Below are 143,502 nucleotides of genomic sequence, written 5' to 3'. Positions count from 1 at the left end.
AACAAAATATAGAATCTCAAGCCCCATCCAAAGAAGCACATTTGACAAAGGGTCATACCAACTCAAGAATCCCCAACCCAACTTCCTTCACTTTGCACAAAGTCATCTTGTTACCATAGCAACTTGAGTAATGGAGGTCAAGAAGCTTTACCAGAAACCCCGGGGAGGCTGATTAAAAATGAGGATTCTGATCCTATAGGACAGAATCATGGAGACTGTATGTTTTCACAAGAAGAAGACTCTTCAGTTATATTTGTTCCTATGGCATATCTGTTTTCAATCTTGGCCTCAATAACTAGGGATGCATTGTAGGGAAGCTTCCAAAAGGGTATAAAAGAAGTAGCATTGTTTCATTTCACATACCATGAAAGAAAGTAGATAGCAAGTGGTATTTTGCAACCATTAATTTTATTAGGGCTTTATGAATTGTCAGTTTTATGTCCTGGTTTTTTTTTTCTTACTCTAATTCTAAATTGGAAAACAATTGAATGGGAAAAGCCATACATTTTCATGCCTATCAGGAGCCTATTACAATTGCACAGGTTACCTCACAGTCATGAATCTATACATCTATTTAATTCTTTAGCTTTTAGACGTGATTCTGTTGACAGTGGAAATTAGATTTTTCAGGGGAAAAACAATATATACATACCCATGCCAATGGATATAAAAAGCCAACATACAAAAGAAACATACAAAACATACACACATACAAAAGAAAGAATGATTGTGTTTTGTATAGAGGTTTTATTGACAAGGACTAATGGAATAATCATCATTAATCTCAGGGAATGAAATGCTAAGCTCTGCCTTCTATCTCTAAAGTCTCCTTCTTCTATGGGGAACAAACCCTGCCAAAGAAGATCATATTAGCTGTGGGGTTGTGCCGAATAAAGAAAAGGAATGGGTGATCCACAGTGAATACTTCCTGTGGAGTAGGCATCTTCTCGCAGAGCACCTGAATAATGCCTCCTGTGGCAGCAGCTGCCTCTGTTCCCTGCTCATTAACATCCACAAATGACTTGTGGACAATTTTTGATACGAAAAGATCTCTGGATCCTGACATGCCAGAGAGATCAGCCTTGCCACTACTAAAGAGATCCTGCACTCCCAGGCAGCACAGGTTAGAGTTGAGTATGTAGCTCTCTTCCATCTTGAACCTGGGCAATTTGACATGGACATCAATGTTTCTCAAGTTCTCATGTTTGGTCCATTCATGAAGTTTTCCCAAAGTTAATTGCTCCTCAATCTGGAATGAATTTAAGGCAGAAAGAAGTTAATTTACTAGTGAAATAAAGTACTATTCAAATGAACAATCCATAATTGCCAAAACAAATAGGTTTCCTTCATGTTTTCATCACAAACAGATTCTACCTGAATTTCATTTTTTGTCTATCAATTGGTAGAATATAACAGAACTATTTCAGGTCTTTGAGGGTCCAAGTACAAAAACATTTAATTATAGGTCTGTCATCCATTCATCTGTGCATTAATTTATCAGTCTATCCATCATTCATTTACCCATCCATCATGCATTCATCTATTAATACATCCACCCATCATCCACTCTTCATCCATCTATCCATCCTTCATGCATCCTTCTATCAATTTTTCTCTGCCACACTCACTTACTCCTTCAATTCTAGTCTTCTTTCAGTCCACCCATCTACCCATCCTATCATGAACTCAGGATTTCTAAACCTCCATCACACTGAATGACTGATGAGCTGTAAGAGGTCTCATTTCCCTGGTTGTTTGAATGGTACAAGCAAAATTTTAGAAGAATTTTCTGTTTATTCTGAAACATTCTTATGTTATAGTGACCTGTAAACTCCATTAGAGCTGAAACAATCTCTAATAACTCCTGGGTAAAAATAAAAAATGGACAAAATGTATGAGACTTAGTTCATTTAAAACAAGGACAAGCATCTGACATGGGGGCATATACCCTGCAATCACAGCATTCAGGTACAACTGAAAGAGGGATGAAAGCTTTGGCTATACAGAAAGACCTTATCCTTGGAGTGGAGTAGAATGGACCAGAGTAGGGCAGAGTAGAGTGGACTAGAGTAAAAAATAAAATACAATAGGCATGCTAATGACACCAACTTTGTAGCATTGTTGTGACCATTGAATAAATTGATATTTGTAAAGGGCTTGGCACATAGTAAGGACCGTATAAACATCAAGTATTATTGTTCCTTTTTAGGACCAAAAGAGAACCACTTATCTTATAGATAGTGACAATTTGGTTTTTGAGATTAGAACCTTATTTAATTACCAGTCAGAAAACACAATTGACAAATGGACCTTGTTTGTGCCGGTACATACTCAGTACATTCAAATGACAGCAGGCTCCTTCCTGATTGCAAGTGTAGGCTGGGAAGGAACAAGAGCTAAGGCATAGTGCAGCCGAGGATTGCTGGGGGAACTCTGTAATCTTCACAGTTATCTCTACTTCTAATCCTGTCAGGAGACATACAATCCCTAAGGATGTAAGTCAATTCTCATTACAATTCCTTTCAAGATACTTCAAGAGACATTCTGTGACAGGCCACTTATCATTGTTACATTTTCTTTAAATCTCTAGACATTCCCCATCGCAATGCTTCACTGAAGGCAGCAATTATTCTAACCATTTAAATTTTAGGCCACTGGGCTGGGAGCTTGGCTCACAGACAGAACACTTGCCTAACCCAAGGTACATGGTCAATTCGATTAATAAATGATGATGATGATGATGACAATGACAACAAGGACAACTGTAAAACATAAGGCCTCAGAGCAGTAACTCCTGGTGGACAATATTGACCAAACTGTGAGAAAACTAGTAAGGGAGTTTGAGTAAAGTCTGTGGAAGAACAAGTGTTTATGGTGCAGTGTACAAATGTGAAATATAAGAACAGTACAGTGAAAAGAAACAGGAATCATGACTTTGAGAGCCAGTTACCTTCTTAAGACCCGTGGACTCATCCTCAATGTCTTCAGGCAGCAGAATGACCATGCTAAGTTCTCCACCCTGGTAAGGCATCTCCAGCACCTTGCACTTCAGGTCCGAAATGTAACCGAATGGAAATTTTTTCTTTTGATACATCATCTTCACTGTTTTTGTGTCTTTCTGAACAATTACAAAAAAGATCACTCAAACCATTTCCTCTGCTCTTTTAGTACAAAGAGGAATTTGGGGTCTTGGGGTAGAGGACACAATGCTAAAGGCTTGGCTTACAATAGGAGAGGCCCTGTGCTACAATCCCAGCACTCCCACACACATACAATGAAGAACAACCCAGGATGATGGTGTCTCCTGACCTTATTCAGTCTGAATGGAGCATTGATTGTTTCTCTTGTCATGAATTGCTCCTCCCATATTCCTTTGAAGTAAATGGCATTCACTAGCACAAGTTTGGTCATGCTGTCTACCACACCCTTAGCCAGCAGTTCTGGGATTTTACCTGAAAAGACAAAGGGAACTTTTTAAAAGATCCATATTGCAATTCTGATTTTAAACTCTTAACTTATTAACTCAAACATATTTTGTTTTAACTCAATGTTAAGGTGGAAAGACCCAATTGTTTCATTTTTATTTACAATAAACCAACTGTAAACCAGAAAAGCTTGTGCCTGTTATGCTGTAAATGTATGTATGTATGTATGTATATATATATATATATATATATATATATATATATATATATACACACACACATATATATATATATACACACATATATATATATATATATATAGTCATTATAGTATGTCAGATATCTTCAAAGGATTATTTTATAAATGGCTGGTCTTCAAAAATCCATAATGGATATATTTTTGGTCACTGGTAAATAATATCTTCAAATCTGCTAAGTAGGAGCCTGCTCCTTTGAAAAGGGTTTTCAAGAAATATCCAAGAGATAAGAAGACTTATGCAAATGTAAGTCTATTGAAACAGAAACCATTTCCACACAGCCTGATGCACTGCTGGGAACTAATCAAATTCCAGACAAGATCCCTGGGTGCTGACTCACACAATGACAAGACTGAGGCGAGATCCATCCCAAAGCTAAATTGAGCCCAGAGGGTGAGTCACTCCCTACCCACTAGTTCTGAGTTATTGAACAAGATGGTGGCCAAAAAAATATCATGGCTGTAACAGTTTCTAAATGCTGACTTCATAGTTCCATGAAGTTTCAGGTATCATTTCTTTCCACATTCACTCTAAACACTTTTGTATTGGCATTTTTATTAATCTTATTCTGCATTTTAATGTTGATTTTAACATTAAATAGAGCTTTTGGTGATCCTAAAGGTATTCAACTGCTTCTATTAAATCATGTCTGTATTTCTCCACTGTTGAATTTCTGACATTTGAAGTTGTTCCTTATTCTAGGGAATAGCATCTGAATGTCACTGCACATAAGCCAGGATTTGGGAAGTTGAGGAAGGGAGAAAGGAGATGCAAGTGAGAGAGTGTGGGGAGTGAGAATCTCACCTATCAATGGCTCTGCTGTGGTTCAGAGGGGTCCCCCAAAGGCCCCTGCCTTAAAGATTTGGTCTCTGTTCCATCCTTCATTGGAAGGCAGAAGAACTTTTAAAGTGCAGGTCCTAGGTGAAAATCTATATAGATCATTGTGGAGTCTGTCTTTTTTATTTGTTTTTATTTTGAGACAGGTCTTGACATATGTGCTCAAAGCAACCTTCCTGCCTCAGCCTCCCAAGAACTATGATTGTAGGTCTTCATTGTCAAACCTACATTGAAGGTGGGGCACTGCTATTGAAAACGTTTGTGAAACACTGGTTTATCCTTTCTCTTTATTCATCAGTGAGGTGAACAGGCCTCCTCTGAAATGTTGTCTTAACACAAAGTGCAGTGTCACCATGAGTCCAAAAGAATGAGTCCAATAGTTTATAAACCTAGCCTCCAGCACTGTGAGTCAAAATCAGCCTTTAGTTCACAAGCTGATTTCGTAAGGTGTGAGTTCCAGAAGGGAAACAGACTAACAGATCCAGCACTGCTCAGCCTCTCACCTTCTGTTTGACCTTTGACCCATTGGTTTATCTCCTTCCTTGCATCCTCAGAGGCATGCTGAAAATCCACAGCGGCCAAGTCAGCACTGTACATTTTCTGGGTGGAAGCCAAGAACTCCTATTTTTAAAAAAGGAAGTGTCAAGAAAACTTCGACTCCCTACAGAACTTTTCTAAAATCCCAAAGAGAAAAAGTCATAAAAATGGAAAAGTTTCATTAATAATTCACCTATATTTTTTCTATTGTGTTGATATTTACAGTCCTAACAATTTTTTAAGGTTACAGTGCAGAAATGGCAAGTATAGCCCTTTATTTAACATTTCTTGTGCAAACACAAAGCTTATTAATTCATTTTTCATCTTACATACACATTTTCATAAATCAGTAAATGTTGAATGCTCAAGTGACTTTTAAGGACTCCGTGTGTGATTGTGTGTGTGTGTGTGTGTGTGTGTGTGTGTGTGTGTGGTTGTGTGTTGGTATGTCAGGGTGTGAGTGTGTGTGTGTGGTTGTGTGTGGTTGTGTGTTGGTGTGTCAGGGTGTGTGTGTGTGTGTGTGTATGTGTGTGTGTGTGTGTGTGTGTGGTTGTGTGTGGTTGTGTGCTGGTGTGTCAGGGTATGTGTGTGTATGTGTGTGTGTGTGGTTGTGTGTGGTTGTGTGTGTGTGTGTCAGGGTGTGTGTGTGTATGTGTGTGTGTGGTTGTGTGTTGGTGTGTCAGGGTGTGTGTGTGTGTGTGTGTGTGGTTGTATGTTGGTGTGTCAGGGTGTGTGTGTGGTTGTGTGTGGTTGTGTGTTGGTGTGTCAGGGTGTGTGTGTGTGTATGTGTGTGTGTGTGGTTGTGTGTTGGTGTGTCATGGTGTGTGTGTGTGTATGTGTGTGTGTGGTTGTGTGTGTATGTGTGTGTGTGTGTGTGGTTGTGTGTGGTTGTATGTGTGTGTCAGGGTGTGTGTGTATGTGTGTGTGGTTGTGTGTTGGTGTGTCACAGTGTGTGTCAGGGTGTGTGGTTGTGTGTGGTTGTGTGTTGGTGTGTCAGTGTGTGTGTGTGTGTGTGTGTGGTTGTGTGTTGGTGTGTCAGTGTGTGTGTGTGTGTATGTGTGTGTGTGGTTGTGTGTGTATGTGTGTGTGTGTGTGTGTGTGGTTGTGTGTGGTTGTATGTGTGTGTCAGGGTGTGTGTGTATGTGTGTATGTGTGTGTGGTTGTGTGTGGTTGTGTGTTGGTGTGTCAGTGTGTGTTTGTGTGTGTGTGGTTGTATGTTGGTGTGTCAGGGTGTGTGTATGTGTATGGTTGTGTGTTGGTGTGTCAGGGTGTGTGTGTGTGTATGTATGTGTGTGTTTGGTTGTGTGTGTGTGTCAGGGTGTGTGTGTGTATGTGTGTGTGTGGTTGTGTGTTGGTGTTTCAGGGTGTTTGTGTGTATGTGTGTGTGTGTGGTTGTGCGTGGTTGTGTGTTGGTGTGTCAGGGTGTGTGTGTGTGGTTGTGTGTGGTTGTGTGTTGGTGTGTCAGGGTATGTGTGTGTATGTGTGTGTGTGTGGTTGTGTGTGGTTGTGTGTGTGTGTGTCAGGGTGTGTGTGTGTATGTGTTTGTGTGGTTGTGTGTTGGTGTGTCAGGGTGTGTGTGTGTGTGGTTGTGTGTTGGTGTGTCAGGGTGTTTGTGTGTATGTGTGTGTGTGTGTACATGTGTGTGTATTTCTGTAAGTGGTGTTTATGTGTATACATATGTGTATATGGGTGTACATACCTATTCAATCATGGAGTCCAGAGAAGATGCAAGTGTCTTATTTCACTCTCTGCCTTGTTCCCTTAAGACAAATTCTCCCAATGAATCTGGCTAGGCTGGTGGTCTACAAGCCCAAGGGGTCCTCATAGCTCCATTCCACACAGGGCTGGGGTTTCAAGAGAGTATAAAGCCATGCCTGGCATTTTTCATGGGTTCTGGGGTCCAAACTCAGCTTCTCAAGCTTGTACAAGAAGCACTCTTCCCCACAAAGGCATCCCTTCTGTCTTGCTTGTGCTTTAATAAGACATGCAGGAGGGATCCTTTCATTAGAGTGACTGAGATGAAAGTCCCACATGCATTTTGTGTTTTGTTTGTTTGTTTGTTTGTTTGTTTGTTTGTTTGAATGTCTTGCAACATGTCCATGCCAGGAATAGTCTGTGTCACTTCAGGAAGTTTCAGAATGTGAAGAGTTAGGTACTTACAGGAAGGAAATTGTAGGTTTTCTCTCCATACAGTCTGTTAGCAAGTTTCAGAGTGTGAGATGCTCCCAGCTTGCTCACTTCAGCAGTCAGGCTTTGAAAGCATGAATGGATGTCCTCAACAGAGTCAAAATGAAGAGTCTAAAGGAAGGAAAACATGCTTTATACAATTGTCTGTTTCAAAGTTCTGAAGTAACCCCTTGGTGTCTGGTTCCACCAAATATTTTTTTTCCTAATATCAAGTATCTACAGCCTAATATTTTGTTAACATGACATTGGCAGAACAATCCAAGTACAACCAGAAATGTATGACTCAGTGAGACATTATAATTAGACATGGTTTCTCAATATTTTTAATAGTTCCCCAAATGTGAATGGTTAAAACACTAAATATTTATATCTGATTTTTTTCATAAATGATTTAAGTGGTATGCTCATGTTTATATTCTGTGTCATATACAAAGTTGCTAAAACAAAAATTAAAAGTCTCAGAACTGTACTGTGTAAATAAGACTCAATCCATCTGTGAGAATGAAAATGTAGGACTGACTGAGGCCTTCTTCTTTGGTTATCTTACTGAGGTCCACACCTCATTCCCTAGAGAAATAACTTCCATAAGTTTATCCTGGTGAGAGCTTATTTCCTCTTCCGTCTGTTGTATGTCAAGAGGCCTCTGATGGTTGTGTGAGGTCTGGGCTGGTTACTCACTTCTAGAACACAAAATACAAAAAAGCATACAAGGTCCACAGTCTGTGCTAATCTCTGAGGTATATGCTTGTTAGAATGCACTTGCACTGAAATGGGGAGGAAAGGACATTAACATTATTGTTTCCTGAAGTTGTCAGCAGTAAAACCTTAACATTGAAGCAAACATAACCTATGAGAAGCAATAAGCAGCAGGTACAAAGTAGCCAGGCAGATCAATAAGGAAACACTTTGCCCACTCCTGCCTAGACTTCCAAAGGTGGCAAGAATTGTCCTCTCAGAATTAAGGAACACCGAGAGCACCCCACACCCATTAAGGAAGAATGGGGAGGGGGGCAAAGGTGACCTGTTGTCTCCCAGGGGTGGGGTGAGAGGATGTAGGTTCTGTTGACCAGGCCACTTTTACTTTCCCATTGCTAATCCTGCAGACCCACAGCCAGTCAAATCAGGCTGGAGAAAGGCACAGGGTTAAGCCTGGAAACACAGACAAATGGCTATCTTTTACCTTGTCCCTACAATGGGTACCACCACCAAGCTGCCTCCTGTAGCTTGTTCCCATATCTATATGCCTGAAGTTAGCATTGTTATGTTTTATAAAAGAGTGGCAGCAATCCCTGTCAATATGTTCCCCAGTAGGTATTAGCCATGTGACAATCCTAATAAAAAAGGGAGTGTAGGGGGGAAGGGAGCCAGGGAGCAGATGGGAGATTTGGAAAGAGGTAGAGGCAGAGAAAAAGAGGGACAGAGAAGGACAGAAAGAGAGAGATGAGAGAAAGAAAGGGGAAGAGACACTGTAAAGAGAGACAGAGAGGTGGGGAGAGGGAGAGGGAAAGAGAGGGAGAGGGAGAGGGAGAGGGAGAGGGAGAGGGAGAGGGAGAGGGAGAGGGAGAGGGAGAGGGAGAGGGAGAGGGAGAGGGAGAGGGAGAGGGCACAAGAGCCAAGAGCCCAACAGATTTACACTGGAGCCAGGCTCCAAATCTGGCTGTTGCTAGGCAACTGTTGGGCAGAGCCTAGAGGAATTGCTAACAGACACTGAATTACAGGCATGTTTCATAAACAGTGATGATCCATTCAAAAAGGAAAACAGGAAACCCATAGCTCTGAGGAAGTGCAGGGCTTACACAATTTACTCATGGAAGTAGGAGGCACTCAAAGCCCACAGGTCTTGTCCTTGTTTTTCTTCACTCTGTTTCCCCAAGTGAACAGAGACACTACCCTATGTTCACTCGAAGCTGCCGGTGAATGAATAACTGAAGGTTTTTGGGGGGTTGGGGTGGTGCGGGCAGTGATGGAAGGAGCAGAGGGATTAGGAGGAGGGGAGGGCTTTTGTGAAAGTCTGACTGCACCATGTCAGCAGAGATATGGCAGGGAGAGCTGGCCAGTTTGGCCTCTGCTAACCTTAGAGAGCTGGGCTGCAGTGCTGCCTTTGGCTCCCAGAAAGACCATGGCCAAGGAAGAAGAAATACTAAATGGAGAGAAGAAGATGTTTCCTGTGGGGCTGCTTTCCTTCAGTGTGTGGAACAGCTCCAAGGTGAAGAGGGTGTTCGCTGAACTCAGCTGCTCCATGGTGAAGGCTGCAACAGACAGGAGATCAGCTTTGCCAGCTACAACACTACCAACACCTATCACAGCTTTGCCACCCACCCCTAGCACCTGCAGTAGGTTAATCCGGCTCCCTCCAATTTTTCCAAAGAGGCAAGAATACTCCTCTAGGCACACAAAGCTGGGGCCAGATATGAGCAGTGACATGGCCCAGGGCCAAGGTTGTCTTATGGCTCTAACTTTCTAGACAGGTGTGTCTTAGGAGAAATTATGCTGGTGGTCCTGGCACAGTGCCCACACTACACAGCCTTCTGTCTGGAGCTCACACATCTCTCTCCCTGTGGGATGTCAGGTTCGAATTCATCTGTGCAATGAATCCAGAAAACCATATGGACCTACTCTGCATACAGGAGAATTCTCGTAAGATAACAATGTTATCATATTAGTTCTCAGTGGTTACAGTCCTCCATGCCTGAGGTCAAGGCTTTAGTCTCAGCTGGAATGAAATATGCAAATTTGGGTTTGCCACTCACTCTCCCTAGTCAGGCTATGGGTGACAGGGAAGAGAGACACTCTCCTGTGTCTATTTGGAAGGAAGCTGGTCCCTGAAGTGGGTAAGCAAGTCCTGCTTGGGACTCACTCCTAATCCATCTGGATCCTAAACTCAGAACTCCAGTTTGTCCAAGTACAGGCCATTCACAGCTGTGTATCTGTGGATGTTTAGCTACCAGGGCTACATCCAGTTATCATTTTTGAGGATCTAGGATCTCACCAGCTTCCTTCCCAACCTCCATCCCTGCAGCCAGGATTGAAGCTATGGAGCAGCAGGGCACTGTCCTCTCAGATAGAGGTTCAAAAAGCAAGCTGAGGGGAAAAACAAAAGCAAAACCATGACTGGGACAGCCTTCCTTCCTCTGGCCAAAGGCTTGGCTTTGGATGTGGCTGGGGAACCACATCGCCTTTCTTGGTCTGGTGTCACAACTAGGGTGAGGGTGAGGCATGGGGAGAGCATGCAGGTCCCAGGAGGACGTGCAGAGAGGTCTCCCACCCTCTTGCCAACCACCTTCCTGGGATGCTGCCCATGGCCCTTACCTCCTCTGTAGCAGCTCTGGCTCCACTTGCTAGAGACCTAGGAAGAAGCTCCCAAGGCCAGCTGCAGCCTTGACTCTGAAAGGAGAGTGTCTTACTGGCAAGCACAAGCTGGGAAGAGAGCTTTTTCTCCCCTGGTGAGTACTTAAAACTGTGCTTGCATGACTGACAAAATGAAAGCAGAAGATTGCAAGCGCCCACAGGGATCCATGTTCCTCCATTCCAGGCTATGCTCTACTTCTCCAAGCAGAGTACTTGATAAATTACTCCTTCCTGAGCTGTGAAAAGCCGAGAGGAAAAACATTCTCATTACCAATCAAATGATTCCTTTTTGAATTCCACTGAAAGACTGCAAAAATGCTAGAGATCCTTTTTTGTAAGGTGTGTGCATGGGGGTGTAGAGGCACCTTTGTGGCCCCTTGAATAAGGTCACAGTGCTCCAGTTTCTAGCTACACCTATGTATGAGAGAGAGAGAGAGAGAGAGAGAGAGAGAGAGAGAAGGAAGAGGAGGAGGAGGAAGAGGAAGAGGAAGAGGAGGAGGAGGAGGAGGAGGAGGAAAAAAAGTCCTTTATGTTGGGTTCCAAAGAAGCAACTGGCTAACTGTGGTACCTATTAGCACACCAAAATTCATTCTGGCTTCTATCTTCCATCAGTACCTGTAGCTCTTCTCAGTTTTTCTCACCTCTCCCCTGAACTAAACATCTCCTCCCTGGGGCCCTGGCTACTCTTCTGCAAGCTTCTCTTTCCTATGTAACCCTGCCATTTTTGGCCATTTGCTCTCTTGGCTATCTTGATTCTCTTCGCTCTTGGTCCCTTCTCCTGGTCCCCTCCCCTCTCACATCTTTTTCTCTCCTTTCCCCCATCACCTGGTGCAGTCTACTAACCATGTTTATCCCACATGGAACATGACCTCATCTCATTCACTTTACTGACCACTGCAGCCCAGTAAGGGTAATCACATTCTGTACAAACCTGACAGTTCTGGTAGTGTCTCCCATTACCATGAATGATCAGGTGGCCCTGCTAGTACTGAGTGGACTGAGCATCTGGAATCCCTGTTTCTTTTAGCCACCATTGGTATTCCTTAAAGGAAGGCGTCAGAGGAGGCTTCTTCACCAAGGCAGGGTCAGAGCTCCCATTTGGGCCACTGGAAGAACAGAGCTACAAGCAACCCCAAGATGTGTGCTCTAAAGAGCAGAGGTGGAAGAATGGCTGGCACACCAAAGCATGGTAGTCAGGAAGCTGTCCTGTCCAGCTCTACAGCCAAGCTTATTGTCCCTCAGCACTGCTGCAGGGCACTTCCTTCTGCTGCAAGTGCAGGGTTTGATGTGCATGCGCCCTAGTCAAATAGTGTCATCCCACTAGCAGGTCATTTGATGTACCATCTTCAGTTCCTGTTGGAGCCATGTTCTCTCCTTCAATAAAGCCATTGATGAGAGAGTACATAGTATGCAGACTTAACATGTTGCATGGGAGTGAGTTCAGTGTCATGGAAGGAAAATTACTGTTCCCAGCGAAGGAAGTCCCCTAAGATCTTAAAAGAACAACATTGTTCTTTTAAGGCTGGTCATGAATTCCCAATCTCCACTCAAATAACCAGTATATGTCCCCATTAGACATCAAGTTGTTTCCATTGAGTCCTTGTTCCCACCCAAGGATCTTTAGACAGTCCATTCATTCAGCTGCCACACTGACCAGGTGTCCAGGCTATTGGCAGTGATACCATAGTCAGTAAAAATATAGCTGGATGTGGCGGCAGAGGTGGCAAGTATGACGCTCATGATGTAGTGGGTATATTATATCCAATCTATGTCAGAAGACGTTCATAAATTGTCCAGAATGTCAGGATCCATCTTAGGACAAGCAAATAACTAGCAGGTGATCTTCCTGAGAGGACCACCTTAGACTGACCTCTACATCAGAATTCCAATAGGCAAGGTGCAGGAGAAAATAATTTTAGGAAAGATTCCTGTTATTAATATGCTTTTCCTGTTATTATTAAACATATATAACAATCGCTAGGTATTAGCCTACCTATTTTGAGCAGATCACTGTAGATCTACAAAAATGTACTATCTTGTAATGATGCTATATAGACAAATGGATGACTTCTTAATTCATAATGATGATCCTATAAGAATTTATATCAGTATTTATTAAGGTCTTTTATAGTAGGGCTGCTATTAGGTGTTTTTCTGATAGTCAAAACTGCAATGAGAACTCTGTCAGTCTCCCATGCATCCCCAGTGAATTGCTTCTAGATAGTAACCAGACTTTCTACTACTCAGAGCACATTCCAAAAGGTTGCAAAGCAATTAACCAAAAGTCATAAAAAGGGAACTAATGATTTATTTTAGGTGCTAGAACAGAAGATAAAATATTGACTGTGTTTATCTATACAAAATTTCACTAATAACTTAGTTATGATTTTTCATTTTCAGTGAACCTGTGGAGCTGTGACAGGTGATCAATGTTAAGCCAGATAATTACTCCTAATGGATATGCATGTAAACATTCACTGCTGTAAACTTCTTATTCGATTTATGATGTGAATTTATGCAAAGTGGTAGTGAACTTTTTAACATGTGATCATGGATTCTGAAAGATGTTTAAGTGCTTAGGACAAAGAAAAGAGTCAGAACTGAGCTGAGGATTACTTTCTAGACACAACATGTTTTAGTCAGATCTGAGCAGAAGCTGCAGAGAGAGCAGGAGGGGCAGGCAGGCTTCTCCTAACCATGGGACAGAACAGATCTTTTCTTAATAACAAGGCAAGCTGAGTCTTATTAAAGAAACAAAGCTTTCTTCTTAAAAACTTGGGTTTAATTCACTTAGCATTAAAAGGGTAGAAGCTTTTACTTCCTCTATGCAATAAAGATTGGAGTTCATTTTTCATCCAGAATGCGTGACTTCTTTCTGCACTGGTGCTTGGTCTTTTGCTCCAAATGCATATGTAAGTATGGATTGTGTATATGTATGGAATTGTGAGAATGTATGCAAGCTGACTGGTTTGAATGGAAATGTATAAATATGCATGTGTGAATCTGTATATGGATGTATCTGAGTTTATGGATATTTGCTTATGTAAAAGTTCTTCCTTCTGTGAACATTATTCTCTTCTCCTAAATCAATAGAAGTTTATTGCTCCAAAGAGAAGAGTGAGAAAAATTTTCCCCTGCCCACTTAGGACCTTTCTGCTTTTCCCCTTTTTCCTAGAGAGCTTTTATAGGTAATTTTTTACAACTTAGAAATAAATGCTATAATCACTTTTCAAAATGTACCTTTTTCTTCGCACTACTTCTACCAGCAGGCTGAAAGTAAGAGCCGCGCATTTCCTGCTGAGATAGAACAAAGGCCACATTACTTAATCCCCTGCTGCTAGACTTCTGGTGTCAATACCTAGCCAGCAGCTTCTTACCCTCAGAAGGAGCAAGAAAAATTTTAGGACCTTTTAGTATAGTATAGAATCAGCATTTCAGTATAGTTAGAGAGCTAGACCGTCCAGAGACCCTCAGTCTTTAAAGCCACACCAGAGTCCTACTCTGTGTCTCTGTCTCTACCCTCTCCAGGCCGGGAGGCTCCTGGCACCATATTGGCAGCGCTGTTCAATGCACCCTCCTGATTGCAGTTTACAGAGCCATCAGTGGCCACACCTCTGAATCCTGGACCCTTAGCCACAGGTTAAGGCTGGAGCATCCACTAGAGGTCACTCTGGTGACTTGCTGGTAAGCTAGACATTAACCTGTAGAGTCTGCTAGTCCCTTGGTATGTCACCTGGGCCCAACTTTTAATGTATCATTTCATTCTGCAACTGAATTCTGTTGTGCTTGTCTACTTAAGCCAATTGTGTTGAATATCAATGTACCAAGTCTGGAAGGATTTTAAACAGCAAAAATTTGTCTCAAGGCTCTGCACGCTGGGAAGTTCAAGTTCAAGTTGCCAGCAGGTTTGCTGTCTGCTTTCAGTATAGTATCCTGTGAAGACAGTGAGATGGTTCAGGGGGTCAAGGTACTGGCCACTAAGCCTGAACACCCGGATTTGAAGCCTGGAATCTACACACAGTAGAAAAAAGAACTGACTCCTGAAAGTTGTCCTCTGACCTCTGTGCAAGTGCCACAGCAAGCACACTCATGGCTGTGTACACACACAAATTTAAAAACAAAACAAAACAAAAACTTGTTATGGTGTCCTCAAAGATGGAAAGTGGAATCAAATAAGGTCTAACTACACCTTTTATAAGGTCCCAATCAAACTCACAATGTCTATTTTAATACTGTTAGAGGATTAACTTCCAATATGAAATTTACAAACAACACATTCAAAATGCAGTATCCCGCCCACCAGCCCTGCTCTCCTTGAACTCATGTCTGCTATAGTCAGGATATGGTTTGAGCTTGTCTCCTGAGCACTCCCGTGTTGGATATAATGCCCGCTGTGAAGTATCAGAAGATAGAAACTTCGTGTGTGGTGCTTGGGAGGTGGGGGCTTTGAAAAGTGATTAAGATTACACAAGATTCTCAGGGTGGGGAGCCCTGACTGAATAAGAGAATATCATCCTCATTACCACTAGGTGGCACTCATTTGTCTGTCCTGTAGTAGTTGTAGTCGTCATCGTTGTCCTCCAAGTCCCGACCCCACCCCACCCCTCTGAAATCTGGGAGAAATCCCTGCCTTCAGCTCTGCGAAATACTGTCCTGGTGGGAACTCAGCAGAGGCACAAAATCTGGCTCCAAGGGGCATAGCTTTTTGGTGGCTTCTTATCTGCTTACATTTTTTAAGACAGAGAGAAACCAGAAGAGATGCACATGCTCTCCCAGTTTTTCTGTTTGGTTGATTGGTTGTTTGGTTTTGTTTTCTTCTGTGATGCCTTACACTTCCTAGGAAGGCTATTTCAGATGCCCAGCCATGACCGTGAAGAATTCATAGTTATCCAGCCACAGTGTTTTATTATAATAATATAAATGGACATATTTCTTTTCACATACAGTATATATTCATCCCATGCCACTCAACTTTCTTTCTAGTATTACCAAAATCAGATATAAATTTCAAAATATTATTCTTAGAGTACCTGTGAAACCAAACAATCTAGTTTCTTCCAAAATAAAACAGGTCCAGTTTAAGACAGAATTTTCTTTGTAAAATTCAGCGACAGGCAAGGAAAAAGTGGTGGGCCCTACAAACTTCCAAATCTCAATATTACAAGCACTGTGACGGCTTGAGGCTTGAGAATACCCACATCACACCTCCCTAGTCCACATCTTGGACACACACTCAGGAAGGGCAAGGTAGTTGATTGTCCATGGCTTTGATGGACCTCATCCCCAGGTGCATAAACGCAGCAGCTCTTACAAACTGAGTCCAGTGTTTGTGACTTTCCTAGGTTGTAGCTATATTTAATAATCACACACACACACACACACACACACACACTGCCCCTCCCTGGCTCAGTTTTCTTGCCTTTATTTCTGTGAAACACCTTCCTGGTGGAAACTTCACAATGACAATCCCTGGCTCCATTAGTGATCATTCTGTGGTAGGTCCACTTGAAATCCAGGAGAATGTGCCACACAGATCCCCCCTCACAATCAGCTGACCTGAGACATCTTGAAACAACTTCAAGGACTTCAAGAAGGACAGCAGAAACAAGGAGTGCCACATTGGAATGTGGCAGCTGTGGTATCCCGAGTCCCCACAGCACACTGGGTCCCTTCCTTGAAACTCTTTTGTCTGAGGCATTCTGGTGTGTGGTAGGCATGGCAATTGGGATAATCCCTTGATGACTTTGACTTGCTCTGGCTTGCAGTAATGAATAGCATCTGGCTTCTTGCCACATGAATCTCTTGATCAAAGGCTAGTTTTGGCAAAGCCTTCGTAGTCTTTTCCTGAGCATGTACTTTCTTTCTTTAACATGGTAGAGAATTTCACTAGCACTCCCTGCCTCACTTCGCCCTCTCTTCTCTTCTCCCTGCTCTGCCTCTGCTATATCTGTATCTGTATGTTTCTCTCCCTCCCACACACACCCTTCTCTTGTCCTCTGTGTGTGTATTGGGGGGGGGGGTGTAGGAGAAAGAGAGAGAGAGAGAGAGAGAGAAAGAGAAGGGGAGGAGAGCAAAACTAAGCAAGGAGAGAGAGAGAAAAACTAAGGATTAAGCACAGACAACCTTTCACTGTATATATCTTGAGGAAAGCATTAAATTGTTCAAAATGGCTTCTAACTGGCCATCTTCCTGTGTCAGACCCCATTTGGCTGGGATAACAGTCTTGTGTGTACCTCCGTACCTGGCTTCTCTTTCCATTATAAGTTGTCTTTTATCTTTTTGCCTTCTTTTATTGAACATTAAGCAATTGTGTATTCTCAACAGTTTGCTTAGAGATTTTGATTATTTTGATTATTATTTTTTTTTACTTTCACATAAAATCATCAGGCATAATTCTGCCAAGGTCACTGTCACTTTCTGAGAGGCCAGTCTTTCCTTGGATTTCTCACACCTTGTTCCTCATTTCCATCTTAGATACACTTGGAGGTGCCTTTACAACCCATGTTTCTGCCAACATGCAAATCTAAGCCAAGTAAGAACTCTCTCAGCATGGTGAGGCCCTCACTACAGTTCCCTATTATGATCTATCACCACTGTCATCCTTAAAGACCCAATAGAAATCTCAAACTCTTCCAGTCTCTGTCATCACTCACAGTGGAAGCCACTGTCACGGCTGGGGTGGTTGTGTAGTCACAGTGAAAACATGATGCTAATATCTTACTTTGTGGTGTTATAACTCGATAGTGAAACTGAGAAGTTTACTTACAAAATTGTTTCACTTTTTGAGACCGAAAGCTTGTGGGAAGTTCTGTGTTAATGAAGGCTTCTCTCTGCTTCCAAGATGGTGCCCGCTTGCTGAGGTTTCTGGGAGATGAGGCTCGCCCTCATGAAGCAGAAGAGATGAGAGCGGCAGCCCATCCACTCCCTCTGTCTTAGTCAGAGTTTCTACTGCTGTGATAAAACCACATGCCATGACGAAAGCAACTTGGAGAGGAAAGAGCAGGTTGATTTCAGTTCCTACTCAGGCCACGGGTCCCCACTTGGGGAAGTAGGGGCAGGAGCTCAAGGCAGGGACTGAATCAGAGGCCATGCAGGAGTGTCGCTTACTGACTTGGTTTACATGGCGTAGATTAGTTTTCCAATAAAATATATCTGATCTGGGTCTCCCCTCCCTCAAATATGACTAGATCCTCTCTCACTCACCCCCCCCCACCCACCCAACACCATCTCTCTCTCTCTTTCTCTCTCTCTCTCTCTCTCTCTCTCTCTGTGTGTGTGTGTGTGTGTGTGTGTGCTCCTTGTACTTTAAAAAATTCTAGTTGGTTTCAATTTTGTTAGGAGAGAGAGACAGACAGACAAAGTCAGAGACAGAGACAGAGACAGAGACAGAGACAGAGACAGAGTCAGGAGTCAGAGTCAGAGTCAGAGTCAGAGTCAGAGTCAGAGTCAGAGAAGGAGGAAGGGAGAGAATCATAAAATTGGAAACCATAATATAAAAGTGAAAGGTCAATGAGAAACAAAAGCACAAATAAAGCCACATGAGACAAAAAAAAAAAAAAAGTTTACAAAAATACCACCGAGCTCATTTTGTGTTGGCCATCTACTGCTGGGCATGGAGCCTACCAGTAAGTGGCATTAAGTGTGATCAATGTGCCAAGTGAGATTCCACGGGAGAAAAATTATCTCTCTTTTGCAAGTAGTTGTCAATTGGAGACAGCTCCTTGGTGAAGGATGGGAGGAGACTTCCCCTTCTCAGTGCTAGGAGCCTGTGTGGCTTGGAGCTGGGCAGGACCTGTGCATTCTGCCACAGTCTGTATGAGTGTATTATCTGTGGGATTACTGGACATTTCCATTGTGTATTTTAGGAGCACAGATTACCATGAGCAACTGAAGGCATGAAGAGGGAGACTCCGGTACTCAATTATTGCTGCTGCCCCACCCTTGAGAGCAGAAGTGATGTATTCTTGTCTCGATCTTCACACTTCCTGCCTATGCAGTGCTCTGGATTCTCACAGATACCATGAGAGCCTTTGATTTACACTTTAAAAGCATTTTGAATGAGTTTGTCCTGTTCCCACTCAGTTTAAAAACTGTCTTAGGGTGACTAGTGACATTTTAAATTGATGTGGAATTATAAATCTCACAATCACATTTTACTAAATATTGAAATGTGATTGTTTTTTAATCTTTTGGGGGGATTTGAGACAGGGTCTTTGAGACTGTGCTAGAAATCTCTCAGTAGAACAGGCTACCCTCCAACTTCCTTTATTTTAAATTTTAAACTTAGCCTATATAATGTAAAATACTGTATTTATTACATTTCCACACATATACATCGTCCTACTTAATTCAGATCGGCCCCTGCTTTATTATCTCTTGTCCCCATTCCATGAGAACGTAGATCATTCTTCCCAAAAGTCACACTTTTATGTCTTTAAAATAATCTGGGTTCCCTATTGAAGAATCTGTGAAGGGGCTTTAGTAGTCCTGAGAATGGCAAACATGGCTCAGGCCTTTCACCTTGCCCCCATTCCCTCTCCTTGCTGAAAGTCTTAGATTGCTTTCTGAAAGCTAGCCACCAAGGTCTATTCCGTTATTTAGCCACTTGCTCCTCCTGGGGCTGACTACCAAGATCCAGCTATCAAAGTATTGAAGTCCATCAATAAAAAGCTTCTTATGATTAACCTAATTAACATGCTCAATTATGATTAAACAGATCACCCTACCATGGGGTTTCCCCCCTTGACCTTTGTAAGCCATCATCTGCTGTGGGCCCTGTCTGTCTCCTCTCTATCCAGAGGCAGTCCTTTGTCCCCTTTCTCCTTGTTCCTTTCCCATTCTTCCTAGTTCTCTGGCTCCTGTCTTTGTCTTTTATTCCCTGGCCTGTGTTCTTCTGGGGCTAATAAATTTCCTTTGTGCTGAGAATGTGGTCTTAGGTGTCTTCAGCTGATTCCATGTGTCTCTAAAGTTTGTCCTTCAGAGCCTAGTTTATTTCACATCACACACAAACCTCATGAAAAGTGATAATAAAGGCAAATTTTTTCCACAATTGTACCCTCTAGGTAAAACTTTTTTATTTTATAACACATTATCCAATTTCGGGTGGGTGTGCAAGCATATGGGCACACCCAGCGTGTTCATCACATACAGTGAACCTCGGGACATCAGAGAACACCCTTGCTAAAGTAGGTTCTTTCCTTCCACCATGTGGGTCCAGGCAACTGAACACAGGTTGTCAGTGTTGGTGAAAGGCACCTTTACCCATTGAACCATCTCCCTGGCTGTCAAAGATCATCTTTGACACCACAGTGTAAACTTAGGCAGGCAGTGAGGTGTGAAGTAGGTGATTGGGGTCAGTGCTGATGGGAATCAGCACTAAGAGGGGCTGATGGGAGTCTATCCAGACAGTGACTGACAGGGACTGCTGCCTACGACAGGTAGCGATTACAGAAATTATTAAGCAGACATTTTTTTTCCCTCTGAGGGAAAAAAAAAACTTGATTCACTGAAGCTGCCATTCCCTGCATCCAGTCAAATGCTCTAAACTCTTTTAACTCTTCGGGGCTGGTGTGTAAGAAAAGGAAAGAGAGAAAATTCATGTGACCTCACACATGCTCTGCCACTGAGCTACAAGTCAGGCCCTTTAAATTTGTTTTTAAGAACTTATTTTTAACTTGTTATAATAACCCCAAGTCCTCAAACTAACCAAGGGTTCGCTACAGTGGTGTGAGGATGCTGTTTGACAGTGGGCAATTTTGGACCCTGTATTGTGGTTGTAGTTAACAAGGCAATCCTAGAAAAGTCTTATTAGTCCAGTGACTTGAGGGACCAGTCACAAGAACAGGAGTACCAGCCTCTCAGGGTTTCTTCTAGCTCTTTCATTGTCTTCTGCAGACCACAGCACACATTACTGTTTGAGCAGCATAGCTCACCTGCTCCCTCCAGGGGGCAGACACTCACCCTTGTATAACAAACAGGCCTGACTCTGGGCTGTCCAGATCCCTGACATTCAGATGCCAGATTCAGAGACACTCATCTTCTCTCAGGCAGCTAGAATCCCACAATCCACTGATGCCTGGAAAATGCTCATGGCAAACACATTTAGATTCCCCCCCCCCCCTCTTAACACTAAGCCTTCTTTCACTGTCTCAAGTTGAAGCACTGGCTTTTTTTTTTTTCCCTTGTTTGTTTGCCTGATCCTGCCTCTGACTACACAATTAACTCCTTTCCTTTTTCCCTGCTCTCTTCTCAGTGCTCCTTCTCTGGCTGCTGGAATTTTACTCTCAGACCAAAGTTTGACCCAGAAAACTTAGAAATGCTCTATACTTAGAATCTATTTTATTATGGGGAGATGTGCTGGACAAGGATCTGGGAGAGAGGTATAAAGTTCCTCTGGACTTTCTAGGCATCTTGCCTCATGCTATTGTGATGTGCTCACCAAATCAGAAGGGTCCATGAAGCATGGATTTCAGGTGGTCATTGCTTTAGACTAAGTTTCTGCACTAGGCCTCAATATACTGAACTTAAAATCAAAATGGGGTCACCTAGCCTAAAATTCCAAACAGGACCTACTTGGTTTCTGGTTTTCCAAGAAAAGGAAGTGAAAATACTCACAACCAAATGTCCCAGGCAGTTCTCTTTGAATCAACAGAAGACAAAGTTCCTCTGCTCTAATTCTCACAAAAAGAAATCTGATGGCCCTCAGTCATTTTTCTCAAACTTTGAACTTAATCTACTAGACACAGTCAATATCTCACCTTTAAACTCTGTATATGCCTACCATGGGTGATGTCTACTAATAAACACCATGGCATGCCCAGAGACCCTTTTATGCATAACCAGAGAAACTCCCTTCACATTGGAAAGCCCAGTAGAATTTTAAAGATTTTTTATGAAAATATGTAAGCTATGACTTCACACTTAGAGACTCTCATCTGCAGGGCAGACAGGTAGACTTGCTCAGAGAAATGGGGAGCTAAAGAGACAAATTTAAAATAAGACATCTGAGGATGACAAAGTTACTATCCATCCTCTGGGTCAACTGGTATGACTGACAGAGACTTTCAGAAACACTAGGCCAGGTTGCCTCAGTTGGATAGAATATAAGCTCTCTCTGAGGTGGGTCATTGTTCCACAGCCCTGCCTGGTAAATTCATATCACAGCATAGAATATGGTGCAATCTTCAGTGGTAAAGTTGCTATGGTTTAGATAACCATCCTGATGGCATTGATTGGAAAGTTGATCCCCAATCCATTACTATTGGGGCCCTGAAGAGAGCTGTTAGGTCATGTGTACTCCACCCTCATTAATGGACTAATCTCTTGCTTTTTGCAACCCACTTTTGGCCTCCAATTTTCAACTGTGAAAAGATTTCAGAATGCTGTGACTTGCAACAGCCCCTAGACCCTAGAAATTCAGCCTTTAGAATCATGTACAGATCAGGTTTCTATTTGTTAGGAGTAATCCATTCTAAGTTAATCTGCTATTGAAGCCTAAAATGGGCTAAGAAATAAATGGTTTTAATCCCTAAGTCTCATGTCATTTATAACCTCTCCCACTAGAATATGGTTGGCCCTAGGGCCTCCTAAGCCTGTTGCTTGCCCAGGAGGCACTTGTGTGTACCCAGGTGCCTTTGTAACTTAGCTCCACTCACCTCCCAAATAAACCCGGAGGAAGCAAGATACCTTCTGAATTGCTTGGTATGGAAGGTGTGATGAGTCAAACCTTCGAATATTGAGTCTCTAGAAGGGGCTGCTGCTCACTATATAAAGAGGCTGATCTTGTACCTGAACCTTGAGAGTTCTAGAGATAGCAAGCTGAGCAGGTGAGGTCAGGCCCCATGGTGAGGAGGGCTGAGGTTTCCTGTGGGGAATGGTAAGGTGGAAGTGCAAGTATAGAATACAGAAGGGAAATGAAGAACCAAAGAAGCTGGAATTTCATTAGCTTTTGTTCCTCTTTTGGGCAGGTCAACAGATTCAAAATACAACTGCTCTGTGCCTAAGAGGGTGAGGAGTCCAGGACAAATGAGAGGTGTGAGTTGCCACCTGTGGGTGTGTCCTCCCCACTTCCTGACCCTCTTTTGGCTTCTCCCTGTTGTTTGATCTGTTTCTCACACCTCTACCCAAAATGTGGGCTTTGGGGACAACCACAAAAACGAAGGGCCAGTGTCATCACATACATCAAAGCCATCATATCACATCATAGCACATCATGTCCCTGTGACTAACTGCCATTAGTCGCCATTGATGATGACCTTGTGGCTGAGGGGAAGGGTTTTTCAGCTTCTTGGGTGTAATTTTTCCTCTCAAGGTGACAGATACAACCCCCACCGTCCTATCGTGCTTGTTATTGCTCAGTTACTAATATCACTTCTCGGTAAGATTTCAGACATACAGAAGATCCCAGGGTTCTTTGACACTGACACCAAGTGAAAGATGCCACAGAACCACAGTTCCTCCAGAGAAAGCCCCTTGGATTCATCCCTGCCTCTGCACACTGTGAGTTAGTAACCTTGAGAGTCGTGCCTGTGGGTTCAGAAATTTTGCATGGAATTTCAACATTAATTTTATTTTAACATTTCCAGAGAATTCAAAAAAATTTCCAGTTCCATCATAGAAGTGAATCTCAACCTGACACAGAAAATTTCAAATGATTATTTTAATTGTCAACATCTCACCAACCTTTGCTATTTAATTTTTGGAGTGTAGTCTGCCAATTGGGTGTGTAATGCAATAGTAGGAAACAAGTATAAACATTAGAAGATTTGGACTAAAGTATAATATGGAAGTGTGATATTTCAATACATGTGTGCAATAGCGTTGACCAAATCAGAGTAATCTACTTCCTTGCCATTGCTTTGTGTTTGAGGATTTCAGACTCCTCTTGTCTACTTATACATAAAACATAAGAAACAGATTACCATGAACTATGGTTTCCCCACTGTGTAGAGGAATACTACAAGTTACTACTTCTGTTTCTGGTAGCCATTATCCAACCTTACTCTAATTCTAACCCTTCTCAGTCTTTGGTGATGACCATTGTGCATCCAGGTTGACATTTTACATGTTCTTACTTACAAGGAGGAGGTTTTGACATAGTGCACAGGGCCAACCCACCATGGACCACACCCTGACACTGTGAGCTAAACATGTCTTTCCTCCTTAATTTGGCCTCTTAGGTATATTGGCCATGGCCATGTAGAAGTGGTTAGTTAAACATTCTTACCAAACTTTGATATTATTTCTATAGATTTCTTGAAATACTAGTCATTCTAACTAGGGTGAGATGACACAAGATAGTATTCATACTATGTAAGAATCTTAAACCTCTTAATAACCTCCACCACAACAGCATAATATTCCTACTTTAGCAAAGGGGACACCATCAAGCTCTGCCTTGCCAAAGACACCAGGTTATGAGAACATCTCCAGTTCTTCCCCTAAGCTCTGAATAAAATGCCTTGACACCAACCTCTAAAATCTAAAATAAGCAAAGGACATGCACAAATACTTCTCAAGAATTTCCAGGTAGGCATCTTTCCTTTCTGCCTCTATACTGGTTGGTTTTGTGTATCAACTTGACACAAGCTGGAGTTATGTCAAAGAAAGGAGCCTCCCTTGAGGAAATGCCTCCATGAGATCCAGCTGTAAGGCATTTTCTCAATTAGTGATCAAGGATGGGAGGGCCCATTGTGAGTGGTGCCAACAGTGGACTGGTAGTCCTGGGTTCTATAAGAAAGCAAGCTGAGCAAGCCAGTAAGCAACATCCCTCTATGACCTCTGCATCAGATCCTGCTTCCTGACCTCTTGAGTTCTACTACTGACTTCTTTTGGTGATGAACAGCAATTGGAAGTATAAGCTGAATAAACCCTTTCCTTCCCAACTTGCTTCTTGGTCATGATGTTTGTGCAGGAATAGAAACCCTGACTAAGACAGCCTCCATTCCTTGAGGACTCCATAAATCTGAGACCCAGTATTCCTCCCTCCTCACATCCCATTATGTGAGCCACCAACTCCCACAGGACCTCTATACCTAGAAAACCCACTGGTGAAGTGGCGAAACTGAGTAGGTGATCTCCTTCCTGAACTCCATTTCCAACCCACTCTCAATTTACCATCATCAAGTAGTAGGCCTTATCCCATAGATACAAGGATGAGTTCAATGTACATAAATTGACAAATGCCATGTACCATTTTAATAGACTGGAACATAAAAACCACATGACCAGCTCATTAGATGCAGAAAGGGTCTTTGTCAACATTCAATACCCTACATGATAAAAAAGCCCTCCTGCTCTAATAGGGATACAGGGGGCATACCTCAACATAATAAAGCACTTTATGGGAAACCTATAGCCAACCTCACCTAAATGGGGAGAAACTGAAAACAATTCACTAAAATCAGAAGCAAGACAAGGTTGTGCTCTCTCTCCATATCTATTCAATGTAGAACATGAACTCTTAGCTAGAGCAATAAACTAACTGAAGGAGGTTATGTGAATACAAGTCAGAAGGAAAGAAGGCAAAGTATCTTTATGTGTATATGATATGGTAGTATACATAAATGGCCTTAAAAATCCCACCAGGAAATTCTTACACCTAATAAACACTTCCAGAAAAATATGAGGATACAAAATTAAGTCACAAAAATCAATAACCTCAAGATCATGTTGGGGTAACTAACCAAGCAAGTGAAAGACTTGTATAATAAAGATTTTAAGACACTGAAGGAAGAAATTGAAGAAGATAGCAGAAGATGGAAAAGATCTCCCATGCTCAAGGATAAGGTGGGTTAATATACTAAAAATGGCCCTCCCACCAAAGCAATCCACATATTCAATGTAATCTCAATAAAAATTCCAACCCAATTCCTCACAGTAATTGAAAAAACAAATTTCAGCTTCATACAGAAACACACACATACACACACATGCACACACAAACAGCATAACTAAAACAATCCTGAATAATAAAAGAAGTGCTGGAGATTTCAGCTTCTCCAATCTCAGACTACACTACAGAGCTATAGTAATAAAAACAGTATAATGTTCGCACAAAAACAGACATGTTGAACAATGGAATCACATTTCCTACCCAGAAATTAACCTATACATTAATGGACACCAACTTTTTGACAAAGAAATCAGGAATACATACTGGAAAACAGACAGCATCTGTAACAAATGATGCTGGCCAAATTGTATGGCTATATGTAGAAAAATGAAAATAAATCCAAACTTATCACCCTGCATAAAACTCAACTCCAAATGGATCAAAGATCTCAATGTATGGCCAGATACACTAACTCTGATAGAATAAATAGTGGGGGATAGTCTTGAACTCATTGGCACAAGAAAAGACTTTCTGAGCATAACACTGCTAGCACAGACAATAATATCAACAATAAATGGACATGGTGAAACAGAAAGGCTTTGGTATGAGTAAGGACAATATCAAAGATTTCCCTTTTTTCCAACTATGTACACACCTGACAGGGGAGTAATACTGAAACCGTATTAAGAACTCAAAAAACGTGGACATCAAGAAAGCAAATAACTCAATTAAAGATTGGGTACAGATCTAAACAGACAACACTTGAAAGTGGAAACACAAATTGAAGAGGATCACAGGAACCTTGAGGAAGAGGAGGAGAAAAATTATAAGAGCCCAAGATGATGAAGGTCACCAAGGAAACATGACCACGCAAACCCAGCAGGAGTAATGCACATATGAACTCAGAGAAACTGTGTGAAGATTCTCTGCCTTTCAAGGAAACCAGAAGTTGCTGCCAAATCAAGAACAGTCCACCCCACCCACAACCCTGCCTCTGAAGAGCATTGTAGCATGCACACACTGTAGGGGCGGTTTCTGTATCTATCAGATTCTAGCAGTGTGACAAAAAAATAACTAAAATAAGCAACTCAAAAGAGGAAGGTTTATTTTGGCTCATAACCTCAGAGATTCAGTCTGCGGCTGCTCATTCATACTTTCTTGGGCATTCTTGAGAGTGCATTATGGCAGTGAGCCCTTTGTATGCTACACTTCTCACTCTGTACAGACTACAGGAAAGGATGCAGAGTAGAAGTGTCTGGGTGACAAAATCTCCTTCACAGGCATGCCCTATTCATTTCTTCCCCCATGAGTCCCTGCCTCTTAAAGTTTCTGCTGTCTTCCTACATTATTGTCAGTTGAAAGAAACACTTCAGCATATAAGTTTGGGGAAAACATTTAAAGTACAAAACAGTAATTTTTCCTTGGTCCCTAAATGCCTATGTCCCTGATATATTGCAAAATGTATCTTCCATACCCTTAACAGTTTCAACAGTGTAAAACTATCAAGTACATAGTCTGCTCTGAGAGCCAAGGCACTCTTGGTGTTGAAGTCCAGAGAAAACCACAAAGAACATTGCACATGCTTCCAATACACGGTGGCAAATGCACACTTCTCTTTCAAATAGAGAAAATGGGAAGCTGTAAAGAGAGATCAGACTAGTTTGAGAACAAAACCTAGCAGAGAAAGGTTAAATCCTCAGCCCTGTCTGGCATCCAGAGTGTGTGAGAGCAGGACTCAAGCTCTAACAGGCCTAGGCAGTCCCAGTCCTGTGGATTGGTTGGCAGCAGTTCACCTGATCTCTCTCTTTGAGGCTGAATGTACTCTTTGTTTACAGCTTTTCCAGGCAGCAGAAGTTGGAGAAGTGTGGAATATGTTTCACTCTTACATGGACTCTGGCTTCTTGAAGTGGAATGGATCCTTCCATACACTGGGTTCCCAAGACTTCTTTTGAAATCTAAGCAGAAACCTATACAATCCCACCCCACCCCACCCCCATATATACAATGCCAGTCAGAAATAAAGGGATGAAGACCCACATGCATGTGGCTGTGGTGACCTCTGAGTACCTGGATAGCTAAAACCTGAAGAAATGAACCCTAAAGAAAAACTTCTCTAGACAGCTCTGTTCAAGCAGGACGTGTCAGAACTCACTCCTCAGAACAAAGTCGTTTAAAGCAGTTTAAACCTCTTTAGCCTGTGACGAGCAGGAACTTGCCAATTCCTGCGATGGCATCCAGCTGTCTTCCTACCGTCCCATACAAAGTATGAGAGAGAGAGAGAGAGAGAGAAAGAGAGAGAGAGAGAGAGAGAGAGAGAGAGAGAGAGAGAGAGAAGAGAGAGAGAGAGAAAGAAAGAGAGAGAGAGAGAGAGAGAGAGAGAGAGAGAGAGAGAGAGAGAGAGAGTTTTCTTATATGGAGGCCAGAGATCAAAATTTGGTGTCTTCCTCTGTTGCTTTCCATTTGGTTTTTAGGCAGGATCTCTCACCAAATACTTGCTTGCATGTGAGTTCTGGGTATACACTAGATTCACTGCATCACTGTTACTAAGTTCAGTGAACTTCTCTTGCCTCTCAGGAACATCACCAACTTTGAACTGAATAGGCTTCTAGTGAGTGCAAATGGAGTGAATGGCAGGTTGATTTCGAAAATGTGATGAGATTTTCTCTTCAAATATGTGCAGGAGTTCCTTTCCAGAAAATATTATGGGGATCTTTTTGTCTGAAGCACTGTCATGTTCCTCAAAGAAAGCAGATAAGGTAGGTACCCTGTATAGTTAATTTTCTTCTTTCCCACCAAAGCTGAAGTTTCACTTGGAATGATCAGATCTTTTCAAATAAATTGAGGCACGTTCTATTTGGTCCTCACCACAGTGATAAACTTAACTCATTCAAGATGGCAAAATTGTCTACTGAGTGAGTTAATTTTTTTTTTATTCATTTTTATCTCTGGAGAGTGCTTTAAACTGCAGCCTTGCTCTCTGTTTTAAGTTAATCAGGAAGCTCAAAAATACATTTTAAAAATGTTTCCTCACCACAACCCTCTCACCTCAGTGAGCAACAGCAGAGGTTTGGTGGGTGCATCCAACTGGTTGAGCAGTTGCAAAAAAAGTCAACTGTTGAAATTGTTCCCCTTTACAAAACTGACAGAACTTACTATGTTTTCCTTATGTCTTTTAACTCTTGTAACAGCATTGTTATCACTAATATTTGACAGTCATACAGTAAATTCCAATTACATGGTGAATGAATCACTTTTGGTGACTCAGTATCAAACACTGAAATCCAGATTGACATCCTAGTAGCTGGAGCACTGTCTGTGCAAACACCACCATCCCTTTCCCAAGAGATCTTCAGCTCTTTCAGAAATAAACCAACTGTACAAATACATCATGTGCAGTATCTGTTGTTTCAAGAGATTTGCAAAAGAAAATAAATTCTTTAAAGTCACCATCATTAAAATATCTCATATAAACCAGTAACTGTGGACAGTTTGCAACATCTGTAGACTCATCAGGCTGGATGCTGGATATTGAATATTGTAAGTGGACCAGATTTGTTTTCCTGGATTACTTGATCAAGAATATCAGCAGACATGACATCTATTCTTCTTCAGAGAGTGTCATTAGATTAAAAAATTGCTATAAATTCCATGACAAATTCATCTCTGATCATAACTTGATCAATGTCTTTGACTGCTGGCAACAGTAAATCCCCAGTGTTGGTGTGACATTTCATAGTTCTGTCAATTCTGAGTGACAGAATATAAAGCTTCAATGGCTGTTACCCTTTGTTTCTGGTACCTGCCACCTATTTCAAGTCTGGCTTTCTTGGATCCATCAGCTTTGCTTCTGAGATAGTTGGTATCCTTGCCAGCAAAGCTTGATTGTTTGCTATCACAATGGTGTTTTAGTTTGTTTGGCTTCATAGATTCTGCTGATAGAACTCCACTAACAAATACCACATTGCAGTTTCTCAATTCCTGCTCTAACTATTGGGGTAAAATCATACTCTAAAATATCCTCACTATATTTTCTTTTCTTAACTATCTTCTCTATGCATCTTGTTGTCATGGCATGGTTTTCTATTGAAAAAATATATAACAATAGGCTTAGTAATATAAAATATGATGTATGCTATAATTCAGTTCAATACCATTCATTAAAGTGTTTACTTATTTAAGTTTTTTCATACTGGGAATTATCATAAGAGGGCAATGTTCATATCAACCACATCTGACTATAAAAAGACCTATTAGCATCCAGGTTAAGTTCCCATCATACAGATTTTGTTTTGTTTTGTTTTGTTTTAATGAATTTACATTTATCCAGCAATTATAGTACATGAAGTGTATTGTTATCTTCAACAATGCCACCTTTAACAGAGTAGTTGCGCTCTACAGATGTGTGACTGGTCTGAATATGTATACCTGAGCTCACTCTGTAACATAGCCTTATATTTGTTTCAGGTGTATGTGATGGGATTGGCATGATAATATCATCACACCAAGTTCTCATCTGTGGGTGTATGCACGTTGGCATACCTGCCTGGAGACACATAGAGGAGTGTTGTCTCAGTTATTAAGCTCATCCATCAGAAATACATGTTTTCAGACAGTCTTAGGAAAACCCTCTGAAACTGCCAGGCAATCCTCCAAAGGATCTTGACCCAAAGGTTGAGAACCTCTGTTCTAGTGGGATGTACAGTATCTATAATGATGGGGAGGCCATGTATTGCAGGTTGGTGGCATCAATAGGAGGCAGAATGACAACATTACCCAAACACAGAAAGCAGAGAATCAGAAATAAAGCTACAAACCCAGAAAGCTTTCCCCCTGTGAAGTGTATCCTCTAGCAAGGTGCCACCTCCTAAAGATGGTTTATTATCCCCAAGCAGCACTACCAGCTGGAACCAAAAGTTCAAATACACAAACCTAAGATAGACAGTTCTCTTTTAAAACCCCACACCCTCTCACTAAAAGTCAGCCTTCTGTAGCTCTTGTCACAGGAAATTCTGAGGTCTGATTTCTGGGAAGGAATTTGTGGGTGGGAAGGCATTTTTCCAGATAGGAAAAAAAAGGTGATGACCTGCAGTCTCCAAAATATTGGACGACTTGGTTAAACTTTTGATTTGGTAAATACATGACAAACAGAAATGCCTCTGCATTTGAGGGGGAAAATAATCAATAGGGACATTATTGGAAAAAATTCAGCAGTTCCTTCAAACCTGAATTGTGACCCCACAATTCTAGCCTTAGTTCATAGCCAAAGTTAATGAACCAGTATGTCAGGAAGATGGCTTCTGCAGTGTTGTCCAGAGTAGACCCTGCTGTCATTGGATGCAGTCTCATTTAGTAGAAACAGACAGTGTGGTGTATGTGACTGTGGGGCTCAGAGCTCAGGAGATATATTGTCAAGAGCCTGGTCCAAGTAGGGTATGGTGACCTTCCTCAGGAAAGAGCACTCAAAATATTAGACAGCAGACATCAACAAGGGTCTGTGAAGGATTTTTCTGTTTCCCTTGGGACAGGAGAAACTAAAACAGAGCAGACTTCATCTGCAGAAGCTGGGGGAGAGACTCCTACTGAGCAGGAATATGTGTAGGGGAAGGAGAGCATTCCTTAAGGCTCTGCTGTGTTTATGACCAAGGAGGCAAGAATAAAGAGAAATAGACCTTAAGTTCTCATCTACTCTCTCCTCCCTCATTGACCCTCTTTCCCTCCTGCCTTCTGTAGTTGCTTCTTTTATCAGACAACTAGGAAAGTAATCAGATCTACTTCAAGGCCGACAGAAGTTCACTTAGCTTCTCTAACTTCATGGATTTCTCCATTGAAGCAGTTGAGATTCCATTCAGTAGGTATGGCACATCCTTTTCTATCAGTTTCCAGTTCCTTCACCTTCACCTCTGCTTCCCAGTAGGCTACCAGCCTCCTTGCATTTTTGTTATTCTCTGAGCCAGCATGTGCATCTATTCATTACATACTTCAGCTGGGAAGCCAGATAACATGCCGAGTCCCAGAAATGAGGAGTGAAACTGTCCCAGCCTTCAAGCAGGGTGTGCAGTGACCCTGATCACACACTGGCAATTCAGTGCAAGCACAGCCTGTCTGGTCACCTGCCCTTTTGTCTCCCTGCCTGAGTCTCAGTGCAGGAGCTCCCCTCTGCAATGTGATTCCTATTGGAGCCTTTCTTACTGCATCTTTTCAGTTGTTTATCCATTGGCCCAGTCCATGAGTTTGGAGTTTAACTTCCTTCCTTTGTCTCCTGAGTGTATCTTCACTATCAGATGTCTGAACTTACTTCCCAGCTTTTGCTCTACTTCATATGACTTTACACAAATGTCTAGTTTGACCTAAGTCAAGTTACTTCCTTTCCCCACTCAGCTGCTCATACAAAAAAGGGAGGGCTGATGAGTCCTGCTTTGCTGGTGGTTTTACGTTTTTATTAAAACAGCAAGAAAATAGAAGGGAGGATGTACACACTATACAACATATACTAAGCAAAAGTGACATTATCTTGCACAGTACCATGTACAAAGAATGTATAGAATGAATTTTTTAAAATGTGTATGTAAATAAAATAAAACCTAAACTGTTGCGGCCGCCAGCAGCTCGCAACGTGAACGGTTCGACTGAGAAGGCCGCTCGAGCTGTAAGAGAGGAATCTAGACGGGGCGGAAGAAAAAACGGAGCTAAGACAATTTCATTCTGATCAAAGCTCAAATTTTATTGTTGCGACATTAGTTATGAAGGAAGGGGGAGGGGACCCGATTCCCGCCAAATAATCTCTGGTCCAGTAGAAAGGTGCACGTGTGTGGCTCCTCAGGTTCCAGCAGTGGGCGTGGCAGAACGAATGAGCAGGAAGCTCCACCCCGAGCAAGCAGGTTTCAGGCTAGGGGAGGGGAGACTACATCTCCTCCCTTTTATTAACAAAATTAAAAAAAAGAAAAAGCTGGCCTGAGGGGGGAAAATTATCTATGCTCAATAGTTCTGCCTGGAATCTAGGGCTAAAGAAAAAACTTGCTTCACTGGGATTCTTTAACTTTTCTTATGGTAAACTGTATCTGGCTTAAGACTGTCCTTTCTAGTAAACAACTAACTGAAAGGCCTGGAGCTGCAGACTCTGACTTTATAATGCTAATTAGTACTTGGTAGGTAACTTTCTAGTTGAATTTTAAGTAGGGCGTTGGAACTCTGGCTAAGTTTGACTGAAAGATGTGAAAATAACACTAAGTTGAATTCCTCCGCATTTTTGGAAGATAGGTGGGAAACAGGGAGAAGGCGTTCGACCGGCTCTTTTATTTGGGTGGGAGGCAGTGAAGGGCTTGCCCTTTCAATAGTACGTCTCCAATCTCTCTCCCCCCTATTAATTAAGTTAAATAAGGCAACGCTTAACTGAGGTGATCAAATGATTTTCTCATCCGTAGATGAGTGGGCTTTTAACCTTGGCTTGGGTGGACATGGACCCGATTCCTCCCGTGGGTAAAACCCACACATGTGGCTCTCGGTACCTTTTGGGGAGGCGAGGTAGAGCCGGAGAATATTTTTTATTTTTAACCAAAATTTGGTACCAACCTCTTTCAAACCGGGTTTATCTCACAGGAAACTCAGAAATGGTCAAGCCAGACCTTCCCTTGCAGTAAGTATCTCTGCACCAAGCGGTGCCCATACTGAATTTGTACAATCACAAACCAGTATGCACAGTTCTGAGTGCTGTACAGCTCCTAAAGGAGAATTATCAACCTCAGAATTAGCAAAGCCTAAGCAAGAATTATGTCGTTAGTAACACCACGATTTGTGGCTAAAATAGGAGCTGGAAGTCGTTCCTCCTCATCCCTGTTTTTTCCACAGCCTATTGAGCTAAGGACACCTTGCAGTAACAGCAAGGGTGAAAAGCCAGAGGTCAGCTAAGGGGCTAAGCCTGTCTATCAAAATAAAAACCAATCTTTATTAATATGGAAATATCTACTCTTCTAGCCCTCTAGGTAAACCTAAATTTTTAACTCAGACTGAAAACCACGTGCTGGAAATGTCCTGAGACTGGGGGTAACAGCTGCCACCTGTGTGCTCTAGGGGGGCGGGGATGCACATCCACTGGTCCGCCTCGGGAATGTTGATTTACCTGCTTGAAAGACAAAATCTTGAAAGACAGTGAGAAAGTAGGAAAGCAGAACTTCTTTCGGGGAAGTCTAGGTACTTTATTCAAATGCAAATTGTAAAACTGAGGCTAGTCTCCGGCCTCCTGTCGGGAAGCTGGCTCAGAGAGTAGCTGGAGAACAGCTTTGAGAGCTGTTGCTCTCAGCTGAATTTTAAGCACAAAAGGAATTTTAGTCTTTAGAATGATACTTACCAGAAGAGTCAGAATCTGTGTTCATCTGACGAATTAATCTCTCTGGCAGGCACCGCGCTCCATCTTCATCTCGTGAAAAAACACAAACTGAGCCCCTACCCCAAATTAGAACTGGATCTGGACCCTTCCATTCATTAGTCAGGGGGTCCTTCCATTTTACCAATGCATAAGAATTAGAAGTAACTGGATGCCAGTGGCGATCCGCTGCAGACTGGCCCTTGATATCGGTGTGCAAGAAATTTAGGACAAATAAAGTGAAGGCAAGGTGGGCCTTTGGTGACCTTGGGGGATATAGCTGACCCTCTTTTGTCTTAAAAAGCCAATTCTTTAAGGTGCGATGAGCACGTTCAACTATTCCTTGTCCCATGGGGTTGTAAGGAATTCCAGTTTTATGTTTAATACCGAATTCTTTACAGAATGAAATAAAGTTTTTACTGGAATAAGATGGCCCATTGTCTGTCTTAATAAGTTTAGGCAATCCCATGGCATTAAATGCTTGTAGGCAATGATCAATTACGTTTTTTGAAGCTTCTCCTGTATGCAGAGAAGCAAAAAGAAATCCTGAACAAGTATCAATGCAAACATGTATATATTTTAGTTTTCCAAATTCTGCATAATGGGTTATATCCATTTGCCAAATATGATTAGGCATAAGGCCTCTAGGATTAACTCCTAGATGCGGCACTGGAGATAAAGTAATACATTTAGGACATTGTTTTACGATCATTCTCGCTTGCTCCTTTGTGATCTTATGTCGGAGTCTTAGGGTATGGCTAGAAAGATGAAACCTTTCGTGATCACGTTGGGCCAAAGCAACCCGATCTGAAACTAAGGCTTCTCCTATTAGAGCTCTGTCAATGCGATCATTACCCTCTGCCAGAGGTCCAGGAAGACCAGAGTGAGACCGTATGTGGCCAATATAAAACGGATTTTTCCGGGCGAGAATGATGTTTTGTAATTCTGAAAATAAAGATCCTGACGGCGTATTGAAGTTAAACGTACCACAGGTTTCCAATAAGGGTACTGACTGAGCAACATATAAACTGTCAGTAAAAATATTAAAAGCCTCATGCACAGACTGAAAAACCTTCAGTACTGCTGTTAATTCGGCGAGCTGAGCCGAGAGACCAGGAGTCTCTACGATAACCTGTTGATTACTAATAAGATATCCAGCTCGCCCTTTAGAGGAGCCATCAGTAAAAATCAACAGAGCATTATTTAAAGGCTGTAAGGAAGTCATCTTAGGAAATATCATATCATGCACATTTAAGAATTTTATCAACCTATCTTGGGGGTAGTGGCTATCTAGAGTTCCTTCAAACCCTAATTGCGCAAGCAACCAATCTGTACTATGCTGTTTCAGCCAAGTGTCCTGACTCACGCTGTAAGGCTGGACAATGATATCTGGCTCCTTTCCAAAATAAGTCAATGCCTGCCTTCTTCCAGTGATAATCATCTGAGCCACTGCTTCGTGATATGGCAAGATATTACGTTTGGGAGAAATCCTCGAATGTATCCACATTATAGGAAATTTTTGCCATAGCAATCCCGTAGGCACATGAGTCGTATTAAAAATTAACAGGTGCAGCGGCAGGGAGTAATCTATGTAAGTGACAAACTGTTCTTCAATAGCCTTTTCCACTAGCTGTAAGGCCAGTAATCCTTCTGAGGTTAGGGATCTAGGGGAAGTGGGATCAGAACTCCCTTTAAGAATATCAAATAAAGGTTTCAACTCCCCTGTAGTAAGCTTTAGATAGGGGCGAAGCCAATTTATATCACCTAACAATTTTTGAAAATCATTTAAGGTCCTTAAGTTATCTCTACGAATAACAATTTTCTGGGGAAAAACAGCTTGATCAGTGAGTCTAAAACCCAAATAATTATAAGGATCCTGAGTTTGTATCTTTTCAGAAGCAATTTGTAATCCCTTATCAGCCAGGGCCTTTCGTAAGTCTCCATAACACAAAAGCAAATCTTGGGGGTCCTTTCCCGCCATCAAGACATCATCTGTGAAATGGATGATGTAAATATTTGGCCATTGTTGTCTAACAGGCTGAATTGCCTTTGCCACAAACCTTTGACATAAGGTGGGACTATTAGCCATGCCCTGCGGGAGAACTGTCCAATGATATCTTTTCATGGGTTCCTTGAAATTTACAGAAGGAACACTAAAAGCAAATCTCTCACAATCCTTTGGATGCAAAGGGATGGTAAAGAAACAATCTTTCAAATCTATAACAATCTTATAATATCCCTTAGGAATGGCTACTGGGGAGGGGAGCCCCGGTTGTAAAGTTCCCATAAGTACCATGGTTTCATTAACCTTTCTTAAATCTTGCAACAGTCTCCATTTTCCCGATTTCTTCCTGATAATGAAAATGGGTGTATTCCAGGGAGAGTGAGACTCCACCAAATGTCCTGCTTCTAACTGCTCCTGCACTAGCAAAGAAGCAGCCTCTATTTTCTCTTTAGGTAAAGACCACTGATCTACCCACACCGGAATATCATTACGCCATTGAATTTTTTCGGCGTGGGATGCAGGCAAGACAGCGGCCGCTACTGAAAATACTTTAAACCTCTCACGTTAGAGTGGGGTTTAAGATCCTCAAAAGTCTTAATTTTCTGTCCCTTCTTTATTAGTCCACGATCAGGCAGGGGTCCCTGCCTGAACGTCTGTTCAGTCACCATCTCCTTAGAACTGCACAGGATAACGCCCATCTGTGACAACAGATCTCTTCCCCACAGGGTTACAGGCAAATTTGGCATAACATACGGCTGAATATTTCCTGATTTTCCATCCTCATCTCTCCAGGTTAGCAATTTGGAACTACGTTTTGGGTTACTGGCATAACCAATTCCTTGAAGGTGAGTCAAGGAAACAGACAGGGGCCAGTTTGAGGGCCAGTCCTGCCCTCTGATGATCGTTACATCGGCCCTGGTATCTATTAATCCTTCAAAGCTTTTTCCATCAAGAATCAATTTAAGGTTAGGTCTCTGATTGGTGATAGATTTCACCCAATTTACGCCAGAGGAGTCAAAGTTATTCTGTCCTTCTTCATTTTCAAGGAATTTAGATAGTGACCAGCGCAAAGGGATCAAAGTAAGTTGAGCAATTTTCTGATTAGCGGGTATAGTTATAGCACCACGAGGGCAAGCGGCTATGATTTTAATTTCTCCCTCATAATCATTACTTATAACACCTGGATAAATCTGCAGGCCTTCTACAATAGAACTGCTTCGTCCTAAGAGAAAACCACAGGTTCCTACAGGTAGTGGTCCAAAAACTCCGGTAGGCAGAGTTTGGACTCCCACTTCTGGGGTTAATGCTGCATGGACAGTGGAACAGAGGTCCAGTCTTGCATTTCCTGGGTTTGACCTGACAAGCTCAAGAACTGATCTTGTTGGCTGGGCAGCAGATTTATAGCCCCATAAGCTGTCTTCTTTGAGTAACTCGGGGCCTGGGGCTGACCCCTTTCCTCGTTTCCCGGCACCGGGCGGCTCAAAACCCTCGTTTTATGCTTACAATCTTTTGCCCAGTGGCGGCCCTTCCCACACCGGGGACATATTCCTGGGCCACGGCCTGTTTGTCTAACCTCGGCACCCTTGTTCTGAGGACAATCAATTCTAAAATGATCTAAACTTCCACACTTAAAGCATACATTTTTCCCTCGTTTCCTTGAGAACATTGCCTGCGCGTGGGTTCCCTGCAAGGTCTCGCAGGAAGGCCTGATGTCTGCGCAAAGGCGGACATATCCCGCCAAATCTGTCGTTCCCTTATGCGGTTGAATCGCAGCTCGGCAAATTGCATTAGCATTCTCATAAGCCAATTGCATAACGAAAGGACTTCCCGTGTCCGGATTCCCAAGGATTCTACTAGCTGAAATCAATAGCCTGTCCACAAAATCCTGATATGGTTCATCAGAACTCTGCCGAATGCTAGCTAAACTTCCACCAATCTCTCCTTTGACTGGCAACCTTCCCCAAGCACGGCGTGCGGCCGTCGCAATTTGCGCATACACTGCAACGGGAAAATCAATCTGATTTGTCTGTCCCTCATAAGGGCCCTCTCCTAAAAGCATGTTGCTATCCCAATCTGAATTACCAGCCTGAGCGTTAGAAGCAGCAGTTTTCTTTTTTTTTTTTTTTTATTTATTTATTTATTTTTTTTATTTTATTTTTCCCCAGCAAATAGTTTCTTTTTTTATTAGATATTTTCTTTTTTTTTTTCCATTTTTTATTAGGTATTTAACTCATTTACATTTCCAATGCTATACCAAAAGTCCCCCATATCCACCCACCCCCACTCCCCTGCCCACCCACTCCCCCTTTTTGGCCCTGGTATTCCCCTGTACTGGGGCATATAAAGTTGAAGCAGCAGTTTTCTTACTGGCGTCTCGCCATTCAGAATCCCAAAGCAAAAAATCTCCTCCTGACAGGGTAGCCTTAGAAAGAGTCTTCCAATCTAAAGGGGTTAAGTGTGACTCCACAACTGTGTCCAGTAATGCTTGAGTGAATGGGGCTGAAGGGTCATATTGCACAACAGCCGCCTTTAACTCTTTTATCAACTTGAAATCTAAGGTCTGGTAATGTCTGCCCCTAGTATCTTGCTGATCAACTACCTCGACCACCGGAAAGGCTAGCGTATTAGACATATTCTGTCCTTTCCCACGAGCCTGACTCACAACCTTTTCTAGCGGCACCTGGTGAACTACAGAAGAGTTACTCTTCTCCGCTTCTGACATCTTTTTTAGTTCCCGAAGCTCATTAGTCAGCCTCTGAAGCTTAATCTCAAACTCTAACTCGCTTAGTCGTGTGTCCCTATGAGTGGCACCTCCCGAAGTGGGGACTACAGGTGGAGCGGGAGATTCACAAGAGGACCAATTCTCATTAAGGTAATGGGCAGCTCCTCTATCTGAGTGATTTTTGTTAAAAATCAGTTTTTCATCCGAGTTTCCACATTTATCAATTTTTGAGTTAAGAAGATCTTTTTCTGAGGAGGCCCTCTCTGACAGGCACTCCTCCTGAGATACCACAAGCTCCGCCTGGGGGCAACTTAGCCCTGGGGAAGTGGCATCTTTTATTGCATCATTTACGAGCGCCCAGAGGCCTAGGGTAAAATTATCTGCCTGAGTGATTTTTAAGGCCTCACCAACTTTCTCCCAGGTTCCACAATCTAGTGTTTCTTCTTCCTTGAACCATGGGCAACAGCTATCTATCTTACCTAAAAAATTTTTTACTAATTGTACTTCAAGCCTTACTCCTCTGGCCTGAAACAACTCCTGAAAACTATGGGCAACCGCCTGATCCATGACTTTAAACCCTTTCTTCTTCCACCTAAGCAGCTTCCTAAAAAGCTGCGGCTAACCTGCCTGTTTCCGTTTCTAGTTCCGATTAACACGCTGCTGACCCAAGCAGAACCAGCGTTGGGTTAGCACTGATTCAAGCTTAATTCATATCCTACCGCATCCTCAGCAACACTTTACAAAACTGAAATTTTAAGCTAGCGCTAGCATGTGTACCTGTCCGTTGCTCCGATGTCCGATACGAAGATCCTTTCCTGTGGAGCTCCAATGCAGCGTTCCTCTTAGCATCTCTCTGCCATTCTTCAGGTCCCAGTTCTGGCGCCAAAATGTTGCGGCCGCCAGCAGCTCGCAACGTGAACGGTTCGACTGAGAAGGCCGCTCGAGCTGTAAGAGAGGAATCTAGACGGGGCAGAAGAAAAAACGGAGCTAAGACAATTTCATTCTGATCAAAGCTCAAATTTTATTGTTGCGACATTAGTTATGAAGGAAGGGGGAGGGGACCCGATTCCCGCCAAATAATCTCTGGTCCAGTAGAAAGGTGCATGTGTGTGGCTCCTCAGGTTCCAGCAGTGGGTGTGGCAGAACGAATGAGCAGGAAGCTCCACCCCGAGCAAGCAGGTTTCAGGCTAGGGGAGGGGAGACTACACTAAACAATCAAGATAATATATTTCAACAAGGAACTGAAGAAAAGAAACCCTTATTCACTGTTTCTGGGAATACAAATCTGTACAAATATTACACAGCATGCTCCAAAAATTCAAAGTCAAGTTGTAGTACCAACAAAGTCTTCACGAATCCCAAAAGACCAATCAGGAACCGACACAATGTAATCACACCAGGGTCTTTACTTACAAGGTCGAACTCTGACTTAACTTATCCAGGACCCACAAGAAGGTGCTGGTGGAGAAAAGCCCCCAAAACTCATCAGAACAAGGTTTTATAGGAAATGATAAGGGAGGGGTGAGTGTTTCTAACCTGGCAAGTATCTAATTGGGGTGCTTTAATGGTCTTTAGCATAATTGGCTGGTGCTGGGATCCAAACCATAAACTTAATTTCTGATTTTCTCTTAATTGGTGGTTGTTAGGCATGGGGGAACTTGTAGTCTGGAGGTGTACATTTGTTGGAGAAAAAACTGGAAACATGTAGGGGAGAATATCCTGGAGATGCAGGTCTTGTTGGGAATGATCTGGAAACTGAAGCTAGGTACCAGCCTATTAATTTTACTTGACTTTAAACTTAGGTCAGGTTCCCTAAGTTGGAATCTGAATCCAAAAAATTTGCTCTCTCAGAGCTACCATATGGTTCAGTAATGTCACTGTTCAATATATACCTAAAAGAACTAAGATCTGGAAGTCTAAAAGAAATCCATATGAGCAAAAGATGGGAACACCTGTTTTTATCGCAATGGTTATCCTAACATCCTAGTTAGAGGTCTGCCTGTGTCCAGCAACAGATGAGCAGGAAAGCAGAGAGTGATGTGCATGCATAAAAACAATGAAACTCAGAAGAAGGAAATCCTGCACTCTAACACCATACATAGACCTAGAAGATGCCATGCTAGGTTAAATCAGAAAGTCCAACACTGTGAATTAAAAAAAGCTATGTAGAACATTAGGACTCTTGAAAACCATTTAATTAAGTGTCCATTAGCGTAGAATGAACATGATACTTTACATCTCTATGTGAACAAGCCATAGCCCAACACAAACACCAAGGGGAAACAGGAAATCTCCCCAATCAAAGGTCAAAGAGCAAACCAGCAGATTTACTAAAAGCTTGACTTGCTTTATTGAACTGCAGGGACAAAACAGAGAAGATCCCGGGGAAAAGGAGTTCCATTGACAGGCCCAAATTGGGATCCAGCTCAAGGGGAGACCCCAAGACCTGACACCATTACTGATGTTATGGTGTGCTCACAAAAAGGGGCCTATCGTGACTACTCTCAAAAAGGCCCAACAAGCAGCTGAAAGAGTCAGATGCAGATATTTATACCCAGCCAATAGACAGAAGCTGGTGACACCTGTGATTGAATTAGGGAAAAGCTGGAAGAAGCTGAGGAGGAAGGTGACCCTATAGGAAGACCAGCAGTCTCAATTAACCTGGACCCCAGAGAGCTCTCAGACACTGAGCCACCAACTAGGCAACATATACCAGCTGATATGACACCCCCAACACATGTACAACAGAGGACTGCTTGATCTGAATCAGTCAGAGAAGATGCACCTTGCCGCAGACCCTCTGGGTCCCTATGTCTGCGTTGAATGGGCCTCTAGTCGCAGATGGGCAAAGCGTTGGATGAGATGACAGACATATGCACACAGGAGAGGTTGTGTAGAATCTGAATGTATTTGTCAGGTCGAGCATCGAACTTTTTATAGTACAGAGAATACAAGGGGTTGGGAGTCACAGCAGGCAAGGTACATTGAAGTTACCAGGTACAAAACAAAGGAATGACTTTAAAAGGATTTACAGTAACCAGGTAAATGTTTACAGTAAAGATAAAGCAGTCCTGCCTAGGATCAGTTTAGTGACAGGCAAGGATTTCACACTCTAGTGTTATACCTTTGAACCTTGTGAAGGCTAGCACCAGGGGGTTCTGCTCTTACAGACCTTCTCATGAGTAATGCAATGCCACAACCCCCCTATTTCCTAGGCCTTGCTAAATTCTTATATGAGTGTAACTTTTAAGTATCTGGAGAATCTCCATTTGTCAGGAGAATATACCAACTAATTTGCTTCTAATATGCAATGTAGCCTGTACTGAAGATTTCTATCTCAGTGAGATTCCCTGGCTCTTTCTGCAGACCAGTTGAGCCACTGGCTCTGTCTATTGTAATGCTTAATTAGTTACTGAATAGGTTAACTTCCTTACTGCCTTCTCACAGGATTCTAAGCTCGGCGGCTTTTGGGATCTTGGAACACTGGGGAGACTAACTATAACAGAATTTAATCTAAAAGGCATTTATAATAAAATATTAAAAGAAAGCTCGTAGATCCATACACCAGACTTAATGCGGGAATAGAGTATGAGTATATGGATAAACTCCAGGAGATGAGCTTCCTTGAAACTCTCTGCCTCGTGAGTGGCTTTTAGGCTTCACAGCCTGTCAAGCTGACTTGACCGGAGTGCATGGCAGCACCTACCCCTCAAGAGACTTGGAGGCTCAGGGAGTGGGGAGGTCTGGTGGGATGGAGTGGGAGTGAAGACATTCTTTTGGAGACAGAGAGTCAGGGAGAGGAAGTATGAGATGTGGAACAGTCAGAGGGTTGACCAGGAGGAGAATAAAGTCTGAAATGTAAAAACTGAATTAAAGAATAAATAAAAATAGAATCAGATAAAACTTTAATCCACAATATAGAATAAATGATCCCTGATGTCTGTGTCTGTCCACTGGAGTTTGTGGAGAAAGGCAGGCATGCACTCTGGTATCCCCTGAGGCAGGAATTAATGTCTTTAAGGAAGTCAATGAAAAGGCCCACAGTTAGACCACAAGTAGACACATAAATGTGAGAACAAAGAGAGCATAGTTCAAAAAACATCCAGCAAGTCACCAGCCAAGGTCCAAGACCAGGAAAACCTGCAAGATGTTGATCAGCAATGCTGACCAGGGTTAGCAGCAAACAGAGAGCCAATATCAGCAACTAACAGAGCAAAGAGTGGGGCTTCAGTGTAGACAATTTTGGAAGAGAGCGAGTAAACAGCTCCTGATCATCTCCCTGCCTGGCCCAGTGGAATGTGCACAGAGTCTCTAGATCCATATCAGCCCCACCCAGGAGATGCCCAGAGAACTAACTAATCTCAATACAATTCATCATAGTCTGAGTCGTGCTTGCCATAGGCACCCTCCCCTAGATAAGCAGCTCAGTGTTTTCTCCTCTGTTTGGAAGCCCTCCCACTCCAGAGCGGTTCATTTTTCCTTTGGTTATTTGCACAAGTGTTTCTCTCTCTCTCTCTCTCTCTCTCTCTCTCTCTCTCTCTCACTCTCTCTCTCTCTCTCTCTCTCTTGCTCTCTCTCTCTCACTCTCTCGCTCTCTCCCTCCCTCCCTCTCTCCCTCCCTCCCTCTCTCCCTTCCTCCCTCTCTCCCTCTCTCCCTCTCTCCCTCTCTCCCTTTCCCCCACCCCACCCCTCCCCCTCCCTCTCTCTTTGTGTGTGTGTGTGTGTGTGTGTGTGTGTGTTCATGATTCATTCTTAATCTCTTGCAGCAGACATCACGCTCAAATCAACTGCCCTGGTGTACTTTTGGTGACAATTGATTGTCTGGTACCTGAGTGCTGAGTGAAGCAGAGCTGGGCTGAGGAGGACTCTTGCTCTCAAAGGTCTGCATTTCCAGTTGTAGAAATGCTCTGCATGCCTGCTGCCTCACTGTGTTCTGGCTTGTACTAAAAACAGGCGTGTTTTCCTTTTGAAATAGACAGCATACTCTTTGAAGAATGGCACATTCTAAATACCTCTATGTTTTCCATTGTTCCTCATTTCCAAGAGAATTGACATCATTGGTAGAGAGGTCACTTGAATTCTGGCAAACTGGGCAGAGGGGCCAGGGCTCACAGACAGAGAACAAGCTAAAGAAAGGAGAAATATAAAAGTAAGAGGAGATTAGTCATTTCAAAGTTATTTTTCTGATAAGCCAGTGACTGGGAGAGAGAAAATTAATTAGCTGGCTAACGCCAGTGCTAGGGTTTGGACCAAATTCTCCCCCAAAGTTCCATGAGGTAAATAAAGGCTTAGTCATCAGTTTGTGGCATAACTGGGAGTTGAAAGAACCTTTAAAGCAAACAGGTTTTGGAGAAAGCTCTGAGCCACAATGGGCCAGGTCTTCAAATACAGTAATGCTATTCTTATAGTTGTTCATGCTTTCATTGTTGTTATTGTTGTTGTGGTGGTGGTGGTGGTGGTGATGGTGGTTGCTGTTGTTATTGCTGTAGCTGTTGTTCTTTCAGGGTTTCTTCCCAGGAAAGAAAGCTGACTTACTTTTGTAAGAATCAAAGCAGATTTAGAAAGCTTGGCTTTTATCTTTCTTTGATTTGTCTGAAGTTCCAATGATAGATTTGGCTTGCTATCTTCCATTACTGTGACATACTCCATCTAGGTTTTTCACCTGCTCTATTAGATATGGGGATTGAAGGAAGTCTTTAGTGAGTAAATTTCTGAATGAAAGTGTATTACTGGCATGGGTGTAGCCATATATGGAGGACTCCAATGCCTCAGCCCCATGCTAGTGACAAAGCCTTACATGGATGAGGCACAGAAGGATATCAGAGCCTTTCTTAGGGTGTCTGAGTACAAACATGACACCAGATACCACTGTCTCAAAAAGTAGCAGCTACTGCTTCCTCATCCTGGCTGATTACAGCCAGAGACTGCTTGCCTACAGAGACCTCCTATCTACCATAGCCATCCTCCCCATGTGCTATACATAATAAACATACTGGGATTCTGGGTTGCCCCAGTTGTATTTATAGCTCCACACCCGACTGAACACCAGGTTTTCTGAACATCTGTCTATGTCTATGTCCTGTCTTCATTCCCTTGCAGCCCACTAGTATAGGTCTCTGGACTCAGGCCATTCAGGTAGAGGTAAGAAGGACTCAGATCAAGAATTTAGACTCCTCCAAAAGCAGCAACCTGAAATTTTATTAATTACTAAGTTGTAAGGAGAACTTTCTACTCTTTCTCATAGCAAATACTTTCTAACCTGTGGATTCTGTAAATACTCTCTATACTTTCAATTCTACAAATATTTTCTATACTTACGGCTTCTGTTTAAAAACAGGCCACATGTAATATTCATGAAAAAGGCTGTGTTTCCCATGGAGGTACACAGGCACAGTGCTAAGTAGGTCTCCTATGTCAAGACAGGAAACCTGAGCCCCTTGACAAGTCACCTGTGCCCAAGGGCTTTGTTGAAATGTTAAAAAAAAAAAAAAAAGGCACCTCCTGCTCTATTCCCTGCTACTCTCTGCTCCTGTGGTCTCCCTGCCTCTGCCTCTAGCTCAGTCCCAGTGCAGTCTTCCCAGCTCCTGTTTGCCTGCCTCAGAGCCACCATCTCCTGAGACCTACAGACAACAAAGCAGCCTTCTTCCAAAAACCTCATCTGACTGAAGATTCCTGAGACACATGCTGAGATCCAGAGACATGCCCTGAACCCCACAGAAGACAGACTTGGGACCTTCCAGCTACAGATGAACTCTCTTGCCAAAGCCAAATGGCTACTGGACTTGGGGGAAGTTACATGATAGTAAGGAAAACATGTCTATCTAGATTAATTAACTGCTGTTCAAAACTGATGTTATTACCCTCAAATTGTACTACCCATGGAACAATTAATTAATTCTATAATCTCTTGCCTTCCCATGCTTAACTCTCCTTACTACTCTGACTTAGCTGGGTTACTCCTCTGGCCTATATGTTTTCTTCTGATACTTCGACCCCATCCAAAATTTTCACCACAAATGACACAATTTTAAAAAAGTAAAAGGGGGAGTGGTGGGGCCGTGAACAAGGCTTGCTCTGCAGACCCAGTAGGAAACTCTACAAGGGACAGAACAGAGAACCACGTTCCCAGAGACACCGTGGAGCCTCAACTCTGTAATTCTGTGACTATAAGTCACAGAGACAATGTCCTAAGCTCCTGACATTCTGGCTAGACTCCACTCCCACAGTTACCTGACAAATGCTCCTCCCCACAGTTACCTGGCAACAACAAGGTAGCCCAGCTGACTATAAAAGGAGCTGCTTGGCCCCTCTTCACTCTCTTAAACTCTCAACTTTTTACTCACATCTTTAGCCCTCCTTCTCTCTCTCCCTTCTCCCCCTCTCTCCACGTGGCCATGGCCAGCCTCTCTCTTAGTTTCACCTTCTCTCTTTCTCCCTGCCTTTATACCATAAAGCTCTAAAACCATAGACCATCTCTGTTCAACAAAACCTGCTGTACTTGAACGATGGGATAGGCTTTCCGCTAAAGAGCTGCATTTAACTTCCTGCTGGAAGGGACCAAGGACTCTCACCCCGTGGGAACCACCCAGCGCCCCCTCTCTCCCTGCCCTCTCCTTATGACCGAGCCACCCCTAGGGCCTCCATTTTCTTCTCAACTCTTCTGCGGTGTCCAGAGGCATCTGGGATGCCCTAGACTGAGAACCTGTTATCTCTGGCCTCCATGAGTCCCAGAGACCCTGGAATGCCCCTTGTCCACCCCCTAGTGGGCTGGGTTCCATAGCTTCCCACAGCCAGACACCCACCCAGGGCCGTGGGGAAAGTATGCTTCAGTCCTACTGCATCTGCCCACCCAGAGCACCGGAACTCTGGCAGGAAGCTGGTTTTCTCCCACTTCCTTTATTCCCCCACGCCCACTGTCCCACAGTTTGTATTCTTTCTCTTTCATTGTCTTCTATTGCTTTAGCTAGTATTTTCTTTTTCTTTTTTCTTTTTTGTTTGTTTTTGGTTTTTTGTTTGTTTGTTTGTTTGTTTGGGTTTTCGAGACAAGGTTTCTCTGTGTAGCCCTGGCTGTCCTGGAACTAACTCTGTTAGACCAGGCTGACCTTGAACTCAGAAATCCACCTGTCTGCCTCACAAGTGCTGGGATTAAAGGCGTGTGCCACCATCTCCCGGCTTAGCTAGTATTTTCAACACTACACTTGAACATGTGGACACCTTTGTCACATTTCTGGGTTTTGTGCTTTGTTTCACCCATAATTATCATAATATTATATGTTCTTCAGATACAGTCTTTATTATGTTCCTATTTTATTATGTTTCCTTTATTTTGTGATTCTTCAGCACTTTTATCATGAATGGATGTTGATTTTTGGCAAAAAGCCCTTTCTGCATTTGTCATGATGACCATATGATCATGAGTCCATTTATAACATGTGTTATATTTATTGATTTAATATATGTAAATATATTGAGCCATCTCTCCTAGCTTGCTTTCTATTGCTGTGATAAAACACTGACAAAACAATATGGAGAGGAGAGGGTTTACTTCAGTTCACATGGTACAGACCATCATGAAGGGAAGCCAGAGCTGCAGCTCAAGAGAGGAACCTGGAGACAGGAACCAAGACGGACTATGGGGAGTGCTGCTTACTGACTCGATCCCCATGTCTGACTAAGCTTGCTCTCTTATACAATCCAGGGCAACTTGATCAGGGATAGCATGTTCCATAGTCCTCTTCTACATTAGTAGAAGCTTCTACACAAGCTCATAAGCCTATCTGATAGGAGGAATTACTTAGCTGAAGTTCCCAGATTATGCTAGCTGGTGTAAAGTTGACAGAATCTAAGCAAAACAGCACTCCCTAATCTCTGGAACAAACCTGCTTAGTCATGATAAATTAACTCCTTGATATTTTCTTGAAGTCAGTTTGCAAGATTTTGCTGAGGTATTTTGTTTGTTTGCTTGCTTGCTTTTTGTTTTGTTCACCTATGTTCAGGGAAATTGGTTTATAATTTTCTATTTATGGGTGTTTTTTCAGTTGTATCACATTTTGACATCAAGATAATTCTAGCTTCATGAAAAAAAATTGGTAGAATACCTTCTTGTCTGATTTTATGTAATAGTTTGAAGAATGTTGGCCATTTATATTGAAAATGCGGAAAAACTCAGAAATGATTTAACTTGGCCCTGAACTTTTATTTTACTAAGGTATTTTTTTTAAATATTATCATTTATAATGATGTGTTTGAATTATTTATATCATTTTTACTTAATTTTGTTAGATTTTATGTATCTGGAAAATCGTTAATATCTTTTTCATTTTCCAATTTAGTGGACTACGTTTTCAAAGTATGTTCCCATGATTTTCTGAGTTTGGTTAGCACTGTTGGAATGGATCCTTTTCATCCCCAACTTTATGAGTTGGATCTTCTCTTTTGGTTACTTTGGCTAAGGATTTGTTGGCATAATTTGTTTTATTAAAGAATCAACTCTTGGTTTTAGGATTTCTTTTGTTGTTGTTTCTATATTAAATTGTACCTTGATCTGTTTCTTTTCATGTACTGATTTGGGTTTTGTTCTTGTTTTTCCAAAGTCTTACTATGTGTCACTATATTATATTGGAATCTCTCTGATTTTTTAAATATTTGTGCTTATAACCAGGAACTTCGCTCCTAGGGCTACTACTATTATACCCATTAGGTTAATACGTTAAATTTTTCATTATCTTATTCTTGATTTATTTAGTGACTCATTCACCATTCAGTACCATGTTGTTTAACCTCCTTGAATTTGTTTATGTTCTATAGTTTTTGTTGCTGTTGTAAATTTTTTCACTGAGAACAGATAAACTACAGATAAACAGATAAATAAGCCTTTATTTCTTTTCCTTGATAAAACTCATTACGGGTCCCAATATATGAACTATTTTAGAGAAAGCTCCATGACTGCTATGAAGAATATGCATGCATTCAGTTTGGATGGAGCCACAGGTATACTAAGTTGGGAATAGTACACTCAATACTGATTTGGTACTGTGAATCGTATTATCAAATAATCAAATGAAAGAGGGGTTTATCAGAAGCCTCCTAAGTACTGTGTGGCAAACATTACAAGTTTTGGAAGTTTTTTTTAACAAGCCAAGGCATATTCATGGTTCATGGTGAGGACTTTGTTTCCCAAAGTTGAGATAAGAAGGGCCTTGCATGATGTGTGTGGAAGCCATCCTATTTCTCTTCCTCATTCATGGTGGAAGGGGAAGTAGAGCCATTGAGTTTTAGCACAACAGGAGGTCTTAGAAAAGCTGATTGGCAACCCTGCTGCCAGAAGTTTTCACTATATTCATACAGCTATGCCATTTCCTCTCTTAGTGGGGATATTTCCTTTAGTTTGAAAATTTTCCTCTTGGGTGGGTAGGGTGAGCAGAGGATAGCAAAAGGAAGGTCAAAGTACTCATAAGGAAGTTCCAAGGCTCAAGAATGCCCCCATTAAGGTTGTATGAGAGTGAGAAGTGGCTAAGGGAGAGGACACTTCAGTGGACCTGTCCTCCAGTTGCTCAACCGGCTCCGGTGATGCCACCTTAATGAGTAGCCATGGGCCATGAGTGAGCTTAGAGTGAGCTTATCAAGAGAACAACTGTCAGAGCCATTCATGCTCCTGGACATAACCCCACCAAGCCAGACTTGGTGGAATTATTTCCCTGATATGTGTCCTGCTTAAATTTCTTATCAATTTGATACAAAATAGGGCCTTCTGTTATACTAACAGTAGGAGGGAGGAACTTCAATTGAGACTGCCTCTCTTATATTTGCCCATATGCAACTCTGAGGGACATGTTCTGGATGTATTTTTGATATTGGGTATGGTTAGGGAAATCAACCCAAGGGTTTCTCAGAGACTCTGATGGAAGGAAATTTTAGTACTGTGTACCTGTTCAGGAGCATACTTGACAAAATAGGTCTAGGGCTTGAGCCAGAGTCTTGAAGGAGTTATGACTTAGTTTTTTTGCTGACCTTGGCTGTTTTTCTGCCTGCAAGTTATATGCATATATACATAAACACAAATAGACAAACACACACATACACAAATTATACTGTGCTCAGTATAAGTTCAGGGCATCAGATTTGAGCATATACAAGGCCTCAGGTTTTCCACGATTGCTTGAGTCTGCTCTTTTGCTCTTTATTTCTCATCACTTGACACTCACTGTTCAGGACTCTTCTTCCTGTGGTTTGAGATCATGAGACAGTGTCGATTCTATGGACAGTGACCCTCTTAGGCAGATGGTTCTAGGTTATATCATTAGCAGGATATTGTCAAAATTTAGTATTTTTTTTAATAGTAGAAGGAACCAGGCTAATAGAAAGAATGCTTCATTTTGTCTCATGAAAATGAGGCACCATCTGTCTACCAGACTGGAAGTGCATTACATTTGATCTTTGTCTAGTTAGGGTTTCTATTGCCGTGATAAAACACCATGACAAGGCATGTTGGGGAGGAAAGGGTATACTTGACTTATATGTTTACATCATTGCTCATCATCAAAGGAAGTCCAGAGGGGAAGTCAAACAGGGCAGGAGCCTGGAGGCAGGAGCTTATGTAGCAGCCACAGAGGAGTGCTGCTTACTGGCTTGCTCTTCCTGCCTTGTTCATCCTGCTTTCTTATAGACGTAATTGTTGTTGTTTCACCCACAATGGGCTGGGGTTTCTCACATCAATCACTAATTAAAAAAAAAATGCCTTACAAGCTATGGAGGCATTTATCAATTGAGGCTTCTTCCTATTCAGTGACTTTAACATGTGTCAAGTTGATATCAAACTAGTATAACTTATTAACTGCATTCAGTATTCAGTGTACAGCATGATTCTTTTATTTACTGTGTGAGATTGACACCTGGATCCATTATTTGCTGTTACAAATATGGCTTCAGAGATCACTGTACTTTTGTGGACTCATGTGATAACATCCCTGGGATAGGTCCTGGAATTGAATCTTATGGAACTTGTTGGACAGCAAAACCATACCAGGAAGATTGGTAAGAGAGAGCAGGTTGAGACCCAGAGACTTGGTGGGCACATACTTGAGACCTGACTCCATGCTCCCTCCTGATTCCTGACCTGGAACACGTGCTATACTTCTCAGATAAAGAAACATGTCCTAAGATCACCTAGACCAACACAGAGTTCTTCATGCTAATGGGGTACCTAGAGGCCCTAAGGGCTTAACCAATAAGCTTCCTTTCTCAGACATTTCTCCCTGATAAAGGTATTTAATCATGGGTCAGACACTGAGAAAAGGGTTATGCATCTGTTTGCTCTCATGAACAATCAATAAACTGTTTATAGCTATGGTCTGTCTCTTTCATTAATATCTACCATGGGGAGCCATGGAAAAGTCATTCGACTACAGAGCCACAGCTTAATTCTCACATAGAAGGCCTTGTTGTACTCCCAGACACAACCACCACCAAGCCTATGTCTGCCAAGCTAAGGACAATCACAAGTGGCACAAGCCAGAACTTCCCTTCCCCCTACCCCTTCCCTGGCTCCATGCTAGACTCTTTCCCCAGCCCTTGGCCCCAAACTCTTGTCTCTTCTAAGACACCCAGAGGTGCCTGAATGTCCAAGAGTCAGAAAACCCCCTCAGTCCTGGCCTTATTGCAGGCCGGGGGACCTCCGACCAGCTCTGACATCCTCCCCTGTTGGCAGCACAGTCAGCTTGGTATAGGCTCAGTCACACTTCTGGTAGTCTGTCTCCCCAAGTGGGCATGCCCAGTGGCAGGGAAGACACAGACACACCGAACCCAGGACACATGCTCATGTATAAGTGTACATCCTGGCTATGCTTTATATCTTTCAGGATCTCATTGACCCCCATTACTTTACTTCCTGACTTTCCCTAACAAAATTAACTTCCTGATAGGAAATTAATGTTGTATGTGTGTTTTTCCTGATTATTAACAGAGTTAATAATTTAATCTGATTTATGGGAATTTTCATCTATTTGTGCATGTTCATTCCATGGTGTATACTGTGAAGTCAGAGGACAACTTGTTAGTGTCAGTTTTCTTCTTCCACCATGCCAGGTTCAGAAATAGAACTCAAGTTGTCAGGCATGGCAGCCAGCACATTCTCCCCCTGAGTCATCTCTGAGGGCCTTAATTACAGAACATTTAATCTCCTGTCCTACTTTGTTTCCTGCTCATTTCTCATATTTTTCTTTCACTCTTGTGGTAATATGTGCCATGGTGAGCTGTGCACAGGCAGTCTGGTCTCTGATGGAGCCCAGGCTTTGAACCCCGGGGATCTGACAGGTGACTTATTGCCTGTAAGGAACAGGAGATGTTCAGCCAGGGCCCTTGGGCCCCTGACTCCTGTCTCAACTACAGTCTCCCATAGCCCCTGCAGAGTGGTGTGTGGCCAACAGTTCACTAGGGCAAAGCCCCAGTTTCTGGTATTCTGTCTGGACTCCACCCGCACAGTTACTTGGCAATAGCCAGGTAGGCCTGGCTCAATATAAAAGGGACTGCTAGGCCCCTCCTCACTCTCTTGCTCTTACTCTCTTACTCTTGTCTCTCGTTCCCTTGCTCCCCCTCTCTCCACATTCGCTCCCCCCCCCCCCGTCTCTCCAAATGTTCATGGCTAGCCTCTACTTCTCTACTCTCTCCTTTCTCTGTCTTTCTACAATAAATGCCTTAAAATCATGGACTGCATTTTTTCATTGGTATCTGCCAGGCTGGACCAATGGAGCAGGTATCCCCTTGAATAATCTCATCTAACCTCCCTCTTGAGGCCTCCCTGTGCTCCCAGCCACAGCTTACAGCAACTCAAGCTACCAACAACCAAGCCAAGGACCCAAGGCTGTGGGACCCAGCCTTAACTCTCTCCTCCTGCCCCATTCCCTTCAGTCCCAGGCCAGAGCCCACCCTCAGGCCCCCACTCCATTCTCAGCTCTTTGACAACATCTAGTTACATACACGGTGTCCAAGAGCCTGAGAACTGGTCATTGCTGGCCTCTGTGTAGGCTCAGGGACTATAAGCCAACACCAGCAGATCCACAGAATGTTCCTCCGTCAGTTCCTCAGAATGTGCTACCCCACAACAGAGCAGGTTCTTGTGGCTTCTCATAGCCTAATGCCCACCAGGCAGTGGAGTGGAGTGCACCAGTCAGACATGCCATGTCCTGCCACATCCAGTGGCCTGAGCCCTGAGCTACACCCAGGACTCCATTTTTAACCCATTTAACCTTCAATATATTTACTGAGTAACTTCTATCCTACCCCACTTGTTGATATACTGCTTTTCCTATTTATTGATCAATACTTCATGACTAAAAGCAATTACAAGTACCAGGACAAAATAAAGATCAGGCTTCTATACCATTCCACATATGGAATTTAATTCAAACTGGAACAGTGACCTAGATATATAAGTCATAATCCATGAAAGCCTTGGAGGAAAACATAGCGCCAGTTATTTCTATACTTGACTTTAGTAGTGAGATTCTTAGCTGCGGCATGCATACCTCATGATCAGAACAGTATTAAATAAGGAGAATGTCATTGAAAAAAAGCAAATCTGTGTGCATCAAGATAGCAAAGAGGCAGTCTATATAAAATTTCCAAAATAGATAAAGCTACAGAGACAGAGAGAAGATTGGTGGTTATAAAGATAGATGGAGACAGAATGGAGAGTTGTAAGGTTATGGGGTCCAGCATCTGCTCTGCCATAGGATACAACTGCTCAGGGAGGCAAGACGTGGGAAGTTGACCACACTTACCACACTCTGTTGCTGGGCAGGTGTTGAGTGGTAGGGACAGCCCTGGGACATGACTCTGGGGTTGGTGAAGCACAGTCTGAGGCACTGACACATGGAGCTGGCTGAGGGTACCTGGACCTGTAACAAGGCTGGGTCCTTATTGTTCTCAGGCTCTTGGACATCCAGGCATCACTGGAAACCATGGAAGAGCTGAGATCAGAGTGGTGTCCCATGGGCTGAATCTAGCCTGGGGCAGCTGGGGGTAGGGGAAGGGAGGTTGCAGCTGGTCCCTCAGCAATTGTCCTTGGCTTGACAGGGACAGGCTTTGTTTGGGCTTGATGTTGACCATGGCTGGGAGCACAGAATGGCCATGTACTGGACATTAGAAGGTGTCTCTATAGACAAACGCCTTCTCCATGCCTCTCCACTGCAGATCCCAATAAAAAGAAGCAATCCATAGTTTTAAGACATTTAATGTCATGGAAAAAAGTGGATGAGTAAAAAAAAAAAAAAAAAAAAACCCACTTCTCTTGGTATGCCTTAGATTAATTACCTTTTGCATGAAGGAATGTCTGAGAAGAAAAGTTTATTGGATAAACCCTCTAGGCCATTAGGTACCTCACTAAAATGGAGATCTGTCTTGAGCCTACGTGACCACAGGTCATGTCCTCTACCTGTGGAGGCGCTTGGGACATTGCCTTTATATGACTGATGGCTACAAATCTATTGGGAGCTGCAGCTAGTGAGAAGTGCCTGGATCCCAGGAGCAGGCAAAGCTCCTACTGCCCCTTCAGGGTCTCAGAAGTTTCTAGACTTAGCTCAACCAGGAAGCAGAATACCTTTCAAGGTCCCTCAGAGTCACTGTTTGATGGTTGCAGTGTGTTTGAAAGGAGATGAAAATAAGACCATGGCATGTCACTGATACCTACACATAAATTTTTTATTTTGTTACAAGATAAGTTGCATTAAATCCAAAAAAATCACATAGTCAAAATTATTCAACCATTAGTAAAACCCATAGCACTCTTAAAATTTCCTTTATATTTTTAAAATTTACTTGTTTGTAAATTTAAATTTACTGCTTTGTAAAATCCTCAGTCTGGATAAGTGCACATATGCATACAAGAGCCAGTAGAAGCAAAAAAAAATAAAATAAAATAAAAAATCAAGTAATAGATGGGAAACTAGAATTTCAGGGCTTGTGAGCAGTCAGGTGAGTGGTGGGAAATATTCCTTGGTCCTCTGCAAGAGTAACAAGACTTGTACGGTGAAATCACTTCTAACTGGTTCTACATAATTGACTTTAAGTTATGGGTATCAGTGGCATAGCAGAGGGTATATGGCATGGTTAGACATAACTGTGCAGAGGGCACAGGTGCATTCAGGACAGGGAAAGGTGAAAGCAGGCATCATAAGATCAGGCTGACAGGGAGAAAGTGCCTTCATCTTAGAACATGGATTCCCTCTGTTTGCCCATTCTCACGGAGCTGTAGGAGTGGTGGAGATGCTGGAGTGTGAACTCACCCCACATAGTAATGTGCCTTTATGGAGATGAGAACCTGCCACAGAACAGGATGCTGTTGGTTTGGTTGTGCCTGATGAAGAAAAGGAAGGGGTGGTCCGCACAGAACCATGATGGGCCACCACCTAAGCAGAGAGGAATGATGCCCTCAGCGGAGGATGCTGCTGCAGCCTCTGTGCCTTCCTCATTGACCTCCACTACACTCTTGTGAATAAACTTGGACAGACATAGGTTTCTCTCTGGAGACATTGCTGATAAGTCAGCCTTTTCTTTTTCGAAGACATCCACAATTCCCAAGCACTGAAGCACAGATTTCATCTCATAATCCTCTTGCAGTTTAAATTTTGGAAGGAAAACCTTAACCTCAGTGGACCACATAATGTCTGGTTTGGTCCAGGCTATTAACTTTTCAAAAGTGAGATCATTTTCCACCTGAAAAGGAGAATTAGAGACTTTCAGATTCATAGTTGATGTCTTAAACAGAGCCACATGAACACTCCTACTCACAGTAACCTACATTGTCATACAAGGGCAATGAGTATTCGCATGGAAAGTCAGAATGAGGATCCCACTGTCTTACTAGTTTATATGTGGCTTCATTGATGGGCAAAGACGACAAGCAGCCAGGGGAGACAGACCTGGCTGTCCTCATCTAAATCACTGCTGATAAATCTTTTATTGTGATAGGTATCCATGTCCAGCTGATTGTGGTTTACATTGTATTTGTTTTTGTTTTCTTGGACTAGACTTAGTTTCAAAGATAGTAACTTATTGCTACTAAAATAAAAGTTACAAATCTGAATGGAATAACTCTTGTTGTGAGCCAAGACCAGAAGGGAGGTTGATCCAGAGCCAAATTACATGTGTTTTGTGAGCTGCGAGGACTTGAATGTGAAATTCAACCCAAAGGCTCATAGTAGACCCTTGTTTTGAAGCTGTGGCAAGCTTTTGGGAGGCAGCTAAAATTTGAGGCATGACATGGGTCTAGCTGAATGAAAGCCATTGTTGCTAGAGGTGTTCCTTGAAAACTCATCTTTGATCTTATGTGTCCTTTCTCCTTTCTATGCGTGATAGTAACTAAATGGTCTGTATTCACTGCCACATTCATCTGCCACAATGCCAGACAATGTTGGTACCATGTAACTTGCAACAAACCCTCTGAAACAGTGAGCCAACATACATCCTTCCTGCCCTGGGTTACTCATGTCAGGCATCTTGTCAGTGATGAAAACTAGCTAACACTCTAAAAAAGTGATGGCACATTTATAAAGCTGGATGCTGAGAGCCAGGTGAGCTGCTCTGCTTACGAAGATGCTTTGTGTCATGCACACTCCACTGCCCACCATTCAGAAGATAGCTCACACACCATTGAAAATCCTGCTGCTAGGAAGGCCAAGATTTGTAACAATGGCCTGCCTGACACCTCTTCCTCTTTGCTGACTAAAAGTGCAATATTTTTGTCTAATTTATGATCTCAGATAATAAATAAAATATGGACAATGGTCATGACATGGATTATATTTATGGAGGGGGGCCTATTTTCCAACTGCTAATTTCAACTGTTTGAGTTGCCTTGATTTCATCCTATTAGGTAGCCATTGCACATTCTAGTGATGAATTTCTGTTATATGGCAAGGGCACAAAGCTTGCAATGAGAATCTTGCACACAACTTTATGTCCAAAGCCCTCTTCCAATATATAACTTGAAGCACAGTCTGTGAGTACCACCCCTTCAAATGGAAATAACGAAGGCAAAGTCCTTGAGATTTGTTCTAATGACAAAGGACACCAGGGACACTGGATTCTTTTGGAAGACATTTAGACTGATGAATGCTGTAGATTCTCCTGGCTTACCTTGCTGAGGTCCACACCCTTCTCTGGGAGCAGGACCATCAAGCTCAGCTCCATGCCTTCATAGGGCATTATCAGCAATCTAGCTGGCAACTCATCCACAAAGGCAAACATAAATGTGTCTGTCTGACACATCATCTGCACTGGCCTTTTCTCATCCTGAGTAGACAAATACATGACATAAAACATATTATTGAGAAAAGTCAAGATTTCCAAATGAGATGTAATTAATTTTAGGGTTCACAGTGAAATTTTCAGCACTCACAATGTAAACAGTATTCATGTTTCAGTGAACGTTTTGACAGTGTCTGCCTGACTCTTCCTGATTTCATTAAAAATACTGAATGTCAGCAAATATAGGACTATCTCTGATAGGATGTGCCCTGTGAGACTTAAAAAAAAAATGCCAAAAAGCAACTTCGGGATGAAAGGATTTACCTGATTACAACTCTGAGTTCACATTCCATTTCTGGGGGAATGCAGAGCCAGAAATCAGGCTTAAGCCATGAAGGAATGTAACTTATTGGCATGCCCCCATGGACTTCTCAGTCTGCTTTCTTTCATAACTCAGGACCACTTGCCCAATGTCAGTACCACCCACAGTGTGCTGTTCCCTTCTCCAGCAATCAAGAAGATGCTCAAAAGGTTTTCCTCTAGAACAATCTTATGGATACAATTTCTCAATTTAGAGTCCTTCTTTTTTTTTTGTTTATGTCAATTTCAAATGCATACACACACACACACACACACATACACACACACCAAGCTCAAAAAAAATACCCCAAACCAAAAATTATTATGATATATAGACATATATAATATAGAAAGACAATGTGTTATCTAGAAAAAGAAAGTTAGCATTCAATATATTAATATTAATTCCAAAACCCTATTGTTGGGTTTAAATGTTCCATAAACACTCATGTTTCAAAGCCTTTGTCACCTGATAGGCACTACTAAGAGCTACAGGTAGCAACTAATAGGAGAAAACTAAATATTTTTAAAGGGGAGCCCCTGAAGGACATATTGGCACTCTAGCCCCTTGCTCTTTCTCTCTTTTGCTTCCAGAATGCTATGAGGTATAGAAGTCTTTACCATGCATTTTCACCATGCTTTATTGCACCAGCACAACCTGGAGTGACTGGGCCAATGGGCCCACACTGAAAGTTCTGGGATGTCTTATTTGAATTTGACTATCTCAGAGAGGTTGTTGCACTGATGGAAACAAGATTAGCACTTCAGATGTAGGATTTACACCATTTGATATGGTCAACAATTACATCTAAAACAGGAGCATAGTCAACTATAAATAACAGAAAAAAACTTATCATAAAGTAGGCCAGGATATGTCCATTGGATTTTGAATAGCACAACACAAAGATACAACCTCTCAGAAAACAATCTGGACAATGAAGCCTACATGCTCAAAGGTTCATGATGGATCTTAACCTTCTAGCCTATTACTGAGCAGCAAGCTCAGGAGCACAGACACTCACAGGCTTAGAGCAGCACTGCATCCTGATAGCCCATCAGAGGGAAAGGAGAGTCCAAGTTAAGTTACTACAAGATGAAAACCATGTGGACAGATGTCCATGCATCTGTGTGAGGCAGGAACAGTCTGATGACCTATACCAGTGCAGAAGATTCTTGCTACCCATTACAAGTTAGGAGCCATCAGGACAGAGCCTTATGTATATTTCTGCCATTTTTTCCAGTTGGTTCACTTCTAATAGTCTAGCAGCATTTTTTAAATACAAAAGTAGCCACCTATGAAGACTTTAGTTACAGTTATACAATAAATATAAAAATTTGCTAAAGACTATGCATATTAAGTATTAAACTTCCCTATAAAAGAATGCATTATTTATAAACTTTTTTATTGTGCTGCTAATAAAAAAACTATTGGAAGTTTAACATTCATAATGCTCAAAATGGAGTAAATTCTACTTTATATGGATTGGATATATCATAGGAAAATCTATTTTAATTCAAATTACACTCTAATTCACGAGATCTTAATCGCTTATTTTCAGTGTTAGAAATCTATAATTAATGCTTACTAATGTAAATTGCCCAATAATATAAAGTGTTTATTTTAATTAAAAATATTCAATTATATAAACGTTTGCATATTTCGTTTTACTCTGCCTCCTGCTCTATACATGTTTTCTATCACCTTAGCACCTCAGTTTTTTCTCTAAGGAACGTAAAAGGAAACTTGCATTTTTAGAATGAGGTTGCAACAAAGGTTATGAGAAAGTATCAGAAGCAATAAGAGTCAACATTTGTGGACTCAAAATTTTTTGTGTGTGATTTCCTGATTTATTTCTTTCTGAGCTGAGTGCCAAGGCCAGTGCCCCACACAGGCTTTGCAATCTCTATCACTGAACCTTGACCTATGCATTCATGATTCAAGTTTTCCATAGAATTTCTTCATCACAATGGCATGGAGTTCTAGATACTGTTCCTTACCTTGTTTATGTAAAATGGCATTTCCCTGGTGGATTCTTTGCAAAACTGGCAAGCCCACATCCCTTTGAAATATAAGGCATTGACGAGAACCAGCCTGGTCTGGAAATTAACTGAGTCATCTGCCAACAACTCTGGGATTTTGCCTTTTGAGAAAGCAGAGATTGCATTCCGGTTCATTTTATATACGTGTGAGACTGAACCTGATAGAACATGTGGGCAGATCCAAACATCATGTGTTCAAATTAGCTGAATTTAGATAAATATATTAAAAAGTAAATCAAACCAAACACCATGAAAGAGCTTTGACACAGGAGGTCAGGAACACTGGGGGAACATCAGGAAGCTGAGGATGGAGGAAGATTTGGAAGTCCCTCAAGGAAAGCAGGTTTGAGAAAAGCAGATAGAGAACCAAACAAGGAGGAAATGGAAGAGAAAACCACTGTTAACCCCTGGAATGGCTACTGTTGGTTGCCATTTTGAGTGCATCTGGAATCTGCTAAGAGTCCTGTTTCTCTGTGGGTCTGTGGGGATTTTTCCTAGAAAGAGTAACTAATAGAGAGAAAGCTTCCCAGGGCAGATAACACATTGTTGTGCTGCCAGATACAACGGCCAGAGAGTCAAACAGCACTGTTCTTGCCTGCTTGCTTTCAGGCCTTGCTTGGGAGGGCATCTGGTCTATTCAAACCACCATACTGGACATTTTTAGCTGACAACTGATTTGGCTGTGATGAGGACAACAATAGTGGCTCTGCAGAATCCTCTAGGCCTTCCATAACAGACTGAGGCTTCTGAGGTCTCCAACTTCATAGACTCAGAGGTTACCAGATTCTTAACCTCTCCACATGGAGATGATCAGTGGCCAACTAACTATTCAGCCTGTACTGTGAATGGTAATCTATTAAATCTCCTTTATAATAGCTATTCATTCTGGTCCTCTAGAGAACACTTAGTACTAATACATTATAATATAGAATATAGAATATAGAGTTTCATCTAGCATTCCATGGTCAAGCTCAGTTCTAACATACCACAACATGTCAGAGAAACAAAGGTAAAAAGTAGTTTGTGAAAGAGATATTATTTCACACCTTGGAGTCCATTCCAGGAAGATATCACGAAGGTCAGGGGGCAGATTTCTTTCTTCTCTATTAATGGATAGTCTTTCCCTGATCAAGGCAATCCTTGCTAATTTATAATATCAAGAGAGCACAAGAGGTAAAACTCTAATGAGAAAATATCAAACAATTGGTGAGTCTAAGAAAGATTTTCCTCCTATACTCTCTGTCTTTTAGAAGAATGTACCAGTGACTCAGAGGCATCTGAATGGTTCAAACATCAAACAATGATCCCAATGATTGCAAAGACCAGTCCTGGAATCTGTCATATCTGACATCAAAACATAAAGCTTCAATGCCAAATTGGAGACTCTTTCAGGTTAATGTAACTGAGCAGCCCTCCCAGAGTATTGCCAATGGAAATGAAGTCTAGTTTCATCAAATGTAAGTAAGGGATTAGATGAAGGAACCCTGGAAGCAGGAACAGGACTTCTCTTCAGAGGTAAAGATGGTGAGAGCTGAGACAGCACAGATTCTTGGAACAAGCAGCCACCAGGGTGAATTAGGGGAAGGTCTATCAGTCAATCTCCATCTCAGAGATGGTGGAGTCACATGACCTGTGATCACCACAGAACAACCATATCCTCTAATGTAAACTGTTAGATGGAAATCAGGCTCATGAGTTCTCATCACATTTGCATCAGCCTTCCTCTGCCCTAGGGAAAAATACAAACAACTCTGTTTAAAATCTAAGTGTCTGAGTAGAACCTCCACACATTCACAGAGTTCTAGATTATACCCGGTGGTCTAGATAGTCTGAATGACGTTGGCTCTGAAATGACTGTGAGATCAGTCTAGAGTCGGGAGAAGGGAATTAAGAGAAAGGGCAGAGAAGGAAGAAGAGAGGGGTGAATGGAAAGGAAAAGAATGTGGTATATGAAGTAACTTGAAATTCTGACCTTCAGTCTGTTTGGAGACCCACGTGTTTATGCATTGCCTGGACTCCACTGCAGCTTTGAAAAAGTTGACCTGCTCCATCTCTGAATCATAGAAGCGAAAACAGGACTCCTTAAAGGTCTTTGGAAAGAAAATTTTGAGGAAGGTGACATTAAAAAATAATATTTAAACAAGCTTCATAACCTTCTGTAAAGTATGGCTTTAAGAAAACCAAACTAAAATAAGTGTAGATATCACCTTAAACAACAAACATTATCATGCAATGGGCCTTTGCAAGTGGGAATACTCATACATGGATTAATAAAAGTTACAAGTAGTTAAATAAGAAATATTTCAAGGTATGATTATAGAATTGTGTTTTTTGGGCTGTTGGGGAAGGTCATTTAAATGAATCTCACAATGTAGCCTAGGCTGGCCTCGAACTTGTGGCCCTCGTATCTCAGCCTTCTCATTACAGGTATTATAGCTGTGTACCCACATACTGAGTAGAAGTTAATGTATAGTTTCCTCCCATTTTCTAGGTTCCTTTTCCCAGGTTATATAGTAACAACTACTTTGAGTTCAATTGCTATTATTCTTCTAATACAACTTACTTGGAGGACTTCACAAGTTTTGTCTGCAAAGAGCCTGTTGGCCACTATAAGGGAGTATTTTCTGTCTGGCTTGTTCAGCTTCCTGAGAAGCTTCAGGAATCCCTGATGGATGCCTTTCTCTTTCTTCAAACCAAGTGCCTGAGTAGGAAAAGATGAAACATTAGCTCAGTGATGAACCATTTTGTTTCTAAAGGAATTGTCGAGGTAACTGGATGGCTCTGAGAGTAAAGTATCTGAGGATCTGAGGTATAGTCTCACTACACACAGAAGATGGGCCCAGTGATGCATGGAGGTCATCCCAGCACTGGCAGGAACAGGTGAGAGTAAGACACCCAGTTCTGAATCTGCACCCCCAGGTAAAAAGAGGTACACAAAGGTGTGTATACACACACATATACACACACACACATACACTCACACACATGCTATACATGAGCATACATGTTATATACATACATAAGATCTGTATAAGTGTTTATTTTAGTGAACCTGAACCTAGAAAAGACCATGAGGACCAATTAGGGAGAAGCCTCTCTACACATGCATGGCCTCGTGGACTATGTTTGGAGATGACGAGACCGAGCACTTATACCCGAAAGGATCTTCATGAGAAAGAAAGTCCTGGCAAACCACAGAGCAACAGTGATGACTTCCCATTGTGGAGCTCTATGCTGAAGGTTCTTTTCTCAGGCAAATGGCTCCTGCCTGTCCTGGAATCCTCTGAGGTCAGAAACCAATTCCTAATCTCCTGGAATGCTCTTAGCATGCTTGTTAAAAATAATAAATCCAATGCCCAGTCAGCATGTGGACTAGCTACACACATTTGCCCCTTACAGTATCTTGGCTGATGAAAAGAAGGTTGGACATAATTAAGAGCAAGAGTTATCCTTACTTGCCAATGAATAGTAACCAAGTCTGTTGCTCTAAAAATAAGATAGATCTCAGCAAACTCTTGCAAATAATTTCAACATCTTTTTTTTCTTACCTTGCAGGATTTGGGATGGAACCTAAGTTATAACTCTAAAAACACCATTCCTATACCTTTAATGTTTTTTTTAATTTGAAACTTTCTTTCCCAAGCTAGACTTGGATTTGGGATCCTCCTATACTATTCTCCTTAGTAGCTATAATTAAAGGCCTATGCCATCAGGTATTGTTGCATGTAATTTTAAAAACCTCTTTTACTTTGGCTAACTTTTGAAACTACCCATCACTTGTCTGCCATCTAGTCAGCCCCCATTCCTAGGTAAAGCTTTCTGAAGATCCTGGCTATGCTCAGAGAACAGAGGCCACCATGTTGTCAGCTGATGTTTCCTTGAGACTGTCCTTTCCTCTGGCTGTCTTTGCTAAGCTGCTCAGCAAACCATTCCTGAGAATGCCTGGAGCTACTGCTGGTGGTCCACTGGCCATCTACCCTCTTGGCTGGGACTGCCTTGTGGCTGATACGCTCTCTTGTCCACTTGAGTTGCCACTGATGGAAAACACCAGACAATCTTAAAATTTAAAATCAGCTAGATGACACAACTGCTGGGCACAGAATCTATTGTCCTAAGCTCATCGGGTATCCTATGTTGGAATTATTCTGGGGGTTGAGTCTGCCTCCAGGGTCTAACAGTCCCCTGGAATACATGGTATCCATCTTCTCCACTCTTCAGCCTGGGTGAAAAAGATTTCGCTCTATATCATGTCCTCCTCTTCTTTTCTAGGGTCTGGAAATCCTGCCTCTATATCTTCATCCAGAGATTTGCTTCTGCCATCTTTATTTAGTCAAAGAAATTATTATGGAACCTCTACCTTCATGTCACCTTTTATGTGCAAAAAAAAAAGCAACAATAAGAATAACGACAAAATTAAAAACAACAAACAAACAAACAAAAAAACCTCTCCTCTCTGATATAAATTGAAAAAAATCATGAGAGGTAAATTACATAGTATGAGGTACAAATGACATCCAGTCCATCAATTTGTCAGTTTAGATAAAGCACTGAACCATCTATCCTAACGTAGAAGGCTTACTTATCCTACACCTGAGTTATGTCCTGTGTTAGGCTTGTATACCATCTGAAAACTGTCCTCTCAAATCTACATCATCTCTCTCAACACTAAAGAGCTTGGGAGGCTATGAGACAATAACAACTCTTCAACCCCTCCAAAAATCCAAGAGCGACATAAATATTACCTGAAAAATATAGGAAGCACTGACATAATTTTCAAAAAGTAAACAAATTGAAGAGACAGGGTCTACCTCATAGTTCCCTATTCCTCTAAATGTTGGAGCAATTGTCTTCAACCTACTGGCCCAGAATATCAGACGGACCTTAAGTGAAACAGAAATTATCATGAAAAACTAGCTTATTCTGTCTATGCAGAACTAAGCTGTCAACTCTCCTGCATCGTTTGTTCTTTCAAAGACAGTACTTTTTGTCTGTAGTTGAATTTGGGCAACTTCTGCTCAGTGGCTGCTCTGCCATGAAAACAGCCTCCTAAAGATAATGATGTTCAACATCCTCTCCTTTAGCCTCCCTCAGCCTTGAAGCAGGCTGAGTCAGACTTCGCTGACTCTGAATATGAGATCATCTGGGGTGTAGCCTTCCTACTTAGATGGCTATATTGTTATGTCAACTATCACTGCTCTTCTCAGAGACTCTGCTACCTGCTGAGAGACCCTTGAGACATTCTGGAGACACATCCTATCCAGGCTGGCTCCAGGCACCAAGAATGGATTGGCGGGGGGGGGGGGGGGGGGGGGGGGGATATGCCCCTCCACCCCCTTTATAAGCACATTCTCTTAGTAAACTCGCGGGCCTTGATCAGAGAAAATTTGTCTTGGCCTCATGCTTCTCTCTAGTCTCTCTTTCAGCCCCAGCCTGCCTTCCAGAAATACCCGGTTCATGTAGGCCGTGAGCCAGCTTACTACAAAAACACTCTCCAAAATGTAAAGGGAGTACTGTCAGGAGCAGAAATGATTTTTAATAATGCAATAGCTATAAATGTCATAGTCTGTCTACTTCTGATACTTTGGAAGACTACAAGTCTATATAAAATATATCTAAACTGTTGCCCTTTAACTAAACTCAGCTATTTCTAATTGAAATATGTCAAAAACACCCATTTATAATTAAGGTAGAACCATGAGTTTGCTATCTGGCCCTTAGTTCATATTCCTGAAAGAGCTGCATGGGGACAAGGTATAGCATGAAATTATTTATGCGCCACTGGTAAATGAATTCTAAACAAAGTATTGAGAGTTCCACCCTAGTTGTTACTCAGGAAATCTCATTGCCCTTAAAGAAGTCTTACTGGAGGAGACTCTCCCCTTCCTCTTTAGCCCTTGCTCCATAAAACAGTGTGTGCACATTCCTACTGTCCCTTATCAGCAGTTCTTATGCATGTGACATGGGTAGGGTTATGACAGAGAACATACCTGAGATATCTGGACTGCGGTCTGCTCCTTTGCACCCAGGAGGACCATAGCTAGAGCAGAGGAGATGCTCACAGGAGAAAAACATACATTTTTGGAAGGGTTGCTTTGACATAACATCTTCAATAGATGGATGGCAAAGGTGCCATTTGCTTCAGACAGAGTACTCATGATGCAGAGTCTGGAGGGAAAGGAGATATGGGACTCAACACAGAGGTGAAGGTTCATTGGTCGGAAGCAGGGAAACTTGGGACTCTACTTCTGATTAATATTCCAAGATCATAAGTACTTTAAATTGAATTTCAAAAATTCGTTCTAGTTCACAGTCTATCCATTTTTAAAGTTATTAGGAAGTGTGGCCATGGCAGCAGACCATACTACCTTCTTTCTCATCTACAGAGAAAGGAAAAGAAAGGAAAGATCATCAGAAACAAACCCAGGACACAGCAGAGAGAGGCTGGCTCTAGTCTCCTTCCATACACACACATACATATCTTCTGAAGAATGTTGAGCTTTGGCTAAAGAGAAGGAGGAAGAGAAGAGGAAGCAAGGAAGAAAACAGACAGGAGCATCTAGGTCTTCTAGCCTGCCTTCAGCAACTCTGCATTCTGGACTCTGCCTGTGAATAAGTCTCCTGAGATACCCAGATATCTCATGAGACAGTGCCCATTTGCAGTTAGACAGGAAAGACTCTGAGATGCTGAATGACACCCCAAAACAGGCTGGTGTTATCAACTCTGTTGTGTAGCAGGGAGCATTCCCCTGCAGTGACTGCTCAGGAGACCTTGTATCCTCTGCAGACACCCAGGCTGCTTTTCTCTTGAGCATGCCTCAGCTTCCAGATAAATGGACAGCTTGACCCAGACTACGTCACTGCTCCAGATGCCTTAACCCAGGTCTGAGTCACTGTGCATTCCATGACTGTGCTCTCACTGTCATATGACTCTTGAACCCTGGAAGTCTGTTTCAGAGTGCATGGTACTGTGCTAAAATACAGATCAAAAGCCTCGGGAGTCTCAGGACACCTCAACCCATGCTTCTTCCTACTCTTCAGACAGAGGGACACAGCATCCTGGGAGTATACTTAGATCCTCTGGGTCCTCCCCTGAAGTCTCCCAGGGCTCTGAGGGAAAGGTGGGGCTGCATTATATCAAATGAATTACCCTCAAGGTGGTCCTCTCATCTAACCCAGCTTGCCCCTCCTCCTGCATTCCTGCCTACCCTTAGGTCACTTTAAAGTTGCTTCTGAGTCCTTGAAGTGCTGTTTACTTCACCTAGAAGTTCTCCTACCCCATCCCTGTCACTGAGTTCAAACTCCTCCCCCTTCCAACTTCATTGGAACAGGACAGCCTCAGGGCCTCTGCTGTCCTACCCTAGTGCAGCTGCCCCACCCCGGGTCTGCTCATTACTCTTAAGTGTCACCTTTCTCTTACTGATTGCTGTCCACCATCGTCCATATTCTGGATCTCTGTGAAGTTAAGGGAGATGTCTGACACCCTAAGAGTAAGCACCTGGAAGCAGCGTCAGATAAAGGGATTACTCAGATAAATTCATCAAAGACATGATTACTGTCAGCATGGAGTGAACTGTTTTATAAATGGCAATGAGCAGTGCTCAAATTTGGACTAGAGACCTCCAGATGTTTAAAAGGACCTGATTTAAAAGAGTTCACTTTTGTAAGAAAGGAGGAGAGAAGGCTAAGGCAGTCAAATTGCCAATTGTAGGTACTGAGAAGAAGCACGGAAGGAGGCCTGTGAAGAGGCTGCTAACACCTTGCAGCCCCTAACCTGACTAGTAGAAGAGGAGCCAACACAGCCTAGGTCCCAGTCCCCAGGATCAGCCTCCCTGACACTTGGCCAGCTGGGGTTCCTCTTGGAGTCTCCTTTTTAAAATACCCATCACACACCAGCTCCCAGCTCTCTCTTTCCCTAACTTAATATTCCTGAGTTTCCCTCCTGGATTCAGCCTTTGTATTCTAAAACTGACTTATGGAGGTCCCACAACCCCAATCTGAGCCAGGCAAAAAACCTACCTGAGTAGCTGCTGCTCAATGTAGCTTTTTCAGCCTGGATGTCCCCTATAGCTTAACACAGCAGCCTTCCAGATTCAGCTGAGCCTTTTATTCATTCACTTCAGGGCAGGGACTTCCTGTTTAGTGCCTCTGGCCACCTACAGAGAGATAGGCTGCCTCCAGCTCTATCCTTTGCAAGAAGAGGACTGGTGAGGGTTGGGGAAAAAAAAACTGGGTGGGCCCTTAGAGGAAGGGAAAATAGCAGGAGTTTTTGCTGTGTGACAAAGAGAATCATTGCTGGATAGCATTCTTGGTTTGGGGTGGGGCATGGGGGATATGGAGGGTGCGCAGTATCAAAGCCCGTTTCCTTTTGTTTGTTTGTTTGTTTGTTCTTCTTGTTTTGTTTTTAATCAAGTCACCCTTTCTCTGTGTAGCCCTAGCTGTCCTGGGAATCTCACTCTACAGACCAGGCTGGCCTCAAACTCAGAAATCTGCCTGTCTCTGTGTCCGAAGTTCTGGGATTAAAGGTGTGTGCCACCACTACCCAGCTCAAAGCCAATTTCTTAAACACTAGTCCTACTCTCCTGTCAAATACTAATGCATTTCATGCTTTTCTCCTCAGTCATGAGCATTTCTTGTGAACAGAATATGTGCTCATGTATGTGGTATTCTATTACTAACCTGATGTTTCAGAGGCTCAGCCTTAAGTGTCCAAGGTGGCTGTGACTGGGGCACAGAGAACAGTCTTGCTACTCGATGCCATCTGTAGGAGTTGGATTGTGTCCAGAAATCTCAACTCAAGTGAGTCCACCATTCTTGAATTTGGCACAGAAAGAAATTTCATGAAGAGACAGTGTGAGATGGAGTTGGATTTATTGAGAAGCAAACACAAATATATTTAAAATGAGTAAAACACAAAGGGAAGAAAAGTAGGAAAACAGAGAATGAGACACACCCAAGCATGCAGGGCTCTCAAGGAGAGCATGGCTGCAGTGACTCAGCAGTAGCTTCATGTATGGCTTTGGTGGCTCTCAGATGTTACATCTTACAAAGTTGCTGAGAAACTCTCAATCTCCTTTATAGCTAATAGAGAGCCAGTATTTCTTTGTTTAGTTATTTAAGGACAAGCTTTTAAAACTACAAAGAATGAGGCTATATGAGGGCAAACTCATAAGCAGAACTTCCAGGCAGAAAGAAGTCTTGCTAGGAAATAGGAACATTAGGAGGACTTCACAGACCCAGGAAAGGCTCATCCTGTCTACAGGATCATTCATTTACTTCTCCTAGACAATATCAAATTTTGGTTTGGTTGAGCCTGAGAGCTCACACAGTTTCAACCTCTGTGGTGCACTCAGTCTAGATAAAGCTTTCCACTCCACGTGCTCTCCGTATAACCTATGGATGGGAGCTTTTCTCCCAACTCTTCCTCCCTGAAGCCCACTGGGGTGCATTTTGGATTTCTCCAGAGTGCTCATCTTCTCTGCTCAGCTCCATTTTCCACAAGAGTCTGCTAACCCCTCACCCAGCAGGGAGTGAGCACAGCTATATGACCTTTAGCCTGTGGCTCTCTTGCTCATCTTGCTTGGGGAAAGGTTTGGCTTCCTCTGCAACCTCTGTCCTTATCTGTCCTCCACGAGCAGTAGGGGATTTCAACCTCCTATTTCTTTGTTTCTCCTATTTCCTTGCTTTGACCAACAACCAGTTTGACCATCTTCTATCTTAACTCACATTCTTGGGGCTACTTTTCAGTTTGGTCCCACATCACTGAAACCGCTGGCCCATTGTTACCTTCCCCTTTGTCTTAATATCTTCTGACACAGTTTCTCCACTCTGCTCTGCTTCTCCTTCCTCACCCCAGCTTTCTCCAGAGACTTCCCTGCCATCCTCTTCTTCATCTTCCAAAAACAGGCTATGTTATTTTCTCTTATCTGGAAAGCTCTGTTCTTTTTTATTTTTTTTTTCACCTCCTGCCCCCCAATTTTATTTTCTCTGTGTAGTCTGTTTCAACGTGGATCTGCCCTTTAAAACAGTGCTCACTCTACAGAGCACAGATCCCACTGCAATACTCTTCTCCATGAACTTCATGTCCCCTAAGGAAGTTATTGAGATCATCTTCAGTGCACTTCCTGCTTGATGGCATGATGGAATGTGTTCTCCCTCTTCTCACACCTGGGGAATTTTTTGGAGTCAAAGTTTTCTATGTTTTTGCTGCTTTTGGCTTCTATACCAGAGGGCTAGAGTAGCAGCTCCCTATGTGTAATCTCTCTTCCTCGTTTTTCCTAAATAGGAGTACCTTACATAGGTATTATAATCAGGAATGATAAAGTATGGGTAAGAAGGCTCCCAAGACATCTCTTGGACTATAAACAGGTTTTCTTGTAAGATTCTTAGGAATTTGCATGTTTATATCTGGACAAGGAGAATGATCATGCAGGCTTAGGTTATAAGCATGGTTGCTGTTTTAATGTACTTTTGAAAATATCCTTACATAGAATGATTACTGTATGCATGTCAGCTACTTTCACAGTAACTGGGATGGCAAGAGTCTCAATCAGACCGAGAGGTGAAGAGCTTCATTCTTTTCCCAAATCTCATTAACAACCTTAGTCTTTTTCTGTTATCTCAAGATAATATTTTTCAGACACTAGTTTCTTTGACTGAGTAAGAATATTAATAATGATATTATCTAAAATAAGTTTTTATTCAATTGGTGTTGGGGCCTGGATGCTGCTGGAATCTTGTCCCTGGGCCATCATCTAACACTCTTTTGCTTCTTCCACTATCTTGCTCCATTCCTTATTGACTTTGGACATTTTACAATGAGGGCATTCCTTTCCAGATCTTTTTTACAGTGAGGGCATTCCTTTGGCATAGATGTGTTGCTTAGCACCACCAGTTTGGCCTGGTTTAGCCTGTGTATCTGAGCAAATATCATTTGAGGTTTTCATCTTTAAAATCCCTCCATTTCCCAAGAGTAAACGAGGCTTGAACAGGATTTTTGTCTTGGTGCCTTCCTTCGTGTCTCCTGATCCCAAATTTGTAGTTGCAGTTCTCTTCTCTTGAGAACCCTGTTGCTTAAGTCCTGCAGGTCTGGGCAAATTGGTCAGCATTAGATTATTTCTATCTTTTACCTAGTACTAATTTTACTATGAACATTTATGTATTATTTTGTGTATACACATATGCTCTCTTGGAGTTACCTAGCATATAGCCCAAGGAATTTCTGGGTCATATGACAACTCTACATTTTACAATTTGAAGAACTACCTAATGAGTTTGAAGACTTTTATGCACTCATATGTACCCATCCGTAAGGTGTGAGTTTCAGTCTCTCCTTGTGCATGGTTTCTCTTAACTTATTTTAGCCAATCAGTGTGATGTGATTATTCATTATGATTTTGAGTTTTCCCTGATGAGTAGTCATGTCAATCATAAGCTCATGTGCTCACTGGTTCTTTAAAAATCTTGCAATAAGATGGCCTGCTCAAACTCCTGCCTATTTTTATTTGAGGAGTCATTGTCATCATCACTGTTATTGTTATCAACATCATTATCATCCTTTCCCTCTTGCTCCTCCTCCTTCTCCTCCTCCTCCTCCTCATAATTAAAATGAATCTTATGAAACAGAATACTTAACTGTGCTTTCTGGCTATCTCCTCACCTCTATGATAAAATTTAAGTCCCCCCAACAGTGAAGATGCTTATACCTTTTGCATAAAACAAGTGACTCTGCTATCTCTGTGAGACATGAATAATGGAATGTTCCTCCTAGCCATAGTCACAGCCCTGGTCTGCATCTTCCTACAACCTGTGTGGCCTCTGTTAAACTTCTATTCTTGCCATCATAGATCTCACTTAAAACCCCTTTAATCAGACTTAGTCATCTGAGAGTTGAGGATCACTGTGGACTGTTTCTTGGGGTTGACTAGCTCCGAAGACTGAAGATGCTCTCACTTTAGACGCGAAATTTTTGGAACTCTGTTCAGAAAGTGGCATGTCCTATCCAAATTTTCTTTTTGTACTTGGAGGTGGGTGGCTAGTGCCTGACTCTGCCTTCCACTGCCTGTCGGTAGGCCTCTATCCCTACAATCTTGTGGTTTGTATATTCCAATGTCTAGGCCAGTGTTTTCCTGTGTTCTAGGTGTGTGTTATTGTGTGCCTGGGTGCCTTCTGGAGGCTGCCATCCTGGTAGTCTTCATCCAAAGTAAATAAATATGTCTTATTTGACCAGGGCTCCTCACATTTTTCAACCCCCACACTCCTCTGATACTTTCCTGTCCCAGAATCAGAATATATAATTCACAGTGGCAGGAAGGTAGCCCAGGCTGGAAAGTGTTCCTACTTTGGTGGCTGGAAAGATTGTATCTGAAAGAAACATTTGTGAGAAACAATTCAGGAGAGTTTAATAAACTTCAATTAGGGGGTGAGCTGTGAAGACTTTGTTCAACAGTCTGTGAACTCTGAATCCCCAACAAAAGTCATTATCAGAGACTATCAGTATGGTGAACAAATAAATCAGTCATGTGGTGGTACACAATTGCAATGCTAGAATCTAGAGACAGAGCCAAGCATATTGTGGGGCAGTGGACCATACCACTAGACAGAAAACTTGGTAAGGTTGAGCAGATTCAGAAACCATGGTAATTCCCCTGAGAATGGTAGGCTTTTAAATCTACTCCTGACCATGCTTCTGCCATGGAACCTGTGACCATGATACACTATAGAGAGGACTGTAAGAATTAGTCATGTAGGAGCAACTGTCAATGATGCTCAACATGCAGATATGGGATCCCTAACATTTCAGAGCAAGCCAACAGAAATCAACTGCTTTTGTACCCCAACCCATCCCAAAATGTATATAAGACCATATACACAAGGAATAAATTACATGAGTTACTTCACCAAAGACTGTTTGAGAGTGACTTTCTAATTGAGAATTCTCTCCAGAAGCTTTTATTGAAGTCATTTCCTGCATGGTGTCCCTGACCTTAGCTCCAGCTGCTCACTTCAGTGGCCTTAGAAGAGGACCGGAAACTTGACTTGCTCTGGCTACCCCTCCTTCTCAGAGAGCTACACTTCTTTGGCCCCTCTGGCCAGGCCAATACCCAAGAGATACCCTTGGATAGGGCCCTGTACACAGACTTAGGCAACATATGTTTGTGATTTCAAAGCAAGTCTAAGTCTAATATCAAATATCAGACAGCCTTGACTACAAAGTGAGACTCCATCACAAACAAACAAAGAAAGAACAGCAATCATATCAATCAACTGTTAGAGTCACAGCCTGGGTGCTCTAGCAGCTCTAACAAGCCTGGCTTGGCCAGCTGTCCTTACAAACCAAATTTAAAGGGGCAAATTCATAGTAACTCAAGACAAAGCAGGTTTAGTCAATGTGACCACATAGGGAAGAGTCACCAAGTTATTCAGTGGGCTCCTGGATTAGTCAGGGTTCTCTAAAGTCACAGAACTTATGGATAGTCTCTATATAGTAAAGGAATTTATTGATGCTTTACAGTCTGCAGTCCAACTCCCAACAGTGGTCAGTAGCAGATGTGAATGGAAGTCCAATGATCTAGCAGTTACTCAGTCCCACACGGCAAGCAGGCAAAGGAGGGAGGGAGAGAGAGAGAGAGAGAGAGAGAGAGAGAGAGAGAGAGAGAGAGAGAGAGAAAATGAGAGAGAGAGAAAATGAGAGAGAGAGAGAGTCTTTAATCCCAGATGACCTTGAACTCAGAGATCTCCCTGTCTTAATCTTCTGGAATCCATAGCCACTATGCCTCAAGATCTCCATACCAAGATCCAGGTCAGAAACTTCTATTTCCCAGCCTCCAGATTAGGATCACTGGTGAGCCTTCCAATTCTGGATTGTAGTTCATTCCAGTTATAGTCAAGTTGACAACCAGGAATAGCCACTACAGTATTATAATGCTTATACCAAGAATCATCTGTCTCAAGTTTGTAAAAACTGTTCTTACCATCTATTCTCTATTTTGCCAATAAAGGGAAATCAGCCAATGGATGGGCAGAAAAGAGAATAGGTCAGGTTGTCTATCAACCAAAGGAAGGAGAGAGGGAGATTGAGATCAGTGGCAGGATGGGGGAATTGGAGCCATGAAGAAGAGGTCTGAAGAGCCAGATCCATAATACAATGCAACTATTGTGGACTGGATGGTGTTGGCAGATTAGCATAAAGTAAAGATATATGATTTAATTGCTCAGCAATTGAGTTGAAATTTTAAATAAGTATTGGTTTAGCTGTGTAATTATTGGGGATCAACATAAAGTAAAGAAATACAGCTATAGGATTAATTAATTGCTAACATTTATATTTAGAACAAATCATTTACACACACACACATATATATGTCTGTGTGTGTACATATACATATATATATATATATATATATATATATATATATAGAGAGAGAGAGAGAGAGAGAGAGAGAGAGAGAGAATGTTTTGAAACAGTAGACCAGGCTGGCTTTGAACTCAAAGGGATATGACTGCTTCTCTCTCCTAAGTACTAGGATCAAAGTCTTAAGACAACAAATCAGGTTCCTAATTATAAGTTTTTGTTTGATAAACTGGTCAAAACTTGCTTTATTGCCAGACTGGCCTTGAACTCAGAGAACTGCCTGACTCTGTCTTCTGAGATTAAAGGCCTGTACCACCATGTTTCGACCTAAGCTTACCTGGGTAGGACCTTGCCCCATAGTTACTACTCCTTTAACTAATTAATCTCCTTGAACATAGAATTTTGCTCCATTTCACTTGCTGGTATCCCTTTACTAGGTAAACCATACATTTTATGCTTTTCTTTTCTCAGCTTTCTCTTTTTCATTAAAATGATCTTCATAAGACTTCCGACTCTCTAGGATCTCAAAGAGAAACTTCTATTGTTCATATCTTACCCAGTCTATGAGATTCTGTATTACTAACAGGAAAACGAGTAATACATGGAAAAGGAAACAGTTGACAAGCAGACTTTTCTAATGTCTTTAAGAGACTCATCGAAGGAAGTGATGGACAGATGAGGGAAAAGGGTGATATACTTTCCAAGCAGTGCAAGTGAAAACTCCCTGAAGCCATCTGATGTCAGGAAGGAAGAGGTTCACTGGCTCCAAATCCCTGCTGTGTTTAGCCCTACGCACTTCCAGGCACACTTTTGCCCTGGACTGCCTCAACACACCAAACTTTTCCTGAAGTTGCCTCTGTATGTACAAAGACACTCCCATAGCAATGCCACACCCACTCCAGTGAGGTCTGCATGACAAGTCCAAAACATTGGCCTCAATCCTGAGGCAAAAAGTTTTAGGGAAACTTGTCTCCTGGAGAGTCTCTGCCATCCCATAAACAGATATACTCCAGATATGTCCTTGTGATAGTTGGTGAAGGGTTTAGATATGTTCTTGTAATAGTTGGTGAAGGGTTTAGAGTGCTTTCCTTCGATATTGTTTTATTATAGGTGCCCCCAAGGAATGATTTGATTTATTCAAACAAAATGCCTCCAGTGTTGAAAGAAAGACAGTAAAAGAAATCAGGCATTGCCGTATTTTACTGGATAAGAGCTAAATATCTCAGGGCTAGTTCAACAAAATAAACTTAGAATAACAGTGAATCACTCCCATATGCAAGTATTTACAATGGTCTAGGAAGAAAGAGGGTTGTGGCTTAAGGAGGAACCAGAGTATTGTATTATTCATGAAAAGATCAGCAAGAGCAGAAACCCCCAGGTGATGGGTTATACATTAGACTAGAATTGTGACTAGGGTGTGAAATCCTCACCTGGCTACTAGAATTTCGGACTTGATATAGGGACATTTTTTATCTCAGTTGTTATCACTGCCTGGTTCCTGTCAGTCCTTTATGTATGCATTTCTCTGTTTTGTGTCATCATACATTGGATAACTTCAGTGTACCATGGCTGATGTAAACCTAACTTCCTTGTTTTCTTCTATTCTATAAGTCTGATGCTTGCCTTGAGAAATTACATTCAGATCCAACACTCTTCTTGTGTTCGTGTCTATTTGTCACCCACCAACTCCTTGCCCACCTGAGTACCAGGACCCTGAATTCTCCCGCTGGGTGAGGGACTGACTGAGACCAGTCTGCAGCATAGCAAGGCTTCACACTACAGGTTTTTCCCATACCTGATACAACTGGAACACTATGTTAAGTTAGGTCAAAAGGGATGATGCATGCAGATCCATCTGTCCTGGAGATATGTACTGTTTGGGAAAGTCTCATTCAACACTAACAAGCCACGGCATATTCATGGTGTATGGTGAGGACTTTGTTTCCCAAAGTTGAGGTAAGGAGGACCTTGCATGATGTGTGTGGAAGCCATCCTATTTCTCTTCCTCATTCATGGTGGAAGGGGAAGTAGAGCCATTGAGTTTTAGCACAACAGGAGGTCTTAGAAAAGCTGATTGGCAACCCTGCTCTCAGAAGTGTGTGTGTGTGTGTGTGTGTGTGAGAGAGAGAGAGAGAGAGAGAGAGAGAGAGAGAGAGAGAGAGAGAGATTCAGACAGCTATGCCATTTCTTCTCTTAGTGTAGCTGTTTCCTTCAGTTTGAAAAATTCCCTCTTGGTTGTGTGGGGGGAGCAGAGGAAAGCAAAAGGGAGGTAAAAGTACTCATAAGGGAGTTCCAAGGCTCAAGAATATCATCATTAAGGTTGTATGACAGTGAGAAGTGGCTAAGGGGGAGGACTTCAGTGGCCCTGTCCGCAAGTTGCTCAAGCTGCCCCAATGATGCCACCTTAATGAGTAGCCAGGCTTGACTGAGCTTTTCTAGAGAGCAGCTGTCAGAGTCATTCATGCTCATGGAAGTACTCACCCCACCAAACCAGACTTGGTAGAATTATTTCCCAGATGTGTGTCCTGCTTAAAGTTCTTATCAATTTGATACAAAATAGGGTGTCTGTTATATTAACAGTAGGAGGGAGGAACTTCAATTCAGAAGGCCTCTCTTATATTTACCCATATGCAACTCTGAGGGTCATGTTCTAATTGTGTTTTTTATATTGGTTGTGGTTAGGCAAATCAACCCAAGAGTTTCTCAGAGACTGTGATGGAAGGACATTTTAGTTCTGTGTACTCACTCAGGAGCATACATGACAAGGCTGGTCTAGGGCTGGTGCAAGAGCCTTGTAGAAGTCAAGGTTGTAAGAATTCTTCCCCTTAGTTTTTTTCCCTGGGGAAAAAAATACACACACACACACACACACACACACACACACACACACATATGTATATACATATGTATGTGCATGCATATTACTGTGTTTAATAATTTTTTTCAGTCATCAGCATATACATATGATTACAGCTATTCTTTTTCTCTTATTTATCTCTCATCCTCTTTATTTCTCATCTATTATCCAGCCACCGGACACTTACTGTTCAGATCACGAGAAGGCCCAGCATAGTGTGAACAGTACCACAATTAGGCAGGTGGCCCAGAATTATATAATAAGCAGGGTATTGCCAAAGTTCAATATTTCACTAAAGAGGTAGAAAACAGACTAATAGACACTATGCTTTACCTTGCTGTCTCCTTTCAAAACTTGGCATCACCCATCTACCAGACTGGATGCACATTATATTTGACTTTTGTCTAGTTAGGGTTTTTGTTGCTGTGATAAAACACCATGAAGAAGGCATGTTGGGGTAGAAAAGGTTTATTTGGCTTATACGTTTACATCACTGTTCATCAATGAAGGAAGTCAGAAGAATGCCAACGGGGCAAGAAACTGGAGGCAGGAGCTGATGCAGAGGCCACAGAGGAATGCTGCTTACTGGCTTGCTCCTCCTGGTTTGTTCAGCCTGCTTCCTTATAATCAGAGGACCACCTGCATAGGGATTGTCTCACATACAATGGGCCTAGCCTTCTCACATTAATGCTCCAGAGCATATGGAGACATTTCTTAATTGAGGCTCTTTCCTCTCCAGTGACTCTACCTTGTATCACATTAATATAAAAACTATCTGGTACAACTTTCTAACTTCCATTCAGTATTAAGTGTACAACATGACTTCTTTGTTTACTGTATGAGATTGACACCTGGATCCATTATTTGCTGCTATAAATATGGCTACAGAGATCATAGTCACTGTCTTTTTGTGGACTTCAGTAATGACATCATTGGGATATGTCCTCAAATTGAACCTTCTGGAAACCAGGACACATGTTGATGTATAAGAGTATATCCTGGCTTAGCTTTATCCCTTTTAGGATCACATGGTCCCCTATTACTCTTTTTCCTGGCTCTTCCTAGCAAGATTAACTTGTTGATAAGGAATTGGTTTTTATATGTGTATTTTTTCTGATTATTAACTTACTGCATAATTATATCTGATTAACAGGGATATTTATTTGTGCATCATGCTCATGGTGAGGTCAGAGGACAACTTGCTAGAGTCAGTTTTCTTCTTCCACCATGTCTGTTCCAGAAATAGAACTCAAGTTGTCAGGCAGGGTAGCAAGCATCTTCAGCCCCTGAGTCATTTCTGAGGACCCTGATTACAGAACGTTTAATCTCTCCTTCTTTGTTTACTGCTCATTTCTGATATTTTTATTTCACACTTGTGTTAATGTTCAATATATGTACTGAGGAACTTCTATCCTACCCCACTAGTTGTAACATTATTTTTCCTATTCATTGGTCATTACCTCATGATTCAAAGCAATTACAAGTACAGCGACAACTGGATGTTCACAAATAAAGGAATCACATCAGGCTCCAACACCACACCACATATGGAATTTAATTCAAACTGGAACAGTGACCTAGATATATAAGGTATAATCCATGAAGGCCTTGGAGGAAAACATAAGAACAGTTATTTCTATACTTGACTTTAGTAGTGAGATTCTTAGCTGCAGCATGCATACCTCATGATCAGAACAGTATTAAATAAGGAGAACATCACTGGAAAAAAAGCAATCTGTATGCATCAAAGGACATTATCAAGATAGCAAAGAGGCAGTCTATATAAAATGTCCAAAATAGATAAAGCTACAGAGACAGAGAGAAGATTGGTGGTTATATGTCCAAAGGGAGGAAGAATGGAGAGTCACTGCTTGATGGTTAAACAATGTGTTTGAAAGGGGATGAAGATAAGATCACAGCATGGCACTGATGTTTTCCTATAAATTATTGACTTTATACACAAGAATAATGACATTAAAACCTGAAAAAGGCACAATAGCAGCTATTATCTAACCATTACTAAAATTTTAGACTCTCTCTTTAAATTTTTATTTATTTTTAAAATTTTACTTGTTTGTGTGTAACTGAATGACGATACATGTATGTGCAGGATGCTGGAGCCAGTAGAAGCCAAAGAAAGGAATCAAGTCATGGACAGAAACTGGAATTTCCAGAGGTTGTAAGCAGCCATGTGAGTGGTGGGAAATGTCCCTGTGTCCTCTGCAAAAACAGCAACCTTTCCTAGTGTTTGTGCCTTCTCTCTAGCTCCATTATAGCATTCTTGCACAGTCAAGTCAGTTCTAACTGGCTATAAATTACTGGCTAGGCTATCAATCAATAGCATAGCAGAAGGTATTTGGCATCATTAGACATAACCTGGTAAAGGGCATAGATGCATTCAAGACAGGGAGAGTTGAATGCAGGCATTATAAGATCAGGCTGACAAGAAGAAAGTGTCTTCATCTTAGAACATGACTTCCCCCTACTTGCCCATCTTGACAGAGCTGTAGGAGTGGTAGGGATACTGAAGAGAGAACTCTCCCTGTGTAGTATATGTGTCTTTATGGAGATGAGAACCTGCCACAGAACAGGATGCTGTTTGCTTTGTTGTGCCTGATGAAGAAAAGGAAGGGGTGGTCAGCACAGAATGTTGGGACAGAAGAGGCACAGCAAAATTCTATGATGGCAGAGGCTGCTGCAGCCTCTGTGCCTTCCTCATTGATCTCCACTACACTCTGGTGAACAAACTTGGACACACACAGGTTTCTCTCTGGAGACATTCCTGATAAGTCAGCCTTGTCCTCTTGGAAGACATCCACCACTCCCAAGCGCTGAAACAGAGACTCCATGTCATAATCCTCTTGGAGTTTAAATTTTGGAAGGAAAACCTCAACATCAGTGCTCTTCATAAAATCTGCTTCCATCCAGGCTGTTAACTTCTCAAAAGTGAGATTGTTTTCCACCTAACAAAGAAGAATTTGAGAATTTCAGATTCACCTTTGAGGTCTTCCTCAGAACCACAGAGCACTCCTATTCACAGTACCTTCTAACACCATTCAAGGCACACTGCTTATTCATAAAAAGGCAGTGTGACAGTCCACTGTCCTGCTAGCTTGTATGTGTCTTCCCTGATGGTCATGGTTGACAAGCAGCCCAGGGATAGAAAGACCTGGTTGCCCTCCCAGAAATTACATCTAAGACATCTTTTATTCTGACAGGTGTCCATGTCCAGGTGATAATAGTTTAGGTTGTATTTGCTTTTGTTTTCTTGAACTAGATTTTGTTTCAAAGCTAGTGAATCACTGCTGCTAAAATAAAAATCAAAGCTCTGAAAGAAATTAACTCTTATTATGAGCCACACCAGAAGGGAAGTCAATCCAGGGTAGAATTAATGTGTTTGGTGAGCTGTTGTGACTTGAATGTGAAATTCCACCCAAATGTTCATAGCAGACCATTGTTTTGAAACATGTGGCAACATTTTGGGAGGCAGCTAAATTATTTTTTAGCTGAATGAAGGTTATAGTTGCTGGAGATGTTTCTTAGAAGCTCATCTTTGATCCTATGTGTCTTTTCTCCTTTCTAAACTTCCTATTAACTGAAAGATCTGTATTCCCTTCAATGTGCAGCTGCCACCATATCAACCAGTGATGGAACAGGTAACTGAAATGAATGCTCTGAAACTGTGAGCCTATATAAATCCTTCCTGCCCTAGGTTATCATGTCAGGCATTTTGTCAGTGATGAAACACAGTAATATCCTAGAGAAACTATGCCACAGTTAGGGTGCTGGATGCTGAGAACTATGGTGCAGGTCTGCTTACAAAGACCCCTTAGGTAATGCACAATCTACTGCCCACCATTCAGAGGATGGCTCACACACCATGGGAAATCCTGCCGCAAGGAAGACCAAGAACTGTTATAATGACCTGCTTGACTCTGCTCTCTCCAGCTGCACCCCTCCTCTTCCTATTTATTAGGTCAAAGTTTAACAGTTCTTTGTGCATTTTCTCAGATATTGAATAAAATGCTAACAAAGATCATGACATGGATTATATTTATGGAGGAGGACTATTTTCCAAGCACTGTGCTATGTTTATCATTTGAGATGCCCAGATTTCATTCTATCAGGTAGCCATTATCTATTCTAGTGATGAATTTATGTTATATGGCAAGGGCACAAAGGCTACAATGGGAGTCTTGGGCACAGATTTAAGCCCAAAGCCCAGTGCCAACACACACAACTCAATGCTGGGTCTGTGAGTACAACACACTCAACTGGTACTAGACAAAATAAAATCATTTACTTCTGTTCTAATGACAAAGGACAACAGGGACACTGGATTCTTCTGGAAGACATTTAGAGTGATGAATTTTGTGGACTCTTCTGGCTCACCTTGCTGAGGTCCACACCCTCATCTGGGAGCAGAACCACCAAGCTCAGCTCCATTCCTTCATATGGCATCACCAGCACTTGCGCCTGCACCTCCTTCACATAGGCGAGGTTATATGTGTCTTCACGACACATCATCTGCACTGGCCTTTTCTCATCCTGAACACAGAAATACATGGCATAAAACGTATTACTGAGAGTGGTCAGGGTCTCCAAATGAGCTGCAGTTAATTTCAGGGCTCACAATAAAATTTTCAGCACTCACAATGTAAACAATATTCATGTTCCAGTGACTGTTTAGACAATGTCTGCCCTCTTCTTCCTGATTTCATTGAAAATATTGAAGGTAAGTAGATATGGGACCGTTTCTGTTAGGGTGTGTTCTATGTGGTAAAACACCATGCCAGAATAGCAACTTGAGGAGGAAAGAATTTATTTCATAAACAACTCTCAGGTCACATCCATTGCTGGGGTAATTCAGAGCTGGAACCAGGCTGAAGCCATGAAGGAATGTTACTTATGGGCATCTCCCCAGTGTTTGCTCAGCATGCTTTCTTACTTAACTCAGGACAACCTGCGTGGTTTTGGCACCACCCACAGCATTCTGGGCCCTCCTCCAGCAGCCATTATTGAGAACATGCCCAGCAGATTTGCCTATAGATGAATCTTATGGAATCAATTCCTCAATTTAGAGTTCTTCCTTTTTTTAGCTTGTGCCAAGTACATACACACACACATACAAACACACACACACACACACACACACACACACCAAGAACAAAAAATAATCAGGACAGGAGCTAACTGCTAAAAGTCAATTGTGTTATCTAGAAAAAAAAACATAGCATTCACATATTAATATTCTAAAGCCTTAGAACTGGGTTTAAATATTCTACAAATGCTCATGTTTCAAAGCCTTTTTCCCCAGATAGCCACGACCAAGAACTATTCAAACTTTTAGGAGGTAAGGATTAATAGGAAAAAAGCTAAATATTTGAAAGGGAGTTCTCCTGAAGGCACTCTAGCCCCTTTGTGTTTCTTTCTTTTGCTTCCCGGGTACTGTGTGGTAAACTAGCCTTCACCACGCATTCCTGTCACTCTGTGATGTACCATCATAACCTGGAATAATTGGGCCAGTGGACGCCAAATGAAACTTTTATAACCATGAGCCAAAATAAACATGTCCTACTTTTAAGTTGATTATCTCAGAGAGTTTGTTACACTAATGAAAAGATAACTAACATATCTGATGCAGGATTTTTATCATTTAATGTAGTCAACAGTCATATCTAGGAAAACAGTATAGTCAAATATGAAAAACAGAAAAAATATCATAAAGTAGACTGGAACATTTTCATAGTGCTGTGACAGGCCTATGGACAGATGCATTCTCTCAGAAAACAGCTGTAGCTGTCTCCTAAGAGGTTCTGCCAGAGCCTGACAAATACAGAGGCGAATGCTCACAGCCAACTCTTGGACTGAGCACAGGGTCTCCAGTGAAAGAATTAGAGAAAGGACTGAAGGAGCTGAAGGGGTTTGCAACCCCATAGGAAGAACAACAATATCAATCAACCAGACCCTCCAGAGCTCCTTGGGACTAAGCCACCAACCAAAGAGTACACATAGAGGGACCCATGGCTCCAGCCACATATGTAGCAAAGGATGGTCTTCTCCGGCATCAATGGGAGGAGAGGCCCTTGGTCCTGTGAAGGCTCAGTGCCTCAGTGTAGGGAAATGCCAGGGCAGGGAGGCAGGAGTAGGCAGGTGGGTGGGGGAACACCCTCACAGAAGCAAGGGAAGGGGGGATAGGATAGGGGGTCTCCGGAGGGGAAACCAGGAAAGGAGATAACATTTGAAATGTAAATAAGGAAAATATTCAATATTAAACAAACAAACAAACAAAAGCCTGACAACAAGACAACAGGAGCACACAGGCTCAAATGTTCATGAAAACCTCTTAAACCATCACAAAGCAGAAAGATCCAGAACACAGACATTCACAGGCTTAGGGCAGAGCTGCATCTTGATATCCCATCAGAGAGAGGGAAGGGAAATCCCAAGTTAAATTACTCCAAGATGGGGAACCACATGGACATGTTTCTATGTGACTCAGTCTGATAACCCATCACAGAGCAGAAAATTCTTCTCAACCCATTAAAAGCTAGGGGGCCATCTGGAAAGACCCTCATGTATCTATCTTCTTGTCCTTTATGCCAGCAGGTTCAGTTCTAGTAGTCAATCAGTATTGTTCAAACTTTTAAAGTGTTTCAATAATGTGTGAAGATTTTGATTATAGTGGTACAATAAACATAAGAATTTGCTACAGACCATTCAGAATAAAGATTAAATTCCCAAGTTAAAAAAAAACTCATTCTTTTACAAACATTTTTAGAGTACTGTTAATAAAAATAGAATGGGAAGTTTAATATTCATAATGTTCCTGAATGCATTAAATTATATCTTATAGGTATTGAGTAAACTATTCGAATATCTACCTTAATTCAAGTTATATTCTAATTCAGACTGAGATCTCAGTCACTGTTTTAAATATTAGAAAGCTATAAATACATACTATTTAATAATGATAAGTGGACCAGTAATTTAAAATGTTTATTTTAATTAAGAAATTATTTATTATATAAATGTTTATATATTCCTTTCTACCCTGCCTCATGCTCCATACAGGTTTTATACTACATTAACACCTACGTTTTTGATTTCTTGAACTCAAAGGAAAATGTAGTTTCTAGAATGAGGTAGAAACAGAGGTTTTTATAAGAAATGATCAAAAGTAGCATGAGCCACCGATAGACGGTAAAACCACACAGCAACATATAGATATATATTCCTTATATCTATCATTCTTCTATGGAGTTTAAAGCTTCCATTAAGAAATATAAGTCTCAAATGGTTTTTGTGCATTCCTGATTTCATTCTTTCTGGTCTGAAAGTCAAGGCCAGAACCCCACATAGGATATGCAGTCTTTACCACTGAGCCCAGAGCTACACAATCACGATCAAAGCTTTCCATACAGTCTCTTCACTACACTGACATGTATGTTTAGATGCTGTTCCTTACGTCATCTACTTTAAAAGATATTTCCATTGTACATTCTTTGAGAAACTGTGGCGGCCACTTTCCTTTGAAATATAAGGGAATTGTCCTTTGAATTCTGGGTGCTGTTTCTTACCTTGTTTATTTTAAAGGGCATGTCCATTGTGTACTCTTTGTTAAATGGTTGATGCCACTTTCCTTTAAAATATAAGGCATTGATGAGAACCAGCCTGGTTTCTGAATCGACGGAGCCACCTGACAACAACTCTGGAATTTTACCTATTGAGAAAGCAGAGACTTCATTCAGGTTCCTTTCATATGTGTATGAGACATTAACTGATAAGACATCTAAGCATCACGTTTTCATATTTGTGGAATTTGGATAGGCCTATTAAAAATGATTCAAACGAAAGCACTAATGCCCACGTTTGACTTGAGGTCATGCACACTGGAGGAACATCATCAGGTGAGGATGGTGGAAGTCTTGTAGGTCCCTCAAGGAAAGCAGGTTTGGGCAAAGCAAAAAAAGAGATTTCAGGACGATGAACAAACCAAGCAGAAAATGTGGGAGGGAACCATGGTTACCCCTGGGGTGGCTACTGTTGGTTACCATCTTAATTGGTTCTGGATTCAAACAGAGGACATGTCTCTGGTCTGTGGGGACATTTCCCAGAATATAGACAGGTCACTCCCTCCGGTGGGCAGCACAATGCTGTGCTGCCAGATATAAAGGTCTGAGACAGAAGCAGCCTGCTTTTGTCTGCCTGCCTTCAGTCCTTGCTGGTGAGTGCACTGTGCCTGCCATTTTTAGCTGACAATTGATTTGGCCATCATGAGAACACAGACTTGTGGCTCTGAAGAATCCTCTAGGCCTTCCATGCCAGACTTGGCCTGCTAAGGTCTCCATTCTCCTAGATCCAGCAGCTACCGGATACTCAGTCTCTCCATATGCAGGTGGTCACTATCCATTCAACCTGTATTGTGTATGCAAATCTATTGAATCCCCCCTAAATCCCCGCCATTCTGTTCCTCCAGTGAACCCTTACTAATATACTAAGGTTAAATACCCAGTCTCATCTAGCGCTCCATGGTCAATCCCAGGTCTGACATACCACAACACGTCAGAAACTCAAAATCAGAAAGAAACTAGTGTAGGAGGCATGACTATTCCACACTTAGGAGTGCTGTTCATTCCTAAGAGAAAATGTGGATAAAGGGACAAATTCCCTTCTTCTCTATTAATGGGTAGTCTTTCCCTGATCAAGGCAATCCTTGCTAATTTACAATATCAAGATCATACAAGAGGCAAAACTCTAACAAGAAATGTGCAAATAATTGATGAGTCTAAGAAAAGATTCTTATTCTTTACTCTGTGTTAGCAGAAGTAAGAATGTACCTAGTGATAGAGAGGGATCTGAATGGTTCAAATATCAGACAATGATCTCAAAGACTAATGCTGGAACCTGTCATCTCTGGAATAAAAACAAATAAAGTTCAACCCCAAATGGAAAGCTCGTTCAGGTTAATGTAACTGAGCAGCTGGCAGGGTCTTCAATGGAAATCAAGTCTAATTCTGATGAATGTAAGTAACCAATCTAAAGCAGGAACTGTGGAAGCAGAAACAGTAGTCTCCTTCAGAGGTAAAGGTGGTGACAGCTAAGACAACACAGACTGTGAAAGAAGCAGCCCTAGAGCAGGATTAAGGGGAAGGTCTATCCATGAATCTCCTTCTCAGAGATGGCAGAGTCACATGACCTGCGAATGCTGCAAACCACCCATGTCTTCTAAAGTAAGCTGTTAGACTGGAAATCATTTGCGTCAGTCCTCACCTGTGCTAGGTAGATATACCAAAAAACTCTGTGTTTCAAATCTAAGTGTCTGAGTAGAACCTCCATGAATTCCCTGAGCTCTAAATTATACCAGGTGGTCTAGATAGTCAGAATGGCTTTGACTCTGAAATGGCTGTGAGATCAGTCTGTGGTGGGGAGAAGGGAACGAAGAGAAAGGCAGAGAAGGAAAAAGAGAGAGGGTGGATGGAAAGGACAAGAATGTGGTGTGTGAAGTAACTTGAAATTCTGACCTTCAGTTTGTTTGGAGACCCATGTGTTTATGTGTTGCCTGGACACCTCTGCTTCTTCAGCAAAGGAGAGCTGCTCCATCTCTGAGTCATAGAAGTGAAGAGAGGACTCCTTAAAGGTCTTTGGAGAGAAAATATTCAGTAAGGTAACATTACAAAATGACATTTCAGCAAGCTTTCCAACCTACTGAATACTATGGCATTAAAAACCAAAAACTAAACTAAACTGAGTGTAGATATCACACTCAGCGGTTAAGAGCACTGACTGCTCTTCCAGAGGTCCTGAGTTCAATTCCCAGCAACCACATGGTAGCTCACAACCATCTATAATGGGTTCTGATGCCCTCTTCTGGTGTGTCTGAATACATCCACAGTGTATTTATATAAATAAAATAAATAAATCTTAATAAAAAAAAAACCCACAACATCTTTAAGTACTGAAACTTTGCAACTGAGATATGAGTAAATAAAAATTACAAGTAGTCAATTTAAAAATATTTCAAAATATCATTACAGAATTGTGATATTTTGGGAGAACATTTAGGTGAGTCTCATTTTGTAGCCGAAGCTGGCCTAGAACATGTGACCCTCTTGGCCATCTAAATAAAGGTATTATAGATATGTAGCCTCACACTGAGTAGAACTAGACCTGTAATTTTCTCGTATTCTCTAGGGTCCTTCTCATAGGCTCTACAACAACAACTGCCTTGCATTCAACTGCTATTATTCTACTAATACAACTTACTTGGAGGACTTCACAAGTTTTGTCTGCAAAGAGCCTGTTGGCCACTCTAAGAGAGTACTTTCTGTCTGGCTTGTTCAGCTTCCTGAGAAGCAACTGGAAACCCTGATGGATGCCTTCCTCTTTATTCAAACCAAGTGCCTGGGAAGGAAAAGATGAAACATTCTGAGTTCAGTAATAAAACAATTTGTTTCCAAAGGAATTGTCAAGGTGATGAGATGACTCAGAAAGTAAAGTACATGAGCATCTGAGTTGGAGTCTCAATAAGCATAGAAGATGGGCCCAGTGGTGCATGGGGGTCATCCCAGCACTGGGAGGAGCCTGATGAGAGAGAGTAAGACAACCAGAACTGACTCCTCCCACCCCCAACAAGAGGTATATACAAGGGCATGTACACACACACACACACACACACACACACACACACACACACGCTATACATGAGCATACATGTTATATACATACATAAGATCTGTATATGAGTTGATTAGTGAACCTGAACCTAGAAAAGACCATGAGGACCAATTAGGGAGAAGCCTCTCTACACATGCATGGCCTCGTGGACTATGTTTGGAGATGACGAGACCGAGCACTTACACCCGAAAGGATCTTCATGAGAAAGAAAGTCCTGGCAGACCACAGAGCAACAGTGATGACTTCCCACTGTGAAGCTGAATGCTGACAATTTGTTTCTGTTTTTGTTTGTTTGTTTGCTTGCTTGCTTTTTTTCTCAGACAAATGGCTCCTGCCTGTTCAGGAACGCTGTGAGGTCAGGAACCCATTCCTAATTTGGAATGCTCTCAGGATGCTTGTCAAAAAGTAATGAACCCAATGTCCAGTTAGGACATGGACTAGCTCCACACATTTGCCCCCTTCAGTATTTTAGCTGAAGCAAGGCATATTAGACAAAATAAAGAGAAGGAATTATCTTTCCTTGCAAACAATTAATTACAAAGACTGTTGCTCTAAAAAATAAAATAGATCCCAGCAAACTCTCTTTCAAATAATTTAAACATCTTTTTATTTTCTCAAATTGCAGTACTTGAGACTGTACCTAAGTTATAACCCTAAGACCTTCCCTCCATCTTTTTTTTTTAACGTCTTAATTTTTCTAGAACTAATTTGCCCAGGGTAGTCTCAGACTTGGTATCTTCATATCTCAGTCTCCTTAGTAGCTGTAATTAAAGGCCTGTAACACCAAGTATAGTATAAAATTATTCATGCACCACTGTTAATTAGATTCTAGACAATGTACTGAGAGTCACCCCAAGTTATGACTCAGGAAATCTCATTGCCCTTAAAGAAGTCTTATTGGAGGAGACTCTGTCCTTCCTCTTTAGCCCCTGCCCCATGAAACAGTGTGTGCACATTCCTTCTGTCCCTTCTCAGCAGTTCTTATGCATGTGACTCGGGTGTGACTATGACAGAGAACATACCTGAGATATCTGGACTGCCGTCTGTCCCTTTGCACCCAAGAGAACCATAGCTAGAGCAGAGGAGATGCTCGCAGGAGAATAACATACATTTTTGGAAGGGTTGCTTTGACATAGCATCTTCAAAAGATGGATGGCAAAGGTGCCATTTCCTTCAGACAGAGTATTCATGATGCAGAGTCTGGAGGGAAAGGAGATATAAAAATCAACGTAGAGCTGAAGGTTCATTGTTCTCAGGCAGGGAAATCTGGGACTCTGTTTCTGGTTGTCATTTCAAAGGTCATAGGTACCTTAAATTAGATTTCAAAAATTCATTCTAGATTACAGTCCTTCCAATTTTAAGGTTATTAGCTAAGTGTGGTCATTGCAGCAAACCAAACTAGCTTCTTCTCATCTGCACAGGGAGAACGCAAGATCATCAGGAGCACAAACACAAAACACAGCAGAGAGAGGTGGTATTCAGCCTTCTCCCATACAGACCAACGCCTCTCTTCTGAAGACAATAGAGTTTGAAGAAGGAAGAAGAGGAAACGAAGAAGAAAACAACCAGGAACATTGGGTCCTCTTGCCTGACTCAGCAACTCTGTATCCTGGACGCTGCCTGTGAAGACTCCTGTGTTACCCATGAAGAATTAGACAGTATCCTCCCCACTTTCGAGATGCTACAGAAAAGACACTGAGATGCTAAATGAGACCCAAAGACAAGCTAGCATTATTACTGTGTTGTGTATTGGGGAGCATTCCCCTGCAGTAGCTGCTCAGAGGACCTTGCATCAGCTGCAGGCACCCTGGCTGCTTTTCTACTGATTATGACTCATCTTCCAGATGGATGGACAGCTTGGCCCAGACTAAGTGACTGCTCCTGACACTTTAACCCAGTTCTGAGTCCCTGTGCATCCCATGGCTGTGCTCTCACTGTTCCAGGGTTCACCTTTGAACCCTCACATATGTTCAGAGTGCTTCCTACTGAGTTAACATGCAGATCACATAGCCTAGGGAGCATCAGAACACTCAAACCACACTTCTTCCCATTCCTCAGACAGAGGGACACAGCAACCTGAGAGTGTACTCGGATCCTCTGGCTCCTCCCCTTATGACTTCCAGGGCTCTGGAGGAAAGGTGGGGCTGCTTTATTTCAAAGACTTACTCTCTGGCTAGTCCTCTCATCTAACCCAGCTTGCCCCCTTCTCCTGCATTCCTGCCCTTATGTCACTTTAAAGTTGCTTCTGAGTCCTTGAAGTGCAGTTTATTTCACCTAGAACATTCCCTACCCCATCCCTGTCACTGAGTTCAAACTACTCCCCTTTCCCAACTTCATTGGAACAGGACAGCCTCAGGGCCTCTGCTCTCCTTCCCTAGTGCAGCTTCCCCACCCCAGGTCTGCTCTTAAGTGTCACCTTTCTCTTAAGTGTCACCTTTCTCTTACTGATTGCTGTCCTTTCTACTCCATATTCTGGAGCTCTCTGAAGGTAAGGGGGATGTCTGGCACTCTAATAGTAAGCATACTCAAATAAAGGGGTATTTGATTTCTCAGATAAAGTTATCAAAGATATGATCACTGTCAGCATGGAGTGAATTATTTTATAAATGAGAATGAGCAGTGCTCAAATTTGTACCAGAGACCCCAGATGTTTAAAGGGTCCGGAAGTAAGAGAGGGATTACTTTGCAAGATCCACAGGGAGAAGACAGAGGCTTTCAAATTGCCTAGGTGGTAAGGACTGATAGAAAGCATAAAAAGATACCAGTGGAGAGGCCGCCAATATCCTGCAGTCCCCAGGCCTGGCTCAGGAGGAGCCAACACAGCTTAGAAACCAGCCCTAAGATCTGCATCTCTGCCATTGGCCAGCTGGAGATCCTAAAGGAGTCACCATTTAAAAAGCTCATCAGACATTACCTCCCAGCTGTCTCTTTCCCTAACTAAGCAGTCTTGTTTTCCCTCCTGGACTCAGCCTATGCCTTGTAAACATGACCTCTGCGGGTCCCACAGCGCCACCCCGAGCCAGATGCCCGCACCTACCACAGTTGCGGCTTCTCAATCCAGCGTTTGCAGCCTTGATGCTCCCAGTAGGCTTTCAGAGCTGCCTGTACAAGGCAGGGACTTCTGGTTTTGTGCTCCTGCTCAGGGGCGGGGAGACAGGCTGCTTCTGGCTCTGGCGACCACAGCAGGAAGAGGATGAGTGGGGGTTGGGAAAAAACTGGGTCCTTAGAGAAAGTGAAAGTAGCAGGAGTTTTCGCTGTGCACCAAGGGAGAATGTCAGGGATTTTAATAAAACTCTGGGCCTGCGGGGTGGCAAGTGGTAGATGTGAAGGGTGCCCCGTGTCTAAATCCATTTCCACACACCCAGCCTCCTCTCCTGGCAAACACTAACCCATTTTCTGGCTTTTTTAACCAGTCATGAGCACTTTGTTTAAACAGAGTATGCAATCATGTGTGTGGTCTTTTGCTAAACAGATGTTTCTGAGGCTCAGCCTTAAGTGTTCAAGGTGGCAGTGACCGGGGCACAGGCGACAGGCTTGCCACACGATGTGAGCTGTGGGCATTGGAATATGTTTAAAAAAAAAAAAAAAAAAAAAAAACTCAACTCAAGTGAAACCACCATTCTTGACTTTGCCAGAGAAAGAAATTTCTGAAAGAGATCGTATGAGATGGAGTTGGATTTATTGAGAAGCAAACACAAATATATTTTTAAAAAGTAATACAGAAAGGGAAGAAAAGTAGGAAAAGAGAGAATGAGACACACCTAAGCATGCAGGGCTCTCAAGACGAGCATGGCTGCAGTGACTCAGCAGTAGCCTCATGTGTGGCTTTGGTGGCTCTCAGATGCTACATCTTACAAAGTTGCTGAGAAAACCTCATTCTCCTTTGTAGTTAATAGAGATTCAGTATTTCTTTGTTCAGTTATTTAAGGACAAGCTTTTAAAATGACAAAGAATGAAACTATACGAGGCCAAACGCATAAGTAGAACTTCAACATAGGAAGCCTTGGTGGGAAACAGGAAAGAACATTAGGAAGACTTCTCAGACACAGGAGAGGCTCACCCTGTCTATAGGATGAGTCACCCATTTTGCTAACCTTGAGAGTCCATTCAATTTTAAACCCTGTGGTATACTCAATCTAGAAAGCTTTCTTTCCCACGTGTTCTCCTTGTGGCTCATGGCTTTTCTCCAATCTCTTCTTCCCTGAAGCTTGCTGTGTTGCTTTTTGGCTTCTCCAAGGTGCTCATCCTCTCAGCTCCATTTTCCACAAGAATCTCCTCACACCACTCTCCTCTAACCCCTGACCCAGCAGGAAGTGACAGCAGCTGCAGGACCTTTAGCTCCTGGCTTTCTTGATCATCTTGCTTGAGGCAAGGTTTGGCTTCCTTACCTGCAACATCTGCTTCCTCACCCTCTGTCCTCCACCAGCAGGAGGAGATCCAACCTCCTGTCCCTTTAGGTTACCGTATTTTCTCTCCTTTGATCAACAGCCAGTCTGACCACCTCCTGTCTTAACTTTTGTTCTTGGGGTCACTTTCCCCCTGATCCCACGTCACTGAAGCAGCTGGCCCACTGCTATCTTCCTCTTTGTCCTTGTATCTTTTTTTTTTTTTAATTAGGTATTTTCCTCATTTACGCAGTATCTCCTTTCTGTTCTGCTTCTCCTTCCTCACCCCAGCTCCATCTCATTCAACAATGAACCAACTTATTTTTTTATTCTTGGCTAGAATGTTCTAGCCTTTTATCTACTCACTCACCCCCCAATTTGGTTTTCTGGATGTAGTCTATTACTACATGGACCTGCCCTTGAAAACAGCACCCACTCTACAGAGCACAGGTCCCACAGCAATACGCTTCTCCATGGACTTCGTCTCCCTTAAGTAAGTTATTGTGATCATTCTCAGTGCACTTCCTGCTTGATGGCATGGACTCTCATTCTTCTCTCACTTGGAGAATTTTATGGAGTCAAAATTTTCCATATTTTTGCTGCTTGGGGCTTCTATCCCAGAGAGCTACAACAGCAACCCCCTATGCCTAAGTTCCCTTCCTTGTGTTTCCTAAATAAATATGACTTTATGGGTACCTTGCATAGGAATTATAGTCAGGCACGATAAAGCATGGGTTAGAAGGCTGCCAAGGCATCTCTTGGACTATAAATAGGTTTTCTTCTAAGAGTCCTAGGAATTTGCATGCTCACATCTGGAAAAGGAGAATGACTCTGTATGCTTAGGCTGTAAGCATGATTGCTGTTTTACTCTTCTTCATTGAAATATCCATGCAGAGAATGAGTATTGTGTGCATGTCAGCAACCGTCACAGAACCTGTTAACTGGGCTGGCAAGAGTCTTAATCAGACCCGGGAATGTAGGACTTCATTCCTTTCCTGAATCTGCTTAACTATTTTGTTCTTTCCTTAGTATCTCAAGACAATATTTGTCAGACATTTGTTTCTTTGTCTGGTTAAAGATATTATCTAAATTAAGTTTGTATTCAATCAGTCAGCGTTAGATTGTTTCTATCTTTTATCTGGTATTAATTTTACTATGAATGTCTATGTATAAATTTGTGTATAGATATATGCTCTCTTGGCGTTACCTAGGGTATAGCCCAAGGAATTTCTGGGTCTTATGACAACTCTACATTTCATACTCTGAAGAACTAACTACCTACCTAATGCTTTTGAGGTCTTCTGTGTATTATATGCCCCACCAACAGGCTATAAGTTTCAGTTTCTTCCCGTGCATGTTTTTTCTTTTCTTATTTTAGCCAATCGGTGTGATAAGGTTACTCATTTACGGTTTTGAGTTTTCCCTGATGAGTAATGATGTCAATCATAAGCTCATGTGCTCACTGAACCTTTAAAAACCTTTCTATAAGACTGCCTACTCACATTACTTCCCATTTTTCTTGAGGCATCATCATCTTCATCTTCGTCATCATCATATTGCAAATGAATTGCATGACACCAATTTCTTTTTTTTTTTTAGATTTATGTATTTATTTTAATAAGTACACTGTAGCTGTCTAAAGACACACCAGAAGAGGGCATAGGAGAAGAAGCCACCATGTGGTTGCTAGGAATTGAACTCATGACCTCTGAAAGAACAGTCAGTGCTCTTAACCACTGAGCCATCTCCCCAGCCCCGACACCAATTTCTTAATTGCGTTCTCTGCTTACCTTTTTATCTCTGTGGTAAATTCTAAAACCTCCAAAAATACGTCAGGTGACTGTCATTTCCGTGAGATGTGATTCATGAAAAGTTCCTCCTAGCCGTAGTCACAGCTCTGGTCTGCCTCTTCCTGGAACCTGTGTGGCCTCTATTGAGAAAACTCCTTTTCATGCCTCCATAGCTCTCACTTAAGCCCCTTTAATCAGACATAATAATCTGAGAGTTGATTGGTTCGCTGTGAAATCTTTCTTTGGGTTGACTGGATCCAATGAAGTTGCTCTCACTTTAGAGGTGAAAGTTTTAGAATTCTGTTAAAAAAAGTGGCATGTCCTAACCTAGGTTTCTTTTTGTTCTTGTAGGTGGGAGGCTGGACCCTGAGACTGCCTTCCCCAGATTGCCTGTAGATCTCTATCCCTACATTCCTGTGGTTTGTGTACTGGACTGTCTAGGCCCACATGTTCCTGTGTGTGTACTGTGTAGATCATCCTGGGCCTGCGTCCCTGCTGGAAGTTATCAGCCTGGTGGTTTTTCCCCACAGTGAATAAATATGTCTTATTTGTCTATGACTCCTTACATTTTTCAGCCTCCAACCTCTTCTGATCTCCTCCTGTCCCAGAATCAGAATGTGGATCACACAGTGGCAGGAAGGTAGCTCCGGCTGGGAAGTGCTCCACCTTTGGTGGGTAGAAAGAGAGTACCTGAAAGAAGTGGTATGTAAGAAACAATACAGGAAAGTTTAATAAACTTCAAGAGGTGGTTGATCTGTGAAAACAGTTCAACAGTCTGTGAACTATGAATCCCCAGCAAGAGTCATTATCAGAGACATAAAGTATGGTGAACAAATAAATCAGTCACAGTTGGGTGCTGGTTGTTGTGGGAAATATTAAAAAAACAACAGCCAAGTTCCCGTGCTCCATCCAGCTACTCTCTGCCTACCAGCTCTCTGGTTGGGGCCAGAGCTCCCAAGTTCTCTTCACTGTGATGCCAGCCCCATGCAATGACTGCCCACCGCAAGGTCAGCCACCACATCCAGCAACCCTTCTAGAAACAACAATCTAGAATCTTATAATTAACAAGTCATATTTATTTATATATAAATTTTCAATTCACAAGATACCCACACAATGATTTCAGAGCCAATTGATAATGATACAAGCTGCCCACCTACATCAACCAAGTTACCCCAACTATTCTATCCCTTATGATATTCATAGTTACCTATGGCTATTAAAATCACACGGGATCAGGATCTTCTTCCTGTCTGTCTGTTTCCATCTTGGCTTCTCCTCGCCCTACTTTTAGTCTCTCTCTTTCTCTGTCCAATCACAGGTCTCCTGCTGCACTAATATTTTAACGTAATTGGACAGAGAAAATCCTACCACATGCAGTGATACACATTTGCCATGCTAGAATCAAAGGATAGAGACAAGCATATCTCTGTGTATTCAAAAGTAGCCTGGTCTACATATGAAGTACCAGACAGCCTGGACTATAAAGTGGAACTCTATCACAAACACACAAAAGAAAACAATAATCATATCAATAAACTGTTAGGGTTAGAGCCTGTGTTCTGGCAGCCCTAACAAGCCTGGCTTGGCCAGTTGTTCTTTAAAAGCAAATTTAAAGAGGTAAATTCATAGTAACACAAGACAAAGGAGGTTTAGTCAATGAGGCCACATAGGGGAGAGGTACTAATTATACAGTGTGCTCTGAGGTCCATAAGTGGAATTCATGATATGAGATTACAGAAAACAAAAGACTTGAGTTGATAGAGCTAAGCAGTCGAGATGTGATCCTACCTATCATTGTCCCATTGCTGTTTGACTCCATTCTGTCCTGCATGGTGGTCAGAGAAACCAGAAATCTCTCTCTGGAACACAATTTTTCTCTGGAAGGCTCTGGGATTTTACATCCATCAGCATGATGTTCCTAGATAAATGGAAATTCACTGGGGAACACTGTTTAAATAGTTTTTAGTCAAATGAAGTACAAATGTCCCTTTAGGGTATCTTTGTCCAACAGTCTGGAAACAGTATCTACTTGCTTCTAACACTATAGCCTTAGGGTATAATAGGCCTTTGTCTGAACAAATGCCATAAAAGGAATACAAGTGGAAACCAAGAATAAAACTCATCCAGTTACTGTCAGGAGACCAGGAATCAGAAACATTTGTCTATAACTTCTTGGCTTTGGCCACTTGGGTAACAGCTTTCCTGACCAATACCTTCTTGGTTTGAGATAGGGTGTCACCTTGAAGCCTAAGTTGGCTTTAACATATGACGCTCCTGCTTCAGGTTCTTAAGGTTCTACCATGGTCCAAGATCAAACTTTATGAGCTGTCTCACTGCCCCTCTACATTCAGTTTTTAACCTAATAGTATTATAAAACATAGATTGCTATTATAACTGCTACTGAAATCTGATAAACCATAAACACATGATGATGAGAACACAAATCACACAATCCAGCAACACTTCTAAACCATGTAACAGGCTGAAATACTCAACATGTCATCCAGTCTTAGGGAAGAATGGTCATATGGGAGAGTATGGAGCACAAAAAAGCCTTGTGGAATTGAATCTGTAGAAAGATTTTGCTTTTCTTTTCCTAAGACATTTCACCCAGAGCTGTTCTAACAGACAGTACACCCTTTTCTAGTTACTAAAAAACCTTTCCCTAAATGGACTGGGGCTTAGAGAATAAGCACACAGCCATTTCCATGTCTTAAGGATACCCACTGATTTTACCAAAAGAACCAGAAAACTGCAAATTATAATTCAAAATGAAAAACATTGATTAATGAAAGTAAGCACTAATGGGAATTTTTTAATTTAAATTTTATTTATTATTTTCAAATTTATGAACCTTCCCAAAAGAAGTTATTTAAGTTCAGAAAAAATAAGAACACAACAAACCAGGAGACCTAGCCAGACCACTCTAGTTGTGACACTGACCAAATTGAGAGAACAAATAAACACATTTTTGCTGTACATAGGGATACACAGAGTTACATTCTAGAAAGCTCCCAAGAACTGTTCTCACAGCTAGGGTATACAGATGAGGTCAGAGCCCTTCTAGGGTGCTGTAAATGTTCTTAGTCTCAAACTTCAACCATTTGAGCCTTTATTATGTCACAAGGGTCTAATGCCTGATACAACTATTAAAAAACACACAATAAACAAAGTCATTAGGCCATTCAAGCTGCTACAAGTTGATTGTATAAGGTTGAAACAAAGACAAGAAAAGGAGAAATCAGAATGTCCATGAATTGTGTTACCTTTTGATGGAGAAGAGAACTCACCATAATGCTCACCAAGATGCTGCTGGTTTGCTCAGAAGTTAGTTCCTATAAGGCATAATGTTTTTATACACTGTGTAAATTTTACCCTTGTGTTATTCAAATGCTGATTTCTCTGCCCTCATATCTTATTTCAATCTGGACATGGCATCATAATGCTTATACCAAGAATGTCCTGTCTCATGTTTGTGTAAACAATTCTTACCATTAATTCTCTGCCTTGTCACTAAATGCTAATCACCCAATTCCCAGGCAGAATAGAGAATAGGGTGGGACTTCTGAAAACCAGAGGAAGGAGAAAGGGGAAAGAGGAGGATTCAGATCATCAAGGAGGATGTGCTGGCGATGGGTACTATCAGGAGCCATGCTGACTCAGGAGCACTATAGGATCTAAGTCACTAAGTATGCTGGATGAGACACCACTATCCTATCTTTTTTTTTTTTAACTTAATCATTTTCACAAAGACAAACTCCAAATGCAATCCCTTCTTGAGGTACCAAGGATTTGGACTTCAAAATATCAATATCAAGGGACATAATTTAGCTCATGGTGATAGTGATTCAAATACATGCTAATGTCACATAATTATGGAGACCCCAGCTTGCCCTTCCCTTCAGAATGTGGAATGATACTTGCATATTTTTGTAATTCTTTCTTGGAAGCATTAACATTGGTCCTCACCAGCAGTTCAACACTAGGGTACTCAATAGCCATGCATACCCATGCTCACCAAAAGACACTGGATGGTATTCATCTAGCATCAAAGGCTAAGCACTCCTCCTTGGAGACAACACATCCTAACTCCAAAACATTTCTTGCTTTACAAAATTATTTAAAGCACCACATACTATTACCATCAGCTATGTGCATGGGATGGATGTGAAACAAAAATTAATTTCATATTCAGACCTCAAGGTATTGCCAAGATAACACAATACATACTGAAAATGTTTCAATACCAAGAAAAAAAAATAAACCACAACCCTTCTTGAGCCAAGAATTTTAGCTAAGAAATCTTCAGCCTGTCCTGGTGACCACCGTAACTATGTAAATTCTCAGCATGTTTTTCAATGGCCTCAGCCAGAACTCACAGACTTTCTGGCCCTTTGCTCAGGGTTCATCACAGATAAATAGGGACTGTCCAGGGTTAAAAATTATCACACTAAGCTCCTTACCTGCATGGGTTGGCTCTGCTGTCTGAGTATGCACCTGTCTGTTTTCCCCAGCTGAACAAACATTTCTAAGGAAAGAGGCAAGACTGGTAAAAATCTCCCATGTTAGTTTGTCTTACTGGAGTTTTAGTTTTGGTTTTAGGAGTAATGTTCTGGACTTCCCCCGCCCCTCAGTTTGAACAGCATCATTGAAAAGCACTCCCATTGACTTTGTAACAGCAATTTATTTCTCCAATTTAAAAGGAGCGTTAGCTAATGCCTTTGTGGTGAGTGTTGTAATTAGAAAAGACATCATTGGCCAAAGGAGTTGTACTTAGTTATGTCAATATTCATATGAACTCTTAGTTGTGTAAAGAGTTTGGCAGTTTTAAAAACTTGCACCAAATACAATTTATTCTATTTCAAAGTGTATAAGGGGTATGTGCTTGGGGTGAGGCAGGGGCCATGTGCACATAGTGCATGCACTGATGCAAGAAAATCACATCCATGTCCTGGCCTATCACTCCCTATCTGATATTTTTGAGGCAAGTTATCTCATTGAACCTGGAGCTAGGCTGACAGCCAGTAAGCCCCAATAATTCTCCTGTCTCCACTCTCAGACAGAACAAGGTGACCACACCATGGCTTTTTATGTACAAGCCTGGGGTTTCAACTCAGATGCTTTGTTTATACAACAAAAGCTCTTACCTACTGAACTGGCTACCCATGCTTTTCATTATTATTATTACTATTTTTTATACAGAGTGATCCAATTTACTTCCTGAGGCTTCATGCCTTAAAGGAGCCTTCACCTCAGGCTGGGAGCACCAGCAGTTGTCTGTAGTCAGTGACCCAGTAAGAACATCCCTTGAAATGAACAGTTCAAAGGTTAGGCACCTAAGTAACACACAGAGGCCTCATCTCAAAAACAAAGCTCTCAAATAACCTGTGCTGATCACCACCAGGGACCAGCATATGGCAAACTCTTCATTCATATCTGAAATGTGCATTCTTGATAAATTAATGGCAAACCACTTGACACAATGACCTTTGTTGTTTTCACATTCATAGGGAACATAGAGAAGTCCTTAAAGTTTGCTCTGGCAACCAACACTACATTTTCCTGGTCAGATCTGTATTCAGACGATTTTAAAGCAACAAACAGCTAATGTTGTTGCTGACACTGGAAAAGGGTCTTAGTACATGCTAATCAATGTAATATGGTACAAAGCCAATTGTGGTAATGTTGCCCATAGCTCCAGCTAGTGGGGGCTTGGAAGCAGGGGGATCACTGGAGCCCATGAGGTCCAAACCAACCCCAAAATACAAAAAGACTATACCCATCAATATGTTGGCTGTCTCTGTACTACACAGCTTAGTGGAAATACCCTTCGTTACAAATATTATGATTAGTCATGGAAACTAGATCTGGCCAAATATTAATCATGTGAATTATTAATGCAAGAATAATAGATTATCTTATCTCTTACACCCCCACAAAATGATACACAAAAGACACAAAGCCCATTCAAAATCGAACTAATAATTAAAAGAATATGATGTAGATTATCATTCCATTCAAAGTCTTCCCTCTTTGGTATTATTCTTAGGACACCACAGCACTTACGTAAATATTTTTTTCCTCTGGCTGATTTTCAAGGACCTTTCCAGATGGTGGACAAACTGAGGTCAAAGGGAAAGCATTTTTTTCTGAGATTTCCCAGTATTGTCCCGAGAAATCGGAATCTGAGCTCATGACAGTAACTAAGAGTGTATTCTTTCCAACAAGCATTGTGGGACTGTTATAGTCAGCCTATTTTGGTCGAATGGGGCTTGCTCCAGTGACCCAATAGAGAAATCTACAAGGGACAGAAAGGCAAGCCACATTCCCAGAATCAGGTGCCTGTCCACAATTCTGTGACTCAGTCACGAAGACAATGTCCCAAGCTTCTGGCATTCTAGCTAGACTCCACCCCCACAGCTACCTGACTGTAGCCAGGTATACTCCTCCCCACAGTTACCTGGCAACAGTAAGGTAGCCCAGCCTACTATAAGAGGGGCTGCTTGGCCCCCTCCTCGCTCTCTTTAGCCCTCACCTTTCTTATTCTCTAGCCCTCCTTTTCTCTCTACCTTTCCCCCTCTCTCCACGTGGCCATGGCGGGTCTCTCTCTCTCTTTCTACTATCTCTCGTTTCTCCCTGCCTTTCTACAATAAAGCCCTAAAACCATAGACTGTCTCTGATCATCAAGACCCTCCTTGCTTGAACGATGGGATGGGCTTTCTCCTAAGGAGCCGTGTCTAACCTCCCACCAGAAGGCCATCCTGTGCTCCAGCCACAGACCTGACCAAGGACTCTCGCCTTTGTGGAAACCATCCAATGCCCCCTCTCCCCCTGCCCTCTCCTCCCTTATCCCCAGGGCTGAGTGCTGCCCCAGGGCCCCTATTCTGTTCTCAGCTCATCCACCTATCATATCCAGCGTGGAATGCAGGAGGCTGAGGAACCTGGTGTCTGGGGATGCCCCTTGCCCACCACTGGCCCGTATGGGGTCAGTGGCTTAATGTGGGAACTAAAAGGATCTGGGGAAGTGGGGAAGGGAGGATAGCCCGCGCCCAGCCAGAGTTCTTCCTATGCTCTGGGCAGGCAGATGTGGGAGGGCTGCCAGACACTTCACTCGGCCTGTGGTAGACAAGGGGTAGCCCCCAAAACCAAGGGGTCCCGGAGTAACACCCTATGCCCTGGGGTTATGGGAAAGAGGGCTTAGGGAGTGAGGTTCCCACACAGGCAAGAGTCTGTGCAGCGGGCCTTGATAAGCAGAGACTGTCTATGGTTTTAGAGTATTATTATAGAAAGGCAGGGGTAAAGAGGGAAGGTAAAAGAGAGAGAGAGAGAGACTGGCCATGGCCAAGAGGCGAAAAAGGGAAAAAAGGGGAAAGAGAGAGAGAAGAAAGGCTAGAGAGTATGAAAGAGAGAGTGAGAGGGAGTAAGAACAAGAGAAGGGAGAGTGAGGAGGGGCCTAACAGCCCCTCTTATAGTGGGCTGCTTTATCTTACTGTTGCTAGGTAACTGGGGAGTTTAGCTTGAAGGTCAGAAGTTTGGGACATTGCCTATGTGACTACTAACCATGCTTCTTTTGTGGGGGCTGAGGGGGAGGTAACTTCAATGGGAGCCAGGGTTCCAGGAGACATGCTAGAACTCCTTCCGTCCCATGTAGGTGAATTATCACCACTAGGTCCCAGGGTCTCAGCTCGACTGGAGACCAGACTCTGTATAGCCCAGTGCCCCACAGCTTAACACAGCCAGATGCTCACCTGGGGCCTCGTGGAAAGCGTGCACACTCCTCCCGAGTCCACCCACCCAGAGCACCAGAACTCTGGCGGGATGTGGGTTCTCTCCCACTCTCCTCTTTCCCCCACACCCACAGCCCTGCAAAGCATAACTTCAAGATAAGAACAGTGGAGTCCTGCTGCTGGTCTCAGGGCTAGGAAAGCACATAAAACTGTCACAGCGATAGCACTTGTCAAACCCCGCCCAGCCATGCTTCCTGTGAAACTCGCAGTACACTGAAAGCATGACTTCTCAGCAAGTCTTCTCTGTGTCCTTTTTGTTCTGTTTCTGGATTACTCTCTGTCTTCATTAAAGGACAGTGCCTCTGTATGGCTTTTAAGGCTGTGGGAAAACTCCATGACTTAAAGCAGCTCATGTTGGGGAGAGTGGTTTGCTTCAGTTTATGATTCTCGGGTCATGTTCTATCATTGAGGGAACTCATGCCAGGAAGCTGGAGGCAGGAGGTGATGATAAACCAAGCCCATGGTTTGGTTCTGAGTCTACATTCTCAGACATGACGTAAAACTCTCACTGCTTCCTTCCTTCCTTCCTTCCTTCCTTCCTTCCTTCCTTCCTTCCTTCTCTCTCTCTCTCTCTCTCTCTCACACACACACACACACTCTCTCTCTCTTTTCTTTTCTTTTCTTTTCTTTTCTTTTCTGTTCTTTCTTGGAATTTAGTTGTTTTTTTTTTTTGTTTTGTGTTTTTTTTGCAGTCTTTTTTATTGGATATTTATTTATATTTCAAATGTTATTCCCTTTCTCTTGGTTTCTCCTCTCCTGGAAACCCCTATACCATTCCCCCTTGCCCCCTGCTTCTATGAGGATGTTCCTCCACCCACTCACCCACCTACTCCTGACTCCCAGCCCTCGAATTCCCCAACACTGAGGCATCTATCACACCTTCATAGGACCCAGGACCTCTCCTCCCATTGATACCTGACAAGGCCATCCTCTGCTGGAGCCATGGGTCCCTCTATGTATACTGGGTTGGCCCCCACTGCTTTCTATTTCAATAAAAACCTGTGCCTTTACACATTCTTACCAACTTGAAACTCACTCAGGTTGCAAGTCACACTGCAGGACAAAACTTTATAACTCTCCCAAAACTTTATAACTTCTCCCCTTTTCTGTAGAGAAGCTGTCACCCACGTAAGTTTCAGGGACATGGGTCTCCTGTTTTGTTGAAAACACTGGCTCTTCCTTGCCCATTCAGATATCTAATAGGTGACTGGAATGGAATACAAAGGCTTGGTCTTCGCATTGTGTCTGAAGTCTTTGCTGCCTTAACCTCTGAGTTAGAGACTCTCCTCAGCTCTATGTATAAGTGTTAATGTCTTAGGAATATTTTCTCCAAACTATAAATAAAGGTTAAAGACCTAGACTTGCCTGATCTCTCCCTCATACTTATGCTAATGATACCAAACAGCTGCCTGGCATGAAATGACAGGCCATAAATGGACTGAGAAAAGGTTCTGGGAAGGTCTCTCCTATACCCAGAAAAAGCAGAGTTGGGCTTCCCCTTTGTTCACCTCCCTTTTTCCCTCCCTGATCTTTTTTTTTTTTTTTTTTTTTTTTGAGAGCCATGGGTTTTTAATTGATTCATTAGGTTGTAGGCATTTATAGTGTTTCTCTGTTTTTGTTATTAATAAATAATGCTGCCATGAACATTGTGCACCATTCTTGGCATGGGTATATACAGTTCTCCTTAATACATATTTAAAATGGAACTGTTGGTATATTATAGTTAATATCTCTATTGCTGTGATGAAACACCATGACCAAAGTGACATGGCAAGCAAACAGTTTATTCAGCTTATACTTCTACATCACAGTTCATCATCCAAGGATGTCTGGATAGGAATTCAAACAATCAATATCCTGGAGGCATGAGCTGATGCAGAGGTCATGGAAGGGTGCTTCTTATTGGCTTGCTCTCCATAGCTTGCTCAGCCTACATTCTTATAGAACCCAGGACCACGAGGCAAGTGGTGGCACCACCCACAGGGGACTGGGCCCTGCTCTATCAATCACTAATTAAGGAAATGTCCTACAGCTGGGTCTTATGGAGAACTTTTCTCAGTTGCATTTCTCTCCTTTCTGATAACTCAAGGTTGTGTCTTATTGACATAAAACTAGCTGGCACTGTTGGTCACTGTGACAACTCCATGTTTAACATATTAAAGATTACTTAAATCTGTTTCTAAGACCAGTGCACCATTTCATATTCTCAAGGAGACACCCTTTCTAACACATATTATTATTTGTCTACTCCCCACTCCTGTTGCTTTTTAAATTTGCATATAATGTATTAGATAGTATCATACTGCTTACAATGTGTTAGGTAGCCTTACGGTCTTTTCAGCAAAGTCTGGTTTTATAGATTCACCTCCACCCTATCACCCCCACTTCTCTTACCCCTTCTTGTAACCTTCCTCCAGTGTCCTTCATTCTTTCATGTTACAAGTGTCCTTGACGTCCCACCTCCTCTGATCCTCTTATTATTTGCCTCTATTTTTGACAATATTAATTATTCTTTATAACAAAATAAACTTTTATTGGGCATAAATATCATATTTGGTAGCATGGATGAGAATGTTCCCATAGGATGATATGTTTGAATGCTTGACTCCCAGTCAACAGAGCTCTTAGGGAATGATCTGAAGGTGTGGCTTGTTGAAGTAGATGTAGCCTTGTTGTGAGAGGTGTTTATCACTTGGATTGGACATTGAGATTTCAAAAACTCATGCTAACCTCAGACAACCTCTTTTCCTGCCTGCTACTGTGGATCAGATGTGAGTTCTCAGCTATTTCTCAGGCACCATGCCAGCCTGCCCGCTGCCATGTTTCTCCCTCATCCTGATAATTGTGGACTAACCTTCTAAATCTGTTGACAAACACCCAATTTAATGTTTTCTTTTCTAAAGCTACCTTTGTTTATCCTCAAAACAATACAGTAGTTGGTACCAACTAAAGACAAAAGTTTGTACCAGGGACTGGGTATTGATGGCACAGGAAGGACACACTGCTTGTTAGAGAAATATGGGCGTCTTTAGGACTTTGGACTAGAAAAGCAGTAGAATGCTTTCAGTGGGGTTTAATTCATCACCCTTGTAGGAACATGAAAGACAGTAGTGCTGAGAGCAATTTGAACTATGGAAGACCAGATCAAGGGGTTCAGAGAGGAGTGAGATTCACAAGTGGCCTGGAAACCATCTTGCTTTTGCCTTGTCCTAAGAATCTGCCATAGAATAAATTAAAGAATTTTGAATTAATGTCACTGGCAGAGGAGATTTTAATACAGCCCAGTGTTGATTGTGTCACATGGTTAGCAGTGATCATTCTTCTGTAGATCTCCAATGAAAAGGAACAAACAGGGCAAGAAGAAATATAAAAGGTACAGATTGCAGAGAAAAAGAGAAACAGAGAATTACATGTTGGATTCCAGTTTTGTGATCTCAGAGATATAAAGTTTAAATTAAGGCCTGATTTAAAATGAAATACAGGAAATTGTGTCCTTGGCATATGGTCCCCACCCATCTACGCTTTCCACTTGTGAAAAAGAATTAAAGGAAAGCATAGGCAGCACAGGAAACCATAGACAAAGGGTTCTGCAAGGAGGTGGAGAGATGGCAAATTGTAGTCCTAGCAGACAGCAGAACTTGGCAACTTTGACCACATGGTTCTGAATTTAAGGATACTGGTGTAAACTGATTGTGGAGTGTTCCTTCTGGGCTAAGTGAAGCCACTCAGGGGAGTATGTTGCAGCCAGCAAAGCTGGAAAGGATAATCCATCTAATAAACACTTGAACATCACCCATGGACTTATTGAATTTAGAGTTTGTTCCAGTAGGCTTCATTGTTGCTTTGGGCCCTTTCATGTAGTGGGTTTGAATGAGAATGCCCCTCCCCTAGACTAAGGCATCATATTTCCTTATCCATCCATCTGTGATGGCCATTGAGACTGAAGTCACTTCCCTACATAAGGAATAGAGCATCAAGGAGATATACATTAAAACTACCTGAAGACACCATCTATGTTATGTCTTAATGTTTTTTCATTGCCTTACACTCACCAACATGTGAATCCACTGCATTCAGTCATCAGATTTGGCTTTAAAGATCACACTTTGCTAGTATTATTAATAAATCCATTTACTTACAACTTGGATTAAGTCTGTAGTCTTTTTCTGGTGGTGTTTAACTCCATAACCCATAATGAACAGTTCATTCTAGAATGAAAAACAATGTTTAAAATGTATCATCTGTCATTTAGTAACTGCTGGAAGTCAGGTCTATCAGCCCTTGCTCAATGTCCAGTCTCAGCTCACAACTGTTACAGGTTAGAGAGAGAGAGAGAGAGAGAGAGAGAGAGAGAGAGAGAGAGAGAGAGAAACAAAGGAAGGACAGAAGGAAGGGAGGAAGGAAAGGAAAGGAAAGGAAAGGAAAGGAAAGGAAAGGAAAGGAAAGGAAAGGAAAGGAAAGGAAAGGAAAGGAAAGGAAAGGAAAGGAAAGGAAAGGAAAGGAAAGGAAAGGAAGAAAGCTAGGGGCCAAGCAAGGCTATTTAAGCAGCAAGCAGATGGCAGGGGGAAAAAAGACCCTAGTAAAGAGAAGGAAGTAAAATTGAGGTCACAGTCACAGCAACAAAATTTAAATTTGTTGACTCTGAGAGTGAGGGCTTTGCCATTCAGATGAATCAGGCTTAACATGGGCTGGTGTGTATGTGATAGAGGATGTGTATGTTTGGATATATATGTATGTGTACTATATGTGAATGTGTATGTGTGGATATGTATGCATATGCTATATATAAATGTACATGTGTGTGACTATGTATGCATATGCAAAAGTCCATCATAGACAGTCTGTTCATTATAATGTTCTTGAAATTCTTCATAAACTTTGTTCTCTCTTACTTCATTCCCTTCAGCATAGATTCTAAGATAAAAACTCTTTCAGACAGATTGCCTGCAATTGTCACTCACCTGGCCAGATACTAGGAGATTTGGAGGAAATAAGGGCTAGATTCCTCCCTCAGAATCATCACATGCACACGCACACACTCCCCCCCCCTCTCTCTCGTGAGCGCGCGCACACACACACACATATACACACATTTTACATGTATCTGTAAAAGACACAGAGTGTGCCTTTTGAGTCCCAGCTCACATTGACAGATGGGGCTGACCCATGATAATGTTACTGAAGTGTTGGGACAAACAGCCCAAATTTGGGAGTCATAAGACATGAACTAAGGAGAAAGCAGTCATGGGAAAAAACAGAGAAATGTAGATTTACTTAGTGCACCCTGTTCTATTAATTATTATTCTGGGGTTTGCTAGGCCCCTTTGTTGTCTTTAAATATGCAGTAACTTTCTGCCTCACTGCAAACTGTTATTATTCCCATATAAATGACACAGAAAATGTAGATTTATAATAAGCTTAAAGGAATTAGAGATGGGCAGATGCCGACCCTCTATGCTATTTTGTCCACTCCCCTGTGGTGATTCCCAAGATATCACTGGTACTCCATCATACCAGCCCTCATGGCCATGCATTCACAATCCACACTACCCCACAATCCACATGCCACACATGGTCACTTCCTTCTCATTTCTTCTTGCCTCTCTTTGTGGTCCCTGCCTCAGACCCGAAGCTCCTGAACCTTTACTCAGTCTCTTTCTCTTCTGCTTAGCCCAGGCTCCAGGCACCACTATTTAACTAATCAGGGATAACATAGGGGGCAGGTTTTACACAATAAATGTTGGTGTATGTTAGGATCTGGTCATCAGAGACAACCAGATCTTCGGGGTCAGTATTTAACATTTGAACACTCGTTCATAGCAGCACCATACCAATCCCCTACATTTCTCCCTTTTGGATTAAATAAAAAGGCTCTTTATCTTAAAATAATATATTAGAGTAAGAACAATTATGAAATAATTATGAAATCTATGGCATAATAATTATATTAACAATGTCCAGTCCATTTGTATTTGTTAACTTAGAAGAAAGTATTCTATTATCTGCCCTATCTGGGTGAGTTTAGAGTTCGGTACTTAAATCATTTCTCATTATCTTCTTGAACATTTAAATCCTTTAACTTTTATAACTCAACATTATCAACCTTAAAATACCCTTTTACAATATTCTCCAAACTTCATAAAACATCTTCCAGACACTCTAACCTTTACTTACTGTTTTAGTCAGGCTTTCTATTCCTGCACAAACATCATGACCAAGAAGCAAATTGGAGAGGAAAAAGTTTATACAGCTTACACCTCCATGTTGCTGTTGATCACCAAAGGAAGTCAGGACTGGAACTTAAGCAGGTCAAGAAGCAGGAGCTGATGCAGAGGCCATGGAAGGATGTTACTTACTGGCCTGCTTCCCCTGGCTTGCTCACCTTGATTTCTTATAGAACACAAGACTACCAGTACAGAGATGGTAGCACCCACAAGGGGTCCTCCCCGCCTTGATCACTAATTGAGAAAATGCCTTACAGCTGGATCTCATGGAGGCATTTCCTCAACTGAAGCTCCTTTCTCTGTGGTAACTCCAGTTTGTGTCAAGTTGACAAACAAAACCAGCCAGTGCACTTACTAACCTTAAAATACTTTCTTACAACTTAAACTTTCGTATCCTACAACCTTCATAACTTGTATTTACCATTCTTAAAACATCTCCTTGGACCCTAAGACACTTTCTTGGGTCCTTTATAACTTAAGTTTAATTGTGACATTATGTCTATCTAATCTTCAACACCACCAGAAACTTGAGAAGGAATAAATATTATCTGAGTATGTAGGAAGTGCAGGCAAGCAGCTTCCATGGTTATAGAAAAGACAAGAGAATTGGCTACCTAAACAGTTCCCCATAATTGTCTCTATAATGTTGGAGCATGCATCTTCAGCCTTCTGTCCAGTATATCAGACAGACGTTTTTGTGATGCAGGAATTATGAAGGACTTGCTTACCCTGTCATGGCAGTTTTGCAGTCAACTCTACTTCATTCAAGTTTGCCCATTTTGGATAGCATTCGTTATGCAGAGGGAATAGGGCATTTTCTTTGCCCAGTGGTAGTTGATCTCATTAGAAGCCATCAACTAATGAAAATTCCTCAGTGATTATCCTTTTTTTTTTCAAGTCCAATGTGGTGCTGCCAGAAGCTGACATTTCTCAAAGTCAAAAAGGCCTTAAATTAATAAAAGAACATTCATAAACAATATTTTCTGTATGTCTGTGAGGTTTTTAAAGACCACCTGTCTATTCATAGACTATCTGAATAGACAAATTTTGTTTTTAACTATTATCTGTTCAAAATAGGAAGCATATTTTGTGATAAGCTAAGCTAGTCTAGTATCTAATGTGACCATGAGTTTGACTAACTGACCATTCATTTTCAACATTTTATTATCCTAAACAGTTTATAATTGTAGCTATTTAAAGGATTGCTACTAAAAACTTGCATTTTTTAAAATGAGCTACATAGGCAAAATAGTATACAAGAGCTGAAATATGCATGCATTTTATTGTAACAAACTTAACCTTAAAGTTTGTATTAATACACAAAGATTTTTACCAATGAAAACTGAAAACCTGTATCAAATACAATAATCCATATCAATATAAACAAAATAACCTTATTTCAGATTAGCTATAGTTCTAAGTTCAAGAGTATATTCAATAATGTATCCTTTATTTCTATATGTATTCCTATATGATATTTCTATATCTCCCTTCTTTTCTTCTCAATTTCCTTTCTTTATCTAAGAGAGAGGGGGGATGAACAAAGGAGGGAGAGAGGGAGGGAGGGGAGGAAGGAAGGAAGGAAGGAAGGAAGGAAGGAAGGAAGGAAGGAAGGAAGGAAGGAAAGATAGCATTAGCCAATAACCAGTCACATCAGGTTGGCAGGCAGTGGTATAAAACTTTAGTATCAGGCTCAGGATGTATTCATAATTAGAGGGTACACTGGACCATTGAGAAACATAAACAAGGAAAATGACTTCCTTTGATTAAGGAAGCACTCTATATTAAAAGAGTGCTTGCACCTGACACTGTAGGAATGAAACTCCTTGTGGAATGCAACTAGAGATCCACAGGTGTGCCAACGGAACCTGAATCCAAAGATGATAAGTGGCTGTAAAATATAAAGGAATTCATAGTAGTAATTTAGGAGAAGAGACTCTGGGAGCTGTTTGCATCCCTTCTTTTTGTGAGAAATTATCTGGCGGGTGTGATGGTAGAGAGCTATAAAAAGAAATCCCTTATACCTGGGGATTTTCATTGAGAACATTGTGGGGACCTGGAAAGGGACATGTGGGCCAGGAGCACAGTCATGGAGCCTTGAGAGCATGTGATTTAAGGTCAACATTGTGCAGAAACAGGTTTCAAAATTGAATGGAGAGACTGGTGAAGAAAGAAAGCAAAAGATTTAAGGAAGGGGTTGTTTGTTGTATGTTGAAGTGCTAGTGTTTAAACTCGGTGCCTTTCACAAGTCAGTTTATCTAACAGTTAAACCTCCAACACTGGCTAGAGCTGGCATAGAAATGCCCTGCACTTATTTGGCAGCAAAAGAGCATAGAAAATCCCTCAAGAAATACTTTTCCATTTTTGGTTTTATTTGTTTGTTTTAACTGGAAATGTCAACATATGCTAAGAAAGCCAGTAAATCTCTAGAAAAGGAACCAATAAGGGTACCTCATGTAGAACCTGTGCATCTGTGACAGAAGAAACAGCTGAGTATTCCTGTCACCTCCTGGCTAGTCTCCTTCAGAACAACAGCCATCTTTGACTTTTCCTTTGCCTGCCTTGGATATCCATCTCTTCCCTCTTCCATTTGCCATTTGCCTCAAAGGGCTCTGCCTTGGCACTATGCAGTCTGGCATCTCTCTCTCTCTCTCTCTCTCTCTCTCTAATTCTCTCTCTCTCTCTTCCTCTCTCTGACTCTCTCTTTCTCTCTGTCTCTCTCTCATCTCTTTCTTCCTTAGCACTGCTCTTAAATCTAAATAGGTATGATCTACCTTCAAAAGTGTTTCAGCGGACTAGTGAGATGGCTCAGTGGGTAAGAGTACCCGACTGCTCTTCCAAAGGTCCGGAGTTCAAAACCCAGCAACCACATGGTGGCTCACAACCATCCATAACGAGATCTGACACCCTCTTCTGGTGTGTCTGAAGTACAGCTACAGTGTACTTACATATAATAAATAAATCCTTAAGAAAAAAAAAGTGTTTCAGCAAAAGAACCACACCTCAGACTTTCAAAAGACATGGCTGCTTTTGAAAAACACAACTCTGCTTCTTGCACAGCACATCTGAAATCTGGTCCAGGTGGGTTTTTGTTGCTTTATATCTTCAGTTAAAGCAACGTGCCCCCCATGGATGTCAAAGTCATCAGCACACGGGTCTGTGAGATAGGAACTCATGAGACTAGCACCTGTGCATCAAAGAGTAAACATGCAGTCTGAGCCCACATATCACCAACTCCAAAGTCTATGCTGCTCTGCTTGAAGAAAAAGGGAAGACCACCAAGAAACTGTAGATGGATTCAGGCACTCAGATGGGAGCATCATAAGCAATTCATGGGAGCCATCTTTGAGGTGTCAGGTGTGTGTCAAGGTCATTACTCCAGGAAATCGTAAATGAACATCACCCCTGTCTCTCAGTGGAGAAACATGAGTAGGTAAAGAGGCTTAGGAGCCATCTATCTCAAGGCAGCTCACTGTGGAAGGAAGAGTTTTGGGAGTTTCCTTTATCCTGCCCATGGAGGAGTGCCCATCTCCCTGACACAAGTCCTCTATGTGCCCCTCTCTCTGTCTTTAATATTTTCTAATCCACTGGAGTCATGTTCTTATTCTTATAAGTATGCTCACTCTGCCCTGTATTTAAATGTTTAATCATGTTTCCTTTATTGGTGGTGCCTGGAGTACTACCTTATTGTTTCATCCTTCTATTCCAGTTGCTTCTAGGAACCATGACTTAATCTCACTTCTGGTTCTTTCATCATTCCATGGAGTTTGACTTCCAGTCCAATATACCCCAAAACTCTCCCCAAGGAGTCATTAGTACACTATCCTCTACACAGCCAAACATACACAGAGCTTATTCTATTTTCTTCAGTGGTGACATTTAGTCCTTCAGTTTGGACTTTCCTGATTTTCCAAGTGACCTTTCCACTATTGTTTTTCCTCTTCCTCCACATCCTTTATCCTGCTCTGAGGTGCTTGAACATTCCACTCCTATGCTATAGTGTTCTTGAACAGAACAGGACAAGTTTTAACTGGTCTTGTGAGTGTAAAAGGAGATTAATATTCTGTATATATCAATTAATGCTGGAAATTAATACAGACACAGTTGCTCCTTAAACAGCTACTTCCCCAAATAACCACAGAAAGACCTTATAATATCTCAAAGCCTATGCCTTGGCTGGGCATACACTCAACTAGCTCATCTAGTTAACCTGATCACTTATCCAGCAGGTGGCTAGCTATACTTTCTAGCCCTGTAGTCATATCCATCTCCCAGCTCGTGTCTCTTTGTGAAAAGCCTTTCTTTTTATTCTCACCAGAGTTCCTTTCTCCCTATGAGGAAGGTTCATCTTCCTCTCTCTACCGCCCAATCATATGATTTAGCCTTTTATTGACCCATTAACTAAAGCAAGGTTTGCACAACAAAAGCTGGTTGATGTGTGTGAAAATACACCAACACCAGACCAACTCCAACACGTGAGCTATAGACATTATTAGTCATGAAGCTGATGTGGGCCCCTTCTCTAGTTCTGAAACTAAGTCATCTAAATTTTTATCTCCTCATTATTTGCATTTTTCCCTTTCATATAACATACTGATCTAATGTGCACACTAAAGTCCACCCAGTGATTTCGATTCGAGTAGTGCACACCAAGGTTGAATGTCATCACATTCTCTTTGCCCAGAGAGTGACCACAAACACAAATGAGAAGGCAGAGCCTAAGAGAAACCACAACAGAGTGATACATGAGGGATGATTCACATGTTCAACTTGATGGATTCTAGAATCACGTGGGAGATGAACCACACCTGTTGATTAGGTTAATTGAGATAACAATACTTATCCAGAGAGGGCAGCCTCATTCCATGGGCTGGGGTCTTAAATGAGTAAAAAGAAGAATTTGAGCCGAAAATACTTTGCTTTCTTCTTCCCAAATGTGGATGCAAAGTTCCCACTTGCCTCAAGTTCCTGACATTATGATGGACTATAACCTTGAGTCGTGAGCGTCAAAACTGAATTCCTCTTTCCTTAAATTGCTTTTCTAAGTTATTTTGACACAGCAACAAGTAAAATAGCTAATATGCTTTGCAATGTTGGATATTCCTAATTATCTATGGGTTGGAACAACTGGATGAGGATGTGTGTCCAACATTGTGCATCATCGAGCAGAGCAAAAGTCATTATGCTGAAGCCTTCTGTGCTCTGCTGAGACATCTGTCATCAGTCTCACAACCCTGCCAACCACTGATCTTTTCTCTTTGTAGTTTCACCTTTTTTATAATGTCAAATCACTTTAATTGCATAGAATGGCCCTTTTAATTCAGTAATATACACATAAGGTTCTTGGATGTCTTTATATGGCTAGGTATATTGTTTTCAGGAATGAGTAACAGTCCATAGTGTGGTTGTGAGACCTTGGTCTTTTCCTCTGAAAGCATTCAGCTATATCTCCACTGACATTTGAAAAAATACCAAATCCTATGATTCAGAGACTGAGTGTGTTGATCTACCCAAATTAATTCTCACACTGGGGTTTCTTTTTCTCTTTTAGTCTAGGGGGCACCCCCATAAACAGTTTATTAAGATGAGGACATATATAATCACATCTGTGTTTTACATCCTGACCACATATGAGAATTACATCATGGGAGGCTATTGTTATGGGCAATGGTGAAAAAGAGGTGTTTCAGGGTCTGCTTGTGATCCAACACAACTGAAAAGTCAGTTCAGGAAATAAATGATTATTGCTATCAAGCCACTACTGATTGATCAGGGATGCAAAACAGACTTGGGAGTTGAACTGTGACTGTAAGCCAAAAAATTACAGAGCTTTTAAGTATAAAAATAAATCACAAAAGCCACATTTGTGGGGTTTTTGTCAAGTTACAGTTTGATTTCCTACCCATCACGATTCAGGGACAGGGGACTTTCCTAGGAACATTTCTTCGTGGTATACTATTCTATTCTCATTTGCGGCTTTATTCATCTGTAGTGGGACAACTTGCCAAGCGTTCATGTCAAACAGGATTTCAGGGAGGTCTTGGGATATTAAACTTCTTTGAGCCCCTATTGAAAATGGAAGTTTTATTCAAAATGGCTTCAGTTTGGTTGGGACCTTGACAGGCAGAACACACAGGCCTAGACACACATTTTCAGTAGCCTCATCAGGTTCAATCCCATGATTCAGATGCTTTAGAAACCAGTCCGAGATCCCCCTTTCATCACTCACACCTCTGTATCTGATGCCTCCAAGGGTCTCTGTCAAAGGCAAAGCTAGATGCCAATTAAAACTTTAAGAAGCCACTTTAATCATTGCATATAAGTAAGAGGGTCCAGCATGAGCCAAACACAAGTTTGTAGAGATGATTGGAAGCTTTAACAATTGAAGGAGGAAAGGGGATATAGGTAAGGAAAAGGCAGTTGGAGGAATGGAAAACAAGAATTTGAAAGTACAACCAGGATAGTAATGGAATATCCACATTTGGACTCAATCTCTCCACTGAGACTGGGACACAAGTCTATGGGATTTCTCATCCTTGAGAAAGGCACTGATGTATAGCAGAGGATCATACTTACATGAGTCAAAGGATAAGAAATGAGTCAGAATTCTAATTCAAGTTTAGTAAATGCTTTCAAAAGGGGGGTTAGGGCTTATGTTCAGGTATTTGGAGAAACAACTTGTAAATTCTTGAGCTTTCTCAGGCAGGTACCTGATGGTTATTTGCTTTCATCCTAGGGCCAACGCCTTGAGCTGTTAGAAATCATGATAAGTATTAGTTCACATCTATTAATGTAGAAGGGGAGAGAATCCAAGTATTTGTGCTGACTATGTAGTGTATATAGATCAAAGTTGAGGCCTGGTGGAGATGGGAACCAAGCAGAACCTACTGAGCAAAGACCCATGGCCTATTGCTGCTCTATTCCCAGTCAACCTCAGATGTGCTTTCTCTAACACTTGTGGTTCCAGCCTTTGCAGATCTAAGCAAGCCCTTCAGCTGGATCTCTAACTGGTTTCTTTTATATTTTAAAGAGTAAAGGTGATTTCTCAGGGTACAATGATCACCCTGAACTTCTGGCTGTTAGATGAAGAAATACAGTAGCTTCAAGAGATCACCAGTACTAATTTAAAGTGGTGCCCTTAGTCCTCAGTAGGCTTCCAACTTTTACATGCAACCTGAGGCAATCACCTTATAAATAAGAAAGGTTTATTATGGATCATGGTTTTAGAGGCTTCTGTATGATCAGTTGGTGCTGTTGTTTGGCCTACCATGTAACTGAGAATCAGGATAGAAATACAAGGAAGCAGCTCAGCTCATGGCAGAGAGAGAGAGAGAGAGAGAGAGAGAGAGAGAGAGAGCGCAAAGTTCAGAGCACACCACACCTTCAAGTGCATGCTCCAGTTATCTACCTTTGTTCTACAAGACCCCACCTCCTAAGTGTCTCAATTCCTCATTTAGTGGCATAGGTTGAGACTAAGCCTTTAGCACATGAACCCTTGAGGAACATTCCATGTCCAAATAACAGTAGTAAGGAGTTAAAGTGTGTCTGCACAGTCTGTGTGGTTTGTTCCCTGAATATTACATTCAGCATCCATGTGAGAATTTAAATATGGCTTCCATCTGACTGCAAGACTTGCCTTGCATCCCAGATGCAAATATGGTCAGAATAGGAGTCAAGGAAGTATATCCAATACAGTTGGGTTGTTATATAATATGCAATATAGTTATATAATATGCAATATAGTTGGGCTGTTATATAGTTTCTGAGTTAGGGTAGGGGGGATATTTGTACATTCAAATTAGAGATGGTGATACATGTAATTCTCTATATGAAAACTTTAAAAGGGAATAATTAGCATCACACCACAGTCAGAGAGAGAGAGAGAGAGAGAGAGAGGTTCTGACTGGAAAAAGCCTTTAGTCCTCTGGAATAAAAAAAAAATTCTTGATGTTATAGGAATTTTGTTAGAGCTGGGTGCAGGGTGGGGTGTGGTAGAAGGAAAGATTCCGTACCATGTACTTAATAAGAAGCTCTTTACACAAATTAGCTTACATGCTAGGAATCCTCCAGATGTCAGAAAGGTACCAGATAGGAGCAAAGTTACAATTCAAGGCTGCCCCAGGCTTGAGCATCAGAGGTCTGGGGCTATCTTCCTTGCTCAGGGCCTGAGTGCTCTACCAGTTATATCAGGGGGTTACTGTAAGATCAGAAGTTGACCTCAGCCTTTAGATCTCAAAGGCACTCCGTGCAGTAGAATACTCTTATAACTCAGTTGCTTTACCCAGAATTCCCTTATCCCAAATGCTTTACAAAATAACTGGAACATTAGACATGCTGCCAAAAAAGCTGTAGCCCTGGCTATCCAGGTGGCTGAGGTAGAAAGGTCTCAAGTTCAAGATGTACTCAAGCTTCAGAAAGAGTTTAGGGCCAGCCTGGGCAACTCAATGACACGCTCTCTCAAAAGAAGAAGACATTCTTTTTGAAGGAAATTGTAGATATAATTTATTGTATAGTACATTGCCTTGCATGTAAATCTTCAGTACTGTAAAAATACATAGTAAATCTTCAGTATTGTAAAATAAATTACTAAGTAACCAAAAAATTGAGATCCCAGTATTGCTGCAGAGAGGATGAAGGGTGCTCACTTGGATAAAGTTTATCTCATGATGGTTCACAGTGTGGTAAAGTTACTTCAGTATTGAAGGTTACAGTCTAGGAAAAGGTTAATGTTGGGATCAAGGGGTTACATTAAACCCTGTAAGAATGACTCATTCATAAGGAATCTGAAACTTATATACTGCTCAACACTCTTGCATGATCCTGTTTTTGTGAAACCATTTTCCCTGGAACTGTACAGAAGCCCCAACTATGTTCTGCAGCTTCCAGAACTGTAAACAAAATACTATTTTATAAAGCATCCAGACATGGGTATATTCTTTTCTTTTTGTATTGTTTTAATTTGATTTGGTTTTGTGTTTAATGGTCTAGTGTAGCCCAGGCTTGCTTTGAACTTGCTATGCAGTTGAGGCTAGCCCTGCATGATCTCTGATTCTCTCACCTTCATCTGCTAAATGTTAGCTTTTCAGGTGTGTGCTACCAAGTGCAGAATTGTCACAACATTTACTGATGCAGACAAATCATGAGAAAAAGAATGGGCAAAGGCAGTGGCCTGACACCACAGCATCCTTTCTCATGGGGAGGAGAACCGACCACAGAACACAATCCCACTGGTCCTGCTGTGTTGGATGAAGAAAAGGAAAGGGTGGTTGGCACAGAAGTAGGGGACCATACACCTAAAACCTATATTGGCTGCAGTGGCAGCTGCAGCCTCTGTGCCCTCCTCATTGACCTCCACAAAGGACTTGTGAATGACCTTGGACAGAAACAAGCCTTCTTTAGATGCTATTCCTGAAAAGTCTGCCATGCCCTCCTCAAAGGCATCAGTCATGCCCAGCCTGCACAGGACATCTTTCATGTCGTAGTTCTCCTCCAGCTTAAACTTTGGGAGGAAAACCTCCACCTCTTCTTCTTCCATCTTGTCCAGCCTCGTCCACTCTATGAATTTCTTATAAGTTATCTCCTTTTCCACCTAGAAGACAGTTCAAGATCTTAGGTCAGTGCTCCTGAGGGAGACTCTGTATGCCCAGGGAAGTGTGGCTGTAACTTAATATGGTAACTGGGAGGAGCTAGGGAGCAGCTCTGTTCTCTTTGCTAAGCATGCTTCAGGCTCTGGGTTCCACCCCAGCCCCACAAATGAGTAGAAGATAAAACGTGATCATGGGAGCCTAGGAGAGCTGCCCCAGCAGAAACCCAAATGCAACTCTTTCTCTATCACAAATCCATCAAAGCCCCATGTTCCTTACCATACTTAGTTCAATGTGTTCATCTGGAAGCATGATGATCATGTTTAGCTCATTGCCAACATAGGGAAGCAACAGAATGTTGGTGGATATCTCTTCCACATAGGTCATCTTAAAGGTAGACTTCTGAAACATCATTTGCACAGGTTTCACCACATCCTGTAAATTATGGATAAATATTAAGTAGAAAGAGACACCATGAATACTTTGGATAACTGAGATAGCCACTCTCTACCTATAGTAACACTTTCGATTAAACTTTTGATTGATCATTCCCTCAGTCCCTCAACCTCTGGAGTAATTTAGATCTTACATGTACCTCACAGGCCCATTTTTCAAGGTGTGGTCCTCAGAGTAGAGTTTTGGAAGGAGGTGGAATCTTTAAAAGGTGGAGCCGAATGAGAGGGGTATTTAGGTCTTTGGGATGTGTCCCTGAAATGGATTGTGGGACCCTGGCCTCTTTTTTCCTTTCCTTAACTTTCTGGCCTTGAGGCCCATCTGATCCCACCATCACCTGTCAGTACCCCTAAAACAGGCCTAAGTCATAGATTTATCTCATTGGGAATTGAAACCCCTAAAAGTGAGTCAAATGAAACTTTTCTCTTCTCAAGTTGATTATTTCCATATCTATTAATACAGTGTCAAAATGTTGACTGACTCAATCTCCAAACAGGTTGGATGTCCCGTCTCTTAGGATTCTAAACATATATTTATTTTACTTTCCATTTGAGGCCTTCATTTAAAGAGAAAGAAAACCTCAAATTAAGATAAGGCAAGAACGCCATACTTTCTTTTTTCAAATTTGATTCTCCTATAATTATTTTCTGCCTTAGGCAGTGTTCTTTTGCTGTGAAGAGATACTATGTCCACAGCAGTCTTTTAAAGGAAAACATTCAATTGAGACTGGCTTATAGGTGCAGAGGCTTAGTCCACTATCATCATGGCAGGAAGCATGGGAGCACACAAGAAGACATGTTACTGAAGAAAGAGCCAAGAGTAGAGTTCTACATCTGGATCAGTAGGCAGCTAGAAGACACAGGGCCACTGGGCCTGGCTTGAACATCAGAAACCCTAAAGCCACCCCACCCCCACCCCAGTGACACATTTTCTTCAACATTGCCACATCTCATAATGCCACTCCCTAAGTATTCAAATATAATTCTGAGGGGGGGATCATTCTTATTTAAACCACCATATTGTTCCTCATGCTTCTTCTAGTTGTCAAAACCATCACCTCTCTTTCACTCATTCCTTTCTCACACCCTGCATCTGCCCTCTAAAACCTGACTTTATTTTTAAACCTTGACCATCATCAGCCCAGCCCTGGGATACTTTGATGACCTCCTTGTCACTGACCCCAGCACAGCAGGCATACATTCTAGCACAATGCATGTCAGACCAAGTTACTCTGGTACAACACCCCAGTATGATGATGCTCTTCAGTCAGGACCCCCTTAGAGGTTGTGTATCAGACATCCAGCATATCAGATAAACATCTACAATTGACAACAGTAAAAAGATTACTGTCATAAAGTAGCAACAAAAATAGTTTTATATCTGAGGGTCATTACCACATGAGGAACTATATTAAAGGTCCACAGCATTAGGAGTCAATGCCTTGTGAAAAACAGAGAGGCTTTACATCTCTGAGACAGCACACCATTCTGAATCAAATGTGGCAATGAAGGCCGTTTCTGTTGTTGTGTTTTGTCTTTATCATGTCTGCCAGAACTAGCCTTGAGCCAAGCAGCTATCTGTCCTTGTCTTTTCAGCCATGTCCTTGGCCTGCAACTAGCATAACTGCAACTAGCCATAGCAAACCAGGATATAAGAGTTCTTGGTCCTTTGGCCCGTATACTCTCTGTCACAACTACTCTCATCTGCTGTTGGAGCATCTGTCAACAGCAAGCAGGAGTGGGTCCTAATGAAACACTGTCTAGGAAAATGGGCCTGGGCTGGCATTGTCCATAACCTACATGGTGTTGATCTTTGCCTTCAGCAGTTTTTCCCTATATACCTTGTTCTTAAAGCCTCCAATCGCATAATATAAATAGGCCCCATCTTAGTACTTTAATGATCCACTTAATTTGTGTCTTTAACTCCTATCCATTTAGTAATGTGGCATTTAAGTAAAAATCCTTATCAACACAAATTCTTGTAGTTTTTGATCCTTAACTACTGCAAGTACATTATACTGGTAATTGTCATGTGCTGTTTGAGCTTTTTTCTCCATAAGAGAGGGGCCTCTCCCTTCTACATGTTTACAAACCAAACATGTTTATGTCAAATGTTCTCCTTGGTGCATTGCCTAGGATCATTGGTGCATTGCCTGTCCCCTCCCCGCGTCCCCACCCCCAGGTCAATAACAAGAAAGGCAGGAAATTCCAAGAAGATAAACACTTCATCCTTGAGAACAGTTAGGTGGTTTTAGTGTTTATTCTACAACAGAAAAGTACCTCCTGGGGAGCAAGCAGATATCCTATCAGTGCTTTCATACAAGATGAAAGGGATGAGAGAAAAGCCCCACTGGTTACTGGAAAGTCCTTGCCTAGCTACCCAAAGGCATATGAAGCACAGGCTACACAAGACAGCCTTCTAGTGTGTTTTAGAGACTGATGTAAACAGGGAGTCACTCACCACTCACCTTGGTGACATTGAAAGGCATTTCTTGAGTGTCCTCTTTGTTAAACTGCTTCTCCCAGTTTCCTTTGAAGTAGATGGCATTCACAAGGACCAGTGGAGTGTTTGAATTTACTGAACCCGAAGATAGCAACTCTGTAATTTTATCTGAAAGGAAGAATTAAAAAGCCAATTAGCTAAAATTTGTCTGATACATGCACAAGGCTGCTATGCAGAGGGGCCAACTTCTTGAATGGCCAAGTGCACATTTAAGGGATTTCACTGCCTCTTAAATATTATTCAGGAATTTGTTCTTAAAGCAACACAACCATCACTGAAAAGAAAAGGGGCACATTTTTTTAAAAATTCTGAGAAGAAAAAAATTAAACAAAAGAAAATGTTCTAGAAATAAAAACATCATTGTTCCAATTAATACATAAAATGTATGAGTGAGTGTTAGTACATACAGTATGAATCCTTAAAATGTGAGCTAGAAAGAGGAAAATTTAAGTACTTTAAAAAATGGAGTGTTTGCTGGAGAGATGGCTCAGGGATTAGGAGTGTTTATACTCTAGCAAAGAACCCTACTTCTATGTCAAGTGGCCCCCAAATATCTGTGATTCCAACTCCAGAGGACCTGATGGCCTCCTCTGGCTACCACAGGTGAACATACAGACTCACACCCATATATGTACACATAATTTAAAAATAATTGCTCAAAACTTAAAAATAGGGCTAAGGAGGTAGCTCAGTCATTAAAGTCTGCGCTTTGCAAGCACAAAGACCCGAATTCAACTCCCAGAACACACACAGACAGACAAACCAAAACCAAGGTGATGTGTTCATGCATATTTGTAGTCTCAACACTTTGCAGGTAGACTCAGCTGGACCTGTAAATTTAATTGAACATCCAGCATAGCCTACTTTATGAGTTACAGTTACATGAGAGGCTTTGACTTTTAGAAAAGACAAAGAGATGGACAGTGCCTGAGAAACAACAGCCATTGTCCTCTGGCCTCTACATGTGCAGAAACACGTGCACATGCACACACACACACACACACACACAATATTTAAATCAATAAATATATTAGCCTTGCTCTGAGAAAGATTATGTGTTGAAAATAACACAGAGTTCCACGCATATGTATAATTTCCTGTACTGGGTTTTAAAAACTCAATTTAAAATTAGATGAGCAGATATGTAGTGTCCCTTCCAAGTGTACAGCACAGCTTAAAACCACAGATGAAAGAGGGCAAGTCCGATCCACCTGCAGGAATGCACTAGAACTATAGATTATGAGCCCCACCAGAGCAGGGAGCTCCGGACTCAAAGTGTAAACTGTTCTTCACATTATTCATGAAATGACTAAAAGAAAAGAAGGAAGGAAAAAATAAAGCAGCAGGTAGATGGTGGGAGGAAGGAAATTGGTCTGGAAAGCTGCCTAAGATTTTAGGAGACATCATAGATACACTGGTTAGAGCAGAATAAAGCTAGACCACATGTCAGAAACTGTCAATTTATCAAAAGCAGAACTGTAAAGGTTGCATTAAATTAGAGAAAAGCTTTTTATTTTCTTTTCGAGACAAGGTATCACTATGTTGTCCTGGTTAGCCTAGAACTCACTATGTGTAGATCAAGTCTATAGACCAAGTTAACTTCTACCTCACAAAGATCCTTCTGTTTGTGCCTCTCAACTACTGAGAATAAGTCTGTACCACTACACCTGGCCAGACATCAAAGCTTCTTAAGATGAGAGTCCTTATCCCATAATGTATCTGAATGAGGTAGGAAGGAAAAATGTTGCAAAAAGTAAAGAAATTTGAATGGACAAAACCCCAAAACTACTTTGAAATCAAACATGTTATGATCCTGGGGTGGTTGTGGTATCGATAGCCCTCATTGCATCACATGAATTCTCTTCAGCCATGGTTTTGAGCACACATAAGAATTTTCACTGTGCATCCTGTCATTGCTATAATGCTAATTTACACTGTCCGAAACACTGTGGCTCAGATTCAAGACTCTTTTAAGTTGGGGACTACAGTGTTTTCCTGCACACAGTTTCTGCTGTTTTCCAAACAGAATGGTTTAATCATAAAAGACAAAAACTATTAATATTTTTCTATAATCATTTTCAGTGAGTTTCTAATTACACACACACACACACACACACACACACACACACATACATGGATCATATTGGGTTGGACAAGCACTACAATCTCACTAATATAAAACTGCACAATAAATGAGAACATGAAAACCTATGTATACCAAATAATTGTTCTGAGATCTAATTTTTTATTCATTTGATACATGCTGCTTAATCACATAAAAATATATTAAGCGTAAAGGAGGCATAGATGGGAAAAGTTCAAGAGGCTCTGACTTCAGGCAGGAGCTACAGCCCAGTACTGTGGTGCTTTCCTGGCATGCACGGAGCCCTGGAATGGCTTCCCAGCATGGAAAAACCATAAAATAAAAGAGAAGCATCACCTTAAAAAGCAAAGAAATATTCCCCTTTCCACTTGATGTCTTTCTGAAGAAGACAGTAAGACTGTTAAATTAGGCTAACTGGCTGACAGTGGCTAGGAGGTAACTCAGTAATTCAGAGTCTCTGAGCATGTTCAAGGCCATGGGTCCCAGCCCCAAAACCATTCAACCAACCAAACAGAACGAAATGACTCTGGGTTCACCTTCTGTCTTTTTGGCTACCCAGGCGTTGATGTGCTGTCGGGACTGCTCTGTAGCACCCTTAAAGTCCAGCTCTTCCATCTCTGCTTCATAGAACTTGCGGCAGGAATCTTTAAAAGACTGAGACAGAGGAGACAGAGCAACATAATTATTCATCCATGAATGTGATTAACACCAACACCCTCCTTCCTAATGTGAAAAGCAAGAATTCAATGATGTACAAATGTACCTACTATTTAGAAAAGGGGGGGGCATCTATAATAAACCTCTCTATACTCAACTCTTTTGAATTTTAGTTATTGAGTTGGGTAAGACAACCATCTTAAAAAGCCACAAACAGCAGATCCTCTAGGGACTAGCTGTGGCTTACTGAGGTCACTAGGAAGACCCTTGGGTGTGGTTACTGTAATGTGTGCAAAGTGAAGGTTGGCCCCACAGGAACTACAATAGTGTTGCATGGTGTCACATGGAACAAAGGATGTGGGAAGTCACTCTATACCATCCCCCTGCATCTTCCTTGCAGATAAAAACATAAATGGACACCATTGAAGCACAGGGTCACTTTTGGCCATAGAGTACCTGAGTATGACATGTGAAGCAAGGAAACAACTGTTTATTATATTTTATGTAACTGTTGGTTTGGATTTTGAAATGCTAAATGTGTCTAGTGGCTACCACACTGAGTGGCTCAGCTTCACATAATTCCTCTCTCGCTTTGCTTCATGAAAACTAGGAAGACTTACAGCTAGGATATCGAAAGTCTTTTCCCCGAAGAGCCTGTTGGCTGTTCTGAGCACATACTGTGTGCCAGTCTTGTTCGTTTCTGTGAGAAGTGATTGGAATCCCTGGTGGACATCTCTACCTCCTTTGCCACTGCATTTATCCAAAGACAGTGCCTGAAATCAAAACAGATTAAAAACACAACTTCGTCAGGCCCAGCTGATGAAAGAAAATAGTCAACACTAAACTCATCCTCAGAATTTCAAAGATCCCTGAAGCCACTCAAAGACCCACTTAGTTACAAGTGCAAATACCTTGAATGTTCCCTTCCTAGGGTCCTCCTTGTGCCCCGTAAGCCCTGAAATGAGCAGAAATGAACTTCCAAATACCATCAACTCTTCATGCTCACTACTTATTCTCTGGCTAAACCATTGCTGCCAACCAACCTCCACTGGCTCAAAGCAGGCAGCCTCTGACCTTCAACTTCATCAGTCTCTCATCTGCCCTTTGGGCTAGGTTGGCTCTCCCACTGTCTGACTGTGCTGACAGTTTTATGTCAAATTGACACAAGGTAAAGTCCTCTGAAAAGAAGATGACTTAAATGTTTGGCTCATAGGATGTGGCTCTCGTCAGAGGTATAGCCTTATCGGAGAAGGTGTGGTCCTTGTTAGAGGAGGTGTGTCACGTGGAGATGGGGCTTTAAGGTCTCACATAAATGCTCAAGTCTGGTCAATGTAACAGAGCCTCCTCCTAGCTGCCTGCAGAAGACAGTCCTCTTCTGCTGTCCATTGATCAAGATGTAGAACCTTTGGCTTCTCCAGCACCATGTCTGTCTGCACATTGCCATGCATGGACTAAGCCTCTGAAATTGTAAGCCAGTTCCAATTAAATGATGTCCTTTACAAGAGTTGTCTTGGTCATAGCATTTACTCACAACAATGAAACTCTAAGATGGCCTCCATAAGATTGGGAAGGTCTATATAGGACATTTTCTTAGAAGTGTAAAAGGGCCCAGCCAATTGTGAGTACTACTATCCCTGGGATGGTGATCCTGGGTTCTATAACAAAGCAGGCTGAGAAAGCCATGTGGAGCAAGACAGTAAGCAGCATCCCTCCATAGCTTCTCCAGATTCCTCCCCTGTGTCAGTCCCTGCCCTCACTGCTTTTGATGGTGAGCTGTTTAATGAAACTCTGAGTAAAATAAGCCCTTTCTTCTCCAAGTTCCTTTGGTCATGGTGTTTGATCACAGCAATAAGTAAGGCACTGACCAACAGTCTTCAGAAGTAATAGTGTTCCAGGTCTGGGCCTTCAAATATCAAGTGCCATTTTTGTCTCCAGGCAACCTCATGGAGTCAAATCCAAACAATTCTTTGCATACCAGATGGAAACTCCTGAAGTCAGTACCATCACACAAAAGGGCTTGGAAGAGAACCACAGCCCTAGCCAGTAGCTGGTACCTCAGACATAAGATCAGCCTCACTGGGCCTTCTGCTGCTGCTAAAGGAGACCACCAATTGACTGATGGCAGCTGATCTGGTTTGACAGTGAGCAGAAGCGCTCCTCCTGGACCCCAGATTTTGAGAAACAATGCCAGCAAGGCTTCTGCTCATTGCATGTCAGGATGGCTAAGTTCTAAAGAAATAGATGAGCACACAGTAACCCGGAAATTGAACTCATTGTGTTGGCTTTGGAATCAATGGCTGTAAAGGACAGGGAAAAATGAAGTAATAACAACTGGAACCTGGAGAACAGGGTTTGTGGTGTGGTAAATATTGGCAGAAATAGTTGTTTGTGGTGAAAAGAAATATGAGACATTGCCCCTGTGACCTTTGGTATCTGTCTAAATAAGTGTGACCATTGGCCTGTAAGGAAAGAGTAAAGAAAAAATGAGGTCATGAGGATGAACTCTAATCCAGTCTGACAAGTGTCCTTATCAGAAAGGACATTTGGTCACAGCAAACAAGAAACACACTGTGGGGACAGAGGGAGTAGCCAACAAAAACCAAAAATGTCAAATATACCTGAAGCACTGCTCCCAAGAAGAGCCTCAGCTGGTTCTGACTCAAATCTCCCAGCCAAACCTGACCCAAATGTGATTAGAAACTTCTGGGAACAGCCCATTTATACTTGGCTTGTTGAAAAACTAAGTCTCGAGAAGAGCCAGAGAACAGAGAGTGAAGTCACGGGTAGACTTGGTGCAAAATTTTTGGTGTTCCTGCTCCAAGTGACCTGCAACCTTCCCATTAACACCCCAACTTCTGTGGATCTGGGGAGTCCTGGGAGCAGGGAGAGCTGGCTCAGAGTAAAAGTGAGGTCAAGGTGTTTCCAAACCCCAGAAATTTCATCCTGAGATTGCAGGAGGGAAACCATTCCCCCTGCCCTCCTCTGTGCCTGCATATCCCAGCACACATAGACCAGTGCCACACCAACCTTGCCTCCACCCCAGGAGGTTAGTTAGCCAGTAGCCAGGCTAAACTTTCTCTCCCCTTGAAAGGTCATGTCCTGCAGCACCTGGAATTCGTTATCCAAATGAGACATCCCTAACACCCTGGCCCTAGGCAATGATGTACACTCTCCCCAAAAGCCCCTACTCACCTTCCAAATATTTAAGTAGCCTTTGTTACCCCGACTAAAGGAGCTTGCTTCTCCTGTGAGACTTTTCATCACACTCACATGCCCCAAGGTCTCTTTCATCCCTGGTATTCCCTCCCCAATTCTACCTGCCATGGTCAAGGCTGATTGTGCCACAAATTACGGTGAAATGGAGCCTGAATAGAAAACCTCCACCCCTCCAGCAGGAACTGGTCAAAATACTCATGCCAGGATCCCAGCAGGGCTAGCACATCCTTCCTATCGTATACACCACACCCCTATGTCACCACCAGTTGATTATCAAGAGCAGCCACATTGAGATCTGAACCAGCTCGACTGACATCAATGATACTTAGATTCTGTGAAATGGAACTGGTTACCTGAGCCATCTGGCTTGCAGTAGTTCCTTTTGCCCCCATGAAGACCATGGCCAGGGCTGAGGAGACGCTTATAGGTGAGAAAAGTACATTTCTGGAGCTGTCTTCACCCAGTGTTTTCAAAAGGTTTAAGGCAAAAGTGGCATTTGCTTCCAGCAGTGGATCCATGATGGTAAGCCTGGAATGAGGGATTAAAATCAACCTCACATTATTATGGGGTAATTAATATGCAACCTGCATCTTTGCTGCCACTGACACTGGGATGCTGTGGCTCAGTACACAAAGGGACACGCACAGCATGGAAGGTAAAAGTCACACTCATTAAACGATAAGCCCTGTTGGGAACAGACAGGCTAATTCAGGGTCAGGCTATGTCTTTTTAATGTGCAAGGTATCTTTAATTACTTGAAGAGCCACAAGGAGTCAGGAGAGAGGACACAGGGCAGGAACAAACTCTCCAGAAATCAGCAAATGCATCTTCAGAGACTGGAAGCATGAGACTATAAGAGCAGGGCCTGTCTGCTCTGACATCACTCACAAATAGTAGCCAAAATCCTATCTCCCCACCAAACAGCCTTCCATTCTGAAATGCTCCAATGAGTCCGCTGAGCAGTGTATGAAGTAGAGAAAGAAATGAGGAAAGAAAGTATCTACCAGCAAGGGACAAGAACCCAGCTCTAGGGCATGTGAAGAGACTCAGAGTACAAACTGGCTGTTAGCTGTGCTCCGACTGTCGAGGATGCTGAAGATGTAGGTCCAGGTCCCAAACTCTTGAGCAAATTGACTACTTCAGATAACTGGCATTTTTGTTCTTTATGCTCAGGACTATTCTTCTTGGGTAGTAGGGACCTCCTTAAACTATATACTTTGCTCTGAGCTGTTAGAGTCAAACATCCTGGCTTTGTGGCAATAAAAGCACCTTACATCCTCTGTTCAACATAACTAGTCCAAGGATATAATATTGCTCTTCTCCCGATTTCTGTTAATAGAGCCATTGTGAGTACAGCTGAGTCTAGGAACTGAAAACCCAGCTGCGGTTATTAGGCACACCAGCAGCAAGCTGAAAGACACACTCCCTGTCACAGCCCAAGTGAACCATGCAGTAAAGGTCACCTAAAAGTTCCTTTGCACTTGACTCTTCTGAGACATACTTGCACTTGCAGTCAGTCAGTCATTCACCTGGGCTCAGCTCATTGCTCTTAGGTTTCATTGTGCAAGTGTGTTCATGGACTACATTGTTCACAGGACTCCATTTTGGATGCTTCCTCTGTAAGTGCTGCACAGCTCTGTCCCTTTGCCAATATTATCTGTTCTGGGACCAAGGAGCTTCCTGCTTCCTGCTCATGCCCTCATTCTGGTGGCTCAAGCTGTCCAATCAGTTATTTTGATTTATTGTTTTTCTGATATGATCATTATCCTTACATTCCACTGAGAGGTTACCAGGGTCTATAGTAGTCTGGGTGTGATTTTTACATCTGAATCTTTGCTTAACTGCTTTCAGCCATCGCCTTTGCCATTGAGAAGTCTGATTGACATTTGACCCTAGATCTATACTCCTTCTCTTGTCCTGAACTCACCCCTGACTCTGAGGGACTTGTTTCTCTAAGGCAGCACCTGTGGCCCCCTTCTGAGCTCCTCTTCCCATACTAACACAGAAACTTCCTCCAGCAACTTTCTCACGCCAAGCTAACTAGCCAGGGTGGCCAAAATGGCCAGCTCTGGGTTCACTGAGAGACCCTGCCTGAAAATATAAGGTGGAGAAAGCATAATAAAAAAAGATGCCAGGCACCACACACGTATATACACACATATGTACATACACATACCCACTCAAGGAAACACACATGATATGCAAAACAGTTAAATTAAAAAATAAAATACTATAATATTTGATATAACCAATCTACATCTCCCTGTATTTTTCAAATCATCTATAAATAACCTACATTACACTATACAATGTAAATGCCAAATAAACCACCCTTTATACCATACTATTTAGAGCAGAAAAGGAAAAACAGTTTAGCCACGTTTGAATTGGAGTCTCATCGTTGTGTCATCCAGGTTGACCTCCCACTCTTATCTTCCTGACTCTGTCTCTTGGATGCTGGCTTACCTACAGAACACCTAGCTTCTCCAAAGTAGTTTTTATCTGCTGTTGGTTTATATCTGCTGAGTCTGGTTGACTAAGTGTGAAATCCATGGAAGAAGACACAGGGATCCAAGCGAACATGCTTTAGGGAACAAAGTGTGAACCATACACCCTCTCTGTGTGACAACAGAAGCCATAGTGGGTACAGATACTCAGGGTAGTTCTCAAACACAAACAGCAGTCATTTCCTGTAACCACATTCACATTACTGGGCCCCAGCACGGCTCACAGGACCTTAACACAAATGTTATTTGATAGTCGGACCCTCCACACACAAACCACACGAGGAAGTGGGCAGCCTCAGGTACAATGCTCTCACAAGCAGCTGTTTCCCACATACCCTAAAAACGGTGTAAAAGAGCCAAACCTCATCTAGCTTCCTGACAGCACATGAATGCTAGATTTCCATACTTCCGATTCTCAAAATGGATTCAAGGTAAGAAGGAGGAACAGTAAGCCTGGGGCTCTGGGGCTGAGCAAGCAGAAGAACAGGCTCAGGGTCCACCAACAAAACAAAGGAAGGGAGGAAAACCTGAGCTTTCATCTGACACACAAACTTTATCAAAACTTCGCCTATGTCCCACAGACATCAAATCTTGCAGGATTCCACCACCATTGCCACGAGTGTGATAAAACAATAACAAACAAGAGAACAACAAAAACAAACAAAGGACAAAACTGGACAAATCCTGGGGTATTGATCCAAGCTTAAAGGCACTAAGGGTATGGGCAACCCCCTGAGAACAGCCCAACCCCGTCTCTAAGACGCAGGCTCACTCAGCCAATAAGAGGCCACAAGGGTGGCAAAGCCTGCCGCCCTGGACAGACTAGGTCCCTCTTGGTTTTGATACCTCTTCGTACCAATCCCTGCAGGATTCTTATGTCATGCCCATTCCATGCGCCAAGTTAGCTCCTCCCATCCAGGTCCCACAACCCCAGCACCCTACCCCACCATCTTCAGCCAGCTCGTAGCAGAGCTTACCTGGAACCCCAGGTTCAGGCTGTCAGCAAGCAGAATCTAGAGAAGGAAGAGCCTGTGCTCTGGCCTCAAATAGCTGCAGGGCGCAGCGTGGGGAGGTCCCAGAGTCAGGAAGTCCCAGGGGAGGTGTCAGAGGGGCTGTGGGCTGTCCGGGTGAAAAGGAAAAGAAACGGAAAAGCAGGATCGCTGCACTTTGACCATTGCCTGCAGTCGGGTTCAGCAGCTAGCTGCAGACTGGTCTAGTTAAATCAGGAATCCTCGCTAGCACTGTTTGTTTGCTATGACTACCTACTTCAGAAAACCAAGGGATTTAACCAAACCGCTTGGATGAAGCAATTAGAAGGGTGTCCACTAGGGGGCATGCAACGCCCGCCCCCCCCCCCCTCTTCCTCTTCTCTTCTTTCCCCCTCCTCCTCTCTCCCTGTCTTCCTCCCTCTGTGGGAGGGTGTGTTCCACACTACATGAGTGTTATGGCCTCAATGACTAAAATGTGCTAACTCTCAATGGGAATAAATGAGACAGCATTAAACAGAAATGTTGGGAGTTCCTTTCAGGGTTATAACCAGGGTCCAAGTTTTTGCCGAGTATGCACAGAAAACCACAGAAGCCTCCCTTGTAATTACTGTGTCCAAGACTCCACTACTGTCCCAGCCCTCAGGTACTGACATTTTATATAAATGGCAGAAAAACTCTAACATCTCACATCTCTCCTATCGAGCAAAAAGACCCGGTGGAGAGAATGCTGGCCAGGTTTAAGAGACTGGTCAGCTCTGGAGACCTCAGATTCTTTTCTGCCTTCTTCACTCTCACACCAGGACAAGGATCCCCAACATTGACCTTTCTGACATTTGAGTTAGGTGTGTCTCGGCTGTGTCTAAGCTGTAGCACCTTATAGAATGTTCAGCACCACACTGGCCTTTCTAGGTGTCATAACAGACCAGGCCACCACACCAGCTGTGAGATGTGACTCTTGACATACAGAAACACAAAGGAATGCTTCATTTAGCCTCTGCATTCTTTCCAGTGCAGCTTTATTGCTCTGGCTTATCCTTCTGGCCCACCCTTTTTCAAACTACAGGGCACATAGCCTCTGTACCTGTGCACATTAGGGTTCTTCTGTATAACTAACTTCCGGTTTATCATCAACAGGGAGCATTATTTCGGTTCTCTACCACAGATCTACAAGTCGTTACTTTAAAATGTTTGGGTGACCTCTCTAAAAAGATTGCACAGAATTCTCTCTTATCTCCTTTTCTGGCTTCTCTGAATTCCTTTGTGTGTATCTTGATAGATGTTTTGACTTTAAACCATTTCAAGGGTTGTCATAACTAGCATACAGCTAAGCTCCCGTCCATGTTAATTCACACAGAGTCATCCAGCTGGGGTATCAGTGTGTGCATTCCAATTAAATGAGTCCTGAGATGGAAAAATACCCTGGAGTGAATCCAGATTCTTAAAAGGATAAATACACGGAACGTTTGGTTAGTTGTGGAATCCATCCTCATAAGGACGGTACCTGATGGCGATTCTCTGCAGAGTCCAATTCCAGCCAGTCTTCTGGGTCTTTTGCCAAACTTATGTATGTACGTCCTGAGAAAAATCCATATTTTTGTTGTCTTGTTTTGAAATAAAGTCTCACTATATAGCCTATACAGGCCTCAAACTCTGACTTTCTGCCTCCACTGTTGATAGTCACGAGCCCTCATGCACACATGTAAAATCCGGCTTTTACAAGAATTCTTCTGCTAGCCAACCCAAACTCTTCCTCTTCTATACCTGATCAGTCTTGATATCTGACCACCAGCAACCATGTCACCCAGACAGCATCTGATCACCCTGGCTTGTCTTCAGCAGGGGTGAGAATGCCAGTCACTTGCAGTGTTTGCTCCTAGTATTTTTTTTTAACCTACCATCACCTGCCTGCTCTTTGGCTGTAGATTACATGATGTTCATACTGTGCCAAGAACTGAGCCTCAATCTCTGTCTCCCATTACACTACCCCATTGTTGATCCTGATGATTGTTAGTAATGGTTTCCATATTACAATCTCTTAGAAAGTTAAGAAGAGAATATCTTTTCTTGTCTATTTCCCAGAATGTTTTGGTTGGTTGGTTGGTTAGTTTTTTTTGTTTTTTGTTTTTTTTTTTGTTTTTTTTTTTGTTTGTTTGTTTTTTGGTTTTAAGACCTATCTCCCTCTCTGTTTTCTCTGTCTCTCCCCACCACCACCACCATGTGTGTGTGTGTGAGGGGGCGTGTCTTTGTCTGTGTATGAGTTGAGACAGACTTATAGAGCTCAGGATAGTCTCAAGTATTGCTAGATGAATTTAAAATGTGCTTTGTAGCTGATTATGACCTTGCGCCTCTGATCTACCTGCCTCTATCTTCCAAGTGCAGGGGTTACAGGCCTGCAACATGATGGACCAGAGAGGTAGGGGTGGCCAGAGTAAGGTCAGATAACAATGTGGTATGTATGTGCACAGACATGACACAGGCATTTGACTTTAGTATTTTCATCTAACATGGACCCAACTGCTGTTTTGTAAAGGAAAGACCCACTTGAAGTCCCTGTTTCACATATGGAGTAGGGTACACTGACAAAGCTTGACTACACAATCCCGTTGACTGCCTCTGTGAGGGAATTAAGTAAGAGGGAGAAAAGTGTGTGAAGAATTTCAAGGAAATTATAATCAACACACTGTAGACAATGTGCTTTCGCACATATACAATCATTCACACACATATACATTCACATACAGCACACACATGCATATCTATTGTGGTCCATTAGTGGATTCAGCTTGAGGTTTAATTAGGACACAGTGACATCTATATAGCTTAAGGCCATTGCTCTTTTGCCAAGGCAGACTCAGAGCTAGCCTCTAAAGTAAAGGAACTTCTCTGCCAACTGTGTCTCTTTGTGTGACTCTCACTTCCCAGCTCTCTCCTGTCTCCCTTGTCTTCCTTCTGTCTATCTGTGTCTCTCTGTGTCTGCCTTCTCTCCAGCTGCAGGAATTATCAACCAGTTCTTCTGCCTAAGCTCTGCTGCCAGCTCTTTATTCTTCTAAAAGTCACATTCCAGTCTGAACCAATCAGCAGCAGGACAACACCAGATATATCTTCTTGGGTTGCTCTTTGGCATTGAGTACTGTGTGACCTTCAGCATCAAAGCTTGCTTTTTAACACGATCATCGTTTCTTTCGGTAATTAATTAGTTTATTTACTTTACTTCCAGGTCTCAGCTTCTCCTCCCTCCCCTCCTCCCAGTCCCTCCCTCTCACCTCTTCTCCCCTCATGCAACGCTCCACGTTACCTCCCTTAGATATCATTTTGCTTTAGCATACCATGTTGCAGGACTGGGCACTTCCCTTTATTAAGGCTAGACAAGGCTGTCCAGTTAGGGGAAAGGGATTCTCAGAGAATCATCTTTTAGGCAGGTGAGGAAGGAAACGCATTTACCTATAGGTCATGAGTCATAGAGAATACAATACTTCCAGCAGTTAACTCTGCCTTACCTGCAACTAACAACTGAAACTACAGAAACACACCTTCATACAATGTGGAAGAAGGTCATCCCGACATGTATCAACACATACACACACACACATTCATACACATGTACACATTCACATAGCGCACACACACATACATCTCCATACACACACATTCTATCTTATATATACACCAGCCAAGATTTAAACCTGATTCATCTGAATGGCAAAGCCCTCACTCTCAGAGCCAACAAATTCAAATTTTGTTAGTGTGACTATAACTTCAATTTTACTTCTCTTTACTGGAATCTTTTATTCTTGCTGTCTTTGGTTGGGTCCAGTGCTTGCTTCTTAAATAATCTTGCTTGTCCTCTGGCTTTTTTTTTTTCTTCTTGTCTTTCTCAAGTGTAAGGTGAGGCAGGAGATTGAGCAAGGGCAGATAGACCAGACTTCCAGCAGCCACTGAGTGATAGCTGGTACATTTTAAGTATATTTGGTTTAGATTGAACCGTTCTTTATGAATTATGGAGTTAACACCATCATGAAAAGACCACAGACTCAATCCAAATCATAATTAGATGAATTTATTAATACTGCTATCAGGGTGAGAGCATTAAAGCTAAATCAGACGTGTGCCTCCCAGAAGGGGCTGGGGGAAGATTTTAAAGGTGGAAACCACGACTACCTCTCTTCTGTAGAATTGACAGCTACATAAGAAACTGCTTCACTCCCCTCAGCTGCTGCCTCTCTCCCCTAAACACCGTGATAAAGCAGCTGTCTCACTCCCTGTTACACAGCAACAAACAGGTTTATTTTTTCAAAGAACAAACAAACCAACAGAGAAAGGCTAATTATCTTGTAGCAGGTCATAATTCTTGAGAGCCCATCTTTCAGGAGGTTAGGTTAGAAGTCCATGGCTACTAAGAGTCTGCCTGGTACTGTGGGGATTCCTCAGCCATCACAGTGTGTAGGGCACAGTTCTGACATTATACTGCTATTATATGTTCTTTGTTTATGTTTTCACCCATTATTCAAAACAAAAGTGATTTCCTTTGTTGGGCTATTGTTGTTTACTCAGAAACTGTGAAACTAAAATGTGAGTTATTCTATGAATTTTGCAGGCAAACTGGATAGACTAGAAAATGACATCCTGAGTGAGGTAACCCAGACACAAAAGGACATGCATGATCTGTACACACAGATTAGTGCTTATTAGCCAAAAAGTACAGTAGACCTAGCATACGATCCACAGACTATAAGAAGTGTAACAAGCAGAAAGGCCCAATGAGGATGTTTTAATTCCACTTAGAAGTGGAAAGGAAATACAGGCGGCAGAGGGAGGAAGGGACCTGGGTTGGAGCAGGGAGGGGAAGGAAGAAAGGGGAACAAGTTCAGGTATGGGAGAGACAGGAGAGAAGCCCACAGGGCCGAGAGAATGAACAGAGATAAGCAGTATGGGGATGGGAAGCGAGGGGACCCTCTGGAAAGTACCAGAGACTTAGGAGATGAGACAGGGTTACTAACTCACAGTCAAAATTTCTGACTCAGAACTCTTCCTGTCTAAAAGAACTGCAGGGACAAAAATGGAGAGGAGACTGGAGGAAAGAAGGTCCAATGACTCACCCAACTTGGGATCTATCTCATGTGAGGGCACCAATGCCTGACACTATTACTGATGCTATGATGTGCTTACAGACAGCAGCCTGGCATGGCTGTCCTCTGAGAAGTCCTACTAGCAGCTGACGGAGACAGAAGCAGATACTTACACCCAGCCATTGAACTGAAATTGAGGATCCCTATGGCTGAATTAGGGGAAAGATTAAACAAGGTGAAGGGGAGTGTGACCTCATAGGAAAACCAGCAGTCTCAATTTACCCAGACCCAACCAGGAACGTACACTGGCCAGTCTGAGGCCCCTTGCACAAATACAGCAGAGGTCTGCTTGGTCAGGCCTCAGTGGGAAAAGATGCACTTAATCCTCGAAAGACTTGAGACCCCAGGGAAGGGCGAGGCCTGGTTGAGAAGAGAACCTTCACAGAGGCAAGGAGGAGGAGGAGGAGGAGGAGGAGGAGGAGGAGGAAGAGGAGGAGGAGGAGGAGGAGGAAGAGGAGGAGGAGGAGGAGGAGGAGGAGGGATGGGATGAGGAACTGTGGGAGAGGGGACTGAGGAGGGGGCAATAACTGAACTCTAAATAAATAAAATAATAATAATAAAATGGAGTATCCCTGGAGTAATCTTTAAAATGAAAAATAAACCTGAACACTATGATTGAATGCAGTGAATTCCCATATTGGTGGGGATAAGCCAATCAGACGTAAAAATCAGAGAAGCCTTCATTGCCTACAGCAGTCAAGGACAGCCCAGGAGATACATCATAATCGGTACCTTTTGCACTGTTTTTCAGTAAGCCTATGCATTTTTGTATGTGAAAGTGCTTATGTGTGGACTCATTCCCACACATGCTTAGTTAAGGAGTAAACTTCCTAAATATGTTCAGTTCAAGGCCATAATATAAGCAGGAGAGATGACTCCAGGGAATCACACATAATGCATGCCAGGCAAGTAGACTTCCTCAGAAGTGTATCCCAGCCACAGTTTGTTGTTGTTGTTTCTGCTGCTGCTGTTGTTTTGGTTCTTGTTCTTATTGTTCTTATTGTTCTTATTGTTCTTATTGTTTTGCTTTGCTTTGCTTTGCTTTGCTTTGCTTTGCTTTGTTTTGTTTTGTTTTGTTTTGTTTTTGAGACAGGGTCACACTTTGTTCTCCTGGTTTACCATGGATTTGTATGGGTTCTATAAGAATGTAGTCTGAGCAAGACATGGAGAGCAAGTCAAGAAGCAGCACACCTCCATGACCTCTGTGTCAGCTCCTGTATCCAGTTACTGATAGGATGATCCATACCCTAATACTAGTCAGATCAGAGGTGTAGCTCAGACTTCCAGAGCTGAAGCTATGATAAGAAGCACTTCTCAGGGTAGACTTATAAAGGAAAAAAATCACAATGAGCTTATGTGCAGAATGTGCTGCTCAGTGGTCAGTTCTGACTCAAGATATATCCCATCCCATGGGATTCAGTTATTCGTGGGTGCGAAGGGGACCGAAAACCTGTAAGGAAATGGGATTGGAAGAGAAAGAGGAGCGGATGACCAAGAAGGGTGCCTATCAAGGTCTCCGTCTATTAGGCTGAGGTGCCTGGTTTTAAAGCATACATCACAGGGAATAGGGAGGGGTCGAGGGGGAATTTTACAAAGAACAAAGAAGTGGGCATCTGCTGACATGGGGGCCGAAGTCAGGCGCCAGGCAGCGGGCACTCTGAATCTTATCTCTGGAACATAGATCCTCCTCAACAGCCTTGGGGTGTCAGGCCGGGACTCAGGCATATCTCATGTCCTTAAATATCATGAGAGTCAGGAAGAGATAGGGAAGAGGGGACTATAATTCAGCTTTTACAGCCTCAGGTGCCAGGAAAGGAATAGGGAGGAGGGAGTGATAACCAGCTCCTAGCACGAGGCCATTTGGCCTGTCAGGGAGATTGTGAAGGGCTCGCTTTCTCACTGGATAGTCTCTGACAAAGATATTTTGGATAGGTAGGAAGAACAGTTCTAACTGGCTTTTATTCTGATTATGAGCTTATGATTGCAGAATTTCTTGAAATTAATAAATCTCAGAACATACAGAAAATAACAAGGAATGTGGTCAATATGACCTTGCTCTGGGTCAAGTTATTTTTCTTTATCAATAGTATGAAATAATTGCTGGGGATTCAGTTCTTTCTAAATGCCAATCCCATCTGCCGGGGTAATAAGCCTGTACCACTATGAAGCTTAGAAAGTTCTGGAGAGGCTCTGTACATGCTGGATTAGGGTTCTATCAGCTCAATAACATCCCCGCCCTGGTTCGTTTGTTTGTTTTACATGATGAATGGCTGGTATTTCTGAGGACGCCAAAGCCAGCTTTTCTGGAATGTAGAATGGCTCATTCCCAAGATAATGTAGAGGCACTTTTCAAAGGCTGTGAGAAAGGGCAGGCCAGTTGAGCCATGGAGATGAACAGAATGTCCAGAGACAGAAGAATAAAATATGGTTTGATGAAATCACCTTTCCTCCACTTGGGATCTAACTTCTGAGCAAACCAGCAGCATCTTGCTGGTGGAGGTCTCTGTTTTCCATCAGAAGATAGGCATTCTGCTTTCTCATTTTCTTGTCTTAGTTTCAACCTTATACAACTAACTTGTAGTAGTTTGAATGGCCTAATAACTGTGTTCACTGTGTGAGGTTTAATAGCTGTACTAGGCATTAAACCATGGGTCATAATAGAGGGTCAAATGACTGAAGTTTGAAACTAAGAATATTTACAGCATCCTTAAAGGACTCTCCCCTTGTCTCTTACACACTAGCTGTGAGAACACTTCTTTGCATCCTTAGAAAAGTCCTATAATCTGCTCTATAATCCCCTATATACAACAAAAATCTTAGCACCCCTTCTCAGGGTGGTCAGAGTCACAACTGCAGTGATCTGGCTAGGTCTCCTGGTTTGTTGCGGAGCAATTGTTTTCTCTACATTTAAATACCTTCTTTGGGAAGATTCATGAGGTTTAAAAATAAAAAATAAAATTAAAATTAAAAATTCCCAATAGTGCTTCATTTCATTAATCATTTTAAATTAATAATTTGCAGTTTTCTGGTTGTTTTGAAAAAAAATCAGTGGACAGCTTAAAGACGTGGAAATGGCTGTGAGCTTATTCTCTCTTTAGCCCCAGTCCTTCTAGGGAAAGGTTTCCTAGTAACTAGATATAGGCTGTACTATCTGTTAGAGCAGATCAGGGTGCAGTGTCTTAGGAAAAGAAAAGCAAAATCTTTCTACAGACTCAATTCCACAAGGCTTTTTTTGTGCTCCATACTCTCCCATATGACCATTCTTCCCTAAGACTGGATGACATGTTGAGTATTTCAGCCTGTTACATGGTTTGGAAGTGTTGCAGAATTGTGTGATTTATGTTCTCATCATCATGTATTTATGGTTTATCAGATTTCACTAGCAGTTATAATAATAATCTATATTTTATAATACTATTAGGTTAAAACTGAATGTAGAGGGGCAGTGAGACAGCTCAGAAAGGTTGATCTCGGCCATGGTAGAACCTTAAAAAACTGAAGAAGGAGCTTCTTACCTTTAAGGCCTCTTAGGCTCCAAGGTGACATTCTGTCACAAACCAAGAAGGTGTTGCCCAGGAAAGCTCTTCCACACGTAGGCAAAGGCAAGAAGTCCTAGACTAATATTTCCTGACTGTGACTGGATGTGTTCTAATCTTGGTCTCCACTTACATTCCTTTTATGGTATTTGTTCAGGCAAACGTCTATTATACCCTAAGGCTAGGGTGTTATAACCAAGTGGAGAACTGTTTCCAGCCTGCTAGACAAGGAACAAAGATACTCTAAAGGGGCGTTTATATTTTATTTGTCTAAAAACTATTTAAACAGTGTTCCACAGTGAATTTCCATTTACCTAGGAGCACCATGCTGATGGATGCAAAATCCCATAGCCTTCCATAGGAAAACTGTCTCTCAGAGTGAGATTTCTGATTTCTCTGACCACCTTGCAAGACAAAGTGGAGTCAGACAGCAATGGGATAATGATAGGCAAGACCTCATCATGGCTGCATAGCTCTATCAACTGAAGTCTTTTTGCTTTCCTGAAACTCTTGTCAGGAATTTCACTGATAGAGTTCAGAGCTCACCAGATATTCTGGTACCTCTCCTCTAGTTGGCCACATTGACTAGACCTTCTTGTCTTATTTCACTATGAATTTGCCTCTTTTAAATTTGCTTTTTAGGGACAGCTGGCCAAGCCAGGCTTGTTATGGCTGCCAGAACACACAGGTTCTGATCCTAACAGTTGATTGATATCATTATTGTTGTTCCTGTGTGTGTTCGTGATAGAGTCTCACTTTGTAGTCCAGGCTGTCTGATATTTGAAATGTAGACTAGACTGATTTTGAAATCACAAATATATGCTTCCTAAGTCTGTGAACAGGGCCCTATCCAAGAGTATCTGCTGGGCTCTGGCCTGGCCAGAAAGAATTGCAGCTCTCTGAGAGGGAAGGGAATTCAGAGCAAGTGGAGCTGCCAGGCCTCTTCCAAGGCCAGTGCAGTGGGCAGCTAGGAGCCAAAGTCAGGGACAACATGCAGGAAGTGACTGTAATGAAAGCTTCCATAGAGGACTCTCTATAAGGAAAAGACTCTCAAACAGGTGAAATAACTCCTGCAATTTATTTCTTTGAACAGGGTCTTATATACATTTTGGGTTGGGTTGGGGTGTAAAGGCAGATGATTTCTTTTGGCTCTAAAATGTTAGGGATGCCTCATCTGCAGTTGGAAGAGCTTTTATTGTTGCTCCTACATGACTAATTGTTACAGTCCTCTCTATGGGGTGTTAAGGTCACATGTTCCATGCCAAGAACTTGGTCAGGGGTAAATTTAAATGCCCACCATTCTCAGGAAAATTACCAGAGTTTCTGAATCTGCTCAACCTCACCAAGGTTTCTGTCTAGTGGTATGGTCCACTGCCCCACAATATGCTTGGCTCTGTCTCTAGATTCTAGCATTGCAAATGTGTACCGTCACATGACTGGTTTATTTGTTCACCATACTGAAAGTCTCTGATAATGACTCTTGTTGGGGATTCAGAGTTCACAGACTGTTGAACAAAGTCTTCACAGCTCAACCCCCAATTGAAGTTTATTAAACTCTCTTGAATTGTTTCTCACAAACATTTCTTTCAGATACACCCTTTCCAGCCACCAAAGTAGGAGCACTTTCCAGCCCGAGCAACCTTTCTGCCAATGTGGAGTCTACATTCTGATTCTGAGACAGGAGGGGGTCAGAGGAGCCTGGGGGTTGAAAATGTGAGGATCCATGGTCAAATAAGACATATTTATTTACAATGGGTGAAGACCACCAGGCTGGCAGCCTTCAGGAGCCACCCAGGCACACAATGACACACACCTAGAAAACAGGAAAGCACTGGATTAGACAGTGGAGTGTCAGAGACCATCCCTTGAGAAAGCGAGCCCTTCACAATCTCCCTGACAGGCCAAATGGCCTCGTGCTAAGAGCTGGTTATCACTCCCTCCTCCCTATTCCCTTCCTGGCACCTGAGGCTGTAAAGGCTGAATTATAGTCCCCTCTTCCCTATCTCTTCCTGAATTCCCATGCCATCCAAGGACATGAGTTACGCCTGAGTCCCGGCCTGACACCCAAGGCTGTCAAGGAGGATCAATGTTCCGGAAACAAGATTCAGAGTGCCCGCTACCTGGCGCCTGACTTCAGCCCCCATGTCAGCAGATGCCCACTTCTTTGTTCTTTGTAAAATTCCCCCTCGACTGTTGGGAGCCGCGCCCACATTCGCCGTTACAAGATGGCGCTGACAGCTGTGTTCTAAGTGGTAAACAAATAATCTGCGCATGTGCCAAGGGTATCTTATGACTACTTGTGCTCTGCCTTCCCCGTGACGTCAACTCGGCCGATGGGCTGCAGCCAATCAAGGAGTGACACGTCCGAGGCGAAGGAGAATTCTCCTTAAAAAGGGACGGGGTTTCGTTTTCTCGCTCTCTTGCTTCTTGCTCTCTTGCTTCTTGCTCTCTTGCTTCTTGCACTCTTGCTCCTGAAGATGTAAGAAATAAAGCTTTGCCGCAGAAGATTCTGGTCTGTGGTGTTCTTCCTGGCCGGTCGTGAGAACGCGTCTAATAACAATTGGTGCCGAATTCCGGGACGAAAAAAAAAACTCGGGACTGGCGCAAGGAAGATCCCTCATTCCAGAACCAGAACTGCGGGTCGCGGTAATAAAGGTTCCCGTAAAGCAGACTGTTAAGAAGGATTCAACTGTATGAATTCAGAACTTTTCAGCTGGGGAACGAGAGTACCAGTGAGTACAGCTTTACGAGGTAAGTCTGATCTTGAACTTTCTAACGAAATTCAAGACAGTCTATCAGAAGTAAAGTGGAATATGTTTGGCCTTGAATTTTTTCTGGTGTTAGGAGCCCTTTTGTTCCTTTTCACATGTTATCAAGTGGTTAAGATAGGGCGGATTCTAGATGAAATTCAGGACAAGCTATCAGAAGTAAAGCGGGGAGAGAGAGTAAGAGCAAAGAGAAAATATGGTACACAAAATAAGTATACAGGCCTTTCCACGGGTCTTGAACCCGAGGAAAAGTTAAGGTTAGGTAGGAATACCTGGAGAGAGATTAGAAGAAAAAGAGGAAAAAGGGAAAAGAAAAAAGATCAATTAGCGGAGGTCTCTAGGAGATACTCGTCACTAGATGAGCTCAGGAAGCCAGCTCTTAGTAGTTCTGAAGCAGATGAAGAATTCTCCTCTGAGGAAACAGACTGGGAGGAAGAAGCAGCCCATTACCAGCCAGCTAATTGGTCAAGAAAAAAGCCAAAAGCGGCTGGCGAAGGCCAGTTTGCTGATTGGCCTCAGGGCAGTCGGCTTCAAGGTCCGCCCTATGCGGAGTCCCCGCCCTGCGTAGTGCGTCAGCAATGCGCAGAGAGGCAGTGCGCAGAGAGGCAGTGCGCAGACTCATTCATTCCCAGAGAGGAACAAAGGAAAATACAACAGGCATTTCCGGTCTTTGAAGGAGCCGAGGGTGGGCGTGTCCACGCTCCGGTAGAATACTTACAAATTAAAGAAATTGCCGAGTCGGTTCGTAAATACGGAACCAATGCTAATTTTACCTTGGTGCAGTTAGACAGGCTCGCTGGCATGGCACTAACTCCTGCTGACTGGCAAACGGTTGTAAAAGCCGCTCTCCCTAGTATGGGCAAATATATGGAATGGAGAGCGCTTTGGCACGAAGCTGCACAAGCGCAGGCCCGAGCAAACGCAGCTGCTTTGACTCCAGAGCAGAGAGATTGGACTTTTGACTTGTTAACGGGTCAGGGAGCTTATTCTGCTGATCAGACAAACTACCATTGGGGAGCTTATGCCCAGATTTCTTCCACGGCTATTAGGGCCTGGAAGGCGCTCTCTCGAGCAGGTGAAACCACTGGTCAGTTAACAAAGATAATCCAGGGACCTCAGGAATCCTTCTCAGATTTTGTGGCCAGAATGACAGAGGCAGCAGAGCGTATTTTTGGAGAGTCAGAGCAAGCTGCGCCTCTGATAGAACAGCTAATCTATGAGCAAGCCACAAAGGAGTGCCGAGCGGCCATAGCCCCAAGAAAGAACAAAGGCTTACAAGACTGGCTCAGGGTCTGTCGAGAGCTTGGGGGACCTCTCACCAATGCAGGCTTAGCGGCCGCCATCCTCCAATCTCAGAACCGCTCCATGAGCAGAAATGATCAGAGGACATGTTTTAATTGCGGAAAGCCTGGGCATTTTAAGAAAGATTGCAGAGCTCCAGATAAACAGGGAGGGACTCTCACTCTTTGCTCTAAGTGTGGCAAGGGTTATCATAGAGCTGACCAGTGTCGCTCTGTGAGGGATATAAAGGGCAGAGTCCTTCCCCCACCTGATAGTCAATCAACTGATGTGCCAAAAAACGGGTCATCGGGCCCTCGGTCCCAGGGCCCTCAAAGATATGGGAACCGGTTTGTCAGGACCCAGGAAGCAGTCAGAGAGGCGACCCAGGAAGACCCACAAGGGTGGACCTGCGTGCCGCCTCCGACTTCCTATTAATGCCTCAAATGAGTATTCAGCCGGTGCCAGTGGAGCCTATACCATCCTTGCCCCCGGGAACCATGGGCCTTATTCTCGGCCGGGGTTCACTCACCTTGCAGGGCTTAGTAGTCCACCCTGGAGTTATGGATTGTCAACATTCCCCTGAAATACAGGTCCTGTGCTCAAGCCCTAAAGGCGTTTTTTCTATTAGTAAAGGAGATAGGATAGCTCAGCTGCTGCTCCTCCCTGATAATACCAGGGAGAAATCTGCAGGACCTGAGATAAAGAAAATGGGCTCCTCAGGAAATGATTCTGCCTATTTGGTTGTATCTTTAAATGATAGACCTAAGCTCCGCCTTAAGATTAATGGAAAAGAGTTTGAAGGCATCCTTGATACCGGAGCAGATAAAAGTATAATCTCTACACATTGGTGGCCCAAAGCATGGCCCACCACAGAGTCATCTCATTCATTACAGGGCCTAGGATATCAATCATGTCCCACTATAAGCTCCATTGCCTTGACGTGGGAATCCTCTGAAGGGCAGCAAGGGAAATTCATACCTTATGTGCTCCCACTCCCGGTTAACCTCTGGGGAAGGGATATTATGCAGCATTTGGGCCTTATTTTGTCCAATGAAAACGCCCCATCAGGAGGGTATTCAGCTAAAGCAAAAAATATCATGGCAAAGATGGGTTATAAAGAAGGAAAAGGGTTAGGACATCAAGAACAGGGAAGGATAGAGCCTATCTTACCTAATGGAAACCAAGACAGACAGGGTCTGGGTTTTTCCTTAGTGGCCATTGGGGCAGCACGGCCCATACCATGGAAAACAGGGGACCCAGTGTGGGTTCCTCAATGGCACCTATCCTCTGAAAAACTAGAAGCTGTGATTCAACTGGTAGAGGAACAATTAAAACTAGGCCATATTGAACCCTCTACCTCACCTTGGAATACTCCAATTTTTGTAATTAAGAAAAAGTCAGGAAAGTGGAGACTGCTCCATGACCTCAGAGCCATTAATGAGCAAATGAACTTATTTGGCCCAGTACAGAGGGGTCTCCCTGTACTTTCCGCCTTACCACGTGGCTGGAATTTAATTATTATAGATATTAAAGATTGTTTCTTTTCTATACCT

At 42.3% G+C, this 143,502-nt stretch overlaps 4 protein-coding genes, 2 long non-coding RNA genes and 1 pseudogene across 17 annotated transcripts; 2 read left to right on the top strand and 5 right to left on the bottom strand.

The window, feature by feature from the left end:
• Positions 1-389: 389 nt before the first annotated feature.
• Positions 390-16,266, bottom strand: Serpinb1b (serine (or cysteine) peptidase inhibitor, clade B, member 1b). 4 transcript variants are annotated; one of them, XM_006516684.1, is made up of 8 exons: positions 16,148-16,266; positions 10,553-10,827; positions 9,317-9,492; positions 7,217-7,354; positions 5,023-5,140; positions 3,310-3,452; positions 2,951-3,118; positions 390-1,249 (listed from the first exon to the last, which is right to left on the bottom strand). In XM_006516684.1, the coding sequence occupies exons 3-8, from the start codon at positions 9,482-9,484 to the stop codon at positions 836-838; spliced, it is 1,149 nt and encodes a 382-aa protein (XP_006516747.1). In that variant the 5' UTR covers positions 9,485-9,492; positions 10,553-10,827; positions 16,148-16,266; the 3' UTR covers positions 390-835. The 4 variants fall into 4 exon arrangements, with proteins under 4 accessions (XP_006516747.1, NP_766640.1, XP_006516749.1 ...); NM_173052.2 differs by lacking the exon at positions 16,148-16,266 and having other exon boundaries at positions 10,553-10,667; XM_006516686.2 differs by lacking the exons at positions 9,317-9,492; positions 10,553-10,827 and having other exon boundaries at positions 467-1,249; positions 16,148-16,251.
• Gm18316 (predicted gene, 18316) lies at positions 27,955-29,475 on the bottom strand (annotated as a pseudogene).
• On the bottom strand, positions 54,182-67,356 carry Serpinb9b (serine (or cysteine) peptidase inhibitor, clade B, member 9b). Its single transcript, NM_011452.3, has 7 exons — positions 67,170-67,356; positions 65,141-65,318; positions 61,717-61,854; positions 61,126-61,243; positions 59,112-59,254; positions 56,643-56,798; positions 54,182-55,220 (listed from the first exon to the last, which is right to left on the bottom strand). Exons 2-7 carry the CDS (start codon positions 65,306-65,308, stop codon positions 54,810-54,812), a joined length of 1,134 nt encoding a protein of 377 aa, NP_035582.1. The 5' UTR covers positions 65,309-65,318; positions 67,170-67,356; the 3' UTR covers positions 54,182-54,809.
• Gm36099 (predicted gene, 36099) lies at positions 60,127-63,710 on the top strand. The gene is made up of 3 exons (NR_166906.1): positions 60,127-60,162; positions 61,910-62,033; positions 63,423-63,710. It is a non-coding gene; the product is annotated as a predicted gene, 36099 (long non-coding RNA).
• Positions 67,357-76,814: 9,458 nt separating the features above from the next.
• Positions 76,815-97,709, bottom strand: Serpinb9 (serine (or cysteine) peptidase inhibitor, clade B, member 9). 6 transcript variants are annotated; one of them, XM_006516625.3, is made up of 10 exons: positions 97,679-97,709; positions 95,004-96,550; positions 93,779-93,902; positions 90,075-90,259; positions 88,060-88,237; positions 86,627-86,764; positions 85,885-86,002; positions 83,941-84,083; positions 80,753-80,908; positions 77,890-79,323 (listed from the first exon to the last, which is right to left on the bottom strand). In XM_006516625.3, the coding sequence occupies exons 5-10, from the start codon at positions 88,225-88,227 to the stop codon at positions 78,922-78,924; spliced, it is 1,125 nt and encodes a 374-aa protein (XP_006516688.1). In that variant the 5' UTR covers positions 88,228-88,237; positions 90,075-90,259; positions 93,779-93,902; positions 95,004-96,550; positions 97,679-97,709; the 3' UTR covers positions 77,890-78,921. The 6 variants fall into 6 exon arrangements, with proteins under 6 accessions (NP_033282.1, XP_006516688.1, XP_006516691.1 ...); XM_006516628.3 differs by having other exon boundaries at positions 90,075-90,207; XM_017315468.2 differs by lacking the exons at positions 93,779-93,902; positions 95,004-96,550; positions 97,679-97,709 and adding an exon at positions 93,213-93,227 and having other exon boundaries at positions 90,075-90,207.
• On the top strand, positions 88,963-93,864 carry Gm36181. 2 transcript variants are annotated; one of them, XR_382177.2, is made up of 3 exons: positions 88,963-89,175; positions 91,819-91,915; positions 93,564-93,864. It is a non-coding gene; the product is annotated as a predicted gene, 36181 (long non-coding RNA). The 2 variants fall into 2 exon arrangements; XR_382176.2 differs by lacking the exon at positions 88,963-89,175 and adding an exon at positions 89,454-89,525.
• A 17,993-nt stretch (positions 97,710-115,702) lies between the features above and the next one.
• On the bottom strand, positions 115,703-137,959 carry Serpinb6b (serine (or cysteine) peptidase inhibitor, clade B, member 6b). 3 transcript variants are annotated; one of them, NM_011454.2, is made up of 7 exons: positions 129,227-129,509; positions 126,096-126,270; positions 123,147-123,299; positions 122,406-122,523; positions 119,731-119,873; positions 117,090-117,245; positions 115,703-116,815 (listed from the first exon to the last, which is right to left on the bottom strand). In NM_011454.2, the coding sequence occupies exons 2-7, from the start codon at positions 126,258-126,260 to the stop codon at positions 116,417-116,419; spliced, it is 1,134 nt and encodes a 377-aa protein (NP_035584.1). In that variant the 5' UTR covers positions 126,261-126,270; positions 129,227-129,509; the 3' UTR covers positions 115,703-116,416. The 3 variants fall into 3 exon arrangements, with proteins under 3 accessions (NP_035584.1, XP_006516684.1, XP_006516685.3); XM_006516621.4 differs by lacking the exon at positions 129,227-129,509 and adding an exon at positions 137,880-137,959 and having other exon boundaries at positions 115,712-116,815; XM_006516622.4 differs by lacking the exons at positions 126,096-126,270; positions 129,227-129,509 and adding an exon at positions 125,719-125,938 and having other exon boundaries at positions 115,712-116,815.
• Positions 137,960-143,502: the final 5,543 nt, after the last annotated feature.

Source organism: Mus musculus, chromosome 13, assembly GCF_000001635.26.
Source record: "Mus musculus strain C57BL/6J chromosome 13, GRCm38.p6 C57BL/6J".
NCBI classification, from domain to species: domain Eukaryota; kingdom Metazoa; phylum Chordata; class Mammalia; order Rodentia; family Muridae; genus Mus; species Mus musculus.
Note: the sequence above shows the minus strand (reverse complement) of the source record. Positions and strands in the feature narration are given on the sequence as shown.

Coding starts and splice junctions, on each gene's coding strand:
- Serpinb1b (XM_006516684.1), bottom strand. CDS start 9,484: ATGGAGCAGCTGAGTTCAGCGAACACCCTCTTCACCTTGGAGCTGTTC. Junction 7,355..9,316: donor CTGCAGCCCAGCTCTCTAAG/GTTAGCAGAGGC, acceptor TCCTTCCTTTAG/ACTCTTCATTTTGACTCTGT. Junction 1,250..2,950: donor AGTCCACGGGTCTTAAGAAG/GTAACTGGCTCT, acceptor AATTCATTCCAG/ATTGAGGAGCAATTAACTTT.
- Serpinb9 (XM_006516625.3), bottom strand. CDS start 88,227: ATGAATACTCTGTCTGAAGGAAATGGCACCTTTGCCATCCATCTTTTG. Junction 86,765..88,059: donor CGGCAGTCCAGATATCTCAG/GTATGTTCTCTG, acceptor TTTCCTTCCCAG/GCACTTGGTTTGAATAAAGA. Junction 84,084..85,884: donor GGTCTCCAAACAAACTGAAG/GTCAGAATTTCA, acceptor CTTTCTCAATAG/GTAAAATTCCAGAGTTGTTG.
- Serpinb9b (NM_011452.3), bottom strand. CDS start 65,308: ATGAGTACTCTGTCTGAAGCAAATGGCACCTTTGCCATCCATCTATTG. Junction 61,244..61,716: donor AAACTTGTGAAGTCCTCCAA/GTAAGTTGTATT, acceptor TTCTTTCCAAAG/ACCTTTAAGGAGTCCTGTTT. Junction 56,799..59,111: donor TGCCATTTTACATAAACAAG/GTAAGGAACAGT, acceptor TTGTCTACTCAG/GATGAGAAAAGGCCAGTGCA.
- Serpinb6b (XM_006516621.4), bottom strand. CDS start 126,260: ATGGATCCACTGCTGGAAGCAAATGCCACTTTTGCCTTAAACCTTTTG. Junction 122,524..123,146: donor AGACTTTCGATATCCTAGCT/GTAAGTCTTCCT, acceptor CCTCTGTCTCAG/TCTTTTAAAGATTCCTGCCG. Junction 116,816..117,089: donor AACACATTGAACTAAGTATG/GTAAGGAACATG, acceptor ACTGTCTTCTAG/GTGGAAAAGGAGATAACTTA.